The 144,179-nt window shown below is 44.3% G+C and overlaps 1 protein-coding gene across 1 annotated transcript; it reads left to right on the top strand.

Moving 5' to 3' along the window:
• Positions 1-48,887: 48,887 nt before the first annotated feature.
• LANCL3 (LanC like 3) lies at positions 48,888-117,100 on the top strand. Its single transcript, XM_040421968.1, has 5 exons — positions 48,888-49,418; positions 74,608-74,731; positions 79,913-80,110; positions 115,634-115,841; positions 116,941-117,100. The coding sequence occupies exons 1-5, from the start codon at positions 48,888-48,890 to the stop codon at positions 117,098-117,100; spliced, it is 1,221 nt and encodes a 406-aa protein (XP_040277902.1).
• Positions 117,101-144,179: the final 27,079 nt, after the last annotated feature.

The raw sequence follows: 144,179 nt of genomic DNA, 5'->3' as shown, positions 1-144,179 counted from the left end.
TTTTTTGTCTAATCCCCCCCTTGTTGTTTGGTCTTTGTCTGAGACTTCTGTTTTGTCTGGTCAATTCCAATTAATGTCTAAAAATGTGTTTGATGGAACGTTCAAAATAGTATGTCGGATCTGTTTTGATGGAACACGACTAGTGCTTGTTCTTTTTGGTGTCTTGTTTAAGAAAATGCTTCTACGGGACAGTTTTCTCGCTAACTGTCCCATCATATGTTTCATATTGTGTTCTCTCTTTATGAAAATGACATGTGAAGATGTTAACCCATCGGATTGTTTCACCTTTGGTGATTAAATAAAGAATATAAAAAAAAAAAAAAGTAAAGCCTGTAGTGATGGGGATAAAAAACTGGCTTACCAGAAGTGTCCACTGGACCGAGGGAAAGAGTCGGCGCTAGTGGGGCATAAATAGGCCGGGGGCGATCCTAATTGGTGCAACAGTGGTGCAGGCACATGGGGGGGCCCTATGAATACCTCCCACAGGGAGTACGTCAGGCAGGGAAGGAGAAAGCGCGGGCTCAGCGGGCCGGCGGCAGAAGAGAGGAGTGGGCGGGTACGGCCTGCAGTGTAAAGCCCACGGCAGAGGCATAAGGATGGCGGACCTTAAAGAATGGGAAAATTGTGAATTATATCACACTAGTATTAATTCAGCCTGACATATACAATCACCATCCTAAGTCCGTCACCCTGACGTCACTGTCCAGTGATGACATGGCCTATCCCATTCTTTAAGGTCCGCCACCTTTATGCCTTTGCCCTGGTCTGATATGGCTTATTCTAGTTTCCCTAGCCCAAGTGCGCTGCGCGCATCCCATCTCTCACTGTGGGCTTCCTTGCCCTCATCCAATATGGCCCCATGCACATCCAGTGCCTCAGAGTGCCTGCGCGCGTCACAGGCTTTACACTTCCTGCACACTCCTCTCTTCTGCCGGCCAGCCCGCTGAGCCCGCGCTTTCTCCTTCCCTGCCTGACGTACTTGCTGCGGGCGGTATTCATAGGGCCACTACATGTGTACGCCGCCATTGGCGGCCCCATGTGCCTGCTCCACTGTTGCGCCAATTAGGATCGCCCCTTGGCCTATTTAACATGGCGCCCGATATGCCCCACTAGCGCCGGCTCTTTCCCTCGGTTCAGTGGACACTTTTCTGCTAAGCCAGTTTTTTTTATCCCCATCACTACAGGCTTTTCTTATGTAGCATCTTACCTGTCTTTTGTGTCTTCATCTTATTGATGAGAATTTCTGATGAGATGTACTGATGAACACTGATGAGAAGTATTGATGAAATTACTGATAATTATGGATAAACATGTACCAATGAAATACGGAAAAATACCTACCGGTGAAATTCATTGACGAAATCCATGGATCCATGACATGATCCATCACGTTGATCTGTTTTTTACCACAAATCATGTAAACTGTTGTCAATCATGTTCCTTTAATTGTTGTATACTTACATGTACCTATTTTTCTATTTTTTGTGCATCAGCCTGACGAAGGGCATCCTATGTGCCCGAAATGTTGCACCCTTCATACATCTCTTGGCAGCCATACGTTTATACTTGTTGCAAATCTTTTTCAGATTATTTAGACTTTTTCGCCAAATAGATGACAAAGAGGAAAATCGTTCCTCTTCAGGTATACCAGAAGTCTCCGTACCAGAAAATGTGCTAAATTGCGGGTGGAACCCATATGCCCCCAAAAAACGGTGACTTATCAGTGAACTCCTGTCTACGATTATTTATGGCAAACTCGGCTAAAGACAAAAATGAAGACTACTCCTCTTGGTTCTCCGAGACAAAACATCTCAAATAAGTCTCCAGATTCTGATTAGTGCGTTCAGTCTGTCCGTTCGACTGAGGGTGAAAGGCTGAAGAGAAGGACAATTGTACCCCCAGACGAGTACAGAACACCTTCCAGAATTTGGAAACAAACTGAGTTCACCACATCAGAAGGAATACCATGTGATTTCACTATGTTATCGACACTTGTGCAAGAGTTTTAGCATTAGGTAGACCTGGCAATGCTATAAAGTGCGCCATCTTACTAAAGCAATCAACAACCACCAAAATCACAGTTTTTCCTGAAGAATCAGGTAAGTCTGTGATGAAATCTATGGATAAATTAGTCTAAGGTCGGGACGGGCAATGGAAGTAAAGATCCGGAAGGCCGAGTATGTGTCACCTTAGCACATGCACAAGTACTACAAGCAGACACATAGTCCTCAACACAGTTATGCAACCCTGGCCACCAGATTCTACGAGAGATGAGATCAACAGTGGATCCGCTCCCAGGGTGTCCTGTGAGAACCATACAGTGATGTTCCTCGAACACCTTGTGACATAATTCAGAAGGAACAAACTACTTCCCCGGAGGACAAGAATCCTGTGCATATCCCTGGTCTTCCAACACCTCTGCCTCAAGGTCGGGATATAGGGCGGATATAATTACCCCTTCAGACAATATCGGACCAGGATCTTCCAAATCACCTCCCACCCACCCCAGGAAAGCTACGTGACAAACCATCAACGTTGATGTTCTTAACCCCAGGACGATAGTTGGCGATAAGAATAAAATATGGTAAAAAACAACAACCATCTGGCCTCCCTTGGGTTCAGCCGACTCCAGGTAAACCAGATTTTTCTGATCAGTAAGCACACTATTAGGATGAATTGCTGTTTCCAACCAATGACGCCACTCCTCAAAAGCCATCTTAATGACCAGCAACTTTCTATTACCCACATCATAATTCCTTTCTGCAGCCGAGAGTTTCTTAGAGAAGAATGCACATGGGCGCCATTTACTAGGTTAAGGCCCCTGCGACAAGACTGCTCCTACCCCTACCTCGGATGCATCAACTTCCCCAATGAATGGCTGTGACACATCCGGTTGCACCAGTATAGGAGCAGAAGCAAAACATACCTTCACCACAAAAAAAAGCTGGTAATGCCGCATTAGACCAGACTGAGACATCCGAACCTTTCCTAGTCATGTCCGTTAAAGGTTTAACCACAGTGCCCCCTGGTGGTCGCTCTTCGCTCTTTACTCTGTCAACTAGATGTACTGTGTGATAGAAGTATTGATGAGATTAACCAATGAGATTTATTGATGAGATGTACTGATGAACACTGATGAGAAGTATTGATGAAATTACTGATAATTATGGATAAACATGTACCGATGAAATACGGAAAAATACCTACCGGTGAAATTCATTGACGAAATCCATGGATCCATGACATGATCCATCACGTTGATCTGTTTTTTACCACAAATCATGTAAACTGTTGTCAATCATGTTCCTTTAATTGTCGTATACTTACATGTACCTATTTTTCTATTTTTTGTGCATCAGCCTGACGAAGGGCATCCTATGTGCCCGAAATGTTGCCCCATTCATACATCTCTTGGCAGCCATACGTTTATACTTGTTGCTAATTTTTTTCAGATTATTTAGACTTTTTCGCCAAATAGATGACAAAGAGGAAAATCATTCCTCTTCAGGTATACCAGAAGTCTCCGTACCAGAAAATGTGCTAAATTGCGGGTGGAACCCATATGCCCCCAAAAAACGGTGACTTATCAGTGAACTCCTGTCTACGATTATTTATGGCAAACTCGGCTAAAGACAAAAATGAAGACCACTCCTCTTGGTTCTCCGAGACAAAACATCTCAAATAAGTCTCCAGATTCTGATTAGTGCGTTCAGTCTGTCCGTTCGACTAAGGGTGAAAGGCTGAAGAGAAGGACAATTGTACCCCCAGACGAGTACAGAACACCTTCCAGAATTTGGAAACAAACTGAGTTCACCACATCAGAAGGAATACCATGTGATTTCACTATGTTATCGACACTTGTGCAAGAGTTTTAGCATTAGGTAGACCTGGCAATGCTATAAAGTGCGCCATCTTACTAAAGCAATCAACAACCACCAAAATCACAGTTTTTCCTGAAGAATCAGGTAAGTCTGTGATGAAATCTATGGATAAATTAGTCTAAGGTCGGGACGGGCAATGGAAGTAAAGATCCGGAAGGCCGAGTATGTGTCACCTTAGCACATGCACAAGTACTACAAGCAGACACATAGTCCTCAACACAGTTATGCAACCCTGGCCACCAGAATCTACGAGAGATGAGATCAACAGTGGATCTGCTCCCAGGGTGTCCTGTGAGAACCATACAGTGATGTTCCTCGAACACCTTGTGACATAATTCAGAAGGAACAAACTACTTCCCCGGAGGACAAGAATCCTGTGCATATCCCTGGTCTTCCAACACCTCTGCCTCAAGGTCGGGATATAGGGCGGATATAATTACCCCTTCAGACAATATCGGACCAGGATCTTCCAAATCACCTCCCCCCCACCCCAGGAAAGCTACGTGACAAACCATCAACGTTGACGTTCTTAACCCCAGGGCAATAGTTGGCGATGAAATAAAATCTGGTAAAAAACAACAACCATCTGGCCTCCCTTGGGTTCAGCTGACTCCAGGTAAACCAGATTTTTCTGATCAGTAAGCACACTATTAGGATGAATTGCTCTTTCCAACCAATGACGCCACTCCTCAAAAGCCATCTTAATGACCAGCAATTTTCTATTACCCACATCATAATTCCTTTCTGCAGCCGAGAGTTTCTTAGAGAAGAATGCACATGGGCGCCATTTACTAGGTTAAGGCCCCTGCGACAAGACTGCTCCTACCCCTACCTCGGATGCATCAACTTCCCCAATGAATGGCTGTGACACATCCGGTTGCACCAGTATAGGAGCAGAAGCAAAACATACCTTCACCACAAAAAAAAGCTGGTAATGCCGCATTAGACCAGACTGAGACATCCGAACCTTTCCTAGTCATGTCCGTTAAAGGTTTAACCACAGTGCCCCCTGGTGGTCGCTCTTCGCTCTTTACTCTGTCAACTAGATGTACTGTGTGATAGAAGTATTGATGAGATTAACCAATGAGATTTATTGATGAGAATTTCTGATGAGATGTACTGATGAACACTGATGAGAAGTATTGATGAAATTACTGATAATTATGGATAAACATGTACCGATGAAATACGGAAAAATACCTACCGGTGAAATTCATTGACGAAATCCATGGATCCATGACATGATCCATCACGTTGATCTGTTTTTTACCACAAATCATGTAAACTGTTGTCAATCATGTTCCTTTAATTGTCGTATACTTACATGTACCTATTTTTCTATTTTTTGTGCATCAGCCTGACGAAGGGCATCCTATGTGCCCGAAATGTTGCACCCTTTATACATCTCATGGCAGCCATACGTTTATACTTGTTGCAAATTTTTTTCAGATTATTTAGACTTTTTCGCCAAATAGATGACAAAGAGGAAAATCGTTCCTCTTCAGGTATACCAGAAGTCTCCGTACCAGAAAATGTGCTAAATTGCGGGTGGAACCCATATGCCCCCAAAAAACGGTCACTTATCAGTGAACTCCTGTCTACGATTATTTATGGCAAACTCGGCTAAAGACAAAAATGAAGACCACTCCTCTTTGTTCTCCGAGACAAAACATCTCAAATAAGTCTCCAGATTCTGATTAGTGCGTTCAGTCTGTCCATTCGACTGAGGGTGAAAGGCTGAAGAGAAGGACAATTGTACCCCCAGACGAGTACAGAACACCTTACAGAATTTGGAAACAAACTGAGTTCACCACATCAGAAGGAATACCATGTGATTTCACTATGTTATCGACACTTGTGCAAGAGTTTTAGCATTAGGTAGACCTGGCAATGCTATAAAGTGCCCCATCTTACTAAAGCAATCAACAACCACCAAAATCACAGTTTTTCCTGAAGAATCAGGTAAGTCTGTGATGAAATCTATGGATAAATTAGTCTAAGGTCGGGACGGGCAATGGAAGTAAAGATCCGGAAGGCCGAGTATGTGTCACCTTAGCACATGCAAAAGTACTACAAGCAGACACATAGTCCTCAACACAGTTATGCAACCCTGGCCACCAGAATCTACGAGAGATGAGATCAACAGTGGATCCGCTCCCAGGGTGTCCTGTGAGAACCATACAGTGATGTTCCTCGAACACCTTGTGACATAATTCAGAAGGAACAAACTACTTCCCCGGAGGACAAGAATCCTGTGCATATCCCTGGTCTTTCAACACCTCTGCCTCAAGGTCGGGATATAGGGCGGATATAATTACCCCTTCAGACAATATCGGACCAGGATCTTCCAAATCACCTCCCCCCCACCCCAGGAAAGCTACGTGACAAACCATCAACGTTGATGTTCTTAACCCCAGGGCGATAGTTGGCGATGAAATAAAATCTGGTAAAAAACAACAACCATCTGGCCTCCCTTGGGTTCAGCTGACTCCAGGTAAACCAGATTTTTCTGATCAGTAAGCACACTATTAGGATGAATTGCTCTTTCCAACCAATGACGCCACTCCTCAAAAGCCATCTTAATGACCAGCAACTTTCTATTACCCACATCATAATTCCTTTCTGCAGCCGAGAGTTTCTTAGAGAAGAATACACATGGGCGCCATTTACTAGGTTAAGGCCCCTGCGACAAGACTGCTCCTACCCCTACCTCGGATGCATCAACTTCCCCAATGAATGGCTGTGACACATCCGGTTGCACCAGTATAGGAGCAGAAGCAAAACATACCTTCACCACAAAAAAAAAGCTGGTAATGCCGCATTAGACCAGACTGAGACATCCGAACCTTTCCTAGTCATGTCCGTTAAAGGTTTAACCACAGTCGAGTAGTTCAAAGTGAATTTACGGTAGTAGTTGGTGAACCCCAAAAACCACATAAGCGCTTTCAAATTTTCAGGTCGATCCCAGTCCAACACAGCATGGACCTTCTCTGGATCCATAAGAAAACCTGAAGATGAACTTCCTGAACTTCAAATACTCATTTCTCCATCTTAGCATACAATTTATTCTCTCTTAGGATCTGTAAAACCTGTCTCACGTGATCCTGATGAGTCTCCATATCTGGAGAATAAATTAGTATGTTATCCAGATACACAACAACAAACCTCCACACCAGATGATGAAAGATATCATTAACAAAATGCTGGAAAACCGCAGGAGCATTAGTTAACCCAAACGGCATGACCAGACTCTCAAAATGACCCTCTGGGGTATTAAACACTGTCTTCCATTCATCGCCTTCCTTGATCCTGACCAGATTACATGCCCCCCTTAGGTCCAACTTGGAGAACACCTTGGAACCAACAATCTGGTTAAACAAGTCAGGAATCATTGAGCTGACAGAAGTCCAGACATGGCCTAAGTGTTCCGTCTTTCCTCTTTACAAAGAAAAACCCTGCTGCCACTGGGGACTTGGAAGGTCTAATATGTCCCTTAGCCAAACTCTCGGCAATATACTCTCGCATAGCCCGCTCTTTCAGGTTCAGAAAGGTTATATAATCTAAATTTGGGCAACTTCGCTCCGGGAATAAGATTTATAGGACAATCATATTCCCGGTGTGGGGGTAAACCCTGGCAACTAGTGTTTATCGAGCACCAAAGTGCTCGGGTGCTTGAGTAGAACACTTTGGGATGCTCGGGTGCTCTACAGAGCACCAGAGCACAATGGAAGTCTATGGGAGAACCAGAGCATTAAACCAGGCACCCTCTGCTCTGACGAGGGGAGGGTGTCTGGTTCACAGGAAAAGGTCAGAAATTGATGGAAACACCACTGAAATGGTTTGGGAACAGCATGGGGAGGATGTCTGGATGCATCTTGGACTCCAAAGTCGCTGCTGGGAACGTTGTCCGAGTAGTACGACACTTTTACAGTTTACTGTTGGAACTGCTGTGTGTTTCCCTCGTCTCCCCTACTCGGTTGCCCAAGGAACTACGTACTATGCCGCCAGCGTTGTCAAATGGAAATTTTTGGAACAGTTTTTCCACAAGGACCTTCTGGTATTGCACCATTCTGCTAGTCCTCCACAGGAATGAGAGATGAGAAGTTCTCTTTGCAGTGGGGGTCGAGAAGGGTAAACAGCCAGTAATCGGTGTTGACCACAATTTGTATAACGCGAGGGTCACGGGAAAGGCAGCATAACAAAGTCAGCCATGTGTGCCAGAGTCCAAACAGACAAGACTTCGCAATCCTCATCAGGAGGATGACTCTCAATCTCCTCCTCCTCTTCGGCCCGTCCATGCTGAACAGATGGAATAAACCTGCTATGGGTACCGTCTCCTGCTCCTCCTCATCATCATCCAATTCGCGCTGAGAAGACAAACTGAGGGTGGTCTGGCTATCACCCTGTGCACTGTCTTACCCCATTTCCACATGCAAAGCGTCCGCCTTCATTGTGAGCAGCGAGCGTTTCAGTAGACACAGAAGTGGGATGGTTACGCTGATAATAGCGGCATCGCTGCTCACCATATGTGTTGATTCCTCAAAGTTTCTTAAAACCTCACAGAGGTCAGACATCCATGCCCACTCGTCGCTTATGAAGAGCGGAAGCTGACTGGAAAGGGGATGACCATGTTGCAGCTGGTATTCCACTACTGCCCTCTGCTGCTCACAAAGCCTGGCCAACATGTGGAACGTGGAGTTCCAGCGCGTGCTCGCGTCGCACAACAGTCGGTGAGCTGGCAATTGCAAGCGCTGCTGCAGCGTTGCCAGACCGGCGGCAGCTGTATATGACTTTCGGAAATGAGCACACACGCGGCGCAGCTTCACCAGTAGCTCAGGCAAATTGGGGTAGGTTTTGAGAAACCACTTAACCACTAAGTTGAACACGTGGGCTAGGCATGGTATATGTGTGAGCTTGCCAAGCTCCAAAGCCGCCACCAAGTTACGGCCATTATCAGACACAACCAAGCCTGGTTGTAGGTTGAGTGGCGAGAGCCACAGCTCAGTCTGGTGTCTTATCTCCTGCCATAGCTCTGCGGTGGTGTGCTGTTTGCCGCTTCCTCACTGCAGTGCTACACTGCTTCCAGCTACTGACTGATGGCTGACTGGTGCTGCAAGATGAGAATTCAGAGGTGGAGTTGGAGGAGGAGAAGGGGGGTTGGAGCCACTAATGTAGGTGGTGGCGGAAATCCTGATGGAAGTAGGGCCCACAATCCTTGGCGTCGGTAGCAGCTGTGCTATCCCAGGGTACGACCTGCTCCCTACCTCCACAACGTTCACCCAGTGTGCCGTCAGGGAAATGTAGCATCTCTGGTCAAAAGCACTTGTCCATGTGTCAGTCGTTAAGTGGACCTTCCCAATAACTACATTGGTCAGGGCACAGGTGATGTTACGGGACACATGCTGGTGTAAGGCAGGGACAGCACACCGAGAAAAATAGTGGCGGCTGGGAACTGAGTAACGAGGGACGGCCGCCACCATCAGGCTGCGGAAAGCATCAGTGTCCACAAGCCTAAATGGCAACATTTCCAGGGCCAGCAATTTGGAAAAATGCGCATTTAGTGCTATGGCCTGTGGGTGGGTGGCTGGGTATTTGCGCTTTTGTTCAAAGGCCTGGGGTATGGACATCTGTACGCTGTGCTGGTACACAGAAGTAGATGTGCTAACAGATGGTGCTTGCGAAGGTCCAGGTGCAGGGCGAGAGGCATCCGGACCTGCGTCTTGGACAGGGGATTGGCCAGCAAGTAACACAGGGCAAGAGGAGGCAGTGGTGTGACCCACAGACAATAATTGTGGCCCCAGCGTTCGGCCCACCTATTAGGGTGCTTTGATGCCATGCTGGTGGTGGTGAGGTTGCTAGTTTTTACGCCCCTTCTCATTTTGGTACGGCATAGGTTGCAAATGACAATTCTTTTATCGTCCGCACTTTCCTCAAAAAAGCGCCATACTGCCGAACACCTACCCCTTGGCAAGGGAAATTGCCGCAAGGGGGTTCTCCAGGGAACAGTTACGGGCCTGTTTGGTGTGGCCTGCCTTCTCCCTTTTGCCACCCCACTGCCTCTTTTTAGCCTGTTGCGGTGCTGCTGCCCTCGCTCGGCTTGCCACCTTCCCAGGTTGGGTCAGTGATTTCATCGCCCACCACCTCCACTTCCACTTCCTCACTCTGGTCATCCTCCTGACTTGTTGACCTAACAAGAACCTCACTTATTGACAATTGTGTCTCATCATCATCATCATCAACCTCTTGAGACAATAATTGCCGTTGACTTATTGGCAACTGTGTCTCATCATCCACCTCGTGAAACACTAATTGCCGTTCGCCACTGTCATGTTCTTCTGACTGTGGATGCTCAAGAGTTTGGGAATCGGTGCACAAAATCTCCTCATGTCCCTTTTCAAGCTGGCTTGGCCAGAGGCCCAAATCAAGGAATGGCAATGAAAAGAGCTCCTCGGTATATCCGAGTGTGGGATCACTTGTTTGCTAAGACTCTCCATGGTGGGAGGAAGGAGGATCAGGGTGAGGATTCTGTTGACCAGACTCTTGGCCACTGAAACTGGACTTTGTGGAAGACAGAGTGGTGCTTAACCGAATGGAATCATTATCTGCTGCAATCCAACCGACCACCTGGTTGCACTGGTGTGACTTTCAGAGTGGTGTCCTGGGCCACCCTGAAAACTAGGACATAAAGCTAGGTATCATGGATGAGTGTGTTTCTTGTGCTCTGGCAGCAGGCACAGTTTCACCACACCCAGGGCCACGGCCTCTGCGTGCACCATCAGCAGCACGGCCACTTCCCCGTCCCTTACTGCTCGCCCTGCGCATATTAAATGGTATATATACTTGCAACTATGTCACACGTACAGTAGCGCAGGTTTTGTAAGTGTATGCGCAAATAAAGTACACAGAATGTCACAGATATTTTTAGGATGCGCACATGTTAAACAGGAGGTATAGCGCAAGTAATGTCGCTGTCACCACATGCTAATAAAAAATTACACTGAATGAATGTCACTGAAATTTTGAATGGGCAAACGTTATACAGGAGATGTAGCGCAGGTAATGTCGCTGCCATCAGCAGCAAAAAAATTAGACTGAATGTTACTGATATTTCGGATTCGCAAACGTTATACAGGAGATGTAGCGCAGGTAATGTAACTGTCCGCAGCGGACACCGTCTACAGAAAAAGTACACTGGATGTCTCAGATATTTCAGGCTGCGCACACGTTATACAGGAGATGTAGCGCAGATAATTTCGCTGTCACCAGTGGCTATGAAAAAATTACACTGAATTTCACAGATATTTAGGATGCGCAAATGTAACACAACAGATGTAGCAGTGTTTGTGGCACTGTCAGCAGCGGCCAAACAATTGCACGCAATTTAGCGCAGGTTGCGCTAATGATATATATTGCAGCCAGATAAAACAATAGTCCTTAAAAGGACTTTTGGGTCTCTGACACCTTTTAACACTAAACCCTGCCTAAAACAAAAAAAAGCAATTCCTGTCCCTACACTATCTGTCCCTTCTGCTGCAGCTCTCTCTGACTAAGACTGAGCCGAACCAAGTGTCATCGGGTGCTATATAGCACCCGATGACGCGTTACGGCCAGCCAATCACTGTAATGCCAGTAACCAACATGGGTACGACATTACAGTGTGTGGCAGTACTTCCCCGCATGTTTATTGGCTGCGTAGCAGCCAACAAACGTGCGGGGAGGAGACTCGAGCATCGTACTCGAGCACACGCGGTGTTCAACCGAACACCGCGATGTGCCGAGCATCACGATGCTCGAGTCAAAATGGTGTTCGGCCAAGCATGCTCACCCAGCACTACTGGCAACCACTCTCAGAAAATACATCAGAAAAATCAGAAATGAAAGAGGGAACAGCTTTAGTGGTCAAGACAGAGAGAGATGTATTAAGACAGTTGCTCATGCAATAATCACTCCAATCGAGAATCTGTCTCGCTCCGCAGGGGATAGACATCGGGCTCTCCTGAGGAGGGAAGCCAGGTGGATCATTAAAGCAGCCGCACTCGGTCCCCTTGGACTTAATGATAAGAATGACTTGAGTTTTTTTGTTTGAGGTAACTATCTGCTTTGATGCATACTTTGTATATCTGCAAGCTATGATTTTAATGATGAGTATGTTATGTGTAGCGTCACTGTCGTCATGACAACCGACGCAACGCTTTAAAAGGCACTGACGCAGACTTGCGCAGTGAGGTCAGAGACCAGACGAAGCGCAGAGTTGCGCAAAACGACCGTCGGCACTTTCTTGTCCGTGCACTGTGCACACATGCTCCTGCCTACCGCTTCTTCCCAAGAATAAAGGATATCTTTTTCAGCAGTGGTGAGTGCCGCCCTTCTTTTTCGTTTTTTCTCCTCGATTTTTCATTACTTGGGACTTATCACTTATCACTACAGGGCTGAGCACCGGACACACTGGCTAACCGTACTGACAGGACCGCTCCAGTTCCCTTGCACCCCCATGCAACACACAGCAGTGCCACCACCGTTTCTTTTCTCTCATTTTTACTTACAATGGTAGGATTATGTTTGCTTAACCATGGTAAACCCAGAACCAACGGAGCAGGCAGACCCTCCAGCACAAAACATGAAATGGATTCCTGATTAAAATCACCCACTCTTAAACGGATGTCCTGCACCATCTGTGACAAACATTTCTGAGTAACTGGTGCAGTCTATTGCAAACACCGAAATATTTTTCTGTAATGCACCATCAACTATGTTAACCCTTGCCCCACTGTCAATAAACACCTCAATTCCCACAGTTTTGGACTCTAGCGCCAATTCGACAGACAGGAGAAATTGGGTACTATCAGTAAATGACAAAAGTAAATTCTCTGACTCCCCACCTACACCACCAAGAGTAAGATGGGAATTAAAAGTTTTTTTTTTTTTTTACCTTGATGCTGAAAGTAAGGACAAACATTAACAAAATGTCTCCTTTTTCCACAGAAAAAACATACTCCCTTCTTATGACTAAACCTCTTGCAAGCATGCCCAGGGGTTCTCCCCCTAACTGCATATGTTCGTCACCAGGCAAAAACTCAGGAGTCTCTCCACCCAAGGTGTCAGTGGAAGCCGCCACGTTATATGAACATCAGCGCTCTGAAAAATTAATCTACCGACCAGAGGGACTGCGATCCGGTCGGTAGAGAAAAAGCCCGACTGAGCGTCCTCTTTAAGCAACGACATGATAATACCCACTCTTTGACTCTCATCCCCAGATGAGAGCGGACGTAACTTAAAGTACAATTTACACGACTTTCTGAACTGAATAAAATTATCGCTTATCCCCAAAAATCTGTCCGGAAGTGCAACCTTAGGTTCAGGACAGGCATGGTAACTACTACTGGCACCAGCAGCCTGTGATCCCTGGACAGACCCTGCAATTGTCTAGCCAGTGCAGCGATTGGATCCATAGCCTCACTGACGCAAACAAAATTACGGTTTGTGGCGGGTAGTAAACTCCACACCGAACACAAGAGGTAAGGGAAAAGGTACTGGGCCTGGAAACTAGGGAAAGGAGAAAGGTCACCACCTTGTGAATTCCTAAACCGAGCCCTAATTACTGTTAGTATGAACAGACCTCAATGGTAGGAATGTTCATACGCAGGAACCTAGAACCCTATCTGACCCTAAAGGGCCCTGAAAATAGTGTCAGGACAAAAGATGACCTCTTCCTTCCCAGCTGAAGGAACAGGAGACTCCCTCAGGCCTAATACCAAACGATAGGGGAATACAACAAACAAGAACAAGGGAAAAGACACTTAACTCCGAAGTACGCGGATGAGCAGGAACTCAGAGAAGAACCAAACACCAGCACTTCCACAACCAGAAAGGAGCTATCAACCGCATAGCATGATTGGTGAGACCAGACTAAATAGAGGAGTTGTAATGACCACTTAAGCTACACCTGAGACAAGAGGTGTGGTCATAACCAGCAACAACACAGAAACAAGTAAAACCAAAGAGGCTGTCAGATCACATCACATGCAGCCAGTCTCTTAGATCTTCTGACCCCTGTCACGGGAGAGACAGTGACACCCGATGGCCACCCTGCACCCGGCAGAATACTGCATGTGCCACGGTCAGCGCTGACTGTAGCAGTGCAAGGGTTAATGCGCCGGCATCAGTGTTTTCATCGATGCTGGTGCTTACAGCAGGAGTCCGGCTATCTGTGACTGCCGGACCCCTGCAGCTGATCGAGCGGATGAAGCTTCTTCTCCTCCCGATCACAGCGCCGTAGCTGCACGGCGGTGGAATTTGTGACCCTGATACCAGCGCCGTACATGTACGGCGCTGGTATCCTACGGGTTAATTGCACTAATTTCCACAACAATGAGTAATAAGATCATAGGTACCTACGGAACCAGAGATCAGATAAGAAAAAAGTTGCGTATACTGGTACCTTTGCTGTATTTAACAAGTTCCTGCTGTGCGTTCCTTGGATTTTATTAGTACGGCCGTGCATCAAATATCAGTTTGTCATCTGCCGCACGCTGCCTGAGAGCTAATGTTATTTTGACTGATTATCTCTTATTTTTGCATAATAAGTTTACAATAAATTCATCCTGTCTCTGAAATGAGAGTCACCTCTATATACCTTTTCCACCAACATTAAATTGTTTGGCCACTTTCTGGCTACTGTTTACCAATGTGTATGTTAGGCTGGGTTCACATCACGTTTTTCCCATCCTTTTAACCTATACAAAAAACGTATACGTTAAACGAATGCCTCAGACCGATGCTATACAGTGGCATCCATTCACCATAGAGTTCCATTGTAAAAAAAATAAAAAATAAAACATATACTTTTTTTTACCGGACTGTGCAGGATACAAAAATGTGGTGTGCTGCGTTTTTGTTTCCTTTTTCTTTTTTGACGCATATGTCAAATGGAGGCATAAAACGTGATGTGAACCCACCCTAAGATGACGATATGTCCATTACTAATATTCTGTGCGGTTTGCCATATTTCAGCGATGTGTCCTAGTTTGGTAGATCATCTGTGCTGTCTGCATAGAGGTCCTGTCCATAAGATAGCCGGTTGTGCTCTCCGCGTAAACTTCCTGTCCATAAAATGGCCGCTGATGGAGCATCATGTGACCAGACTCATCACTAAACCTCCTCCATTCAAGTACACTGCGCCTGCATTAAACTCCCAAATGTGCAAGTGCAGATGGCAAGTGCAAGGACTTTTTTCCCCCATCAAAAATAACGGATCTCAGACGGAAATGGCTAAAATGGATGTAAAATGAGCACAACGGATGCTCAAAATAAAGGATCCCTTCTTTTGTTTTTTTATGTGATTTTCCAGAAGAACAAGAACCATAACAGTTCCGGACATTATGATTGAGCCCATTAGTCCACATTATCAATATGTAGTATAGGAGCATTATGTTATAGGGCTTGGCAAATTTCAATAAGATATTCCAAGCTTGTCACCCCAGACATACCAACTTGTTGCGTATGGTAAGTCTGTCAACTATTTGATCCAGTGCATAAGTCATATCTGGAACTGAATAATATCCAGAGGGCAAATAGGGAGGGGAGCGGGGAAATCAACAATTAAACTTTTCCAAGCACAGCGCCATACATCGTATAGCGGCTGTGTTTGGTATTGCAGCTTAGCCCCATTGACTTGAATAGATCTGAGCTGCAACTAGACCATGTGACCAATGTACAGTGATGTCAAATGACCTATCAAGTCATGTCACCCCCACTATCCTCTAACAGTATCTCCCTGTGCTTGAGGTCTCACCCGACCATATACTGTAAGTAAGCAGATTAAACCCCTTACCAATGATATCTGTATGCAGGGCTAGAGTTTCAGTATGGCATCCTCAGGGCTCAGCTAAAGGCTGATTGGCTTTCTGTTCGCTCCCGAACTCTGTCTACGCAAGATGCTGTTAGTAGAAAGTCTAATGCTATAATGACATATCCTCTTAAAATATAAGTGTAACTACAATTGCTCTGTACTATTCAAGTGAATGGGATAAAGGATCTGTAATTACATCTGCTTGCTGCTGCAATGCTGATAGCGAGCAGCTAAACAGTGCAGAGAACCCACTCTCACATAAGTGTTGCGGTCTCTTCAAACAGGTGACAGGAGGTGACGGGGACGAGGCTCCCTAGCGTCACCCGCTATGCTAGGCAGGCTCATCCCAGTCACCGCCTGCCATTGGCTGTCCAACGCCGACACCAGATGTTTTCATCCGCGCAAGGGGAGAAGCGGCTGCGGTGCGAGGACCAGGAGCGGTGCGGTGAGCCAGGTAATCAGAATAAGTGTGAGGGGCCCGGGCATATGGGGGGCATTCCCAGGGTTGGATAACCCCTTTAAGACAAAAGCTGTTGAACATTGTTAATAAAGACCAATTGAAAAAAATATATTTTTAGTCCACATTAGTAAAATGCAATCATAAATGGCATCCATGGCTTTTAAATCCAAAAATCCTCTTGTTCCAGAATGGCAATGGCAGAAAGATCTCCATTCTGAATTTCCTTTTGAACTAGTTGAGGTACTAAGATCAATTATTATCCTCCTCTTCCTTAATAGTTTGGGGACAATAAAATCAGGGGAGTAGATTTCTAGACTTCTCTCAGAGCATAGAAAGTCTGAGATGGAGGTCTCTAGGACCTTTTGGTTACAGCGAGCAGAATAGGGGTTCTTACAAACATGTGAGGAGGTAAGAAAATGAAATAAATGGAGAACCTTGATGGATTATGTTGTTCAGAACCAAGGGGTCTGATACATTTTCTTCTGATTTCACTTCTGAATGCAGGACACCCTCCTGGGCTCTGGCATAAAAACCAGGCTTCTTCTTCCTTAGGGTTTTGACTCTGACACATCTCTCCACCTCTCCGATAATTCTGACTACCTCTGGATTGCTTCCTGGAAGCTTCTCTGGGAACATTTGCTTTGCATCTAATGTGAAAGGATTGAGGTAACAACTTTTGATTATTGTCAGAGAGGAATTCTATGAACATGGCCACCTTGAACCTAAAAAGTCTGCATTGTTTGAATTCCAGACCTTACAAGTTGTACTTGGAAGAGTTCTTTGGCAGCCACAGTTTGTACCACACAGCTCTTCTGTCAACTGTTTATAGCGCCATAGCTAGTCAACTACTTGAAACTGGTGCTGTATAAGAAGCCAGCGGTGATGAGGGTGCAAGCAGCAGGTCACTGCTGAAGCCAGTCACTGGCTGCAGCAGTGCATGTGACCATGGCCAGCCGGATGTAAACAATGCTGGGACCTGAAGATAACGACTAGTAATAAGCAGAGTATTGAAAAATTTGATTTGGCTGCTTTGCCAAATTTCACTAATAAAATTGCTTTGAGATGAATTAGGCTACTTTCACACTTGCGTTCAGAGCGGATCCGTCTGCTGTCTGCACAGACAGATCCGCTCCTATAATGCAGACGTTGGGATCCGTTCAGAACGGATCCGTCTGCATTATAGTTCTGAAAAAATTTGAAGGCCCCTTTTACAGGAGCGAGTATTCCGCGCGGATGCGATGCGGGAGGTGAACGCATTGCATCCGCACGGAATCCTGACCCATTCATTTCTATGGGGCTGTTCACATGAGCGGTGATTTTCACGCATCACTTGTGCGTTGCGTGAAAATCGCAGCATGCTCCTCTTTGTGCGTTTTTCACGTAACGCAGGCCCCATAGAAATGAATGGGATTGCGTGAAAATCGCAAGCATCCGCATGCAAGTGCGGATGCGGTGCGATTTTCACGCATGGTTACTAGGAGACGATCGGGATGGGGACCCGATCATTATTATTTTCCCTTATAACATGGTTATAAGGGAAAATAATAGCAAAAGTAAAACAGCGCTGGAGGGGTTAAAAAAAATAAAAAATCATTTAACTCACCTTAATCCACTTGATTGCGATGTCGGCATCTCCTTCTGTCCCCTTTACTGAATAGGACCTGTGGTGAGCATTAATTGAATCACCATGGTAAAAGATCATGTGACGTACCATGTGATGACCGGAATGACGTCACCACAGGTCCTGTTGCTGCACAGAGATCAGATGAAGCCAGAAGGAGATGCCGGGCCGCGAACAAGTGGACTTAAGGTGAGTTACATTTTTTTTTAACCCCTCCAGCGATGTTTTACTATGCAGTCTGTATTCAGAATGCTATTATTTTCCCTTATAACCATGTTATAAGGGAAAATAATACTATTTACAGAACACCAATCCCAAGCCCGAACTTCTGTGAAGAAGTTCGGGTTTGGGTACCAAACACGCGCAATTTTTCTCACGCGAGTGCAAAACGCATTAGAATGTTTTGCACTCGCGCAGAAAAATCGCGGGTGTTCCCACAACGCACCCGCACATTTTCCCGCAACGCCCATGTGAAAGAGGCCTAAGTGTGAAAGTTATTCAGACGGATCCGTCCAGACTTTACATTGAAAGTCAATGGGAAGCGGAACCCTGAACGCAAGTGTGAAAGTAGCCTTACTTTGTCATGAAGCGCATTTGTTTGTAAATAGTGGGTGCAATGACAGTTAAACCCCTCAGATGCCGCATTCATAGCTGATCGCAGCATCTGACAGCAATAATACAGTGTAAAATATAAAAAAATTAAATAAAACCATACTTACCCTCATCCATTTGATCGAGAAGAGCCGGCTGCTGCCACCTTGATTGAAGATCTGGCACGAATCCTCGCGTGGCCCATGATGTCATACATCATCCGGCGTGGTGACGTCATACGTCAACGAGCATGGGATTTTGTGTGAGATCTTCAATCAAGATGGCAGCGGCTGGCTCTTCGCGCTCAAACGGATGAGGTAAGCATGATTTTTTTTATTTTTTACCTCCATTCAAGGAAAATCGATTTGCTACCATGAAGCATGAGGAAATTTGGCTTTGCAGTGAATTACATTTTCTCTGAAATTCGGATCGAATTCCACTTCGTCCGGATCAATTCGCTCAACGCTAATAATGACAGCAGTGGACCAGAGGTGTGGCAGGTAAATATGAATCTTCTTTTTTTTCAAGAGGCAGGTATTACATTATATATAATAATTACCGGGGAGAAAAAAAAAATAATTAAGATGACAAAGCTACTTTTCATTGGAATGAAAGTGTCTCTGTATGGTGATCAGTGTATATCACTCCATCTCCCTAAATTAGGTGACATCTTTATCATCACTTTTCACATGTAATTTATGTAATAAATGTTCTGTCGCTTGCCCAGTGATTGAGTTAGGTGCTATTTTTAGATTATGTTCTTTTGGGGAGCATGTGAAGGATATTCCATATAGTATATAGAATGGATACAAAACAACCATTAAGTTGTCAAGAGGAAGATGTAAATTTTGCTTGCACAGATTTATCAGACAGAACATTATAGATTCTACATTTTATATGCTGCAGAAATGTTGACATTTCTGACAAATCGCATTTTTCATATACACGGGAGATCACATCAAGGCAGCTAATTCATTTTTTTTTTAAACAGTTTTTATTGAACCACTTAACACGGTATACAACCGATTACTGTATGCATAAAAAACAAATAAAGGCAAATCTTGCATAGATTGTAACAAGAACAGATAACAGAAAAAAAGGTGAAACAAAGAATGCAGTAATAAACTACAGTCTATTAGTATTACCAATATGCAGTGGTGATCGGTACGGTGATATACAAATCCTATACGTATGGTGTTATAGTGGTTTATAATTAGAATTCCAGGAAGACTAGTTTTTCTTGAAGGAAGACATTTGACCTGCAGCCGAAACAGACATCTTTTTAAACCAGCATACTTCAGAAACCCCTTTAATTATGTAAGAAATAGAAGGGACGCAGGAATCTTTCAAAGAACATGCTATTCTTTGTCTAGTGCATATACAGAAGTGAACAACTGTGGATCTGTGTGTGGTTGGAAAGTTATGGATGACAAGAGATAGGAGGGCCAGTGCCGGATTGTAGCAGGATAGTATAAATGCAAGGTTTTGAGAGAGTTTGAAATACTTGCTTCCAAAGATTATGTATTATTTAGCACTCCCACCAGAGGAAGATAGGTGCCTGTGGTGTGGTTGGCATATCAGGAAATATTCTGGAGATTCTATACTGAGGTTAATACCCTTTGTGTAGGATTTGAGGGCATTCTCCAGGTGATTGATGCCCCTAGATAATTTTTTGTGTGTCATGGTTACCCTGGCTGGCGCGGTATTCGGTTGCAAGGGGAACGAAAAAATCAGTGCGGCAGCCGTCTCAGCCTCGGGCTAATGAGGGGGCGCATTGGGTTGATAGAGCACCAGCACATGCAGCTGTCAGCTCCATCCAACGTGCAGGGAAGAAGGCAGCTAGTAATTGCCAGCAAACTATATAATGTCAGCACCTGTATGTGCAGGTGCCGGTGAATTTCTTGTCCTCTGTCCCCCTGCTGTTCTCTAGTGGTATTTCTTAAGACTCCTCTGGATTGGTTTTGTGACTACGCTTTGGCTTATGGCGATTTGGTATTGTATTCATCTCCTGGTTCTTGACTTTTTGGCCTGTTGGTCATTTCGCTTGCTTCTGGCGTTATTGATACTTCTTTGTCTGTCTGTTTTTTTGACCCTTTTCCTTATGACTACTCTTTGACTGTTTGTCTGTTGTTCCCTGTTTGTGTGTTGTCCATGCATGTATTTCAACATAGGAACTGCTGTCCAGTTGTGGGGTCACTGCCTAGGGTACCTATGCAAGAAGGTAGTGGGTCTGGGAAGTTTAGGGCTGCACTATCCCAGTTTGTGTATGTCTGACACTTTGTAATTCTTTATGCCAACAATTTCTGCTGTGTATTAGTGGAAATTATATTTTAATAGCAGAATGAAATGCTTTCGGAATGGGGATTCCCAAGCCATTTATCTAAGACATTAGGAGAGGTAACAAATTGATAGTATGAAATACATGTCTGTTTTGGAGAAATGTAAAGAAATCTCTGTTTGGGATGTTTTACTTAGTTGAGAGAGTAGAAAATGATGCCAGCAATGAACCTTCGCTTAAGTAAGTAAAAAAGTACAGCTGGACATTATAATTTCGTGGAAAGCTTTGTGAAATCTGAATCCATGTTTTAGAAGTTTCATTGTCCCAGAGAATTTTCAGTTATGAGACAATAATTGCACTGTAAGTAAGGAGGGACAACTCAGGCCCCTTGCTGAAATAGGTAAGCATCAGGGGCGTACCTAGAGCATTTGGCACCCGGGGCGAACCCTTTGTTTGGCACGCAAACCCCCCCCCCCCCCCCCCCCCCCCCGCAAGAAAGTTAAGAAAACATGCACAAACTTTTTTCAATGTTTTCAATAATATTTATAAATAAAAATAAAACCCCTTAATAAAATAAACCTCTGCACACCCCCTTAATGAAATAAACCCATTAACCCCCCTTAATAAAACCCATTAACCACCCCTTAATAGACCCCTTAACCCTTCCTTAATAAAATAAAAACCTGCACCCCCTTAAACCCCAGTATAATAAACATTGGTGGCGCAGTGTGCCCCCCCAACATAATAAACATTGGTGGGCAGTGCGCCCCCCCTCCCTAGCATAATAAACATATAAACATTGGTGGTGCAGTGCGCCCCCCCAACACCCTAGTATAATAAACATTGGTGGCGCAGTGTGCCCCCCCAACATAATAAACATTGGTGGGCAGTGCGCCCCCCCTCCCTAGCATAATAAACATATAAACATTGGTGGTGCAGTGCGCCCCCCCCCAACACCCCAGTATAATAAACATTGGTGGCACAGTGCGTTCCCCCCCAACATAATAAACATTGGTGGGTAGTGCCAATGAGGGTTAAAAAAATAAATAAAAATTAACTCACCACCTCCAATTGATCGCATAGCAGCCGGTCTCATGTTCTTTCTTCAGGACCTGTGGTGATGTCACTGAGCTCATCACATGATACATCACATGATCCATCACCATGGTAATGGACCATGTGATAGAGGCTGGAGCTCAGTGACGTCACCACAGGTCCTGACTCCTGAAGAAATTACAAGGAGACCGGCAGCAGCTACGCGATCAATTGGAGGAGGTGAGTTAATTTTTTATTTTTTAACCCTCATTGGCACTGCCCACCAATGTTTATTATACTGGGGGGGGGGGGCCGCACTCAATGTTTATTATACTGGGGGGGGCGCACTCAATGTTTATTATACTGGGGGGGGCGCACTCAATGTTTATTATACTGGGGGGGGCGCACTCAATGTTTATTATACTGGGGGGGGCCGCACTCAATGTTTATTATACTGGGGGGGCCGCACTCAATGTTTATTATACTGGGGGGGGGGGGGGGCGCACTCAATGTTAATGAAGATAACTGACCTGTTAATACAAATGCAGGAGGCGGGTGCCGGAATCAAATAGCGGCACCCGACCTCTATGACAGGGAGCGGCACCTAAGGGGTTAACTGCCGCTGATGAGGCTGATCGCAGCTCCCTGTCATAGAGGTCAGGTGCCGGCTATTTGATTCCGGCACCCGCCTCCTGCATTTGTATTAACAGGTCAGTTATCTTCATTGGTGGCGCAGTGGCCACAGCCCCTCCCCCGGCCCTGTCCCTCTTCTTATTGGCCGCGGCGGCAGCAGCACAGGGGGAGGGAGAGACCATCTGGAGCCCTGCCCCTATCACAGCGCCACACCTGGCCCACTCGCCACATTTTTTTTTTTATCCTCAGTCGCGGCTGGCACCCCCCTTGTGAGTGGCACCCGGGGCGGGCCGCCCCCCCCCCCCCCCCCCGCGGTACGCCAATGGTAAGCATAGAATGTTGTCTCCAACCCTAGGTCTCCTCCGAATCCAAATGATTTTTGAAAGATTAATTAAGACTATTTTATAGTATAAAGCTTTACTAGGATTACCAATAATGTCCACGGCAGCTGGAAGTGAAATATCTGGTTTGGTCAGGGCTAGGATGGTATCATCTGCAAATAACTCAATACAGTGTTCTTCATTAGTGTTGATCAGGTGCTCGGGCCAAACACATCGGGATGCTCGGGTGCTCTACCGAGCACCCGAGTATAATGGAGGTAAATGGGAGAACCAGAGCATTAAACCAGGCACCCCCTGCTCTGAAGAGGGGAGGGTGCCTGGTTCATAGGAAAATGTCAGAAATTGATGGAAACACCACTGAAATGCTTCGGGAACAGCATGGGGAGGACGTCTGGATGCATCTTGGACTCCCAGGTCGCTGCTGGGAATGATGTTGTCCGAGTAGTACGCTACTTTTACAGACTGACAATAATACGCACAAAACCGAAGATAAAATCGATTTTAGATGAAAAATTGTCAGGAAACATTCTTTCCTGTATATTTACTTGTATATAAAGTGCAAGTGATGCCAAAAATTACAAGGAAGAGGCACTCCGATACAAACTGTATATCACATAAAGGAGGGCCTCATTTACATTGTGGTACAATTGTTCAGGTAGTGAGACTCCTACACTCATAAAGCCTATGCACTAAGTGAAAGGGCTGCCAAAAATTACAAGGAAACGGCACTACAATACCCTTTGTTACACATAAAGGAGGGCATCATACAAAGCCTTGAAAAATAATGATTAATGTCCTGCTGGTGACTCTCAAAAACATTTGGAGCAAGGGCCTGCTGATCTGACCATCTAAAACATTATGGGTCGAGGGCCTGCTGCCGTTTTGGTGACTCTAGATAACCTGGGCCATTCGGATGTCTGCCCTATAAACTTTCGATGTTATTTTCAGCGCGAACCATGGTGACCATGGGTAACGGGGAATCAGGGTTTGATTCCGGAGAGGGAACCTGAGAAACAGCTACGGCTACCACTTCCAAGCAAGGCAGCATGATCGCAAATTACCGATTAGGTATAATTAGGTGAGGGGCTGCAGGTGAGCTGACCCTGTAAAAGATTGTAGGTGAGGGCCTGCAGGTGAGCTGACCCTGTAAAACATTAGTTGCGTGGACCTGCAGGTGAGCTGACCCTGTAAAAGATTTTAAGTGCGAGCATGCTGCTGACCTGACCATGTAAAAGTTTTTAGGTGCGGGCCTGCTGGTGAGCTGACCCTGTAAAACATTATATGCGAAGGCCTGTAGGTGAGCTGACCATGTAAAAGATTTTAGGTGCGGGCATGCTGTTGAGCTGACCCTGTAAAACATTATATGCGAGGGCCTGCTGGTGATCTGACCCTGTAAAACATTGCAGGTGAGGGCCTGCTGGTAAGCTGACCCTCTAAAAAATTATATGCGAGGGCCGGCAGCTGAGCTGACCCTGTAAAACATTGTAGGTGAGGGCCTGCTGGTAAGCGAACCCTCTAAAAAATTATACGCGAGGGCCTGTTGGTGAGCTGACCCTGTAAAATATTGTAGGTGAGTGCCTGCTGCTGAGCTGACCCTCTAAAAAATTATATGCAAGGGCCTGCTGGTGAGCTGACCCTGTAAAACATTGTAGGTGAGGGCCTGCTGGTGAGCTGACCCTCTAAAACTTTATATGCGAGGGCCTGCAGCTGAGCTGACCCTGTAAAACATTGTAGGTGAGGGCCTGCTGGTGAGCTGACCCTCTAAAAAATTATATGCGAGGGCCTACAGCTGAGCTGACCCTGTAAAACATTATATGTGAAGGGCATATATGTGACGAATAAGCATGTTGATATGATGGAAGAGGAGGCGGATGAGAAAAGCAAGATTCAACCATATACCCTTGTTTGTGGTGGAAGGGGTGCATGGGAATACAGTGTATTCAGTACATTATAAACAAACCATTTAAAGTGCCTTTATGTTCATCAGCTTTCCTCTGGTGGAGTCGAAAAGTCATGGTCAATCCAGGCCTTGTTCATTTTTATAAGAGTCAACCTGTCAACATTTTCATTTGACAGGCGGATACAATTATCTGTTATAATGCCACCAGCAGCACTAAATACCCGTTCAGACAAAACGCTGGCGGCGGCACTTCCAAGGCGCAGAGCACCAATTTGTGCCACGTGTCTAGCTTGGACACCCAGTAGTTGTAAGGCATTGAGGGATTATTGAGGACACTGACACGATCTGCTATGTACTCCTTCACCATCTTCCAAAATATTTTCCTCCTTGTGACACTAGGCAGCACATCAGGGTGAGGGTGCTGGCAGGGTGTCATGAAACTGTCCCAGGCTTTGGAGAGTGTTGCCCTGCCTCTGTTGGAACTGATATGTGTTCTCCTTGTCTCCCCTCCTCAGTTGGCCAAGGAACTACGGACTCTGCCACCAGCGTTGTCAGATGGAAATTTTTGGAGCAATTTTTTTTAACAAGAATCTTCTGGTATTGCACCGTTTTGCTCATCCTCTCCACCAGAGGAATGAGAGATGAGAAGTTCTCTTTGTAGCGGGGGTCGAGAAGGGTGAACAACCAATAATCAGTAGGAAATATAAAATATTGTGACGCACAGGATGAGCCTGAGATCAAATAAGGTGCTCTCAGTAAAGTAGATTCACCCTATCTACTCAATAAAGTAGCAATATAAACAAAAATGCACTGGGCATTCTCTGATATCTCGACCAATACTGAATTTATTAGATATACTAAGTGCTACCCTATAGTGAAGGGTACTAGGCACAATAAAATATTGAATGTAACATAAAAATCGAGGACATCAACAATAAAACATCACAATAAAATCGATAACATAATCTATAAAAAAAATCGCTGAATAAAACAAAATGCCTATGCTGATTTTCGAACCATAAATGCAACAGCATACACAATAGCAGCACTAACAGGTGTGGAATGCAAAACCTTTGAATCTGAAAGATCAATGTTTGTTCGATCAAGATTTATAGCATAAAGATAAAAGTCTTAATCCCATATGAGTCGCTTTAGAAGAACAAGATTAGTCACTGGGAACTCAATTTCATATACAGCTTGTAATAAGCTATTCCCCAACAAAACGTCCTAGCGGCGTCCCGCTGAAACGATTATCTGTGTGTTCCGAAACACATAAACCGACATAAAAAATCGAGTAGTCTTACCATTCGATGAAGCGAATGCCCATAAGTTGCTTTCGACATTGGTCTTTCAGTAAAATCGACCGTAGTCTTACGAATTTCTTCCGTCTGGATCCCCACGCCGGCGGCTTGTTTGCTTGTGAACCTCGATAGTGGTACACGGTCTTTAATTCGACAAGCTTTGAGTCACCTATTGCGCGGCAGGCGGTATTGAATGGGCAATTCCATATAATATTACTTCATCACACTTGGCAAGAGATCCTTTGGGGGGTATAAATCAGACGCGTTTCGAGGTATTGAATAACCCCTTCCTCAGTGGTCACCGCTAGGACGTTTTGTTGGGGAATAGCTTACTACAAGCTGTATATGAAATTGAGTTCCCAGTGACTAATCTTGTTCTTCTACAGCAGTGGTCCCCAACCTTTTTTGCACCAAGGACCGGTTTCATGCAAGACAATTTTCCCAGGGACCGGAGTTCTGGGGCGGGGCTTATGGGGTGGGCGGGGTCGACTGATTCACGCGCATAACAAAACACAAAGGTGCATATTAAAATATATAACACTATATAATGACTATATAAACTGACTATGGTCTCTGCTGCACTGGTCTCTGCTGCACTGGTCTCTGCTGCACTGTACCGTATTTTTCGCCCTATAAGATGCACCTAGGTTTTAGAGGAGAACAATAAGAAAAAAAAATTTTTCATTACACCTCAGGTCAGACCAGCAATCAGACCCCTAATGTTAATCAGACCTCAGATTAGACCCCCAATGGCTCAGATCAACCACCAAACCTTTAGCCATCTATCAGCCCCCAATGTCAGCCATACACCCCCCCAATGTCAGCCATAAGCCCCCCATTAGCCCCTCATGTCAGTCATAAGCCCCCCATTAGCCCCTCATGTCAGCCATAAGCCCCCCATGCCAGCCATAAGCCCCCCATTAGCCCCTCATGTCAGCCATAAGCCCCCCATTAGCCCTTCATGTCAGCCATTAGCCCCTCATGTCAGCCATAAGCCCCCCATTAGCCCCTCATGTCAGCCATAAGCCCCCATTAGCCCTTTATGTCAGCCATAAGCCCCCCATTAGCCCTTCATGTCAGCCATAAGCCCCCCATTAGCCCCTCATGTCAGCCATAAGCCCCCATTAGCCCTTCATGTCAGCCATAAGCCCCCCATTAGCCCCTCATGTCAGCCATAAGCCCCCCATTAGCCCCTCATGTCCACCATAAGCCCCCCATTAGCCCTTCATGTCAGCCATTAGCCCCTCATGTCAGCCATAAGCCCCCATAAGCCCCTCATGTCAGCCATAAGCCCCCATTAGCCCCTCATGTCAGCCATAAGCCCCCATTAGCCCCTCATGTCAGCCATAAGCCCCTATTAGCTCCTCATGTCAGCCATAAGCCCCCATTAGCCCTTCATGTCAGCCATAAGTCCCCCATTAGCCCTTCATGTCAGCCATAAGCCCCCCCATTAGCCCTTCATGTCAGCCATAAGGCCCCTCATGTCAGCCATAAGCCCCCATTAGCCCTTCATGTCAGCCATAAGCCCCCATTAGCCCTTCATGTCAGCCATAAGCCCCCATTAGCCCTTCATATCAGCCATAAGCCCCCCATTAGCCCTTCATGTCAGCCATAAGCCCCCATTAGCCCTTCATGTCAGCCATAAGCCCCCATTAGCCCTTCATGTCAGCCATAAGCCCCCATTAGCCCTTCATGTCAGCCATAAGCCCCTCATTAGCCCCACATGTCAGCCATAAGCCCCCCCATTAGCTCCTCATGTCAGCCAGCCCATAAGCCCCCCATGTCAGCCAGCCCATAAGCCCCCCATGTCAGCCAGCCCATAAGCCCTCCCATGTCAGCCAGCCCATAAGCCCCCCCATGTCAGCCAGCCCATAAGCCCCCCCATGTCAGCCAGCCCATAAGCCCCCCATGTCAGCCAGCCCATAAGCCCCCCATGTCAGCCAGCCCATAAGCCCCCCATGTCAGCCAGCCCATAAGCCCCCCATGTCAGCCAGCCCATAAGCCCCCCATATCAGCCAGCCCATAAGCCCCCCCATGTCAGCCAGCCCATAAGCCCCCCCATGTCAGCCAGCCCATAAGCCCCCCATGTCAGGCAGCCCATAAGCCCCCCATGTCATCCAGCCCATAAGCCCCCCATGTCAGCCAGCCCATAAGCCCCCCATGTCAGTCAGCCCATAAGCCCCCATGTCAGCCAGCCCATAAGCCCTCCATGTCAGCCAGCCCATAAGCCCCCCATGTCAGCCATCAGTGCAAATAAAATAAAATAAAATAAAAAAAACACTTACCTCTCCTGCTCCTGGTCACCATCGAGATCCTCTTCATTCTGCTGTCGGCTGGCTGTGTATAGCGACGCACAGCGTGAGGTCACAGAGAGACCTCACGCTGTGCGCAGACATGCACAGCCGATAGCCGAGCCGAGGACCAGGAAGCGGTGAGTACAGATCCTTCACCGCTCCCTGGTCCTTCTGTACTAATGAAGCGCTTCCATAATGGAAGCGCTTCATTACTACAGCGTTAAAGACTGCCCTGATCGCCGCGGCCCGGCTAACAATCCTCCACGGCCCGGTCCTGGGCCGCGGCCCGGCGGTTGGGGACCGCTGTTCTAAAGCGACTCATATGGGATTAAGACTTTTATCTTTATGCTATAAATCTTGATCGAACAAACATCGATCTTTCAGATTCAAAGGTTTTGCATTCCACACCTGTTAGTGCTGCTATTGTGTATGCTGTTGCATTTATGGTTCGAAAATCAGCATAGGCATTTTGTTTTATTCAGCAATTTTTTTTATAGATTATGTTATCGATTTTATTGTGATGTTTTATTGTTGATGTCCTCGATTTTTATGTTATATTCAATATTTTATTGTGCCTAGTACCCTTCACTATAGGGTAGCACTTAGTATATCTAATAAACTCAGTATTGGTCCAGATATCAGAGAGTGCCCAGTGCATTTTTGTTTATATAACCAGTAATCAGTGTTGTCTAAAATGCGTATAACGTGCAGGTCGCTGGAAAGGCAGCCTAAAATGAAGTCAGCCATGTGTGCCAGAGTACCAACAGGCAAGACTTCCCTGTCGTCATCAGGAGGATCACTCTCAATCTCCTCATCCTCTTCTGCCCACCCACGCTAAACAGATGGAATTAAACTTCCATGGGTACTACTCTCTGTAGCGGAGGCAACCGTCTCCTGCTCCTCCACCTCTTCATAGTCCAATTCGCACTGAGAAGACAAACTGAGGGTGGTCTGGCTATCACCCTGTGTAATGTCTTCCCCCATTTCCACATGCAAAGCGTCGTCCTTAATTGTGAGCAGTGAGCGTTTGAGTAGACACAGAAGTGGGATGGTTACGCTGATAATAGCATTATCACCGCTCACCATCTGTGTTGATTCCTCAAAGATTCTTAAAACCTCACAGAGGTTAGACACCCATGCCCACTCCTCGCTTGTGAATAGCGGAAGCTGACTGGAAAGGCGATGACCATGTTGCAGCTGGTATTCCACTACTGCCCTCTGCTGCTCACAAAGCCTGGCCAATATGTGGAACGTCTACTTCCAGCGCGTGTCACGTCGCACAACAGTCGGTGAGCTGGAAAATTTCAAGCGCTGCTGCAGCGTTGACAGACCGGTGGGAATGTGCACACACACGGCGCACCTTCACCAGTAGCTCAGGCAAATTGGGGTAGGTTTCGAGAAACAGCTGAACCACTAAGTTTAAGACGTGGGCTAGGCATGGGATGTGTCTGAGCTCCAAAGCCGCCATTAAGTTACGGCCATTATCAGACACAACCATGCCTGGTTATAGGTTGAGTGGCGAGAGCCACATCCCAGTCTGGTCTCTTATACCCTGCCACAGCTCTGCGGCGGTGTGCTGTTTGTCCCCTAAGCATATCAGCTTCAGCACGGCCTGTAGCTGCTTCCCCACTGCAGTGCTACACTGCTTCCAGCTACCGACTGATGACTGACTGGTGCTGCATGAGGATAATTCCGAGGTGGAAGTGGAGGAGGAGAAGTGGGGGTTGGAGCCACTAACGTAGGTGCTGGAGGAAACCCTGATTGACGTAGGGCCCGCAATCCTTGGCGTCGGTAGCACCTGTGCCATCCCAGGGTACGACTCGCTCCCGGCCTCCACAACATTCACCCAGTGTGCCGTCAGGGAAATGTAGCGTCCCTGGCCGAATGCACTTGTCCATGTGTCCGTGGTTAAGTGGACCTTCCCAGTAACTGCGTTGGTCAGGGCACGTGTGATGTTATGGGACACATTTTGGTGTAAGGCAGGCACATCAGGCTGCGGAAGGCCTCAGTGTCCACAAGCCTAAATGGCAACATTTTCAGGGCCAGTAATTTGGAAAGCTGCACATTTAGTGCTATGGTCTGTGGGTGGGTGACTGGGTATTTGCGCTTGCATTCAAATGCCTGGGGTAAGGACATTTGGACGCTGCGCTGGGACACGGAAGTGGATGTGGTCGCTGATGGTGCTTGCGAAGGTCCAGGTGCAGGGCGGGAGGCATCAGGCCCTGCGTCTTGGACAGGATATTGGCCAGCACGTAATACCAGGGAAGAGGAGACAGTGGTGTGACCCGCAGACACAGATTGTGGACCTAGGCATTCGGCCAACCTATTACGGTGCTTTGATGCCATGTGGCGGATCATGCTGGTGGTGAGGTTGCTAGTGTTCACGCCCCCTGCTCATTTTTGTATGGCACAGGTTGCAAATTACAATTCTTTTGTCGTCTGCACTTTCCTCAAAAAAGCGCCAGACTGCCGAACACCTACCCCTTGGCAAGCAAGATTTCCGCAAGGGGGTGCTCCGTGGAACAGTTTCGGGGAAAACAGGCCCGCCTTCTCCCTTTTGCCACCCCACTGCCTCTTCCAGACTGTTGCGGTGCTGCAGATTCCTCCCCCTCTGTACTGCTGTCCTCGCTTGGTTTTCCACCTTCCCAAGTTGGGTCAGTGACTTCATCGTCCACCACCTCCTCTTCCACTTTCTCACTCTGCTCATCCTCCTTACTTGTTGACCTAACCACAACCTCAGTGATTGACAACTGTGTCTCATCCTCTTCCTCAACCTCTTGAGACAGTAATTGCTAACAGTAATTGCCGTTCCCCACCGTCATCTTCTTGTGACTGTGGATGCTCAAGAGTTTGGGAATCAGGGCACAAGATCTGTCCCTCTTCAAGCGTGCTTGGCGAGAGGGCCAAATCAAGGAATGGCGAGGAAAAGAGGTCCTCGGAATATCCGAATGTGGGATCACTTGTTTGGCCAGACTCTCCATGGTGGGAGGAAGGAGTATCAAGACTGGACTTGGTGGAAGACAGGGTGGTGCTTAACCGACTGGAAGCATTATCTGCTGCAATCCAACCGACCACCTGGTCGCACTGGTCTGACTTCAAGAGTGGTGTCCTGCGCCGCCCTGCAAACTGGATGTCACTGATATTTTAGGGATGCGCACACTTTACAAAGGAGATGTGGTGCAGATAATTTAACTATCCGCAGCGGCCTATTAGACGCTATTTAGCACAGGATGCGCTAAAAATATATATTGCTGCTGTCACACACAATAGTCCTTAACCCCTTAAGGACTTAGGTCGTACCGTTACGCCATGTTTGCCGAGTCCTTAAGGACCCAGGACGTACCGATACGTCCTAACTTTAAAACTACATTGCGGCGCAGCAGGGGTTAATTGGAATTCAGCGGGCATCCTGTCACAACGCCGGGGGGTCATGTGACCCCCCCCGCATCGGCAATTGCAGCAAACCGCAGGTCAGTTCAGACCTGCGGTTTGCGGCGGCGATCGGGTCCCCATGCGGCTGTAGGGGGGACATGATGGCTTGGAAGGCAGCGCGATGCCTTCCTTAGGCATCAGCGCTGCCTTCCGGTGTTCTAGGGGTGCATTTAAATGGGAAATGGAAAATCTGCCAAAAAAGTGAAATTTTGAAATTGTATCTCTATTTTCCATTAATTCTTGTGGAACACCTAAAGGGTTAACAAAGTTTGTAAAATCAGTTTTGAATACCTTGAGGGGTGTAGTTTATAGAATGGGGTCATTTTTGGGTGGTTTCTATTATGTAAGCCTCGCAAAGTGACTTCAGACCTGAACTGGTCCCTAAAAATTGGGTTTTTGAAAATTTCTGAAAAATTTCAAGATTTGCTTTTAAACTTCTAAGCCTTGTAACATCCCCAAAAAATAAAATATCATTCCCAAAAGGATCTATGTATTATAGAAGTAGAGAAATTGAAACTTGGAAATTAGCATTTTTTTTTACAAATTTCTGGTAAATTTGGTATTTTTTTTTATAAATAAATAAAATAAAAATTTACTTCATTTTACCAGTGTCGTGAAGTACAATATGTGACGAAAAAACAGTCTCAGAATGGCCTGGATAAGTCAAAGCGTTTTAAAGTTGCTCAACTCACACAAAACATAACCCGAAAAATCAACAGACAACCCTGGCACACTAGTCTGACCAAAAAACTGAGACAAGCTTTGAGGGCTGCTGAGAGGCAATGGAAGAAATCCCATTCTAAGGAACACTTCACCACATACAAACAATCCCTCCTCATTTTGCAATCCTTACTTGATGCTGCAAAACAGGCCAACTTCTCATCTATCATATCTTCCCTGTCTCCAAGCCCTAAACAACTTTTTAACACTTTTAACTCTCTTCTCCTTTTCCCAGCGTCTCGACCCTCTACTATCATCTCAGCTGAAGACTTTGCCACACACTTTAAACAAAAGATCGAGAACATCAGAGAAAGCTTCAACGCATAGTTCCCACAGACCCTTTACACAACTACTCAGTCCTCTTCTCCCAACAGAAGGAAAACTTTTAACCCGACTCTCCAGATCATATCTCACCACCTGTGCACTTGACCTGATCCCAACCCACCTCACCTCAGAACTGTGTTTATGCCAGCTCTATCCTATCCAAGCCCTTTTCACCACCTGCTGCCTCCAACTCAAAAATATCTCCCGCATCCGCGCATTCCTCAACCAGGAGTCTGCAAAACTGCTTGTACATGCCCTCATCATCTCCCACCTAGACTACTGTAACATCCTCCTATGTGGCCTTCCATTTACCACTCTCGCACCCCTCTAATCTATCCTCAACATTGCTGCCCAACTAATCCACCTCTCACCCCGTTACTCCTCTGCCAATCCTTTCACTGGCTCCCCATTGCCCAGCAAATTCAGTTTAAAATACTAATAAATACATATAAGGCGTCCACAACTTACATCTCTGAGCTACTTTCCCGATACATCCCCACACGTAATCTACGAACCTCACAAGACCTCCTTCTCTCCTTTCATCACCGCTTCCCACAATCGCCTCCAAGATTTCTCCCGTGCATCCCCTATACTCTGGAACTCGCTACCACAACATATCAGACTCTCACTATCAGAAACCTGAAAACCCACCTTTTTAGACAAGCCTACAACCAGTGACCCTGCTGATACTATACCGCCAGGACCAGCTTTACCCTCACCTTGTGTCCTTCCTCGGTACCTTGTAGACGGTAAGACCTCATGGGCAGGGCCCTCTCTTCCTCTGTATAAGTTGGTAATTCGTCTTGTTCGTGCTTATTGCAATTGTCTGTATTATGTATGTATAGCCCTTTTCACATGTACAGCGCCATAGAATAAATGGCGCTTTAATAATGAGTTCATATCTTCATTTATGTATGTAGGAAGCACGATTTTTTTAAAGCCTGAATCTCCTCATGATAATTTGACATGAAGTATTCAGTGTAATCCTTTAAGCTAAACCTCATAACCTCCCTGCAGTTTACAATTCAGGACTTGGTAAATTGCATTCTTTACATGGCTGTTTGGAATTACAGCGAATGTACTGATAAATCTTGTTTTAGAAGACTATTAGTAGATTTTCTAATCTTCATTGTTAATCCATATATGAAAATGAAAGGGTATTCGGAATCAAGACTGTTAATTTTTTTTACTATACTAAGTGTATTTATGTTAAAAATAAAAAGAAAAATTGTAAAAGTGCTTTATACCATATACAAATCAATTGGTGCTTGTTAACCCCCTTCCCAACCCTCATCATAAATTACGGCAGACTGATGGGGTGGGTACAGGAGTTGTGCTTGCCCAATCAGGTCAGGGGCCTGGCTGTTAATGACAGCCAGGCCCCTGCTGTAACTGCAGGCATTAGTGAAAACTCTGATTCTTGCAGTTTAACCCCTTAGATGCAAAAGTCACTACTGACCTCCGAATCTAAGTTTACATTGGCATTGGCTCCCCACAATGTGATCACGGGGTGCTGATGGCTGCTATGACAGCCCATGACCTTACAAAGGCCTCGGACCTCCTACAGAAGCATTCTGGGTCTCATAGGCAAACTGTCACTGTATGAAACTGACAGTTACAATGCATTACAATACTTCAACAAGCAGCGTTTTTGTGTACGTCATGGCATACTGATCAAGACGGATCCGGCATGAAACACAGTGCATGTCAATAGTGCCGGATCAGTGTTTTCGGACACAAAAGAAAACGGATCCAGGCGCCCATTGATTTACAATGGTTTTAGTCCTGGATCCATCTTGGTCATTGTAGAGATAATACAGCTGGATTCGTTCATAATGGATGCAGCCGGTTGTATTATCAGTAACGGAAGCGTTTCTGCTGATCCAAGATGGATCCAGCAAAAATGCAGATGTGAAAGTAGCCTAAGGGTGCGTTCACATGACGCTTTATGTCTCAGTTTGACGTACGGTATACGTTAGGGGAAAAAAAGGATGCAAAAAACGCAGCACACTATATTCTTGTATCCTGCACAGTCTGGTAAAAAAAAAAGTATACTTTTTTTTTTTTTACAATCGAACTCTATGGTGACACTGCTCCTGCTCTGAAGATAACCAGTCTCTACCTCTTGAACATAAGACTGGACAGTGATTGGCAGAGTGTTCACCTTTCTTACGATGAGAGGGACCAGGAAGTAGCCCGGCGGGGGATCGGGAAATGCCTGAATGGAACGGTAAGTGGGTATGACTTATTTTTTAACCGAGTCCGTGTTGAGCCAGACATGTCCTATTCAGACAGCGAAATTATCCATTTTATTGTTTCGATTCCACACCAACATTGCATCGGCAGCCGTGTGGTGTCTGTTTTCCATTGTTTGCAATCGGAGGCAGCACTGCCTTTTCACAGCAGTTTAAAGCCGCGACCGCGTCAACAACGGACGGGTCCCTTTATAGCGCTGATAAGCGAGTTAGATCAAAGCATAGCATTGTGGATGTGCGATCCAGTTCTGTCTCTCCCCCCCTGGCATATTAATGGTCTATCTTTTTCTTTACTGGTATCAGCACTCCTCCCATTCGGCACAGGTGGTTTTAATCACACAAGTCTGCATATAGTGGTCATTGACCTGTAGCTCCTGATAGCAATGGACATGTTGTGTTAGACAACTGTTCACATGGTGCAGTACTGCGTGGTGGCCTTTGTTTTTGTGGTGCTGTTCTGGTGGGACCCAGTGCCATTGGTGGCATTGTCAGACAGCAGGTTGCTGTTTGACTCCTGGGTCCCGCCGCCTACCCGGGCAGTGCCGCTTTGTCGCCGCACTGCGCTGCGCCTTTTTGTCAGAGTAGGTCCCACTCAAAGAGGTGACCTTGGCGTGGTGAGTGGGCTTATGCCTTTTGATCAAAATGTACACTAATGCCTCTTGTACAGCATGCAGTATGGGGGGCTGTACACTTCAATATAGCGCTGATAAGCGAGTTAGATCAAAGCATAGCATTGTGGATGTGCAATCCAGTTCTGTCTCTCCCCCCCTGGCCTTGTTGTTGTGGTGTCCAGACCAACATTGCTGGAGGCTGCAGCCGGAGTATGCTTGCAGTTTAGCTCCATTCAATGGGTCTGTGGTGTTCAAAGTGAAAAACTTCTGCCATGGAATATACTGTGGATTTTAACAGAATCAAAATCTGCCATATGAACATATCCTTAGTTAGGACTGTAGCTATAAGCCCTAGATCCATGGAGCACAGGCAGCTGAGACGTGTGTACGTATACAGATTGGCAGAGGGAAGGGGTTAATTACTATAACAGAAATCACTGATCACATGGAATATACACCTTAGAGCTCGTTCACACGAACGTGTGAAGCCCGTGCCCCTGCTGTGGACCGCAATTTGCTTCAGGTGAGCCATGTTTGCTTCAGGTGAGCTGCTATGACATTACAACACTTCCTTGAGGTGAGCTGCTGTAATGTCACAACTGTGTTCCCATCAGGTAACTCCTGGAACAAATGTTTCCATAAAGTAAGCTGCCATATATGACAAGTGGGTTTCTGGGGGATAAGCTATGGTGACATCACAAGAAGAATATAGAGCAGGTAAGCTGATGTGACATCATAGGCTTGTTTCTGTCAGGTGAACTGCTGTGACATCACAAAAGGATTTACATCAGATAAGCGTCTGTGACATCACAACTGTATTTCTGTCAGGTGACATCCCAAAAGGATTTACATCAGGGAAGTAATACCACTGGTGGGTTTCTGTGAGCGGGGGAAGACTGGGAACTTTAAGTGGCGCAGGAAATAAACTAGAAGTGGCCCCATATTGTAGGCGGGTCCAAATTGACAGAAGGTGGAGCAACACAAGTAGGCAGGGCCTGCAATACTGTAGTGCAGCACAATATACCGCCCCAGCAGAACCAAATACCACAGTGCAGCACAATATACTGCTCCAGCAGAAACAAATACCACAGTGCAGCACAATATACCGCCCCAGCAGAAACAAATACCACAGTGCAGCACAATATACCGCCCCAGCAGAACCAAATACCACAGTGCAGCACAATATACCGCCCCAGCAGATACAAATACCACAGTGCAACACAATATACTGTCCCAGCAGAAACAAATACCACAGTGCAGCACAATATACCGCCCCAGCAGAAACAAATACCACAGTGCAGCACAATATACCGCCCCAGCAGAACCAGATACCACAGTGCAGCACAATATACTGTCCCAGCAGAAACAAATACCACAGTGCAGCACAATATACCGCCCCAGCAGAACCAAATACCACAGTGCAGCACAATATACTGCCCCAGCAGAAACAAATACCACAGTGCAGCACAATATACCGCCCCAGCAGAAACAAATACCACAGTGCAGCACAATGTACCGCCCCAGCAGATACAAATACCACCCCTTCCCCGGGCAATAGGAGATTATGGGCCCCTGTCTCCCCGCCCAGTCGCCCACCCTCAAGCCACACCCACGCACAGCCCTACCTATATATCGCGCCCATACCTCTTACATCCAGTGACGTCTCCTTTGATGTACAGTAGATGTTCTCTTTCTTCATCTTCTCCATTCAGACCGGACCACCATGATGATTTCTTTCAGCCATCTCTCATCTCTGCAGAGTTTGACAGACAGACAGACATCTTAGTTTCCTACCCCCATCAGACCCCCAGTCAGCCCCCATCAGACCTCAGATCAGCCCAAAGACGCCCAGTCAGCCCCCATCAGCCCAAAGACCCCCATCCGACCCCCAGTCAGCCCCCAACAGACCTCAGATCAGCCCAAAGACCCCCAGTCAGCCCCCATCAGACCTCATATCAGCCCAAAGACCCCCAATTAGCCCCCATCAGACCTCAGATCAGCCCAAAGACGCCCAGTCAGCCCCCATCAGACCTCAGATCAGCCCAAAGACCCCCAGTCAGGCCCCATCAGACCTCAGATCAGCCCAAAGACCCCCATTAGACCTCAGATCAGCCCAGACCCCCAGTCAGCCCCCATCAGACCTCAGATCAGCCCAAAGACCCCCATCAGACCCCCAGTCAACCCCCATCAGACCTCAGAGCCGCAAAAAAGACCCCCACTCAGCCCCCCATGCCCATCAGACCTCAGATCAGCCTAAAGACCCCCCAACTCAGCCACCAGATCATCAGCCCAAAGACCCCCCCATCAGCCACCAGATCAATCATTAGCCGAAAGACCCCTCGGATCAGCATCAGCCCAGGCCCCAAAAGACCCCAATCCCATCAATAAATTCAGCCCCCCCCTCCCCAACTGGGCTGGCCATCGCAGGCCAGGGCCCCCACTACTCGGCCAGCTCAAACCCCCCCCCCCCGTCATCTGCCAGGGCCAGGGGGGCCCCCTCCCTACTCCAGTCAGTGCGGCTTTTTCCTTACTTACCGGCTGCTGCGGCGCGCTGCACTAGGGGAAGTGAACTGTGCTGTCTCCTCGGCTCGGCGGTCCTCGCTATCCGTCTCTCTCCCGTCTGCTGCGTGAGTTCAGGCAGGCGCTCGAGACCTGCCGCAGGAGTTCACAGGTCTCGCGGGACTGACGCCAACGCCGTGCTCTCTCCTGCCCGGGCCCGGTGCTGACGGCTGACCGCAAGACAGATTAGCGCAGGGGCCAGGGGTCCGCAGGCGGTCGGGCCCCCTGGGGTGTCGGGCCCGGTCGCAACTGCGACCCCTATATGTACGCCACTGAGTACAGCACAATATACCGCCCCAGCAGAACCAAAGACCACAGTCCAGCACAATATACTGCCCCAGCAGAAACAAATACCACAGTGCAGCACAATATACTGCCCCAGCAGAAACAAATACCACTGTGCAGCACAATATACCGCCCCAGCAGAAACAAATACCACAGTGCAGCACAATATACCGCCCCAGCAGAAACAAATAACACAGTGCAGCACAATAAACCGCCCCAGCAGAACCAAATGCCACAGTGCAGCACAATATACCGCCCCAGCAGAACCAGATACCACAGTGCAGCACAATATACTGCCCCAGCAGAACTAAATTCCACAGTGCAGCACAATATACCGCCCCAGCAGAACCAGATACTACAGTGCAGCAAAATATACTGCCCCAGCAGAATTAAATACCACAGTGCAGCACAATATACTGACCCAGCAGAACCAGATACCACAGTGCAACACAATATACTGACCCAGCAGAACTAGATACCACAGTGCAGCACAATATACTGCCCCGGCAGAACCAGATACCACAGTGCAGCACAATATACTGCCCCAGCAGAACCAAATACCACAGTGCAGCACAATATACTGCCCCGGCAGAACCAGATACCACAGTGCAGCACAATATACTGCCCCAGCAGAACCAGATACACAGTGCAGCACAATATACTGCCCCAGCAGAACCAGATACACAGAGCAGCACAATATACCGCCCCAACAGAACCAGATACACAGTGCAGCACAATATACCCCCCCAGCAGAACCAAATACCACAGTGCAGCACAATATACTGCCCCAGCAGAACCAGATACCACAGTGCAGCACAATATACCGCCCCAGCAGAACCAGATACCACAGTGCAGCACAATATACCGCCCCAGCAGAACCAGATACCACAGTGCAGCACAATATACTGCCCCAGCAGAACCAGATACCACAGTGCAGCACAATATACCGCCCCAGCAGAAACAAATACCACAGTGCAGCACAATATACCCCCCAGCAGAAACAAATACCACAGTGCAGCACAATATACTGCCCCAGCAGAACCAGATACCACAGTGCAGCACAATATACCGCCCCAGCAGAACCAGATACCACAGTGCAGCACAATATAATGCCCCAGCAGAACCAGATACCACAGTGCAGCACAATATACCGCCCCAGCAGAAACAAATACCACAGTGCAGCACAATATACTGCCCCAGCAGAACCAGATACCACAGTGCAACACAATATACTGACCCAGCAGAACCAGATACCACAGTGCAGAACAATATACTGCCCCGGCAGAACCAGATACCACAGTGCAGCACAATATACTGCCCCAGCAGAACCAAATACCACAGTGCAGCTGTCGTCGCAAAATCTACGACACAACTTCTTCTTTTGTGTGGCTCCAAATCAGTTAGAATTATAAGTATGAGCTCATACAGCTTTCTCTAATGAGACCAATGCAGGCTGGTATCATGGAAAATATCTCATCCTTTATTTCAGTTACATACACTTATATAGGCAACATGAGGTAGACAAATGGGTGGTCCTAGATGCAAGTTTATTGGCTCTGTGACAAAAAGGGAGTAGTTTACTAACTTTATTCCTGAGTTGATTGGCACATTTGAAAAATAGCAACTTAACTCCTCCTTTCTTTTACTAATTGATCTTAGAACAAAGAGAATGTACATGAGGCACCTAATTGACATTTGCCATCTAGTGGAGACAAATGTGTACTACAGGAGAAGGTAAAATCTTGACTCTCACACAGCACAATATACTGACCCAGCAGAACCAGATACCACAGTGCAGCACAATATACTGCCCCGGCAGAACCAGATACCACAGTGCAGCACAATATACTGCCCCAGCAGAACCAGATACCAGATAAATACATAAAGGGAATCAACTCGGTAAAGGAAGAGAGCATATTTAAAAGAAGAAAAACTACCACAAGAGGACACAGTTTTAAATTAGAGGGGCAAAGGATTAAAAGTAATATAAGGAAGTATTACTTTACTGAGAGAGTAGTGGATGCATGGAATAGCCTTCCTGCAGAAGTGGTAGCTGCAAATACAGTGAAGGGGTTTAAGCATGCATGGGATAGGCATAAGGCCATCCTTTATATAAGATAGGGCCAGGGGCTATTCATAGTATTCAGTAGTTTGGGCAGACTAGATGGGCCAAATGGTTCTTATCTGCCGACACATTCTATGTTTCTATGTTTCTACACAGTGCAGCACAATATACTGCCCCAGCAGAACCAGATACACAGAGCAGCACAATATACTGCCCCAACAGAACCAGATACACAGTGCAGCACAATATACCGCCCCAGCAGAAACAAATACCACAGTGCAGCACAATATACTGCTCCAGCAGAACCAAATACCACAGTGCAGCACAATATACCGCCCCAGCAGATCCAGATACCACAGTGCAGCACAATATACCCCCCAGCAGAAACAAATACCACAGTGCAGCACAATATACCTCCCAGCACAACCAGATACCACAGGGCAGCACAATATACCGCCCCAGCAGAACCAGATACCACAGTGCAGCACAATATACCGCCCCAGCAGAACCAGATACCACAGTGCAGCACAATATACCGCCCCAGCAGAACCAAGTGTAGTGTCCCACTAGGTAGGCGTGGGCACTACACAAGGGTCAATTGGGTGACGTGTTACTCCTGCTCACAAGGGACAGTAATATTATATTTAATTATGCATTTAATGTATTTTTCTATGTGTTTTTATATGCAATGTTTCCCCTGTGTTATGCATAGCAGGCCTAATAGGGTGTAGTTAGGCATCCTAGACACAAGAGAGAGATAGGGAGCCCCTAGTATAAATGTTCAGGCCCAGACAGGGAGGGGTTAGGTCATAGTCAGGAGTCTGTGGAGACAGAAGTGAGAAGGCACCAGCCCGAGATATGCTGAGAGCCTCCTCCTGACATGCAGCTAGATAGTCCTGGTTTCTAGTTGCACTAGGAGACTAGGAAGAGTACAGCCTGCCTGGAGACCAGTCATCCAGCCAACACAGATGAGATACCCCAGTAGTAGGAGTGCACCTCCTGGGAGAAATCTGCAGCCACCTTGCAAAGCCAGCAGTGAAGACAGCTAGGAAAAGAAGGTATTGTAACCTTAAGCAAGTGCCAATACTGGAGGAAGGATTTTATACCAAGGATTTAAGCCAGCAATTAGGCATCGGGGCCTTGGGATCCAGCCAACTAGAATAGCTGTGGGGATAGAGCAGCATTGCACTGCAAAGTATTAACTGTTTGCCCTCCAAGTATCTTGCAAGATTGAAACCTGCTGTGAAGTAAACCTGCTGTGCATTTGTATGATAAAGGACTGCATCATCTACTGCAACTGTATGTATAAAGTTGGACTGTTTCACCAAGTAAAGCAACGTTTGGTTTACCAACTGCGTACTCTATTAATCCTCCTACAAATCGGTGTGCCACCGTTACAGGCACTGGCGTCACGATCCTTAACCCCTTCAGGACCGGGCTCATTTTCACCTTAAGGACCAGGCCATTTTTTGGAAATCTGACCAGTGTCACTTTAAGTGCTAATAACTTTAAAACGCTTTGACTTATCCAGGCCATTCTGAGATTGTTTTTTCGTCACATATTGTACTTCATGACACTGGTAAAATGAAGTCAAAAAAATTATTTTTTTTGCACAAAAAAATACCTAATTTACCAAAAATTTGGAAAAATTTGCAAATTTCAAAGTTTCAGTTTCTCTACTTCTGTAATACATAGTAATACCCCAAAAAATTGTGATGACTTTACATTCCCCATATGTCTACTTCATGCTTGAATTGTTTTGGGAATGATATTTTATTTTTTGGGGATGTTATAAGGCTTAGAAGTTTAGAAGCAAATCTTGAAATTTTTCCGAAATTTTCAAAAACTCAATTTTTAGGGACCAGTTCAGGTCTGAAGTCACTTTGCGAGGCTTACATAATAGAAACCACCCAAAAATGACCCCATCTAAGAAACTACTCCCCTCAAGGTATTCAAAACTGATTTTGCATACATTGTTAACCCTTTAGGTGTTGCACAAGAGTTATTGGCAAATGGGGAGGAAATTTGAGAATTTCATTTTTTTGTCTAATTTTTCATTTTAACCCATTTTTTCCACTAACAAAGCAAGGGTTAACAGCCAAACAAGACTGTATCTTTATTGCCCTGACTCTGCCGTTTACAGAAACACCCAATATGTGGCCGTAAACTACTGTACGGCCACACAGCGGGGCGTAGAGTGAAAGGTGCGCCGTTTGGTTTTTGGAAGGCTGATTTTTATGGACTGGTTTATTTACACCATGTCCCATTTGAAGCCCCCTGATGCACCCCTAGAGTAGAAACTCCATAAAAGTGACCCCATCTAAGAAACTACACCCCTCAAGGTATTCAAAACTGATTTTACATACGTCATTAACCCTTTAGGTGTTGCACAAGAGTTATTGGCAAATGGAGATGAAATTTGAGAATTTCATTTTTTTTGCCTAATTTTCAATTTTAACCCATTTTTGCCACTAACAAAGCAAGGGTTAACAGCCAAACAAGACTGTATCTTTATTGCCCTGACTCTGATGTTCACAGAAACACCCCATATGTGGCCGTAAACTACTGTATGGTCACACAGCGGGGCGTAGAGTGAAAGGTGCGCCGTATGGTTTCTGGAGGGCTAATTTTGCTGGACTGTTTTTTTGACACCATGTCCCATTTGAAGCCCCCCTGATGCACCCCTAGAGTAGAAACTCCATAAAAGTGACCCCATCTAAGAAACTACACCCCTCAAGGTATTCAAAACTGATTTTACAAACTTTGTTAACCCTTTAGGTGTTGCACAAGATTTAATGGAAAATAGAGACACAATTTCAAAATTTCACATTTTTGGCAGATTTTCCATTTTAATATTTTTTTTACAGTTACAAAGCAAGGGTTAACAGCCAAACAAAACTCATTATTTATGGCCCTGATTCTGTAGTTTACAGAAGCACCCCATATGTGGTCGTAAACCGCTGTACGGGCACACGGCAGGGCGCAGAAGGAAAGGAATGCCATACGGTTTTTGGAAGGCAGGTTTTGCTGGACTGTTTTTTTTGACACCATGTCCCATTTGAAGCCCCCCTGATGCACCCCTAGAGTAGAAACTCCATAAAAGTGACGCCATCTAAGAAACTACACCCCTCAAGGTATTCAAAACTGATTTTACAAATGCTGTTAACCCTTTAGGTGTTCCACAAGAATAAATGGAAAATAGAGATTAAATTTCAAAATTTCACTTTTTCGGCAGATTTTCCATTTTAATATTTTTTTTCCAGTAACAAAGCAAGGGTTAACAGCCAAACAAAACTCTTGATTTATGGCCCTGATTCTGTAGTTTACAGAAACACCCCATATGTGGTCGTAAACTGCTGTATGGGCACGCGGCAGGGTGCAGAAGGAAAGGAATGCCATATGGTTTCTGGAAGGCAGATTTTGCTGGATTGTTTTTAGACACCATGTCCCATTTAAAGCCCCCTGATGCACCCCTAGAGTAGAAACTCCAAAAAAGTGGCCCCATTTTGGAAACTACGGGATACGGTGGAAGTTTTGTTGGTACTAGTTTAGGGAACATATGATTTTTGGTTGCTCTATATTACACTTTTTTGTGAGGCAAAGTAACAAAAAATAGAAATTCAGAAATTTCATCTCCATTTGCCATTAACTCTTGTGGAACACTTAAAGGGTTAACAAAGTTTGTAAAATCAGTTTTGAATACCTTGAGGGGTGTAGTTTCCAAAATGGGGTCATTTTTGGGAGTTTATACTCTAGGGGTGCATCGGGGGGGCTTCAAATGGGACATGGTGTCAAAAAACCAGTCCAGCAAAAACTGCCTTCCAAAAACCATATGGCGCTCCTTTCCTTCTGCGCCCTGCCGTGTGGCCATACAGCAGTTTACGACCACATATGGGGCATTTCTATAAACTAAAGAATCAGGGCAATAAATATTGAGTTTTGTTTGGCTGTTAACCCTTGCTTTGTTATGGGAAAAAATGAATTAAAATGGAAAATTTGCCAAAAAATAGCTGTTTTGGCACTGTTTTTATTTTTTAATATTTACAACGTTCATCTGACAGGTTAGATCATGTGCTATTTTTATAGAGCAGGTTCTTATGGACGTGACGATACCTAATATGTATACTTTTTTATTTATTTAGGTTTTACACAATAATATCATTTTTGACACAAAAAAAAAACATGTTTTAGTGTCTCCATAGTCTGAGAGCCATTGTTTTTTCAGTTTTTTGGCGATTGTCTCAGGTTGGGTATCATTTTTGCGGGATGAGATGACGGTTAGATTGGTACTATTTTGGGGTGCACATGACTTTTTGATCGCTTGCTATTACACTTTTTGTGATGTAAGGTAACAAAAAAATAGCTTTTTTGACACCGTTTTTTTTTAATTTTTTTTACAGTGTCCACCTGAGGGGTTAGGTCATGTGGTATTTTTATAGATCAGGTTCTTACGGACATGGCAATACCTAATATGTCTACCTTTTTATAATTTATCAGGGTTTTACACAATAATATTTTTGAAACAAAAAAAAAATCATGTTTTAGTATCTCCATAGTCTGAGACCCATAGTTTTTTTATTTTTTGGGCTATTGTCTCATGTAAGGGCTCATTTTTTGCGGGATGAGGTGACGGTTTGATTGGTACTTTTTTGGCGTACATGCGACTTTTTTGATCACTTTTATTACCTTTTTTGGGAAGTAAGGTGGGCAAAATTTCAATTTCCTCATAGTTTTTATTTTTTTATTTTTATGGCGTTCACCGTGCGGGGAAAGTAACATGACCGTTTTATAGATCAGTTCGTTATGGACGCGGCGATACCTAATATGTGTAGTGTATTTTTTTTTATTTTTTTTTATTCAGTGATAAATGTGTTTTTTTGAAACTTTACTTTTTTCACTTTTTTTTTGACCCAGACCCACTTGGTTCTTGAAGATCCAGTGGGTCTGATGTCTGTATAATACAGTACAGAACAATATATATTGTTCTGTACTGTATTTTACACTTGTCTGAACAGATCTATGCTTTCAGCACAGATCTGTTCAGCACCATGGACAGCAGGGACCGCGGCGATCAGAAACCGCTACAAACCGCAGGTCTGAATTGACCTGCGGTTTGCAGCGATCGCCGACATGGGGGGGTCACAGGACCCCCCTCGGCATTGACCTAAGGTGCCCGGCTGTATGTGACAGCCGGGATCTCAGCGCTGTCACCATGTCTGCAGACATGGTGACAGTTTATGCCATGACGTGTATACTCATCATGGCGCGCTAAGTAGCAGTGCGCCATGACGAGTATACTCGTCATAGGTGGGGAATATTTTTACACTTTCTCCTTCTCTGATCGCTTCCCTGACAGGAATTGGGGCGATCAGAGAAGGAGAAGCACATAGTCCCTCCCTAACCCCCTCTTACCTGCCCCGATGCGCTGTGATTGGTCCCTCTGCAGTAATGGACCAATCACAGCGATCGCGGGCGGGTCAGAGCTCCAATACAGCTCCTGACGGCTTCTCTGGTTGCCTAGCAACCCCAGCACGCCGGCTTCACTGGAGCTTCAGCGCTTCGCTCCCTGCGCTGACAGTGAAAGCCGATCACGTACATGCACGTGGGAATGCGGTGAGGCACCACATTCCCCCACGTACATGTACGTGATGTTGCGTGAAGGGGTTAAAGGGACCTTACCTAAGGCACTCAAAACACCTACAACATCCAGGGCACCCCACACACCATCAGGCCTGGTCCCTAGCTACAGAGTGTGTCCCAGAGGAACTAGTGTCTGACTCTCCTTTCACTGTTGCATGCCTGCCCAGGGTTCTCCTCAGAAAAATTAGTAACCCTCGATTGCCCATACCGTGACCTCACTGTCGCTATACCCTGCAGGTCTGGCGTGCTGCACAAATACCACAGTGCAGCACAATATACTGCTCCAGCAGAACCAAATACCACAGTGCAGCACAATATACTGCTCCAGCAGAACCAAATACCACAGTGCAGCACAATATACTGCTCCAGCAGAACCAAATACCACAGTGCAGCACAATATACTGCCCCAGCAGAACCAAATACCACAGTGCAGCACAATATACTGCCCCAGCAGAACCATATACCACAGTGCAGCACAATATACCCCACAGCAGAACCAAATACCACAGTGCAGCACAATATACCACCCCAGCAGAACCAAATACCACACTGCAGCACAAAATACAGCCCCAGCAGAACCAAATACCACACTGCAGCACAAAATACAGCCCCAGCAGAACCAAATACCACAGTGCAGCACAATATACTGCTCCAGCAGAACCAGATACTACAGTGCAGCACAATATACCACCCCAGCAGAACCAAATACCACAGTGCAGAACAAAATACAGCCCCAACAGAACCAAATACCACAGTGCAGCACAATATACTGCTCCAGCAGAAACAAATACCACAGTGCAGCACAATATACTGCTCCAGCAGAACCAAATACCACAGTGCAGCACAATATACTGCTCCAGCAGAACCAAATACCACAGTGCAGCACAATATACTGCTCCAGCAGAACCAAATACCACAGTGCAGCACAATATACTGCCCCAGCAGAACCAAATACCACAGTGCAGCACAATATACTGCCCCAGCAGAACCATATACCACAGTGCAGCACAATATACCCCACAGCAGAACCAAATACCACAGTGCAGCACAATATACCACCCCAGCAGAACCAAATACCACACTGCAGCACAAAATACAGCCCCAGCAGAACCAAATACCACAGTGCAGCACAATATACTGCTCCAGCAGAACCAGATACTACAGTGCAGCACAATATACCACCCCAGCAGAACCAAATACCACAGTGCAGAACAAAATACAGCCCCAACAGAACCAAATACCACAGTGCAGCACAATATACTGCTCCAGCAGAACCAGATACTACAGTGCAGCACAATATACTGCCCCAGCAGAACCAAATACCACAGTGCAGCACAATATACTGCTCCAGCAGAACCAAATACCACAGTGCAGCACAATATACCACCCCAGCAGAACCAAATACCACAGTGCAGCACAATATACTGCTCCAGCAGAACCAAATACCACAGTGCAGCACAATATACTGCTCCAACAGAACCAAATACCACAGTGCAGCACAATATACTGCCCCAGCAGAACCAAATACCACAGTGCAGCACAATATACTGCTCCAGCAGAACCAGATACTACAGTGCAGCACAATATACTGCTCCAGCAGAACCAAATACCACAGTGCAGCACAATATACTGCTCCAGCAGAACCAAATACCACAGTGCAGCACAATATACTGCTCCAGCAGAACCAAATACCACAGTGCAGCACAATATACTGCCCTAGTAGAACCAGATACCACAGTGCAGCACAATATACCCCACAGCAGAACCAAATACCACAGTGCAGCACAATATACCACCCCAGCAGAACCAAATACCACAGTGCAGCACAATATACCCCACAGCAGAAACAAATACCACAGTGCAGCACAATATACCACCCCAGCAGAACCAAATACCACAGTGCAGCACAAAATACAGCCCCAACAGAACCAAATACTACAGTGCAGCACAATATACCACCCCAGCAGAACCAAATACCACAGTGCAGCACAATATACCGCCCAGCACAACCAGATACCACAGTACAGCAAAAATACTGCCATCCTCCTCACAGTATAAAACTGTATCATGGTCCTGAGCATAGCAATACAGTTGAATTCAGGAGGGAACCTCCAGCCACTGGCCAGGTGCGTAAGTGTCTGATGCCAATACATTAACGCTGACAGCATCAGATTATGTACCTGGCTAACGGCCAAGAAGAGGGCTTCTGCGGCCCACCTGGAAATGTATCTATAGTACAGTGGTGGCGAATCTATGGCACGGGTGCCAGAGTTGGCACTCAGAGCCCTCTCTGTGGGCACCCACCCCCTGAAAAAAGCCTATGCTGTACCAATATGCCTTAGACTTTTCCTGCCATTCATCAGCGCAGGGCACACTATGAACGGCACAGGCAGCGCACTGAATGTAGGCAGGCTATTATAGCTAAATGATAAAGAACATGGGAAATATACTATATTGGCCTGTAGTGTTCAGGTTACATTGCCGTGTTGGCACTTTGCCATAAATAAGTGGGTTTTTGGTTGCAGTTTGGGCACTCGGTCTCTAAAAGGTTCGCCAGTCCACCCATTCCTGTAGATGACATTGTACACCAGGTAGCCTTCTGTGGAGGGCACCTGCCCCTGCTGTCTCCATGTACATCACCTGAGGTGCATATGACCCTTCCTTCCATGATGTGCGGCAGTGAGGGTGACAGGGTGCTGAGCGCCCATGGTGGTGTGGAGGGACCCCGCCCCTTATGTGAGCGCCCCGCCCCCTCCTGCATGCACAGTCTCCTCTGCGGGCACACTGCTCCTACCTACCGCCTCAGCACAGGGATGGAGAACAGGCGCTGCTTCACCAACCGCTTCTCCGACTATAAGGGCAACCTGGTCCCCGGCCAGAGGCGTGAGCTGGGGGCTCCGCTCATCCTGCAAACGGTGGAGCGCATCCTGGGAAAGCTGCCGGCACAGGGGGGACAGGAGGGCGGGCTGTACGGAGGGCTGGCCGGGGTGGCATACATGCTCTACCACGTCTCGCAGTGCCCGCTGTTGAGCCCTCACAGGGACAGCTACCTGCGCCGTGCAGCCTCCATCATCGAGTCGTGTGTTGCGTACTATGATCGCGAGCCCGACCGGGAGACCCGCGCGTCCTTCCTGCTGGGTGGCGCTGGGGTCTACGCGGTGGCCGCGATGATTTACAAGGCGCTGGGACTGACGGACTTCCCGCAGGTACTGGAGCGGTTCCGGGCGCTGTGCGACATCTGTGCGCCTGTGGGATTTTTGGAGTGCGGCTCTGACGAGCTGTTCGTGGGCAGGAGCGGGTACCTGTGCGCCGCGCTGGTCCTGAGGCAGAAGCTGGGCATAGAGGTAAGAGGTCAGCCTGTAGGCACCTGGAATAGTCTCTGAAGGGCACAGAGGGATACCCTGGTGCCAGGCTGCTGTGCCCACAGAGGGAGACCTTTCTCCTCAGTGCCCTTATGTAGAAGGTAAGTGGTGTTCAATTACAGGATTCATATTGTGTCATCTCCATTCACAGCTATGGGAATTTCAAAAATGGCCAAGCCCCACAGCAGTGACTGGAGAGCGAGGCCACAAGTGCGTCCACCGCTATGGGACTGGCGGAAATGTCTGAGAAGGTGACCACACGTGAGCGGCTGCTGGCCCTTCACTTCAGGGGCCCCATTCTGGAGATGGGAGCGGTCCCAGAGGTGGGATCCACAGCTATCCGACATTTGTGGCGTACGTGCGATATTACATCAATTTTGAGATGGGGAAACCTTTATACCAGGCACAACGCCTTGTAGGGCTAGCTCAGCCTTGCACTTAGTGATCCATTGTTTCATTCTGGAGAAAAAATACCCTAAAAGGGGTTGTCCGGGATTATTCTGTTAGGCTCCATTCACACGTCCGCAAATGGGTCCGCATCCGTTCCGCAAAATTGGGTGCGGACCCATTCATTCTCTATGGGGATGGAATGGATGCGGACAGCACACAGTGTGCTGTCCGCATCCGCATTTGCGGAGCGCGGCCCCGATCTTCAGCTCCGCAAAAGATAGAACATGTCCTATTCTTGTCCGCAGCCGCGGACAAGAATAGGCATTTCTGTAGGTGGTGCCGGCCGGGTGTGTTGCTGGTCCGCAACACACCACGGACGTGTGAATGGAGCCTTACTGGCCTGTCCTCAGGACAGTACATCATTATCAGATCAGTGCGGCACCCCCAACGATCAGCTATTTGAAGGTGAGTGCCATGGCCTCATGGTCATTGGTCACCTGGCCTGGGCGCAGCTCAGTCCCATTCAAGTGAATGGACCTGGGCCTCAGTACACAGTCCACAGCACTCACACAGCTGAGTGGTGAAGGTGCCAGGAGTCAGAGCCCCACTGATCAGATATTGATGGCTTAGGTTACTTTCACACCAGTGTTTTTGCGGCCCCATTGAAGTGAATGGGTCCACACCCGAGCCGCAAAAACTGCAGCTCAGATGCGGACCCTAAAAACGGTCGTCTGCATGAGGCCTTAAGTGAGTGGCGTCATTGCATTCAGCCATACTGAATCAGCCCGGTGTGTCTGCCGACTGTGGCTGCCCTGACCCGATCTGTGAGCACACTGCAATAGCCCCACTATCAGATATGAACCGACTGTATCATAAATGAATACGGGTCAAGAGGAGCCGCGGTTGACCCAGAACATACGGCTGACGCACAGACTGTGTTTCCTGCGCTGATCACGGTCGTGTGCATGAGCCCTACAGTAAACTTCCTAGTGGCGGACTCCCTTTAAGCCCCCCATACTCATGCAGGCTTGTCTTGGTGGTGTTCTCAATAGGAAGAAGGGAAAAGGTGTAGACACCTCTGGTGGAGTCTTGCCTTCTTTAAGGCTCCATTTAGACGTCCGTAGAATGGGTCAGCATCCGTTCCGCAATTATCCGGAACAGGTGCGGACCCATTCATTCTCTATGGGGCCGGAAGAGATGCGGAGAGCACGCTATGTGCTCTCCGTATCTGCATTTCCGGAGCGCGGCCCCTATCTTCCGGTCCGCAGCTCCGCAAGAAAATAGAGCATGTCCTATTCTTGTCCGCAATTGCGGACAAGAATAGGCATTTCTATGGGGGGTGCCGGCCGGGTGTATTGCGCATCCGCAGTGCACTACGGATGTCTGAATGGAGCCTAAGGATTGGTGAGTTGACATTTAACATGCTTGACCTTTGATTCCTCCGACATCTGTGTCAGGGGAGAGCTAGAACATTACCACACATGTCAAATCGTCAGCCAGGTCCTGCCAAAATCATCAGGGGGCTCGGCTGAGCATGCGTGATTGTTTCTTTGGGAATAATGGAATACACTACTCTTCTGGCAGCAGCTTACGTCACAGCAGCCTGACACCTGTCATTGAGGGACGGTTAAGACCCCCATACACATTAGTTGTAGGCCAATACTCTGATGTGTGTGAGGGGCTTCTGACTCTCCCCTGACAGATGATGTCAACGGAGAAAAGGATTGGGCAAAATGAATAATTTTCGCCTGATCCTTTTGTTCTCCCAGTAGATAATCCGCCACCAGAGATGTTTGGCAGCAGCTTTGTCCTCTCTCCTCATAGAATACACATACACGTTCAGTCGGGCCAAATGTGTATGGAGGAGTCGGGAGAGATAGCGGTCAGCTTTCACAGCTATTGAATTGTCAGTCTGGCGTCTTTAGGCTCCCCCTTAACTATAGTGTACTGATCTCATTCAGATTGTCAGATTCAGTCAACTAGGGATAGCTTGAACGCCCCATACACATTAAGGGTCCATTCACACGTCCGTAGTGTATTGCGGATCCGCAATACACCCGGCCGGCACCCCCTATAGAACTGCCTATTATTGTCCGCAATTGCGGACAAGAATAGGACATGTTCTATTATTATGCGGAGCCGCGGCCCGGAAGTTCAGGGTTGCGCTCCGGAAATGCGGATGCGGAGAGCACATAGTGTGCTCTCTGCATCTCTACCAGCCCAATAGAGAATGAATGGGTCCGCACCCATTCCCGATATTGCGGAACGGATGCGGACCCATTTGCGGACGTGTGAATGGACCCTAATCCTTTCCTAATGCAGCGATTTTCCGTTTTCGTTTTTCCCTCCCTGCATTCCCAGAGCCATACATTTTTTATTTTTCCATTCACATGTCCCGCAAAAAAACAGGTCCTCATACGGCTAAGTTGTGCTTTCTAATGCCACCTGCGTAGGATGTAGTGCGAATTGGAGAAACAATTTCCAATGGGGTGGAATTGGAAAAGAAACACAATTTCGCCACAGGTTTTACCGTTTTTTTTTTTACGGCGTTCCCTATGCAGTAAAACTGACTTGTGCTCTTCATTCACCAGGTCAGTATGAATTTGGTGATAAAACATATGTATAGTTTTTCTTGCATTTGTGTTTTAATACAAAAAAAAACCTGCAAAAATGATTTGTTTCTTTTCATCACCATATTCTGACCCCCATAACTTTTTTTTTATAGTTATGTCTACGCAGATGTGTTGGGGCACATTTTTTGGGGGGGACTATCTGTAGTTTTTGATACTATTTTGAAGTGAATAGATTTTTTAAAATATTCTAATAGTTTGAACTTTTCGGACGTGGCAATGTTTATTTATTTATTGTTTATATATTTTATATGTAAAATTGGGAAAGGGGGTGATTTATAATTAATATTTTGGTGTTTTTTAAAACTTTTTGTTATTTTTACTGTTTATTTAATAACTATCCTGGCATCTTTTCATCCCTTGTCCTATTCACCCTAATAGAGCTCTATTAGGGTGAATAGAACTTCACACTGTCCTTGCTGCCCTGTGACCTGTGCACACAGCAGCAGTGAGATTACCATGGCAGCCAGGGCTTCAGTAGCGTCCTGGCTGCCATGGTAACCGATCGGAGCCCCAGAATTACATTGCAGGGGCTCCAATCAGAAGCTGCCACTGCCACCAATGAGGGGGAGGGGAGAGGACCCTGTGGCCACTGCCACCAATGATTTTAATACTGGGGGGTTGAGAGGGGCGGGCGCACTGTGCCACCAATGATTTTAATGGGGCGGGTGGTTTGAAGGGGGGAGGGAGGGAGCACTGCGCCACCAATGATAATTAACCTTTAATACAGGAGGTGGGTACTGGCAGCAGATCAGCGGCAGTTAACCCCTCAGGTGCCGCACCTGAGGGGTTAACTGCCGCTGATCGCAACTCCCTGTCAGAGGCACGGTGCCGGCTATGCGATTCTGCTGCCAGCACCCGCCTCCTGTATTAAAAGTTAAAGACCACCTTATATGGGTTCGGACTTTGTTAACTAGCAGGCTACACAGAGCGGCGCCCAGGGATGTCCCAGCACTTACTATTATTACTGGGCGCTGCTCCGTTCGCCCACTGTGCCCCATTACTGTCTTCTGCTCCATATGCTAATTACTATCAGAGCAATGGGGAGGAGACATCAGCTTCTCTAGTGGGCGTTCCTTCCCCCTGGCTGTAGCGCTGTCCAATTTCAGCACAGAGAGAAGGAACGCCCAGGAGAGAAGCTGATGTCTCCTCCCCATTCCTCCAATAGTAATTAGCATATGGAGCAGGAGACAGTAATGGGGCACAGGCGCACAGCGGGCAAACGGAGCGGCGCCCAGGAATAATATTAAGTGCTGGGAGTCTGGGACATCCCTGGGCGCCGCTCCGTGTAGCCTGCTACTTAAAGTCTGGACCCATGAAAAGTCCTATCATTGGTTGGGCAGTGCGCCCGCCCCTCCTCCGCTCCTCTCTCCCCATTGGTGGCAGCAGCACAGGGGGGAGGGAGAGACTGCTTCCTTCTCCCCTGTGCTGCTGAGGAAACATGAGCGCGCTGACAGCAGCGCGCTCATGTTCTGTGATACTAGACTGCACAGCCCAGTATCGAAAAAATGGAAATCCCGGTATCGTACCGATACCGGGACAAAAGTATCGATGGGTATCGAAGTTTTGATACCCGCAACAACCCTATTTGAATGGTATGGGCTCTTTTGCATGCGGCGATGCCCATGATGTTATTTTTTAAAATTGTTTATTTAGATTTTTGGGAAAGGAGAGTGATTTGTATATATATATATACACACAGTCGTGGCAAAAAGTTTCGAGAATTACATATATATTGGAAATTGGAAAAGTTGCTGCTTAAGTTTTTATAATAGCAATTTGCATATACTCCAGAATGTTATGAAGAGTGATGAATTACATAGTCCTTCTTTGCCATGAAAATTAACTTAATCCCCAAAAAAACTTTCCACTGCATTTCATTGCTGTCATTAAAGGACCTGCTGAGATCATTTCAGTAATCGTCTTGTTAACTCAGGTGAGAATGTTGACGAGCACAAGGCTGGAGATCATTATGTCAGGCTGATTGGGTTAAAATGGCAGACTTGACATGTTAAAAGGAGGGTGATGCTTGAAATCATTGTTCTTCCATTGTTAACCATGGTGACCTGCAAAGAAACGCGTGCAGCCATCATTGCGTTGCATAAAAATGGCTTCACAGGCAAGGATGTTGTGGCTACTAAGATTGCACCTCAATCAACAATTTATAGGATCATCAAGAACTTCAAGGAAAGAGGTTCAATTCTTGTTAAGAAGGCTTCAGGGCGTCCAAGAAAATCCAGCAAGCGCTAGGATCGTCTCCTAAAGAGGATTCAGCTGCGGGATCGGAGTGCCACCAGTGCAGAGCTTGCTCAGGAATGGCAGCAGGCAGGTGTGAGCGCATCTGCACGCACAGTGAGGCGAAGACTTTTGGAAGATGGCCTGGTGTCAAGAAGGGCAGCAAAGAAGCCACTTCTCTCCAAAAAAAACATCAGGGACAGATTGATCTTCTGCAGAAAGTTTGGTGAATGGACTGCTGAGGACTGGGGCAAAGTCATATTCTCCGATGAAGCCTCTTTCCTATTGTTTGGGACATCTGGAAAAAGGCTTGTCCGGAGAAGAAAAGGTGAGCGCTACCATCAGTCCTGTGTCATGCCAACAGTAAAGCATCCTGAGACCATTCATGTGTGGGGTTGCTTCTCATCCAAGGGAGTGGGCTCACTCACAATTTTGCCCAAAAACACAGCCATGAATAAAGAATGGTACCAAAACACCCTCCAACAGCAACTTCTTCCAACAATCCAACAACAGTTTTGTGAAGAACAATGCATTTTCCAGGGAAAAGTGATAACTAAGTGGCTCGGGGACCAAAACGTTGACATTTTGGGTCCATGGCCTGGAAACTCCCCAGATCTTAATCCCATTGAGAACTTGTGGTCAATCCTCAAGAGGCGGGTGGACAAACAAAAACCCACTAATTCTGACAAACTCCAAGAAGTGATTATGAAAGAATGGGTTGCTATCAGTCAGGAATTGGCCCAGAAGTTGATTGAGAGCATGCCCAGTCGAATTGCAGAGGTCCTGAAAAAGAAGGGCCAAAACTGCAAATACTGACTCTTTGCATAAGGCCTCATTCAGACGACCGTATGTGTTTTGCGGATCTGCAAATATGCGGATCCGTTCTTCCGTGAAAAACCGGAACGGATGGTGATGAAGCACTTCCGTATGATCCGCATTTTTGCGGAACCATAGACTTGAATGGGGCTACGGAACGTTTAATGCGGACAACTATAGGACATGTGAGTTTATTTTTGCGGATCCGCGGAACGGAACTACGGATGCGGACAGCACACGGTGTGCTGTCCGCATCTTTTCAGAGCCCATAGAAATGAATGGATCCACATACCATCCGCACAAATGCGGAACGGATCCGTTCATACGGTCGTGTGAATGGGCCCTAAATGTCATGTAATTGTCGATAAAAGCCTTTGAAACGTATGAAGTGCGTGTAATTATATTTCACTACATCACAGAAACAACGGAAACAAAGATCTAAAAGCAGTTTAGCAGCAAACTTTGTGAAAACTAATATTTTTGTCATTCTCAAAACTTTTGGCCACGACTGTGTATGTATGTGTGTGTGTATATATATATATATATATATATATATATATATATATATATACAGTACAGACCAAAAGTTTGGACACACCTTCTCATTCAAAGAGAATAACATAACATTTTCATGACTATGAAGGCATCAAAACTAGGAATTAACACATGTGGAATTATATACATAACAAACAAGTGTGAAACAACTGAAAATATGTCATATTCTAGGTTCTTCAAAGTAGCCACCTTTTGTGTGATTACTGCTTTGCACACTCTTGGCATTCTCTTGATGAGCTTCATAAGGTAGTCCCCTGAAATGGTCTTCCAACAGTCTTGAAGGAGTTCCCAGAGATGCTTAGCACTTGTTGGCCCTTTTGCCTTCACTCTGCGGTCCAGCTCACCCCAAACCATCTCGATTGGGTTCAGGTCCGGTGACTGTGGAGGCCAGGTCATCTGGCGCAGCACCCCATCACTCTCCTTCACGGTCAAATAGCCCTTACTTTCAAAGTTTTCCCAATTTTTCGGCTGACTGACTGACCTTCATTTCTTAAAGTAATGATGGCCACTCGTTTTTCTTTACTTAGCTAATTTTTTTCTTGCCATAAAACAAATTCTAACAGTCTATTCAGTAGGACTATTAGCTGTGTATCCACCTGACTTCTCCTCAACGCAACTGATGGTCCCAACCCCATTTATAAGGCAAGAAATCACACTTATTAAACCTGACAGGGCACACCTATGAAGTTAAAACCATTTCAGGGGTCTACCTCTTGAAGTTCATCAAGAGAATGCCAAGAGTGTGCAAAGCAGTAATCAAAGCAAAAGGTGGCTACTTTGAAGAACCTAGAATATGACATATTTTCAGTTGTTTCACACTTGTTTGTTATGTATATAATTCCACATGTGTTAATTCCTAGTTTTGATGCCTTCAGTTTGAATCTACAATTTTCATAGTCATGAAAATAAAGAAAACTCTTTGAATGAGAAGGTGTGTCCAAACTTTTGGTCTGTACTGTATATATATATATATATATATATATATATATATATATAAAAAAAAATTTAACTTTTTGTTAGGTCGTCAAGTGGACCACAACTTGCAATCGACCTGCAATTGCGCTTCCAGGTTTTGCCCTTCTCAGACACAGTGGTCACATTTGACCACAGCATCTGAGGACTTAAATGTCCGTGGTTGGTATTACTGCAGATCGCGAACATTAACCGTGGGTGTCTGCTGTATGAAACAGCAGGCACCCTGCCCCATGGCACTCGCTCCACTCCATAGTGGGTACCATCTGTACAGCAGATGTCAGAAAGTGGGTAAACTGTGGTTGGCCAAACCTGCCGTCTTCAGAGGGACTGGGTGACAATCTGTTGTTCATGGTGAGCCCCCTCCCTATTTTGTTCTCCAGAGAGAAGGTGTATGGGCACATTTAAACGGGGGTGATTGGAGCTCTAGGGAAAGCCAGAGAAATTTGAAGGGTAGAGTGTGATATATCCTATAGCAAGACCAGTATACTCCAGGCCGCTGAAGAAATGCCAGGTCAGACCTGCTGCTGTTCACCGTCACTCTGCCAAATGGAAAAGGGGAAAATGAATTGAAAATGGCCTTCATAAATCAGTCGCTTTTGATGGAGACCCATGCCCCTTTACTAACACATATGACGTCTATCCCTTGTGTCAGTAAAAGTTTTCACCGTTTTTTTTTATGTAATTATGGTAATCCAGAAAATTGGAGTAACCACATTTATAACTGTCACAGTGTAATTTCACTATTTATGGACAATATCATAGAAATCATGGAAAAAACTGAAGGAGAACATACAAACATTTTTAGGGCGCCTTCACAATTCTGCGACGGAAAATCAGTTCCATTCATTTGCATGATGCTTGCGGAAATCCATGTGCCTACTGCAAAAACAACCCCATTCAGATAAATGGAACTGATTTTCAGTCACTGATTTTCAAATCAGCAACAAAATCTGCTGCATTTGAAGGCGCCCGTGAAGCTTATTTGGCCCTAGTGTGTATGTGTGAGTTTGTAATACAGTAGAACAATTAGATTTTTATTACTATATACAGTTGTTGTGTTCAAAATAATAGCAGTCAGACATCACTAACCTGATCAATCACTGTTTTTGGCAGAAATTATAATTCTACATGGCAAATAATTTACTAGCAGGTGTATTAGAGTAATAGAAATCCAACAGTCATGAAATGCATGCTGCTGATTCTGTGTAATTCAATCACTTATTGAAAGGGGCATGTTCAAAATAATAGCAGTGTGGAGTTCAATGAGTGACGTCATTCATTCTTTGAAAACAGGTGTAAATTATTGCCCTTATTTAAAGGACATTGTTGTAATGGTACAACAAGCACATAAATATTACATACATTCCTGTCCTACCTTTGCCAGAGTTTTCTGATGCCCTGTATTTCTTTCAGAAATTCTCAGCCAGAAGTTCAGATTTTCAAAGATTCAGTGACGTCCCGACTCCTTACTGGTGTGCTAAGCCTCTTCTTCCGCTTAGCAAGGAGCCCGGTGACGTCACCAGCACACAGGATCGTTCTGCAGCTAGCAAGGAGGTAAATGTCACAGAGGGGCGTGGTTTAGCTGACATCACCGGGCACAGAGGGCGTTAGTCTGGGAAGAAGGAGGCAGTATTTGGAGGAGGGACGTCGTCTCACTAAGGAACGCCCCCCTCTGCCGATGACGTCACCGGCCATAGAGGAGTGTTATAAGGAGGTTCTATTGGAGGCAGCAAACTATGCTGTAATGGACCGTTCAGCACACAGCTCCGTTCAGACGATATTCCCCTTTCCAATGCACAGGCAGCTACTGCAAGCACCAGTCTGCCGAACTGCAAACTACACGAACCCTGGAAACCGCGGAACAGGAAAAGCATACAATCGGCTTACACTCCTGGCAATCAGCATACAATCCAATTCCCCCAATAACGAGACGGCACTTCGTTTTGAGGTCAAGCAGAACTGACTACTTGCACATAAAGCCTCTTTTATTCACAATCCACAAACATAGTACTGCCCACAGGGTTTTGAAATACAACCAATCAATATATTACAACACATACAATGTAAGTACAGCAGCAAATCGGACACAATGGGACAATAGAAACACACCCAGCATATTCCTCCCCTCTGTCTAGGAGATAATTGAGTCAATTTCTGTATCTACACAACTATCTCCTAAGCTGAAAAGTTACACTTCTTATAAATTGTTACAACTTTGTGAGTTTACATTGTACATACATATAACTTATATCAATTTAGGCTACTTTCACACTTGCGTTCAGGGTTCCGCTTGTAAGTTCCGTTTGAAGGCTCTCACAAGCGGCCCTGAACGGATCCGTCCATTGCATTCTGAGTGGATGCGGATCCGCTCAGAATGCATCAGTTTGGCACCGTTTGGCCTCCGTTCCGCTCAGCAGGCGGACACCCGAACGCAGCTTGCAGCGTTTTGGTGTCCGCCTGGCCGTGCGGAGCCAAACTGATCCGTCCAGACTTACAATGCAAGTCAATGGGGACGGATCCGTTTGACGTTGACACCATGTGGTGCAATTGCAAACGGATCCTTCCCCCATTGACTTTCTATGTAAAGTCAGGAGTCCCTATTAATATACCATCAGATCAGAGTTTTCTCCAATCCGATGGTATATTTTAACTTGAAGCGTCCCCATCACCATGGGAACGCCTCTATGTTAGAATATACCATCGGATTTGAGTTAGATCGTGAAACTCAGATCCGACAGTATATTCTAACACAGAGGCGTTCCCATGGTGATGGGGACGCTTCAAGTTAGAATATACTAAAAGAACTGTGTAATAACTGCCCGCTGTATTTAACTCATATAAATACCCCCCCCCTGTATTTAACTCATTGGTGGCCAGTGCGGCTGGCCCCCCCTCCCTCCCCTGTATTTAACTCATTGGTGGCCAGTGCAGCCGGCCCCCCCTCCCTCCCTTGTATTTAACTCATTGGTGGCCAGTGCGGCCGGCCCCCCCTCCCTCCCTCCCCTGTATTTAACTCATTGGTGGCCAGTGGGAAAGGTTGTCTTTTGCCGAGATATTTCTCTCACCCAGCATGGGTATATGTAAAATGACACCCCAAAACACATTGCCCAACTTCTCCTGAGTACGGCGATACCAGATGTGTGACACTTTTTTGCAGCCTAGGTGGGCAAAGGGGCCCACATTCCAAAGAGCACCTTTAGGATTTCACAGGTCATTTTTTACACATTTTGATTTCAAAATACTTCCCACACATTAGGGCCCCTAGAATGCCGGGCAGTATAACTACCCCACAAGTGACCCCATTTTGAAAAGAAGACACCCCAAGGTATTTCGTGATGGGCATAGTGAGTTCATGGAAGTTTTTATTTTTTGTCACAAGTTAGTGGAATATGAGACTTTGTAAGGAAAAAAAAAATAAACATTTTCCGGTAACTTGTGACAAAAAATAAAAAGTTCTATGAACTCACTATGCCCATCAGCGAATACCTTAGGGTGTCTACTTTCCGAAATGGGGTCATTTGTGGGGTGTTTGTACTGTCTGGCCATTGTAGAACCTCAGGAAACATGACAGGTGCTCAGAAAGTCAGAGCTGCTTCAAAAAGCGGAAATTCAAATTTTTGTACGCCGGGATCATATAACTAAGGCCTCTTTCACACGGCCGTTTTTTTTTTCCCGTTTACTGGCCGTTTTTTGCGGTCCGTATACGGAACCATTGATTTCAATGGGTCCGCAAAAAAAACGGAATGTACTCCGTATGCATTCCGTTTCCGTTTTTCCGTTCCGTTTTAACATAGAACATGTCCTATATTTGGCCGCAAATCACGTTCCGTGGCTCCATTAAAGTCTATGGGTCCGCAAAAAAACGGAATGCATACGGAAGTGCATCCGTATGTCTTCCGTATCCGTTCCGTTTTTTGCGGATCCATCTATTGAAAATGTTATGCCCAGCCCAATTTTTTCTATGAAATTACTGTATACTGTATTTGCCATACGGAAAAACGGAACGGAAACGGAAACACAACGGAAACAAAAAACGGAACAACGGATCCGTTTAAAACGGACCGCAAAACACTGAAAAAGACATACGGTCGTGTGCAATAGGCCTAAGGGGTATCCAGGTACATAATTATACAAGGGCAGTATAACTCAGGAGGCCTATCAGGCATTATACGGTGGTAATATAAGTTATATTACCCCCTGTATAATGTCCCATGATACCCCTTGGTTATATTACCCCCTGTATAATGTACCCTGATTACCGTTAGTTAAATAACTGAGGGGTATCAGGGGACATTATGGGTAATATTATAACTAAGGGGTATCAGGGTACATTATACAAGGGTAATATAACTGAGGAGGACTCAGTGCTATCAGGGGACATTATACAGGGGTCCTTAGTTATATTACCCCTGTATAATGTACCCTGATACCCCTAAGTTATAGGGGTATCAGGGTTGAGGAGGGGCTGGGCGCAAGCAGGCAGGCCATGAGGCGAGGTAGTGGGGGTACATACTTTTTTTAAAGCTTTTTAGTCTTACTTTGTTTTCTTCTTAGCTTGCCTAGGGGCCGGCCGGCCAGGGCAGGGCCAGGCAGAGTTCTTGGGAAGTTCCCACAGTGAGCCACACACAGACACAGTCCTCCTCTGGACCTCTCCTGAGTCCTCTCCTGTCCGAAGCTGCTGGGGCCTGGGCTGGGCACAGACAGGCTCACTGACACTAGCAGACGCACGCAGTAGCAGAGCTTGCAGTCGCAGAACAGAAGCAATAGTTTCGTGCGGGTGGGCAGGCACGCAGCTTTACGTGGTGAGTCGGTGACGTCAACAGTGCGGCTGCCGCACTCCCAGCCTGCGCCCCGCCCTGCACGCTCTGCCTCCGCTGGGTCCAAACGCCGCCCCCACCCCCATCTGGAATGTGACTCATGTCTGTGTATCTGTGTTGTCTGTAATGTGTACTTGAATCACTGAGTCACTCAGTAGTACGGGCGGCCAGCCGGGCGCAGCAGCGATTAGCGAATCAGCGGGGTGGGCACCCGGGGGGGGCAAGGAATGACCTTGCCCCCCTGTAGCGACGCCACTGAGCAGAGATATACTGTAAATTTATAAATTACAGGTTTTACTGAATCTTTTCTCACACCGCAGAAGGGAGAGACTGAACTTGTTCTGTGCCCCTCTGATGGAGTCAACCCCCACTACTGAGGAGGCAGGTGGACATCCACTACCTTAAAAAATCTGTTTACTTATTTGATTATTAGCATTTTAGGATGCACTGTTTCCTGTTTACAAGTTTTCCTTTTAACCCATTTAGGCCCAGAGTTTTTTTTGGTTTTTTTGCGTTTTCATTTTGCGCTCCCTGCTCCTCCCTTTTTCTGTTCACCTAGCCATATGAGGGCTTGTTTTTTGCGGGACAAGTTGTACGTTCCAACGCCACCATTTAATATTGCATATGATGTAGTGGGAAGCGGAAAATAAATTCCAAATGGGGTGAAATTGCAAAAAAAAAAAAAAGCAATTCCACCACAGTTTTACGTTTTTTATTTTTATTTACGACGTTCGATGTGCGATAAAACTGACCAGTTACTTTTAGTGTCCTTTCACACGTCCGCAAAATGGCATCCGTTCTGCAATTTTATGGAACAGGTGCAGACCCATTCATTTTCAATTGGGCCGGAATGTGCTGTCCGCATCCGCGGATCCGCACTTCCAGATCCGCACTTCCGTTCCGCAAAAAAATAGAACATGTTCTATTCTTGTCCACAATTGCAGACAAGAAAAGGCATTTTCTATGAGAGTGCCGGCGATGTGCGGTCCACAAAATGCGTAACGCACATTGCCGGTATCCGCAAAACACATATGGACGTGTGAATGGACCCTTATTCTACAGGTCAGTATGAATCCGGCGATACCTTATATGTATAGTTTTTCTTGCGTTTTGATAGTGATAAAAAAAAATTTTAAATGGGAAAAAATCTGTTTTAGTTTTTTGTCGCCATATTTTGACCCCTCTAATTTTTTTGTAATTATGTGTACGGAGCTGTATGGGGGCTCTTTTTTTGCGGGGCGATCTAAACTTTTCATTTTACACCATTCTGGGGTGTGTATGACTTTTTGATCACTTTTTATTTAATGTTTTGTAGAAAATGAAGGGACCAAAAATAGCGGATCGGCCATTTGGACACTTTTTTCCGTTTTGCTGTTTGCCGTATGGGGAATATATTTTTATACTATGGGCATTTTCACACATCGCAACACCCATGATGTGTATTTTTTTTATTTTTTTAGTTCTTTTGTGCTTTCGGTTTTCAGCGCGCTCAGATGCAGTGGTCAGGAGCGGGCGCCATCTGTAAAGACCCTGCCAGCGCCGTACATGTACGGCGCTGGGCGTTAAGGGGTTAAGCTCTTTTATAGAAATGGAAGTCTTAGTGTGTACTTCCAGTCAAACTGCTGCATAAGGCTCTTTGCCCTTTGATTTAGTCGGTGTGTAACATCTAATTTTGCAATCACTTATGAGCTATTCTTTGTGGGACGCTGATTGTTGCTGCATATTTCATAGTAATTGCTTTGAAAATGATATTCAGTCTTGTACTGAATCTATTTTACAGTGTGATAATAATTTGCCTATATAGAAAACCACAGTCTGTCTGATCACAATTTTGTAAGGATCTTCAACGTGGAAATGGTGAGCAAAAGTTACTCCCTATTTTAGAAAAGATAAGGGACTTTTGTACCATTGAGGGGGTTGGCTCTTCAGATGTAGTATCGCATAGCAGCTATTCAGATAAATGGCGACTATATAATACAGGGATTGTTTGTACAGACCATCTCATAGAGGGGGTTCCAGAACAGGTACTCAGCTCTGTGATGTTTTTGTGCCCTAATAGTTCATATTGACAGGGGATGTCTTTATGAGACAATCCCTGTAAAATTATGGTAAAATCCCTCTAAAATTGTAGTAAAAGATCTCAGCCTGTAAACACAGAGCTCATATCAATGTTTCTGGACAATCTATCTGAAAAGAATGCTCCATGTAGCCTAAAAACTTTTTTTTATTTTTTTTTATTTTGTAAAGATCTTATTAGAGCAATAAAATCATTAAAGTGAGTGTGTCACCAGCATTTCATTTTTTTAACCCTTCCCACTGCTCCCTACCATGCTTACAATTAATAAAAACGTTACCTCTGGCATCAATCCTGGACTTAGAAAACCCTCAAAAACGATCTTATAAGATATGCAAATAAGGGCTCGCAAGTGCCCAGGGCGGCGTTACTCTCTTAGGTGCCCTGCTTGCTCAGCCTTCTCATTGCGTCCCCCCGCCCCTTCCTACCCTCTGCCCGCCCATCCTTTCCCTCTGACCGCCTTTGTACTAACTTGTTATGCTGCCGATATCCCCCGCCGGCTCACTCATTCCTTTGGCCGGTGCATGCACACTGCGATGCCCATTCCTTGTACGGCATCACAGTAACTATTGCGCATGCGCCGGCTAACGACTTACGCGTCGTTAGCCGGCGCATGCGCAATAGTTACTGTGATGCCTTACAAGGAATGGGCATCGCAGTGTGCATGCGCCGGCCAAAGGAATGAGTGCGCCGGCGCGGGATATCGTCAGCATAACAAGTTAGTACAAAGGCGGTCAGAGGGAAAGGATGGGTGGGCAGAGGGTAGGAAGGGGCGGGGGGGGGGACGCAATGAGAAGGCTGAGCAAGCAGGGCACCTAAGAAAGTAACGCTGCCCTGGACACTTGCGAGCCCTCATTTGCATATCTTATAAAGATCGTTTTTGAGGGTTCTATAAGTCCAGGATTGATGCCAGAGGTAACGTTTTTATTAACTGTAAGCATGCTAGGGAGCTGTGGGAAGGGTTAAAAAGGTGAAATGCTGGTGACAGACTCCCTTTAAAATGTCTAAATTAATTTTATTTTTTAATGTGTAGAGACTAAGTAATACACTATATTAGTGACATGTAAATTTTTGTTAGAAAACTGTATGTATAGTTGAAGCTGCCAGATAACTATATGATGCAGAGTCTTCTCAGCCTGCCTCTGGTCTCCCTGTGCCAGAATTTACCTTCCTATCCCAGCCGTGTCTCCATAAATGTGTAATCCAGCTTGCTAAGACTAATGTAACCCTGCAGTTTATCTGCTGCCAGTGCCCATCGCTGGCAGAAGTGCTCCCCTCTGTCTTACTAGCATGTTTACTAGTGCTGGGAAGGTTGCAGTGTTCAGCACTGAAAGTAAGTTTACAGTAACATACCACACTTACTGTTAGCGCTGTACCTTACAGCCCCGGTTTCCATTGCTAACCAGAGGCATGCTGGAAGGTGGAGGAAAGTGCCGCTTCCAGCAATCAAGGCTGGCAGCAGATGAAGTGCAGGGTCACTTTAGTCTTAATTACACATTTAGGAAGGCACGACTGGGAAAGGGAGACCAGAGACAAACTGAGAAGCCTTGACATCATACAGTTATCCATTGTCTTCAGAAGAGGATTCTCCTTAGCAAGCTTCAGTAAGAGCCAAGGGGAGACAGTACATACAGTTTTATAATAAAAATTAACACATTTCCCTAATAAAGTGTATTTAACAACATATTCACTGAGCATCCCTACACATTAAAGGGGTATTCCCATCTTGCTAAATCAGCCTGAGCTGCAGTTACAGCAGAATTCACTTCCTGGTTTTCTGCTGGGTGGGCTTAGGCAGCTAGAGTGAAGGCCAGCCACACCTCCTTATGACATCACACTGAGAACTCAGTCCTTGCGTGCTAGTTCATGTGAAGAGTATGACTCATCAGTCTGACAGCCTGCAGTGTCTGTGAGGCCCCTCTCCCTGCTGGGGAGTCATCAGAGAGCCATGTGAAGTGAGCTCAGTGTACAGTAACACGTGGCTGTTCTGCACAGTTTTACACATAAAATCTCAGTCTGATCTTTTTCAAACCCATTCTGTGCATCAAAAACTATAATTACATATTATACATTAGCTCAAAAGCTTGACCAACCCCCACCCACCAGCACTGATGCAGATTTGTTTCCATTACAGCTGTACTCTCTAGTTGTGTATAAACCTTACACTATATATCTTTATAGATGCATATACAGCTCAGCTACATGTGTCTTCTCCAGTCCCCTAACATCACTTTGGCTGAATGGCTTCCTATACAGCCCTGCTACATCTTTATTCTACTCCCCCACTAGCACTGTGTCTGAAAAGCTTCATATACAGCTCTGCTACATCTGTCTGTTTATCTCTTCAACCAGCACTGTGTCAGAACAGACGCATATTTAGCTCTGCTACATCTGTTTTTCTCTTCCACAAGCATTGATGCTGACCCACCACATATACAGCTCTGCTACATCTGTCTATTCCCTTCACCATTAAAACTGTGAACAGCAGCGTATTCAGCTCTGCTACATCAGTTTCTCTCTTCCACCAGCATTGATGCTGACCCGCCACATATACAGCTTTGCTACATCTGTCTATTCCCTTCCCCATTAGAACTGTGTCTGAACAGCAGCGTATTCAGCTCTGCTACATCAGTTTCTCTCTTCCACCAGCATTGATGCTGACCCGACACATATACAGCTCTGCTACATCTGTCTATTCCCTTCCCCATTACAACTGTGTCTGAACAGCAGCGTATTCAGCCTGCTACATCTGTTTCTCTCTTCCACCAGCAGTGCTGCTGACCCGCCAAATATACAGCTCTGCTACATCTGTCTATTTCCTTCCCCACTAGAACTATGGCTGAACAGAAGCATATTCAGCTCTGCTACATCCATCAGCCCCCCATATGCCTCAAACAGCCCCCCATATGCCTCAGACATCCCCATATGCCTAAAAACAGCCCCATTGTGCCTCCATCAGCCGCCCAAGTGCCTCCATCAGCCCCCATTGTGGCTCCATCAGCCGCCCCCCCAATTGCCTCCATCAGCCCCCCAAGTGCCTCCATCAGCCCCCCCAAGTGCCTCCATCAGCCCCCCCAAGTGCCTCCATCAGCCCCCCCAAGTGCCTCCATCAGCCCCCCCCAAGTGCCTCCATCAGCCCCCCCCAAGTGCCTCCATCAGCCCCCCCCAAGTGCCTCCATCAGCCGCCCCCCCAATTGCCTCCATCAGCCGCCCCCCCCAATTGCCTCCATCAGCCGCCCCCCCAAGTGCCTCCATCAGCCCCCCAAGTGCCTCCATCAGCCCCCCCAAGTGCCTCCATCAGCCCCCCCCAAGTGCCTCCATCAGCCCCCCAAGTGCCTCCATCAGCCCCCCAAGTGCCTCCATCAGCCCCCCCCCCCAAGTGCCTCCATCAGCCCCCCCAAGTGCCTCCATCAGCCCCCCCCCAAGTGCCTCCATCAGCCCCCCCCCCAAGTGCCTCCATCAGTCACCCAAGTGCCTCCATCAGCCCCCAATCGTTGGTGGTGCACATAGAAATAATACTCACCCACCACTTATGTCCTCTGACGATGTCCGCACTGTCTCTTCACTGCACGAAGTGTTCTGGTGGTCGCGCATTCGCAGAACTACTGTATATTAGCCGCGGCTCAAAAGAATATGGATCCGCGGCTGGCCGGCGACGTGCGCGCACACAGTGTCAGTGAGGAGGCCGGCCGCAGCATCACAAGAGATAAGAATGCGCAAGCGCAGTCCATGGATGCAGCCGGCGAGCGGTGGCCATATCCATGGGCAGCTTGCATAAACAATGGATCATGAAAATTATATTTCAAAGAGATAACTGCGATTTTTTTTTTTATAAGATATATTTAGAAAATAGTTCATTGGGGGATAAATAATTTAATTAAATAGGATTATGAAGATGGGAATACCCCTTTAAAAAAATTACAATTACACTTTAAACTAGTTCAAAGGGTTATCAAGGTAGAGATAATGATGACCTATCTTCAGGATAGGTTTTTATTATCACATTGGCTGGGGTCCAAGTCCTGAGAGCCTCCACGCTCACTGGAGCTTTGGTTAGCACTGCCAGCTCGAGGCAGTTCACCTAGCACAGCGCTGTACATTGTATAGCTACACTGACCTGCAACTAGGCCATGTGACTGATGTATGGGGACGTCACATGTCCTAAAAAGAGGCAGTGGAGCTCACAGAGCACCAGCGTCTAACAGCTGATCAATGTGAGTATCGGCCCTGTGCCGATCTGATATTGATGACCTATCCTGAGGATAGGTCTTCTATATAATTTTCAGGATAACCCCTATAAAAGGGACCTGTTGCCAACCCTGACATGACTGTTTTAATAGCTTCATGCATTCTCCAGGTAATAACAATTCTGGAACATCTATTCTTATGTCTCTATGTTGTGCCATTCCTTTATTATTACTGCTAGAAGTTATGAATGAATTGCTAGCAGTCTGCAGTAAGGGTACAGAGGGGTGGTAACCAGTTGTGGGGTGTCCCTGCACAGTCTGAAAATGGCAGCACTGATGTGATAAGAGTTAATTTGTGCAGGTACATCCCCCAACTGGTTACCGCCCTTACCCTTACTGCAGACTGCTAGCAATTCATTCATAACTTCTAGCAGTAATAATAAAGGAATGGCACAACATAGAGCCATAAGAATAGAGGCTCCAGAATTGTTATTACATGGGGAATGCATGAAGTTATTAAAACAGGCATGTCAGGAGCGGTGACAGGTCTTCTTTAACTTCTTCCTGTCCATTCCAAGTAAAATACAGCTAATGGAGTGGTCTGGGCCTGTTCATTCATGTTCAATTAGAAGATACTCCATGCTCTGTGTATACATCATTTGATTTAATAAGCTGTCCCTATTATATGACTTTTCCTATATGGGCTTAACAGTGAACCAACAGACCTTGTGTTGCCTTCAGTCATGATGGTGTAAAAATAAATAAATGTCATGCAATGTAAAGAAAGGAAATTATTACATTTAGGTAAAAATAAACAATTAATCATATAATTAATGAATACTTCAAGAAAGTTACCCGAACAACTCAAACATGGAGGCATATATATCTCCAAATAGCAAGGTGCCAGCATTATATCCTCTTGCCGCGCACGTAACGCCGAAAGGCGTCATTGCTGCGGCGCTCCCAGGCTACACTAACGCCGATTGGCGTCATCTCGCGCGAGCCGAGATTTACTGTGAACGCGCGCACACAGGCGGGCGCGTTCACAGGATCGGAAGGTAAGCGAGTGGATCTTCAGCCTGCCAGCGGCGATCGTTCGCTGGCAGGCTGGAGATGCGATTTTTTTAACCCCTAACAGGTATATTAGACGCTGTTTTGATAACAGCGTCTAATATACCTGCTACCTGGTCCTCTGGTGGTCCCTTTTGTTTGGATCGACCACCAGAGGACACAGGTAGCTCAGTAATATGTAGCACCACACTACACTACACCCCCCCCTGTCACTTATTAACCCCTGATCACCCCATATAGACTCCCTGATCACCCCCCTGTCATTGATCACCCCCTTGTAAGGCTCCATTCAGACATCCGTATGATTTTTTACGGATCCACTGATATATGGATCGGATCCGCAAAACACATACGGACGTCTGAATGGAGCCTTACAGGGGGGTGATCAATGACGGGGGGTGATCACCCCATATAGACTCCCTAATCACCCCCCTGTCATTGATCACCCCCCTGTCATTGATCACCCCCTTGTAAGGCTCCATTCAGACGTCCGTATGATTTTTACGGATCCACTGATACATGGATCGGATCCGCAAAACACATACGGACGTCTGAATGGAGCCTTACAGGGGGGGTGATCAATGACGGGGTGATCACCCCATATAGACTCCCTGATCACCCCCCTGTCATTGATCATCCCCCTGTCATTGATCACCCCCCTGTAAGGCTCCATTCAGACGTCCGTATGATTTTTACGGATCCACTGATACATGGATCGGATCCGCAAAACACATACGGACGTCTGAATGGAGCCTTACAGGGGGGGTGATCAATGACGGGGTGATCACCCCATATAGACTCCCTGATCACCCCCCTGTCATTGATCGCCCCCCTGTCATTGATCACCCCCCTGTAAGGCTCCATTCAGATGTCCGTATGTGTTTTGCGGATCCGATCCGTGGATCCGTAAAAAACATACGGACGTCTGAATGGAGCCTTACAGGGGGGGTGATCAATGACAGGGGGGTGATAACCCCATATAGACTCCCTGATCACCCCCCTGTTATTGATCACCCCCCTGTCATTGATCACCCCCTTGTAAGGCTCCATTCAGATGTCCGTATGTGTTTTGCGGATCCGATCCGTGGATCCGTAAAAAACATACGGACGTCTGAATGGAGCCTTACAGGGGGGTGATCAATGACAGGGGGGTGATCACCCCATATAGACTCCCTGATCACCCCCCTGTAAGGCTCCATTCAGACATTTTTTTGGCCCAAGTTAGCGGAAATTATTATTATTTTTTTTTCTTACAAAGTCTCATATTCCACTAACTTGTGTCAAAAAATAAAATCTCACATGAACTCACCATACCCCTCACGGAATCCAAATGCGTAAATTTTTTTAGACATTTATATTCCAGACTTCTTCTCACGCTTTAGGGCCCCTAAAATGCCAGGGCAGTATAAATACCCCACATGTGACCCCATTTCGGAAATTAGACACCCCAAGGTATTCGCTGAGGGGCATATTGAGTCCATGAAAGATTGAAATTTTTGTCCCAAAGGGAGAATTTGTGAGAAAAAAAAATAAATAATCAATTTCCGCTAACTTGTGGCAAAAAAAAAAAAATTCTATGAAATCGCCATGCCCCTCATTGAATACCTTGGGGTGTCTTCTTTCCAAAATGGGGTCACATGTGGGGTATTTATACTGCCCTGGCATTTTAGGGGCCCTAAAGCGTGAGAAGAAGTCTGGGATCCAAATGTCTAAAAATGCCCTCCTAAAAGGAATGTGGGCCCCTTTGCGCATCTAGGCTGCAAAAAAGTGTCACACATCTGGTATCGCCGTACTCAGGAGAAGTTGGGGAATGTGTTTTGGGGTGTCATTTTACATATACCCATGCTGGGTGAGATAAATATCTTGGTCAAATGCCAACTTTGTCTAAAAAAATGGGAAAAGTTGTCTTTTGCCGAGATATTTCTCTCACCCAGCATGGGTATATGTAAAAAGACACCCCAAAACACATTGCCCAACTTCTCCTGAGTACGGCGATACCAGATGTGTGACACTTTTTTGCAGCATAGGTGGGCAAAGGGGCCCACATTCCAAAGAGCACCTTTAGGATTTCACCGGCCATTTTTTACAGATTTTGATTTCAAACTACTTACCACACATAAGGGCCCCTAGAATGCCAGGGCAGTATAACTACCCCACAAGTGACCCCATTTTGGAAAGAAGACACCCCAAGGTATTTCGTGATGGGCATAGTGAGTTCATGGAAGTTTTTATTTTTTGTCACAAGTTAGTGGAATATGAGACTTTGTAAGGAAAAAAAAAATATTAAAAAAATCATCATTTTCCGCTAACTTGTGACAAAAAATAAAAAGTTCTATGAACTCACTATGCCCATCAGCGAATACCTTAGGGTGTCTACTTTCCGAAATGGGGTCATTTGTGGGGGTTTTCTACTGTCTGGGCATTGTAGAACCTCAGGAAACATGACAGGTGCTCAGAAAGTCAGAGCTGCTTCAAAAAGCGGAAATTCACATTTTTGTACCATAGTTTGTAAACGCTATAGCTTTTACCCAAACCATTTTTTTTTTACCCAAACATTTTTTTTTATCAAAGACATTTAGAACAATAAATTTTGAGAAAAATTTATATATGGATGTCGTTTTTTTTGCAAAATTTTACAACTGAAAGTGAAAAATTTCATTTTTTTTCAAAAAAATCGTTAAATTTAGATTAATAACAAAAAAAGTAAAAATGTCAGCAGCAATGAAATACCACCAAATGAAAGCTCTATTAGTGAGAAGAAAAGGAGGTAAAATTCATTTGGGTGGTAAGTTGCATGACCGAGCAATAAACGGTGAAAGTTGTTGAGTGCCGATTTGTAAAAAAGGGCCTGGTCACTAGGGGGGTATAAACCTGTGGTCCTTAAGTGGATATACCCTGCATTATTTTGGAATTCCATGTGGTTACCTCAAACATACAGACTACATGTAAAGCTAGCATCAAGAGATACATGTAAATGCCCATTTTTACCCATTTTTACCTTTTTAAGAACTGAAAAATAAAAAGATGTCTCCGCAATTATTTTTATATTGTACTAGAACAAAGAACAGTACTCTGCCATCTGCTGGACAAACACGCTACTGCTGAAATACTGCAGATACAAAAACAGACAACTGTAAAATCAGATCTACACTAATTTTTACCCTGTGCTCCTGGTGAGTGTCCATTTTTCTATCAGCTCCTTCTGTATTTAGCTACTGCAGGTGCAATTTAACTAACCACTGGAAGGGCTAAACTGCAGTAGCAGGCTTGTCCAGTAGATGGCAGAATACTGTTCTTTGTGCAGATCACTCTAAAGTGCTCCTTTATTCATCATTAATTCTACTTTGTGTAGCGAATCAAATTCGTGTGGCGACGTTTAATGAATACTTTTGCCTTGTGAAATGGTGCACAGCAATGTCTGTGGGAAAATAAAAAAGCCAGTGGGCCATACCTATAATACCCAAAAGCAGTCTTCCAGAGAACAGGAGCAGTAGATTGCTGGATTAATGTGACTCAGCTTTGACACTAGTGGCCCCAGATGACATCCGAGGTAACCTCGTGTATCTGCAGTTGCAGAACCTTAACAGTTGATGTGATTGAATCATTTGTCTTCATTTATTGGAACGTGGTATAATTGTCCTGGGGAAGTCCAGTGGTATTCAGTTGTTTCCCTCACCGTCCACAGCAAATGAATTTACGTAAATTAAAAGAAAATGCCAATGTTCTGAATATAAGTACTTTTTTTAACAATATGCTTTTAAAGGGGGCATTGGGGAAGAGTTAGGATTGTTTCACATTTACATTTGCCGATCAGACAGGCTGTTCCGGCCGGGAGCAGCCTGCTGGATCCGGCATTGTTGTCTGGTCCATTAAAGGGATTCTGTCATGAGATTTTACCCCTATAACCTAAATGTATGCCCATGTCCGTACTAATAACATGAATCCTAAGCTGGCCTTATTAAACCTGCTTGTGGCTCTATTAGCCCAAAAAAAATGATTTTTATAACCTATCAATCACCTACCTAAGGTGCCCAAGGGGACGTCCGTTAATACAGGGTGCCCGGCCGCACCCATCGCCATCTGGTGCTCAGCATCGCCTTCCCTGTCATAATCGCCGCCCTCCCTGTCTACAGTGCTGCCTTCCTCACCTCAGCGCCGCCTCCGCAATCCTCCCGTCCCTCTGCCAGATCTCGTGCGCACTAGGCTCAGCCTGATGCGCCCGTGCAGACTCCTGGCAGCGGCTTCGTTGAGCGAAGTGCACATGCAAAGGGGTTATCCCATTATTAATGTAAAAAATGAAGTACATGCACTCCCTATCACAGCTCAGGAGGTGTGTCCATGCTCTCCCTATCACAGCTCAGGAGGTGTGTCCATGCTCTCCCCATCACAGCTCAGGAGGTGTGTCCATGCTCTCCCTATCACAGCTCAGGAGGTGTGTCCATGCTCTCCCTATCACAGCTCAGGAGGTGTGTCCATGCTCTCCCCATCACAGCTCAGGAGGTGTGTCAATGCTCTCCCTATCACAGCTCAGGAGGTGTGTCCATGCTCTCCCCATCACAGCTCAGGAGGTGTGTCTCAGCTCTCCCTATCACAGCTCAGGAGGTGTGTCCATGCTCTCCCTATCACAGCCCAGGAGGTGTGTCCATGCTCTCCCTATCACAGCTCAGGAGGTGTGTCCATGCTCTCCCCATCACAGCTCAGGGGGCGTGTCTCAGCTCTCCCCATCACAGCTCAGGGGGCGTGTCTCAGCTCTCCCCATCACAGCTGAGGAGGTGTGTCCATGCTCTCCCTATCACAGCTCAGAAGGCAGTTGAAGGATGAAACTGAGCATGTGCGACCTTCTCAGTGAGACGGACAATGAAGTAGGAAAAAAGACAAACAGCAGGTGGCGATATACAGATGCATTTTATTGAATAACTCAGTGGCTATGCAAACTTTTAAATTACATGCAATTACAAAAGTATTCAGATGCGGGTGCTGGTTAGAAAACTGTACAATATTTTTCTGGGACGACCGCTTTATGATTGCTGAGAGAGAGCAGCAGGACCACCTGTGTGAACACCTTTGTCCAAAGCTGACAACCCCTTTAATGTTAATAATAGGAAAAGGCAAGAAAACGTTGGGTGCTCCACCATGTGATACATCTTATATATGCTTGGCAAAGTGCTGACAGAATAGCACTCAGCTGTTTGTCAAATGCAAGGTGGGCAGCAGGCCATAACCACCTTGGTAGCCAATGGCTGCATAAAAAAATGGTGGCTTTGGTCTGCCGCGTGCACCACGACCGAACTGTTTGTCCTTACCCGAATATACGGTAGCCAAGTGTCACTGCTTCTCTGCCTGTTATATGTGAATGTGGCGTTCAAGCTAAAACACTTGCAGTCTTTTGAGGTCCTGCTATGATGTGTATTCTGTCCATAGGTGTTAACGCCAGCACAGATCAGGTTTATCTGCCATGCCATCCTGGAATCTGGAAAACAGTATTCAAGCAAGAAGAGGAAACCATTTCCACTTATGTACTCCTACTATGGGACAGAGTACCTAGGTAACAATACATTACATGTACAAAATGGGGAGGATTCACTTTATCAATTACAATTGGAACATTTCATAGGAATCATTTAGTACTTCTCTATTTCCTTGCATTCTCTACATTAGATGAGGTCAGTTATTTGTGCTACCAAAAATGAGATAGCTGCAGATATATTCAGTAAACCTTTCTATTCATCCTTCAGAAATGGAGACGAGCAGTTTTCATGTCGATTAGGAATACAAGAAAGATCATGCTCAAGTCTGCTAAAATTGCCCAGAATCCACTCTTGGTTCTGATATAGACTTTAAAGGGGTTGTCTCACTTCAGCAAATGGCACTTATCATGTAGACAAAGGTAATACAAGGCACTTACTAATGTATTGTGATTGTCCATATTGCCTCATGTCGGCTTAATTCATTTTTCCATCGCATCATACATTAGTAAGAGCCTTGTAGTAACTTTCTCTACATGATAAATGCCATTCGCTGAAGTGAGACAACCCCTTTAATTTGGCAAACTGCAGCGGTAGCAAAAGGATCGGTTGGTCGGGGCTGTAATTCACGTTTTTCTGTTACACCCTCTAAGTTAGTAACGTAGTTTGAAATGTAGAATTCAAAAGGGAAAATATAGGAAATAGCTCCACCCACTCGCACCCACTATGAGGTGCTCTAGTCTATGAATGAATCACCCTTCACGGTTGCAAAATATATTGAATACTAGAAGACTGGCACTCTCAACACGTGGAGTCGTATGTTTAAGTGCAGATCACAAATTTATTAATAAGTACATAAAAGGTTAAGAATGATAAAAAAAATGCATACATTGACAGTAGATATTCACCATGTGGTGCCAGTAATGACAGGTAATGTCAGAGTCAATATTAACTTCTTCTGTGTTATAAGTCCTTTTTTATATAGTCATTCACATCATATCCACAAACTGAGGAAAAAGATAAAGATCCCCCTTCTTACTCTCCTTAACGGAAGAAGGTCCAATGATATAAGTACTCCAATTGTAGTGGGCTTTGGGTATGGCGTTTCTTTTATACCCCAAACAGACTTTAACGATTTAAGTTAAATCTGGTAACAACCCACCTTGTGGGCTTACCTTTATATCGGTCAGTCACTCTGTTGTTTCACAGTGTGTTTGATAACAACCCACTATGTGGGCTTACCTCTCCTTCGTGTCGGTCGGTCACTCCGATATTCTGGGGCTTGCTGAAAGCCGGCGTCCCGGCTATTGCTCGGTCAGCGTCGGCACTAGGGTTTTGTGCGTTGATTTTTCTTCCGGCTTTCTATAGCTCAGACCTTGTTGCGGCCGGTTGAATTTACAGTGCACTGTTGTTCCATAAGGTGTAGAAAGTATCTTCTTATAGATGGGTCATATTTAGATCTTTGGTCGGATCACTGGAAACCAAACGCGTTTCGAGGACCCCTCTCCTCTTCTTCAGTGGCAATGACCCTACTCCATGTTTAGTTGGTTTTTATACTCTTAGTTGGAAAATTCAAAAATCAGACATGGAGTATATGTCAAAAACATTTCTTTCAATTATAAACGTTTTAAATGTCAGTTTTTCTTTTCTGACATACACCCCCTATGTCTTTACTCATTGGAGCTTCCACCCATTACATTATTTTTAAATTTTTCCATTTGCGTTTTTGTTGCGTTTTCGATGCGGTTTTTATATGATACATGCGTTTTTTGGGGGAAAAGTTGCAACTCACTTCAAATTGTAAAGTCCTTGAAGGATTTTGCTGTGTCAACTTTAGTTAGGTTTTTATAGTGTTTTTTATCATTATTTTCAGGATATATTCAATTTGTATCCAGATGGCACACTTGTCATCTCTCACCGCATATTGTGAAATATTAACTGTCATTCTATCAATATATATTGTTTAAAATAATAAAAAATCAATCTTTTTTTATGATAAAGATCAATCAATCTCTTTCCATAAGAAATCAATTTACTAAAATTACTAAAATTATATATTGTTAAGATGTTCCGAGATTCGTACCTTAAGTTGACGTTTAGTCCTCCCAATATATTGTTTGTTGCATGGGCACTGGATCAGATAGACCACGCTGGAGGAGTTGCACGTCAAAAATCCTTTAATGGTCATTGAAAATGCATTCTGAGTTGAAGAAATTTTTTCAGTTTTTTTAGGGAATTTAGTTTTTTTACACCCTATACAGGATCCACATCTAAAAAACCATCCGGTTTTAACCAATTTTGATTGTTTTTTTTTTTCTTTTTTCTTTTAACCGTTGGTGCTATCTGGATGCCTAAATTAGGCGCCTTAGTGTAAGTTATGAGGGGATTTACTGGTAATAATGGACCAATAGTCTTATCATTGAGGAAGTGATGCCAGTGACGTTTTATAATTCCTGTTATCTTTTTGGAGCAAGCGTTATACGGTAAGATCATCCTAAATTCCGAATTTTGATTCGGTTTTTGTGTTTTATTTTCATCAAAAAAAGTGGTTCTATCCAGTTTTCTCACTTTGTCTAGTGCCTCATCCAATAGTTTTTCTGGATAAAGTTTCTCTTTAAATTGGGTTGTCATTATAGAGGCTTCCTCTTCAAATTGGGTCTCTTCCGTGCAGTTTCTTCTAATACGTCGAAACTGCCCGAAAGGAATATTCATAAGCCAGTTTGGCAAGTGACAACTTGAGAAAAGGATGAATCCGTTCTTGGCTGTGGGTTTGTGATAGGTGTTACAAACATATTTATTCCCTCTTCTAGTGATCTGAATATCCAAAAAATCTACTTTTTCTGTGTTTAATCCAGTTGTGAAGCACAGGTTATGTTTATTGTTATTAAGATCATCCAAGAATTTTTATAAACTGGTCTCATCTTTGCGCCAAATAAAGATAATGTCGTCTATATAGCGACGCCATAGGACCAGGTCCCCCCCCCAGTTTGGGACTGATGTTTTCTTGTTCCCACTGGGCCAAAAACAAGTTAGCATAACTGGGGGCGAACCTGGTACCCATGGCGGTGCCTCTCAGCTGTAAATAAAAATTGAGGAGGATTTTTATTTACAGCTGAGAGGCACCGCCATGGGTAGCATGGGTACGAATCTCGGAACATCTTAACAATATAACTAAAGGTTGTGAAAATAATGCTCTATCTAGACATTTTAAGGAAATTCACAACAAAGATGGCCGGGGACTTTCCTTCCTAGCACTGGAGCAGATAGATCACGACTGGAGGGGCGGCAATCACATTGAAAAAATGTCGAGGGCTGAATCAAAACGAATTTATGATTTTGGAAGCCTCATACCAAGAGGACTAAACGCAGATTTGGAGATTTTTGGCTTTCTTTAAGACTATGGGACATTTGCTTTTCTTCGATGGGGAACCGCATGTTTAACTGTTAATCAGTACTGCGGTTCTCCCTTGGAGACAAGCACATGTACCCCTTTCTTCACTCAATATAATATGTCTTGGGAAAAAGCCTATAATCTCAATAACAATTATTATTACAATTTTGAGAAACAAAGTTAGGCTAATCCTTTTATCCCGTGGATCGGTGGTTGATCCATATAGTATAGATTATTGGATGACTGCTTGTCGATGAAATCCACATGCTCTGAATGGTCCGAATAGGATATTATATAATGTCAATATATAGAACTAAGACAAACATGGAGAATCACAATATATGTGCAGTCTACATTTTAGTAAATTGATTTTTTATGGAAAGATTGATTGATCTTTATCATAAAAAAAGATTGATTTTTTATTATTTTAAACAATATATATTGATAGAATGACAGTTAATATTTCACAATATGCGGTGAGAGATGACAAGTGTGCCATCTGGATACAAATTGAATATATCCTGAAAATAATGATAAAAAACACTATAAAAACCTAACTAAAGTTGAGACAGCAAAATCCTTCAAGGACTTTACAATTTGAAGTGAGTTGCAACTTTTCCCCCAAAAAACGCATGTATCATATAAAAACCGCATCGAAAACGCAAAAAAACGCAAATGGAAAAATTTAAAAATAATGTAATGGGTGGAAGCTCCAATGAGTAAAGACATAGGGGGTGTATGTCAGAAAAGAAAAAAAGAAAAACTGACATTTAAAACGTTTATAATTGAAAGAAATGTTTTTGACATATACTCCATGTCTGATTTTTGAATTTTCCAACTAAGAGTATAAAAACCAACTAAACATGGAGTAGGGTCATTGCCACTGAAGAAGAGGAGAGGTGTCCTCGAAACGCGTTTGGTTTCCAGTGATCCGACCAAAGATCTAAATATGACCCATCTATAAGAAGATACTTTCTACACCTTATGGAACAACAGTGCACTGTAAATTCAACCGGCCGCAACAAGGTCTGAGCTATAGAAAGCCGGAAGAAAAATCAACGCACAAAACCCTAGTGCCGATACGTCACTTCCGGAGCGACGAATTCGTCTCTGAATCCACGTGGGACGCTGACCGAGCAATAGCCGGGACGCCGGCTTTCAGCAAGCCCCAGAATATCGGAGTGACCGACCGACACGAAGGAGAGGTAAGCCCACATAGTGGGTTGTTATCAAACACACTGTGAAACAACAGAGTGACTGACCGATATAAAGGTAAGCCCACAAGGTGGGTTGTTACCAGATTTAACTTAAATCGTTAAAGTCTGTTTGGGGTATAAAAGAAACGCCATACCCAAAGCCCACTACAATTGGAGTACTTATATCATTGGACCTTCTTCCGTTAAGGAGAGTAAGAAGGGGGATCTTTATCTTTTTCCTTTTTTCTCAGTTTGTGGATATGATGTGAATGACTATATAAAAAAGGACTTATAACACAGAAGAAGTTAATATTGACTCTGACATTACCTGTCATTACTGGCACCATATGGTGAATATCTACTGTCAATGTATGCATTTTTTTATCATTCTTAACCTTTTATGTACTTATTAATAAATTTGTGATCTGCACTTAAACATACGACTCCACGTGTTGAGAGTGCCAGTCTTCTAGTATTCAATGTAGTTTGAAATGTGCTTGCAACATGCATCTTCTAGCCATGTTTTCTTATGACCCTGTCTATGGGTAGAAATCAGAATGAATAAGCAGGTTATTTTACTACCACACTACAAAATGATGTCCATTGACTGGCACTTAGTGCAGTATAATACCAGCCATCTTTAGATAAGCTTTTTCCTTTTCTTGTTGCTGTAGGGGCAGCACATGGACTGTCTTCTATTCTGCAAATACTACTGTCCTATCAGGATTACCTTCAACCAGCTGACCGGGACCTTGTTTGGCAAAGTGTCGACTTTCTTGTGAACCAGGAACAAAATTGCAATTGGCCGCCGGAACTCGGGGAAGTAATAGAACGTGAAAACGAACTTGTCCACTGGTGTCATGGAGCCCCAGGTTAGTCATTATCTTGGTTTAACCTCCTAACAGTCACGTTAAAATTGGAAAAACCCTCCCAAAAATGTAACCTTTTTTTATTGTAGATTTTTTATGTGTGTCTGCAGTAAATCTTGTTGGTGCACAACTCAGGGGCCACTATTACATTTTTAACCCTAGTGACATCATTAATTTTAGCCTTAAGGACCAATAATATTTTCCCACTTTTTTGTGTTCTAGCAGTCATAACTTTTTAATTTTTTCTTCAAATTTTTTTTTTATTTAGCAGGATTAGTTGTAGGTTTTTTTAGGAACCATTTTTGGTTATATAGTGTATTAAATAACTTTTATTATTTTATTTTTAGGGGGAAAGATAAAAACCCCGCATATTTTACATTATTTTGTGGAATTTTTTTATGGTGTTCACTGTGTGGTAAAAATAACAATTTTATTATGTGGGTCAGTACACTGATGATAATACCACATTTCTATATACTTTTTACAGGTTTTTTTCTTTTCTCCTGTCAGCTATGCAGCTTCTCCCTCATTCTCCTCCACACTGCTGCTTTAACTGCTCATATCTTAGGTTTGGTACCAGACATATGGGCTTTGTATTGTTTGAAAGCTGACATTCCAGACAATACCAAAATGACAAATCTGTTTAGTACAGGGGAAGATATCACTGATCGAAATCGGGATGCTGTGAATTCAGCTGAAAGTGAAAGTAAAAACAGATTTTACCCGCCATTATTCCCAACTTGATTTCTAACAGTGATTTCTCCTCTGTTGCTTGGGCTAATGCTGTCATTTTGGTCCAGTTGCATGTTTCTAGCTGTTACCATTCAGGAGATAGCAGCATCTAAAGCAGCCCTCCTCCCCTCAGCCCTCTCCCCTCTGAGCTGGACTCGGGGAAAATAGGTGGTTAAAGGGGTTCTCCAAGATTTTGTCAAATAACCCTTTCCTATAACATGCCACCACTCTGGTCTCTGCTGCTCCATTTCCAGCTAGGCCTGCAGCATCACATTTGGTTCATCTTTACCGTGACCACTATAGCCAATCACTGGGCTCAGCAGTGACGTGTTCATGACCATGTGTCCGATGAGGTCAGTGATTAGCTGTAGCATTTATGGGACCACTGAATGTGACGTCACCATTCCATGCCCAGTGGTAATCAGAGTTGCTGGGATCAGAGCAGAACTGGTGAGACAATAAAGATGAGTATTTATTTTTTTATTATTATTTTACACTGCCCCTGTTCACTGAAATAAAAAAAAAAATCTTGCAGAACCCCTTTAATGTCTAATCTTAGTTTGTTCTACTGTACATGAAGGTACTTACACTTATTGTAGAAAGCAGTCACAGGGGGGGATTTAGCAAAACTGTTCTAAAGGAAAATTGACGTAGGTGCCAATAGCAACCAATCAAAATCCTCCTTCCATTTTTCAAAGGTCCTTTGGAAAATTAAAGGTGGAATCTGATTTGTTGCTATGGCCAACATAGCCAGTTTTCTTGTACACCAGATTTGATAAATCTCCTCCAAGGTGTAGATAACTATTTACATGCTTATTGAATTCTTTCTATTAGGGTGCATTCACACGTCAGTATTTTTACCTTTCCAGATAAACGTTCCTGTTTTTTGCGGATCCGAAAATTTGGATGACATGAGGATGCTTTTTAGCATATCATCCGATTTTTTGACGGATCCATTGACTAGAATGGGATGACGGAACGCAAAATCGGACAAATAGTAGGACAGGGTTTTTTTCCAGGATCCGAATAACGGAACCCACGAAACGGAATCACGGAATCGGAGAGCACCATGAGTGTTTTCCGATTATTTGCGGATTCCATTGAAAATGAATGGATCCGCATAACGTTCCGTTTTTAATCGGAACGGATGCGGAATACCAAAACGGACGTGTGAATGGACCCTTAAGAAGATTCAATCCTAGAATGGCTCCTTCCTTGTGTCATCCATATGGCAAATATTTGAACAGGGTGCATGTTAAAAATCTTTGCGCTATAGGTGTTCATTTTATGTAACACTAGTCCACATTTTTTGTAGAACCTCTTTGGTACATTTCATTTTCAAAGAAGACCCGTCAGCTCTACAGACATGTCTTAGTAAATACTTTATTTACAAATAAATTGAAAAGTTGGCGTTACCAGTTGGGGATGTGTTTCTGCACTTTCTGACATTGTCCAATTGATTGTGCCTACAAAGTCTGACACAGGCAGCAAGAATTAAATGTTACCATGTATTTATTGAACACACCATGTAAACATTCACAGTGCAGGTGGAAAAAGTATGTGAACCCCTAGACTAATGACATCTCGAAGAGCTAATTGGAGTGAGGTGTCAGCCAACTGGAGTCCAATCATCGAGATGAGATTGGAAGTGTTGGTTACAGCTGCCCTGTCCTATAAAAAACACACACCAGTTCTGGGTTTGCTTTTCACAAGAAGCATTGCCTGATGTGAATGATGCCTCGCACAAAAGAGCTCTCAGAAGACCTACGATTAAGAATTGTTGACTTGCATAAAGCTGGCAAGGGTTATAAAAGTATCTCCAAAAGCCTTGCTGTTCATCAGTCCACGGTTGTCATGGATGAGATTTGCAGATAGCTGGAACTTATAAATAAACGAGCGACTGGCTTGATCCCAAACTAAGGAGCTATTAGGTGAGCCCTATAAAACCCTAAGAGCTCTCCCTGACTGCTATGCACATACAAGGGTCTCGATGGTAGACGATTGCATGCCCACGTACCTAAGCCTGTGTGACACCTGAAAACCCTATGATAGTGAGGGGACACGACCACCGGCTCCCTGCACTTAATACGGAGGGAGTCACGGTCACCTAAATCAAGCCAGCAAGCAAACACAATAAAGTAAAGGACTTATCTGAGCAAACAGCAGACGCAACCTCCATCAGTGAACACTTCATCCAGGAAGTAGTATAAACCGCAAAGTGAGGCAGTATGGGAGGGAATATAAAGGAAGACGATTATGTCTAAATAAGTGACACCTGGCAGAAGGAAAGGAGATGAGAAAGTGAAACAAAGAACATCATACAAGAGGTAGAGAAGAACGTCTGCCAGACCTTCTCACAGAAGTGGCGGTGACAGTACCCCTCCCTCTACGGGTGGACTCCGGACACTCAGAGCCCAACTTCTCAGGATGAGACCTATGGAAAGCCCTGATGAGACGAGTGGCCTTAATGTCCGCCATTGGGACCCACATCCTCTCCTCAGGACCATAACCCTCCCAATGAACGAGGTACTGGAGAGAACCGCGGATAATGCGAGAATCCACAATCCTAGAGACCTGAAATTCAAGATTACCATCAACAATAATCAGAGGAGGAGGCAAAGAGGAGGGTACAGTGGGTTGGACACAAGGTTTTAATAGGGACTTGTGAAAAACATTATGGATCTTCCAAGTCTGAGGAAGATCAAGACGGAAGGCAATTGGATTGATGACGGATAAGATCTTGAGATCAAGATCTTATTCGTTTAATCAGACTGTGATTGTCTATTGTTGTGACTTAGATGAAGATCAGATCACATTTTATGACCAATTTGTGCAGAAATACATATCATTGCAAAGGGTCCACATACTTTTTCTTGCAACTGTATATTTTAGAGCAGGACAATAAGAAAAAAATATTTTTCATTAGACATCAGATCAGCAATCAGACCCCCAGTTTTAAATCAGACCTCAGCTCACAGCCCCTATCAGATCCCCAATGTTAATAAGACCTCAGATCAGAGCTCAATATAAAGACCCCCATATCAGCCCCCAGCCATTTATAATCAGCCCCCAGCCATTTATAAGCAGCCCCCAGTCATATATCAGCCCTCAGCAGTGATATTTCAGCCCCCATCAGCCTCAGATCACAAAATAAAAAAACACTTACCTCTCCTGCTCCTGGACGCCGCCACTTCACACCCACAGCGCTATCCTCTTCATCTTGCCGCCGGCTGTGCTGTGAAGGCTGCGCTCAGCATGAGATCACAGAGCGCACTCACGCTGTGCGCAGACTTCACAGACGAGGACCTGGAAGCGGTGAGTACAGAGCCTTCACAGCTTCCTGGTCCTCCGGAACTAATGAGCGCTTCCATAATGGAAGCGGCTCATTAGTATACGCCACCATAAGACACATGGGCATTTTCCCCCAATTTTGGGGGAGGAAAAAAGCATCTTATGGTGCAAAAAATATGGTAACTAATTGAGATTGTTTCCTTTATTCTTTTCTTTCTCTCTTTTCTGGATGGGAGTAGCTTGGGGTGGGATAGGGTTATGGGAACGATGTGTGGTTTAATTGAATCTATAACTTTATTATGTGATTGAAATAAAAATTATTTGAAAAAATGTGTCAGTTTATTATAATGGCACAGACGAAGAACCAGAAGAACTGTTATATACAGGGGTACAAATGTAGAAGAAAGGAAAGTTTGACCAGAGGAAGCTATAGATGCGGACATCATAGATGCATATGTTGCACCCACATGTTGATTTCCAACACTTTTGTTTCAGCTTCAAATGGCAGGATTTTTCAAATGAAAACATATCTTAATTGCAATACAACTTTTGCAGTTTACTTAATTACATGCAGAAAATGCAAACTGCAATATGTAGGCTGCACCACCAATGCCATTAAAACCAGAATACACAAACACATTTCCGATGTGCCCCACCATGGCAGTCGCAATGTATCTGCAGCAAGTCTGCATTTTGCTGTCTGCCATGGTGGTGACACATCGGATCTAGTGGCACAGGGTATAGAAAGGGTCCTATTGCCCAAAAGAGGAGGAGATTACAAAAGAAAATGACTAAACAGAGAATCCTTTTGGATTTTCGCACTGAACACGCGGCAACATGATGGTCTGAACAGACGTCTAGACCTAATTTTGCAACAATAAACTCACATGGTCAGTGTCCCTGCATTTCTTAATCTTCTCCCTAAAAAAAATTCTCTCCTTTATTTTTGTTTCCTATAGCCATTACATGTTTCATGCATTTCTGTATAGGCTTTTTTATTTTTTTGTCTAGTGTGTGGTTTTCTTTTTTTCTCATGAGAAATTTTGTCTATAGGCGTGGCATGTTTCAGAGGGTGTCTGCAGTCATGTGACCACAATTAGTGAAAACGGGTACAGTCCCTCTATAAATATTGCCACTTTTTAATGTCGTATTGGGTCATGAGTAAGGGCGTGAATTGTCTTCAGTAGCCCGAAACGCGTAGACAACGACTTTGTAACTGTAACTGGATGTGATTTTACCGCAAGCAAAATAAATTTTTCCTTTACCGAAGTAGAGCTGGATTTCTTGAACCACATTGTACAGGGGTACAAATGTGTCTCTGGTCGCTATAGTTCATTGCATAGAAAGTTTTAGATAGCAGTGTTATGATACAGTGGTGATTGAGGGGCATCCGTGCACCCTCCACTTGGTGGCACAGTAATGGATCTAATCAGCACTGAAAATGAAAACATGGATTAGCAATTTTGTGATTCTGTGTAACATTGTTAGCCATGAAAGTAAAATAACCACTCACTGGTTAAGAGGTCATAAAATAATCTGTCTAATGTAAATTAGACTACTGATTTTGCTACCAGCATTGAATGAGTCAATCTCATCATCTTTCCTTCCAGCATATTGTGCCAATTAAGCCCTCTCAAGGCTGAACATTAAGACAATTAGTTCTGTTTCTGTGCTCTGTTTCCCAATGAACTTATGTTCCCTGTTAATGAGACAATATCTGCAAGATAAGAAACTGTAACGGAGCATTATTGTATTCCCTCATACAGATGACCATATGGCTACTCAGTTTTATAGCAATAATTGGGCTTCCCATCAAGCAGATGTACTATACTTCTGTGTGCATCTAATTGTGTATGGAATCACATGCCGATTGATTTTCTTCCTTAAAACCATATGTAGCCCACTGGATACCTTACTAGGAAGCTATATGGCCTTATGTACTGCCATACAGTATACTAGTCTGAAGTTGATGGGGCCTACTGAGACTGGTGGTCCAGACAGAGAACATGGCTTGTTATATATCCTGCTAAGACCTTCCAGTGGGAACCAGACTTTTCACAAAAGGATCTCTTCATCTCAACACTCTTTCTTCAAGGGTTCCCAAAGTTTTAATTATCACCTGTCCAAACACAACCACACCTTGGTTTCAGTGTTTATTTACAGGAGAAAAGTCACAAGCGACCTTATGGCCATTGTGAAAAATTCAACTATACAACATTGTGGTATTGACACCCTATGCAAGAATGGGATCTGATCCCATCATAGGAATACAGTAAAGCCTTTACCAAAAAGCTATGTGATTTCAGCCCTCAATAATTATGCAGTTCTCATTCATAAACCTCTATTTCCGATCCACATTGTATCTATCATAAGCAACCCATAAAAATATATGGACACATACATTTTTTCCTCACAGGTTAATATGGATGCCAGGATAAAAAAAAAAAAGCTAGCCTGTTCCACTGTTTGCCATATATCATAGATATTCTTTCCTAGAAGCATTGCTTCTTCTAAGGTCTCATGCACACACCAATATTTTTAATGAGGTTTTCAAAGATTTAGATATTTAGGCCTAATTTCAGAATAGGTCATCAATATATGATTGGCGGGGGTCCGACAACCGGAACTCCTGCTGGTCAGCTGTTTGAAGAGGCTGCGGTGCTCCAGTTAGCGCCGCGGCCTCTTTCTAGGCTAGTGGCATCACATTCGTAGGTCACTTGGCCTAGATGCAACTCAGTCCAATTCAAGTGAATGAGGCTGAGCTACAATACCAATCTCAGCCTCCAGCCAATGGACGGTGCTATGCTTGGATAGCTGTGAGGAGGGCTTGGTGCGCAGTGGAGGACCATGGCCTTCTCAAACAGCTGATCAGCAGAACTCTGCTGATCTGATATTGATGACCTATCTTGAGGATAGGTCATCAATATCTAAATTTTGGAAAACCCCTTTAATCTCTGTGATATCCACATTTTTTGCACATATGACACTGACCCTTTCATTTCTGTGGGCATCCTTATTTTTTTGGGATCCTTGTGGCTGTTTCACAAATTATAGAACATGTCCTATTCTGGTCCTTATTGTGGACGATAATAGACATTTCTAGGTATCTATATTTTGGGGATCTATGTTTGTGGACACGGGTGTTGCTTGAAGCTTAAAGGGATTCTGTTATCAGAATTTAGGCCTATAACCTAAACATATGGCGAGGTCCCTACTAATACACAGAATCCTAAAGTGACCTTATTAAATGCGCCTGTGGCTCTATAATCATATAAAACAGGTTTATATAACCTGTCACTCACGTCAAAATGTGTCCAAGGGGACAACTCACGATGCAGGGTGCCCGGCTGCAGCCATCTCCTTTCGGTGCCCAGCGCCACCTTCTGACTTGAAATCTTCGCCCTCCGTTCCATTAGAGCTGCCTACCTTAGTTCATCGCCGCCTCTCTAACGTCCGCTCTCCTCAGCCAGATCCCGCGCGTGCGCACTAGGTATAACCTGATGCGCCCATGCGGACTCCTGGCAGCGGCCTCGTTATGCGAAGTGCGCATGCGCCGGCCGGCGCACTTCGCTAGAACCTGCCTTGGCCGCCCGATTACAGCCTACAGCCATCCAACCTCCTACAGCCGGGTGCAAAGCCTATATATATATATATATATATATATATATAGATAGATCCGGAAAAAAGAGCGGCACTCCAAAAAGTAAAAGAAAGTGAACCTTTATTCACCCCAGTGGTGCAACGTTTCGGCTCTGGTCACGAGCCTTCCTCAAGCAAAGATACAACTCCAATGACAGTGATTATATAGGAAATACAAATCATGTGATCACAACCCAATGGGTGTGTTTAACAAAACATAACAATAGTATACAGTGAATACATTTGGTATCGTATAGTGCACAAATGCTAATCTCCAAAAAGAACATGATATACATGATAGTGCGTACAAAGTACATAATATATATGAATATGGATCAAGTACATAAACCTGATCAAATGATGTGTCCACATTTGTTATACATAAGTGTAAAGGGGGGAGGAGCAACGAAGCGATATCGCAAAACATACCCATCAGAAAGGAAGCTCATTCAGCGCCATGAAGTCGGCGTTGTGGATGTCTTTCTGCGCAGGCGTGGCAACGCACCAATCGCGAATGTTCAGCGGACAGGAAGCGCGATGCGTCATACTGTGGGCCGACACACCCGCGTCACTTCGGGCGTCATTCCAACAGGACACAATGCGTTATCCCATGCGCATGCTTAGTGAAGAAATTGGGCTAAAGACGCCATCTTTGTGACTGGAGAGCTGCCCTTAAACAATTACTATGCATATCGCATCTAACCATGAGTGAAACCGGGCATGGGAGGCTTGAGAAGGGCACAGGGCATCTCATTGGACAGGGTACCCTTATGTCCCACCCAGGCAGAAAATCCACCGCAGCCACGATAACCGCAGTACCTGCAGGGATAACGCCGGGGATTCCAGGCTCCCATATTGCCCGAGAGGGATCTCCTCAAATTGGTACACAGGTGCTGCAAAGTATATAAAATTCAGCTCCCAGTCTCAAAAATATATGATAAAGAAGGTTTTATATAATATCAGCAGAAGTATAATAACATCGCATGGTGCCTGCCATGTCTGACAGCTACAGAATTAAACAGAATAAACAGTATAAACAATATAATTGAATGAACTCCTTCCGTGGTGTGTTGCGTACACTCCGAAAAAATGTTCCATACCCCAAAGTGTTCGGTGTAAGTGATCTAAAAAAGAAAAAAAGATTAGAATAGGAATATATTGAGTTGTATAACTCTCAAAGTGTGTACACAATTCAGCAAGAAAATATCCAGCAAGACACAGGGGGCAAACCAATCCTCACAGAACATCCCCAAAATTATAGTCAACGTTTAGACCCTTTGGTTTCAAGCTGTCCAACTTGTGGATCCAGCTGAGCTCTCTGCGTTTAAGTATCCTGGATCTATCCCCACCTCACCGAGGCTGGGGTATATGATCCAGGATCCAGCACCTCAAATCACCTTCTTTGTGTGTGGCCTCAGCAAAATGTTTCGACACTGGCAAATCCAGCCGTTTTTTGCGTATGCTGAGGCGGTGATTATTGAGGCGAGTCTTCAATTCAGTTGTTGTCTCGCCCACATAAAGCAAATTACATGGGCAAGACAACACATAGATGACATGGTTAGAATCACAGGTTAAGTGAAATGAAATGTTGTAAGACACTCCAGTATTAGGGTGTACAAAAGACCTACCCTTACGAATATATCTGCAATTAACGCAGTTCAGGCAAGGAAAACAACCTAAGCCTGACTGAGTCAATTTAGTCTGCTTCAAGGATCCCTTAGGGCCAATGTCAGCCCTGACCAGCTGATCACGCAGATTACGGGATCGACGATACGATGATAAAGGTGGACTTGAAAACTCAGGGATATCCTTAAAGCATGTACCCAATAGACCCCTTGTTAAGTATCTTATTTATTGTAGGACTGAGTTCAGTATATACTGAAACGAACGGAATCCTGGCCTTGTTCTGGACAGCACCCCGTTTCGTCAGTAGCTCAGTCCTATCCAACGTGCGCACTCTATCCATGTGTTCGTTCAATAATTGTTTGGGATAACCTCTATCCCGAAACTTTACAGCCATGGAATTCAGGGTTGCATCAAGTTTGGTCTCGTCCGAGACAACACGTTTTACACGGAGAAATTGGGAGAAGGGCAACGACCGGATCATTCTACGAGGGTGCGAGCTGTTATAACACAAAACCGTGTTGGTGTCCGTAGGTTTTGTGTACAGCTCGGTGTACAACACACCCTCATTGAACATCACTCGTGTGTCTAAGAAATGGATCTCAGTTCGAGAATAGACGAGGGTAAACTGTAAATCAGGATCATAGCTATTTAAAAAGCCATGAAAGTCAGCCAAGTCGGTTTCCGAGCCCGTCCATATGAGGAAGATGTCGTCGATGTATCTCCACCACCCCAGCACATGGCTGAAGTGGTGGGACAGATAGACGACATCCTCCTCATAGCACCGCATAAAAATATTTGCATACGTGGGGGCCACGTGAGACCCCATGGCCACACCACGTTCTTGCAAATAAAATACGTCCCTGAAGAGAAAGTAATTGTACTGTAACACAATCCTCAGCAAATCAATAATGAATTCAGAGGCTTGAGGAGTGTAGGCTGATGTCCTCAGCATTTTCTCAACCGCCCTGAGGCCCCTTTCATGTACAATTGACGTGTATAGGGAAGTCACATCAAATGATGCAAGTAACACTGATGACACCTGTGTTAAATCAACACTTTGCAATTTGATCAAGAAATCAGATGTATCTTGTATATAGGAGGATCCCCCTATGGAAAAATCCCGCAGAACCTTGTCTAGGAATACAGCTATGCCGCTGAAGATAGAATCAGAACCCGAGACGATAGGTCGTCCCGGGGGATCGATGAGGGTCTTGTGAATCTTGGGCAGCACATAAATCACAGGAGTGACTGGATGTGATACCTCAAGAAAATCACTAAGACCCCCATCGATAATACCTGCGGTCATAGCTTCCCTAAGACATCGGCGGATGACATCCGCTATCATAAATTTGGGGTCAGAATCCAAAATCCTATATACCTGTGGATCACTCAGTTGTCGCATGATCTCATGTACATACTTGGTGGTGTCCATTACCACGACCGCACCCCCCTTGTCAGCCGGTTTGAGAGTGAGGGTGGGGTCGGATCTAAGGGACTCCAAGGCTTCAATCTCAGTGGTAGTCAGATTGGGGTATCTGAAGTCCCGGTTCCCCTGAGAGGAAGACCTGAGCTCAGAAATCCCCTGTCTGACAGCACTGATGTAGGCATCCACTGATGGCTCATTGATTACTGGTACAAAATTACTTTTTGAAAATAGGTTGAGAGAGCCCAGGGTGAAATCACTCATCTGGGGTCTCGCAACCGCACTCTTCTTATGGAACCAAATTTTCAACTTGATGCGTCGAAAAAAAGAAAACAGATTAGATTCTATTTCAAACCAATTGACTGGTGCACTGGGACAAAATGAAAATCCCTTGGACAGGACACTCACTTGAGTTGCAGTCAGTTCCTTGGAAGATAAATTGACCACAGTCACTTTTTCCTCCCTGAGACCGACTTGGTTGCCATTGACCGGGTCTTGCTGCTGCGTGCTCCGCCCGGCCCTCCTGTGTCCACGACCACCTCTCCTAATACGTCGCCGTGTCTCTCCGGAATCTGTGGACCCTTCTCTAAAAAAGACTGCTCCATATTGGAGGATGTCTGGACTGTCTTTCTCCGTCTCCTGTTGTCTCTCTGTTGCATATTGACTTGTCTATCGGTCTGCCAGTTATAGATATTCCCTTTCCTGTAGTCGTCTGTGTCCCTACACCATTTCACCCTTTTATTTTCCTTCGAATCTGTTTGGAAATGTTTCATATGGGCGGACGTATCTTCCATATATTTAATGAGATCTTCAGGGGATAAAAGAGACTGCAGACTAGCTTCAATGTCACCTTTCTCACACTGCAAAGTGGACAGTTCATGTTGCAGATATTCAATGTTGAGCAAAATAAAATCTAAGGAGTAACGGTTTGATAAAGATTCAAACTTCTTGCAAAACACGAGATTATCAAAAAAAAGGTTAGGTCGGATGTTAGACCGCATCCCTCTAGGAATCTTCTGTGTTCTATGATATTCACCAAGAGTCATCATATGAAGACGCAGAGAAATAATACGTTTGGAGAGATTTTCATACTTGCGATTTAGCTCTTTGGCAGAAGGGGTGTTGAGGAAGGTGGTATCTCCCCCTATGCCTCGCAGGATACGTTCAGCATCTTCTGTTGTGTACACACAACCACTGGAGGAGGTGGGTTCAGATGTAGACATCATGGAAAACAATGTAAAATAATGAATGCAGAAAAAATTATCAAAAACGCCGTGCTCAGCCAATAAGCCAAAATATAGAAGAGAAAAATGGCGGCACTGGCAACAGAGAGAAATTGCGGGTGCACGTCCCTAGGGGAATAGACTGGTATCCCCAATAAATGGATCCGGAAAAAAGAGCGGCACTCCAAAAAGTAAAAGAAAGTGAACCTTTATTCACCCCAGTGGTGCAACGTTTCGGCTCTGGTCACGAGCCTTCCTCAAGCAAAGATACAACATGTATATCATGTTCTTTTTGGAGATTAGCATTTGTGCACTATACGATACCAAATGTATTCACTGTATACTATTGTTATGTTTTGTTAAACACACCCATTGGGTTGTGATCACATGATTTTTATTTCCTATATAATCACTGTCATTGGAGTTGTATCTTTGCTTGAGGAAGGCTCGTGACCAGAGCCGAAACGTTGCACCACTGGGGTGAATAATGGTTCACTTTCTTTTACTTTTTGGAGTGCCGCTCTTTTTTCCGGATCCATTTATTGGGGATACCAGTCTATTCCCCTAGGGACGTGCACCCGCATTTTCTCTCTGTTGCCAGTGCCGCCATTTTTCTCTTATATATATATATATATATATATATATATATATATATATACACACACTGCTCAAAAAAATAAAGGGAACACTTAAACAACACAATGTAACTCCAAGTCAGTCACACTTCTGTGAAATCAAACTGTCCACTTAGGAAGCAACACTGAGTGACAATCCATTTCACATGCTGTTGTGCAAATGGGATAGACAACAGGTGGAAATTATAGGCAATTAGCAAGACACCCCCAATAAAGGAGTGGTTCTGCAGGTGGTGACCTGAGGGATCTCCTCCCAGACCTGGACTAAAGCATCTGCCAACTCCTGGACAGTCTGTGGTGCAACGTGACGTTGGTGGATAGAGCGAGACGTGATGTCCCAGATGTGCTCAATTGGATTCAGGTCTGGGGAACGGGCGGGCCAGTCCATAGCATCAATGCCTTCGTCTTGCAGGAACTGCTGACACACTCCAGCCACATGAGGTCTAGCATTGTCTTGCATTAGGAAGAACCCAGGGCCAACCGCACCAGCATATGGTCTCACAAGGGGTCTGAGGATCTCATCTCGGTACCTAATGGCAGTCAGGCTACCTCTGGCGAGCACATGGAGGGCTGTGCGGCCCTCCAAAGAAATGCCACCCCACACCATTATTGACCTAATGCCAAAATGGTCATGCTGGAGGATGTTGCAGGCAGCAGAACGTTCTCCACGGCGTCTCCAGACTCTTGTCACATGTGCTCAGTGTGAACCTGCTTTCATCTGTGAATAGCACAGGGCGCCAGTGGCGAATTTGCCAATCTTGGTGTTTTCTGCCAAATGCCAAACGTCCTGCACGGTGTTGGGCTGTAAGCACAACCCCCACCTGTGGACGTCGGGCCCTCATATCACCCTCATGGAGTCTGTTTCTGACCGTTTGAGCAGACACATGCACATTTGTGGCCTGCTGGAGGTCATTTTGCAGGGCTCTGGCAGTGCTCCTCCTGTTCCTCCTTGCACAAAGGCGGAGGTAGCGGTCCTGCTGCTGGGTTGTTGCCCTCCTACGGCCTCCTCCACGTCTCCTGATGTACTGGCCTGTCTCCTGGTAGCACCTCCATGCTCTGGACACTACGCTGACAGACACAGCAAACCTTCTTTCCACAGCTCGCATTGATGTGCCATCCTGGATAAGCTGCACTACCTGAGCCACTTGAGTGGGTTGTAGACTCAGTCTCATGCTACCACTAGAGTGAAAGCACCGGCAGCATTCAAAAGTGACCAGAACATCAGCCAGGAAGCATAGGAACTGAGAAGTGGTCTGTGGTCACCACCTGCAGAACCACTCCTTTATTGGGGGTGTCTTGCTAATTGCCTATAATTTCCACCTGTTGTCTATCCCATTTGCACAACAGCATGTGAAATTGATTGTCACTCAGTGTTGCTTCCTAAGTGGACAGTTTGATTTCACAGAAGTGTGATTGACTTGGAGTTACATTGTGTTGTTTAAGTGTTCCCTTTATTTTTTTGAGCAGTGTGTATATATATATATAATTATTTATATGAATAGTCTCCCCATTGTGTCCATTAGATTTATATATATCTATTTGTAGTTTTGCCAATATTGCCCTTTTAATTCGATATATATATATATTATATATAAAGTCTAATTATTCAGCAGTGTTGTTTATTGCTTATAATATACCTAATATACCTTATTGAATAGAATAAGATCTGAAGGGAGCGTCTGAAGAAATGCAGCCTGTGCGATCCGAACCTCCGAACAGCTTTGCACCCGGCTGTAGGAGGTTGGATGGCTGTAGGCTGTAATCGGGCGGCCAAGGCAGGTTCTAGCGAAGTGCGCCGGCCGGCGCATGCGCACTTCGCATAACGAGGCCGCTGCCAGGAGTCCGCAAGGGCGCATCAGGTTATACCTAGTGCGCACGCGCGGCATCTGGCTGAGGAGAGCGGACGTTAGAGAGGCGGCGATGAACTGAGGTAGGCAGCTCTAATGGAAGGGAGGGTGGAGATTTCAATTCAAAAGGCGGCGCTGGGCACCAAAAGGAAATGGCTGCAGCCGGGCATCCTGCATCGTGAGACGTCCCCTTGGACACATTTTGACGTGAGTGACAGGTGATATAAACATGTTTTATATGATTATAGAGCCACAGGCGCATTTGATAAGGTCACTTTAGGATTCTGTGTATTAGTAGGGACCTCGCCATATGTTTAGGTTATAGGCCTAAATTCTGATGACAGAATCCCTTTAAAGGACAATAAGCTACTCTATGGCGATATCATATGGCAGCCGACACAGTACCTACAGTTCCGTATTGCCTTACTCCAAGCTGTATGCCCCTTTTACAGCTGCCACAAGTTGATACAATGTATTCGGAAAGTTTACAAGAACTTTCACTTTAACCCCTTGCATTTTTGTTTTTCACTCCCTGCCTTTCCAGAGTCATAACTTTTTTCCGTTCACATAGACCTATATGGGCTTGTTTTTTGCAGGACAAGTTGCACTTTATATTGCCACTATTTAATATTAAATACAATAGCTACCACTACGGGTAGCTAGAAAAAAATTCCAAATGGGTGAAATTGGAAAAAAATAACAATTCTGCAACAGTTTTGTGCGGTAAAACTGACCTTTTAATTTCATTCTCCAGGTCAGGACGATTAAGGTAATATCACGTATGCATGGTTTTTCTTGCATTTTAATACTGAAAAAAATAAAATAAAAACCTTGAAAATACTAGTACTTCACATGTTGGGAAAGGGTTAACATTTTGTTATGTGGCAGCCTTGTGTTAAAATAAAAAAAAAAATCATGTTTTCCCCATCAATCTCTACTTAATACCCCATAAACGAGAAACTGAAAACAGAAATTTAGCAATTTTTCAAAATTTATTAAAAAGGAAAAATTTGTATTTCTCCTGGACATAAGTATTCAGACCCTTTGTTTTCACGCTTAAAATTTAGCTGTGGGGGCCTTGCTGGTCTCCACACTGCCCCGAATATTGTAGGCTTAAGTAAATTAAGTGTTAGGGACCCATCTGCGGAAGCCACCTTGACGCCTGGTAGATGGGCCCGACACACGTTTGATCAAACATGTGCGCTAAGAGCTTCCATTAACTCACTTATAGTCAGTATTGTACCACTTGTATTTAGAATGACCCCCATTTCTTAGCTCTATTGTTTGTATGTATAATGGTGTGCAGCCATTTTGTTTTTATAATTATGTTTGCTTCAGGATATGCACCTGTGATTCTGAAGGTTCTAGTCTAAATTCTCTTGTAGTAATATCATACATGCAATTCACTTACAAGAATTTATGGTGCAGGACGGGGAGGCCTTCCCTAGTGGTGGAACGTCTACATCCGGTCACGTGACCCCGGAGCCGGCAGTGCGCTCCACCCGTGGAACGCATATTAAAACTAATTCAAGGCCCAGATGGCCTCCCAGCCTCTTATTACAAGAGATTCCTCCCCCTTTTGCAGGCACCTTTGACAAACGCTCTGAACAAAATAAGCTCCGGGGACCCTCTCCTTAAGGATATATGTCACATGCACACATTACAGTTATCCATAAGGAAGGTAAGGACCCGACCGCATGCGCTAGTTACCGCCCCATATCGTTACTTAATGTTGACATTAAGCTATTCGCAAAAGTATTGGCCACACGTTTAACCCCTTTCCTGTCAGACCTTATTCATACTGATCAGGTGGGCTTCATTCCCTCAAGGGAGGCGAGAGACAATACCACGAAAGTTTTGAACTTGGTCCATCATGCCAAGATTCAACGCTCCTGCCTATGTCTCCTATCCACGGACGCCGAAAAGGTGTTTGACAGGGTGGGATGGCCCTGGTTATTCACAGTACTAAATCAAGTGGGTGTGGAGGGCTCCCTTTTAGCATGGATCCGTTCTCTATACTCCTCCCCCTCGGCAGCCACAAAGGTTAATGGTGTTCTCTCGCCTCCCTTTGAGATCAGAAATGGCACACGTCAGGGTTGCCCCCTATCCCCCTTAATTTTCATTCTCACGTTAGAGCCTCTTCTTAGGACTATCAGGAAAAATCCTGACATCTCGGGTTTAGTGGTGGGAGGACAGGAATTTAAGATTGCAGCTTACGCAGATGATCTGATGTTTATGATTACCAAACCCCAGATCACCTTCCCTAACCTAATTGAGGAATTCAAAGAGTTTCACAACTTGTCCAACTTGAAAATTAATTTGCAGAAATCTGAAGTGCTTAATGTCTCCATTCCGACTTCCCTTGAAGCTGAATTGGCGGGCTCCTTACCTTTCCGATGGACGACAGGTGCCATTAAATACTTGGGCACGATGATTCCCAAGGATCTAAGGGAACTGTTCTCCAGGAACTATACCCCCCTCCTGAGTCGGATTAGAGAAGACCTTAAGAGATGGTCCAAAGGCCTGTATACCTGGTTTGGCAGGTGTGCCATATTTAAGATGAATGTTCTTTTCGCGCCTATTGTACCTGTTCCAGACTCTCCCCATCCACATACCAGCTAGCTTCTTTACCACCACACACCGTGACCTCTTTAAATTTATATGGGCCGGGAAGAGTTCTAGATTGTCTAGAACCTTACTGCATGTACCAAAAGAAAGGGGGGGTTTGGGGATTCCTGACCTAAGGAAATATTATGCTGCCTCTATGTTCCAACGGGTTGTAGACTGGTGCCGACACACCCCATTCAAACAATGGATCTCCATTGAACAATTCTCATCCCGGACCCCGCTGGCTCTTCTGCCATGGACAGACAGGAAAATTCCTTGTGCGCTTTCCTCTCATCCTATCATAGGTCCTACTCTAACTCAATTCTGTAAGTACCAACAAATCTCTACAATCTCCCCAACGCCTTCCCCATTGTTTCCTATCCTGGGACACCCTGACTTCCCGGCGGGTAGCTCGGGGGGCCCGTTTGTACAATGGAGATTGGTGCACGACACTTGCCACTCATTCTTTAGAACCTCAGGCAGGTGGTTCACACATTCAGAACTGTTAGGACAGTCTGAACCCTGTACTCTAGGTCCATGGAGAACTAGGCAATTACACCACTTCCTCTCCTCTATCCCTTCTTCCCTGGGCTTTGATAGAGCTCTTACTCCTTTTGAAAAGATGTGCATAGGTTTAGGACTTTACCGCCACTCCCTCTCAGAACTCTACAAAGCGTTGGATCAGACTTCCGCCCTCCCTACTTCCCCCCATGCCCTCCTCTTCGGCAAGTGCCAGACCGGCGCACCAAGGTGAACATTACCCATTCCTGGACCTGGCTACAGACCACAACCGATGACCTGCAGCTTACAGATCCATTGCCGAAAAACCAGAATCCTAGGAACAAACATCACTCACTCGAATACCCATCAAAATATGACTATACAAAACATGATAAGATAGAACCATGGGACTAAAAATACAATTCCTAACTAAAAATAACCACCGCACTCCTATTGTACCTGACCAAAATCCTAAAAACAATCACAAAGGACACACCTTCCATCCATAAGAAAATAAACACCGGGACACTGCTGTGTCCACAAAAAAATACGGCTACCTGTGATGCGCCTTCCCCGCTGCCATCTAGTGCCAGATCTGCTCACCTATAAGAACACCGATCATCTCGAAACCTAGCAGCAGACCATAGCCTGCTACTTACACTAAAGTATAGCGCCAACATAGTCCGCCACCTGCAGTACTCTAATGCGCAACCCAAGACGGACTCTCCTACCTTACCATGCTGTCATTCACAGTAAATTATAGCGCTACCATAGTCCGCCACCTGCAGGTATTTAGAGCGCTACCAAGTACTGATCCCCCCTACTTTACAGTGCTGTCAGCAGCTCAATATACACACGACACCAGATTGTGGAATTGAAATATGCCGCATACCACCCGAACATTAAAAGACGGCCAGCATATACAAACACCAATCTAAAGTCACGCATACCATATAGATAACAATCAGCCATTATACAGTAGCGATCACAAAATCCCCAGTGACAGTCAGACAACTATGGGCGTTTCTCCACGTGACGTCACGAATAACGTCATGCACACCAGCTCCCCGCCCAGCAAACCACTGGCCTGCGCGCCAAAATCCTTTTTAAAAGACGATGTTTTAATACGACTTAACACATGCTTTTATTGTCCTGATGAAGAGGGCTGTGCGCCCTTGAAACGCGTTGACAAAATAATAAACAGCTACTTTCCTTTTTACAATATTTTATGAGAATTTGCCTCCTGTTTTCAGCGCCTTAAAAAAGGTCCAGAAAAACTACCACTTTTTACTCTGTAAGGTGGGCTCAGGATTTGCAAAGAGATAGCTCCTCCGAAATCAGGTGAACGGTGTAGGAATTACAACAGTTTGCATATGTGCCTCCCACTTGTTTAGGGACCAAAAGTAATGGGACAATTGGCTTCTCAGCTGTTCCATGGCCAGGTGTGTGTTATTCCCTCATTATCCCAATTACAATGAGCAGATAAAAGGTCCAGAGTTCATTTCAAGTGTGCTATTTGCATTTGGAATCTGTTTCTGTCAACTCTCAAGATGAGATCCAAAGAGCTGTCACCATCAGTGAAGCAAGCCATCAATAGGCTGAAAAAATAAAACAAACCCATCAGAGAGAGCAAAAACATTAGGCGTGGCCAAAACAACTGTTTGGAACATTCTTAAAAAGAAGGAACGCACCGGTGAGCTCAGCAACACCAAAAGACCTGGAAGACCATGGAAAACAACTGTTGTGGATGACCGAAGAATTCTTTCCCTGGTGAAAAAAAAACAACCTTCACAACAGTTGGCCAGATCAAGAACACTCTCCAGGAGGTAGGTGTATGTGTGTTAAAGTCAACAGTCAAGTGAAGACTTCACCAGAGTGAATATAAAGGGTTCACCACAAGATCTAAACCATTGGTGAGCCTCAAAAACAAGAAGGCCAGATTAGAGTTTGCCAAACGACATAAAAAAGCCTTCACAGTTCTGGAACAACATCCTATGGACAGATGAGACCAAGATCAACTTGTACCAGTGTGATGGGAAGAGAAGAGTATGGAGAAGGAAAGGAACTGCTCATGATCCTAAGGATACCACCTCATCAGTGGAGCATGGTGGTAGTAGTGTCATGGCGTGGGCATGTATGGCTGCCAATGGAACTGGTTGTCTTGTATTTATTGATGATGTGACTGCTACAAAAGCAGCAAGATAAATTCTGAAGTGTTTCGGGCAATATTATCTGCTCATACTCAGCCAAATGCTTCAGAACTCATTGGACGGCGCTTCACAGTGCAGATGGACAATGACCCAAAGCATACTGCAAAAGCAACTAAAGAGTTTTTTAAGGAAAAGAAGTGGAATTTTCACCTGACCTGAATCCGATTGAGCATGCATTTCACTTGCTGAAGACAAAACTGAAGGGAAAATGCCCCAAGAACAAGCAGGAACTGAAGACAGTTGCAGTAGAGGCCTAGCAGAGCATCACCAGGGATGAAACCCAGCGTCTGGCGATGTCAATGCGTTCCAGACTTCAGGCTGTAATTGACTGCAAAGGATTTGCAACCAAGTATTAAAAAGTGAAAGTTTCATTTATGATTATTATTCTGTCCCATTACTTTTGGCCCCTTAACAAGTGGGAGGCACATATGCAACTGTTGTAATTCCTACACTGTTCACCTGATTTGGATGTAAATACCCTCAAATTAAAGCTGACAGTCTGCAGTTAAAGCACATCTTGTTCGTTTCATTTCAAATCCATTATGGTGGTGTATAGAGCCAAAAATTTTAGAATTGTGTCGGTCCCAATATTTATGGACCTGACTGTATATGCAATGAAGATACCATTATTTTGGAATAATTATTACTCATAAACTATAGAGGGGCGAGATGGTTTGCCAAGACTTCCGCGTTCCACTGTGGAACGCAGATTCGGTTTGGCTTAATCAATCAAATACAGATGAACAAAAAAAATTAAAATATATATATATATATTTATATTTTAGAGGTACTATTAATTTGTGAAAATATTATAGAAATATATATTATTATATAAAAATTAAAAAAAAGAGGGGGGGTTTAGTACTGATAGTCGTTATAAAGAAAAAAAAGTCCAATGTTTATACCGACTAAAGATAACATTGTATTATATAATACTGGCCAGGACCTGATGAATATCATCATCTCAAATATAATGATACTGAATAAATGAAAAATGATAATTGATGGTGAATATAAGATGCACAAATATATACATAGATAAAAATAAATATAAAAATAACCACAAGAGAGTGGTAAGACATATATAAAATATGTATAAAAACTTACATTTATAAAAATACTTAGATACAAATTAATATAAAAGAAGGGGAGGGGGAGAGAATGGAAGGTTTATAGCAATTCTATTCGTGGACTACCGGTGTCAGGGTCTTTATACACACACATAAGAATTCATAAAAATTACCATTAATAATGGCTATATTCCAGGGTTTCATTTAAGCCAAATGGGGATAAAGTATTAAACCTGAAAATCCAATACATCTCTTTTTTACAAAGCTGGGAATAGGATTGGGGGACCGAATCTATGGGGGTCAGTTTCAAGACTGAAGGATTACCCGCATGTACTTCAGAAAAAAGTTTCTTTCTAGTCTCGCCATCCCGTGGTGCCCTGTATTCTCAAAAAAAAAAAAGAAAAAAAAATTCTCTTCTTTCATTTTTCCATTTAGCACTTATTCACAACTTCTATCCCCCACCCCCTGATTTTCTCCACCCTATACTTTCTTTTGCTCCTCTTTCTGTCATTTAGCACTAATTCCCAAACTTCTTTCCCCCACTTGCCCACTCTTCTCACCCTGTACCTTTTTCTGCTACTCTTTCTGCCATCCCATTTATGCTCCTTTTTGTTTTGTTTAAATTTCTATGCATTATGTACCGGTCCTCCTTGATCAAAACATCGGCTGGAGCCCATGGGGCTGACTCGGGATGTCTCTACCTACAAAAAGATCTACAGGAGCTATCACAGAGAATTTTCAGAGAAATTAAAAGCCTAGACATGTCCCAAAACCTGGACTTGTGGAAGTCGTCCATTAATCTGAACGGCAGGAGAATTTCTTCATCAGGTGTGACCAGAACTTTGTTTAAGGATATTAAGGACTTTGTTCACCGTGAAATTGACTGGATTTTTCTTAGCCTTTATTTACATCTAGATATTATCCCTAGAGGTCTACGTATCGCCTTTAACCACCTCAGCCCCCAGTGCTTAAACACCCTGAAAGACCAGGCCACTTTTTACACTTCTGACCTACACTACTTTCACCGTTTATTGCTCGGTCATGCAACTTACCACCCAAATGAATTTTACCTCCTTTTCTTCTCACTAATAGAGCTTTCATTTGGTGGTATTTCATTGCTGCTGACATTTTTTATTTTTTTGTTATTAATCGAAATTTAACGATTTTTTTGCAAAAAAATGACATTTTTCACTTTCAGTTGTAAAATTTTGCAAAAAAAACGACATCCATATATAAATTTTTCTCTAAATTCATTGTTATACATGTCTTTGATAAAAAAAAATGTTTAGGTAAAAAAAAATGGTTTGGGTAAAAGTTATAGCGTTTACAAACTATGGTACAAAAATGTGAATTTCCGCTTTTTGAAGCAGCTCTGACTTTCTGAGCACCTGTCATGTTTCCTGAGGTTCTACAATGCCCAGACAGTACAAACACCCCACAAATGACCCCATTTTGGAAAGTAGACACCCTAAGGTATTCGCTGATGGGCATAGTGAGTTCATAGAACTTTTTTTTTTTTGTCACAAGTTAGCGGAAAATGATGATTTTTTTTTATTTATTTTTTTCTTACAAAGTCTCATATTCCACTAACTTGTGACAAAAAATAAAAACTTCCATGAACTCACTATGCCCATCAGCGAATACCTTGGGGTGTCTTCTTTCCAAAATGGGGTCAGTTATGGGGTAGTTATACTGCCCTGGCATTCTAGGGGCCCAAATGTGTGGTAAGGAGTTTGAAATCAAATTCTGTAATAAATGGCCGGTGAAATCCGAAAGGTGCTCTTTGGAATGTGAGCCCCTTTGCCCACCTAGGCTGCAAAAAAGTGTCACACATGTGGTATCTCCGTATTCAGGAGAAGTTGGGGAATGTGTTTTGGGGTGTCATTTTACATATACCCATGCTGGGTGAGATAAATATCTTGGTCAAATGCCAACTTTGTATAAAAAAATGGGAAAAGTTGTCTTTTGCCAAGATATTTCTCTCACCCAGCATGGGTATATGTAAAATGACACCCCAAAACACATTCCCCAACTTCTCCTGAGTACGGAGATACCACATGTGTGACACTTTTTTGCAGCCTAGGTGGGCAAAGGGGCCCATATTCCAAAGAGCACCTTTCGGATTTCACAGGTCATTTTTTACAGAATTTGATTTCAAACTCCTTACCACACATTTGAGCCCCTAGAATGCCAGGGCAGTATAACTACCCCACAAGTGACCCCATTTTGGAAAGAAGACACCCCAAGGTATTCGCTGATGGGCATAGTGAGTTCATGGAAGTTTTTATTTTTTGTCACAAGTTAGTGGAATATGAGACTTTGTAAAATAATAAAATTTAAAAAAAATAAATCATCATTTTCCGCTAACTTGTGACAAAAAATATAAAATTCTAGGAACTCGCCATGCCCCTCACGGAATACCTTGGGGTGTCTTCTTTCCAAAATGGGGTCACTTGTGGGGTAGTTATACTGCCCTGGCATTTTCCAGGGGCCCTAATGTGTGGTAAGTAGGTAAATGACCTGTGAAATCCTAAAGGTGCTCTTTGGAATGTGGGCCCCTTTGCCCACCTAGGCTGCAAAAAAGTGTCACACATGTGGTATTGCCGTATTCAGGAGAAGTTGGGCAATGTGTTTTGCGGTGTCTTTTTACATATACTCATGCTGGGTGAGAGAAATATCTCTGCAAAAGGCAACTTTTCCAATTTTTTTATACAAAGTTGGCATTTGACCAAGATATTTATCTCACCCAGCATGGGTATATGTAAAATGACACCCCAAAACACTTCTCCTGAGTACGGCGATACCAGATGTGTGACACTTTTTTGCAGCCTAGATGCGCAAAGGGGCCCACATTCCTTTTATGAGGGCATTTTTAGACATTTGGATCCCAGACTTCTTCTCACGCTTTAGGGCCCCTAAAATGCCAGGGCAGTATAAATACCCCACATGTGACCCCATTTTGGAAAGAAGACACCCCAAGGTATTCAATGAGGGGCATGGCGAGTTCATAGAAATATTTTTTTTTTGGCACAAGTTAGCGGAAATTGATTTTATTATTTTTTTCTCACAAAGTCTCCCTTTCCGCTAACTTGGGACAAAAATTTCAATCTTTCATGGACTCAATATGCCCCTCACGGAATACCTGGGGGGGTCTTCTTTCCGAAATGGGGTCACATGTGGGGTATTTATACTGCCCTGGCATTCTAGGGGCCCTAAAGCGTGAGAAAAAGTCTGGAATATAAATGTCTAAAAAATTTTACGCATTTGGATTCCGTGAGGGGTATGGTGAGTTCATGTGAGATTTAATTTTTTGACACAAGTTAGTGGAATATGAGACTTTGTAAGAAAAAAAAAAAATAATTTCCGCTAACTTGGGCCAAAAAAAAATGTCTGAATGGAGCCTTACAGAGGGGTGATCAATGACAGGGGGGTGATCAATGACAGGGGGGTGATCAGGGAGTCTATATGGGGTGATCACCACAGTCATTGATCACGCCCCTGTAAGGCTCCATTCAGACGTCCGTATGCGTTTTGCGGATCCGATCCATCTATCAGTGGATCCGTAAAAATCATGCGGACATCTGAATGGAGCTTTACAGGGGGGTGATCAATGACAGGGGGGTGATCAGGGAGTCTATATGGGGTGATCACCACAGTCATTGATCACGCCCCTGTAAGGCTCCATTCAGACGGCCGTATGCGTTTTGCGGATCCGATCCATCTATCAGTGGATCCGTAAAAATCATGCGGACATCTGAATGGAGCTTTACAGGGGGGTGATCAATGACAGGGGGGTAATCAATGACAGGGGGGTAATCAGGGAGTCTATATGGGGTGATCACTACAGTCATTGATCACGCCCCTGTAAGGCTCCATTCAGATGGCCGTATGCGTTTTTCGGATCCGATCCATCTATCAGTGGATCCGTAAAAATCATGCGGACATCTGAATGGAGCTTTACAGGGGGGTGATCAATGACAGGGGGGTAATCAATGACAGGGGGGTGATCAGGGAGTCTATATGGGGTGATCAGGGGTGATCAACGGTGAATAAGGGGTTAATAAGTGACAGGGGGGGGTGTAGTGTAGTGGTGCTTGGTGCAACATATTACTGAGCTGCCTGTGTCCTCTGGTGGTCGATCCAAACAAAGGGGACCACCAGAGGACCAGGTAGCAGGTATATTAGACGCTGTTATCAAAACAGCGTCTAATATACCTGTTAGGGGTTAAAAAAATCACATCTCCAGCCTGCCAGCGAACGATCGCCGCTGGCAGGCTGGAGATCCACTCTCTTACCTTCCGTTCCTGGGTAGCGCGCGCGCCTGTGTGCGCGCGTTCACAGGAAATCTCGGCCATCGCGAGATGACGCATATATGCGTGACTCTGCGCAGGGCTGCCACCTCCGGAACGCGAATCTGCGTTAGGCGGTCCGGAGGTGGTTAAACCAGTATTTTTGAATGACCCAGACTTCACTACTCGGTGGCATTGATGGGTGTTCCAGGTCCCTCATGTCGTCCTTAAAGAGGACCTTTCACTAGAATAAAAAATCTAAACTAAGCATACAGACATGGAAAGCGGCGCCCAGGGATCTCCCTGCACTTACTATTATCCCTGGGCGCCGCTCCGTTCTCCCGGTATAGCCTCCGGTATCTTCATATGTTAGGCTCCACCCAGTTGAGCCTGCCGGCGTCTCCTTCTCCCATGCTGTAGCGCTAGCCAATCGCAGCGCTCAGCTCATAGCCTGAGAGAAAAAAAAACCTCTCAGGCTATGAGCTCAGCGCTGCAATTGGCGAGCGCTACAGCATGGGAGAAGGAGACACCGGCAGGCTCAACTGGGTGGAGCTGAACATATGAAGATACCGGAGCCTATACCGGGAGAACAGAGCTGCGCCCAGGGATAATAGTAAGTGCAGGGAGATCCCTGGGCGCTGCTCTCCATGTCTGTATGCTCAGTTTACATTTTTTATTCTAGTGAAAGGTCCTCTTTAATTGACAAACTTTGCGGCCTGTGTAGGGGTCTGGCAACACGTATTGAGAATACCAATAATTTAGGGACACAATCACTCCCACCCAGATACTTCTTTATAAAGTTGGAATATAACGAAGTTAGGAAAAAGTGTAAAAACTACCACGCGATAGCTATGATTATAAATTGGGCCATATCAGGCGATGGCAGTATGAACCTCAAGAGTACACGACACAATCCCTAACTTCCAATAAAGACTCCTATTCTTCACAAAATACAATCCCAAATCATAGTTTGAATGTTCAATCCAATAGGTACTCCAATCATAGGAACATCCAAGGGATAATTTTTTATAGGAGTCGAAAACCACCACGAATCCCTTTTGCAACAGGAAATAAGGAGATGAAGAAATGTATCCCTTCACCGTGGGGAGTATAATGTACCCATCTCCACATATCCCTAATGCAAAGCCGACCCTAGGACACCCACCCATTTACAAAACACAAGAATGGCCAGTACCTACCCCCTTTTAAAGGGTAACAACAACCAAAGCAGAATTAATACCCACCTCCATTCAAATGGCAAGCCTATGATGCCCCCCCCCCCCCTCGAATGCAAGGCCCCTTGGGTCCCTCCAAGCCTTGAACACACCAATAGTCCTGGAAAGTGTATACAACCAGATCATTCTCTAGAGGTAAATCCCACACATGAAGATAGTGGAATCTTTAATGGTATAAACAAGAACAATGAAGGCTCCATGTCCACATCCAACATACCACCTTGTCCCAACTCATCTTCTCCTATGAGAAACCGCCTGATAGAGATGTCCGAGACACAACCAATTCCCCCAAACACCAACATCACAACTAGTCCCTTAGAGGTCTCCAATCTTAATGTCATCTCACCCACCAGTACAGTGGATAATATATCAGTGTACAGCGACCATCCATCAAGTCCAGAACCATTCCTAGCCTTACCCACTAATCTGGCCGATCAATCCTCTCTAAGCCACCTATCACCATCTGCTGGTATCCCCATCGGGCCCTCTTCATCTAGACCAGTTCTTTCCAGTATTCAGCTATTATCACCTTATCTCATAAATTCCCCCCTAGCCAAGCCAAACCCTTTTCAGAGTCCACGCTTACAGCAAAACCAGAAAATTACCCAATTCTTCAGTCCAATCCAATCACCTCATCACAAAAACAAAAGAGTAATGTCCGATGAAGAGGGTGTAGAGGAGGGAAGAGACACAGGTCCAAACAAAGTTACGGCCAACATTAACAAATCAATAGAGCACCCCACCGGGAACTTGAAGGAAAAGGGTATTTTAAATCTATCAAGTTATAACCTTAATAGAAACGAGATTGAAGTACTCTCTAAAGGGTCTATCTCTTTTTGTCCCTCTAGAGGGCCTGATATCTTTGAACTATTTGTTGACCTGAATCAGTACATACGAAAACTGACACTTAAACGTAATTTCCTACTGAAAGATCTTGTCCCTAACCCGGTTGCCTCGAGTACTACTAACTCCCAATTTGCTGAAGTGGATGAGGATACAGTAGAGATTCTGATGGAAGAACTATTTGAGGATCCCATTCCATCCCAATTCAAATCTCAGTTTACATTTTACCCAATAGAAAACCGAGGGCCTCACCTAGAAACATTCTACAACATGGTTCTTACTGATTTCAAGACTATGGTTGACTCTGGACAAACAATTACAAAACCATCCCGCATTCTTACTAGAGCCATCTCTTTCTTTAAATGGGTTCTGCAGGTTTTTTTTTAACTGATGATCTATCCTCTGGATAGATTATCTATCCAGAGGATAGATCATCAGTTTAAAAAAACTGCAGAACGCCTTTAAATCTAACAGGGATATAGTCATTAAGAGTGCTGATAAGGGTGGGGGAATCGTTATTATGGACTCTAGTGCATATGACAATGAGGCCCTAAGAATTCTATCCGATGCCAAATATTATGTAAAATTGCCAGAGGACCCAAGCGATGGTTTAAAGAAAGCCCTAGCAGCACTCTTAGACAGAGGGTATGTGGATAAGATCCTTACCAAAAAAGAAACCCAGTTTCTCAAAATACCGTTTCCCTCCATACCCCATTTTTATTTTTTACCAAAAATACATAAAACTCTCACAAATCCACCAGGCTGGCCGATTATCTCAGGAGTTGATTCCTTGACTTCCAACCTTTCGGCATATATAGACCATACACTACAGAAGTACGTTAAACATCTATCCTCCTATGTAAGGGATTCCAGTCATCTTATCACACTCCTTCAGGATATCACCTGGGAACTAGATGTGTCAGTGTTATATAGTAACATCCAACGCCACCAAGGTATCCTAGCAGTGGAAAGCTTCCTAAATAAGGATATGTACCTACCATTAAAACAAAAGGCATTTATCTTAGATTCCATCCAGTTCATTTTAACCCATAATTATTTTCATTATAAGGGAGAGTTCTACCTCCAACAATGTGGAACAGCAATGGGCACTAAATTTGTCCCTTCATATGCGAACCTGTTTATGGGGGCCTTCGAAAAGATGGAGGGCCTACTTAATCATTGTGATATAAGTTTTTATAATAGATTTATAGATCGTATAATTTTTATTTGGAAGGGGGGTCCCACCTCCTTATCTTCATTCATCCATAAACTTAATCAAAATGATTGGAACCTCACCTTTACCGCTCACTATGATCCCAAGTCTATAGTTTTTCTAGATCCTAACCTCCAAATTTGGGAGGGCTGTATTCTAACAAGTACACACTTTAAAGAGGTAGCTGCAAACAGCTACCTGGACTTTAACAGCTGCCACTTTCATAAGTGGAAAAAGAACATCCCCTATGGACCGATGAAACAAGTCCGCAGGAACTGCTCGGATGATAACATTCTTGTAAACCAACTAAAAACAATACAAAAAAGATTTAGAGACAAGGGATACCCAAAAAGCCTTATATCAGACTCTAAATCTAAAATCTTAAAGGGAACCTGTCACCTGGATTTTGGGTATAGAGCTGAGGACATGGGTTGCTAGATGGCCACTAGCACATCCACAATACCCAGTCCCCATAGCTCTGTGCTTTTATTGTGTAACAATCCCGATTTGATACATATGCAAATTAACAAAAAAGAGTCATATCTTACTTGTGTGACCAGAGAAGAGTCATATTTTCAAGCTCTGACTCATCTCAGGTTAATTTGCATATGTATCAAATCGGTTTTTATACACAATAAAAGCACACAGAGCTATGGGGACTGGATATTGCGGATTTGCTAGCGGCCATCTAGAAACCCATGTCCTCAGCTCTATACCCAAAATCCTGGTGACAGGTTCCCTTTAAAGGAGAGTCAGGCTGTTTGTTTGAAACCACGCACAACTACTCCAAAATCCAAATCAGCAGATGTTCAATTAAATTTCTTCACAAGAAATCATTCTCAACCCAACTCCATCAAACAGATCCTTCGAAAACACTGGTCCATCCTCCATCAGGACCCGGTTATAGGTAAAGCTCTTCCCAATAAACCCAATATCACTTTTAGACGAGCCCAAAAATCCCTACACAAAACACTTGACCCCGTAGGTAACCCAATAATAATACCAAAGGGTTCATTCTGTTGTGGCTCTAAACGTTGTATGTGTTGCCACACTATTTCTGATAATATGGACTCCGTGATCATCTCAAATACAGGGGAATCTGTCCCACTCAAACAAAATATGAATTGTATTTCTGGGTATGTCCTCTATATAATATATAGGACGTACTACCCAAACAGTAAGAGATAGGTTCAACCAACATCGGTCCAATGTCCAGAGAAAGTACTTGAAGCATGGGGTGTCTAAACATTTTTCTGAAGTACATGCGGGTAATCCTTCAGGCTTGAAACTGACTCCCATAGATTCGGTCCCCCAATCCTATTCCCAGCTTTGTAAAAAAGATGTATTGGATTTTCAGGTTTAATACTTTATCCCCATTTGGCTTAAATGAAACCCTGGAATATAGCCATTATTAATGGTAATTTTTATAAATTTTTATGTGTGTATGAAGACCCTGACACCGGTAGTCCACGAATAGAATTGCGATAAACCTTCCATCCTCTCCCCCTCCTCTTCTTTTATATTAATTTGTATCTAAGTATTTTTATACATGTAAGGGCTCTTTCACACTTGCGTTATTGTCTTCCGGCATAGAGTTCCGTCGTCGGGACTCTATGCCGGAAGAATACTGATCAGGATTATCCTAATGCATTCTGAATGGAGAGTAATCCGTTCAGGATGCATCAGGATGTCTTCAGTTCCGGTACGGAACGTTTTTTGGCCGGAGAAAATACCGCAGCATGCTGCGCTTTTTGCTCCGGCCAAAAATCCTGAAGACTTGCCGCAAGGCCGGATCCGGGATCAATGCCCATTGAAAGGCATTGATCCGGATCCGGCCTTAAGCTAAACGTTGTTTCGGCGCATTGCCGGACCCGACGTTTAGCTTTTTCTGAATAGGTACCATGGCTGCCGGGACGCTAAAGTCCTGACAGCCATGGTAAGTGTAGCGGGGAGCAGGGGAGCAGCATACTTACCGTCCGTGCGGCTCCCCGGGCGCTCCAGAGTGACGTCAGGGCGCCCCAAGCGCATGGATCACGTGATCACATGGATCACGTCATCCATGCGCATGGGGCGCTCTGACGTCATTCTGGAGCGCCCGGGGAGCCGCACGGACTGTAAGTATACCGCTCCCCCGCTCCCCGCTCCTACTATGGCAACCAGGACTTTAATAGCGTCCTGGGTGCCATAGTAACACTGAAAGCATTTGGAAGACGGTTCCGTCTTCAAATGCTTTCAGTACACTTGCGTTGTTACGGATCCGGCAGGCACCTCCGGCAACGGAAGTGCATGCCGGATCCCAACAACGCAAGTGTGAAAGAGGCCTTAGTTTTTATACATGTTTTATATATGTCTTACCACTCTCTTGTGGTTATTTTTATATTTATTTTTATCTATGTATATATTTGTGCATCTTATTTTCACCATCAATTATCATTTTTCATTTATTCAGTATCATTATATTTGAGATGATGATATTCATCAGGTCCTGGCCAGTATTATATAATATAATGTTATCTTTAGTCGGTATAAACATTGGACTTTTTTTCTTTATAACGACTATCAGTACTGCCACATACATATAAAACCCCCTCCTTTAAAAAAAAAAAATAATAATAATAATAATAATAATAATATCATATATTTCTATAATATTTTCCCAAATTAATAGTGCCTCTAAAATATATATATATACATATATATGTTTTGTTCATCTGTATTTGATTGATTAAGCCAAACCGAATCTGCGTTCCACAGTGGAACGCGGAAGTCTTGGCAAACCATCTTGCCTCTATATAGTTTAGGAGTAATGATTTTTCCAAAATAATGGTATCTTCATTGCATATATACAGGTTTTATTTATCGGTCTTAGTTTTCACACTTTTTTGTTCGCCCCCTGATGAAGCATTGAGCGAAACGCGTGTCGGAGCGCAGGACACATGGCTGGTATGATATTGTTATACTGTGATTTACTTGGCTGCTATAGGATTGACATACTAATAGAGTATATGTTTATTTGCACAAGCACTTTACTATATAATACTGTGGGTATGGCTCCTATATGTATGCTGCTTATAGAAAGTAATATATTTCTTTAATTGTCACCCCACATTGCCTGCCTGGGAGTTTTGTCCCATGTTCTCTGTGACCACCTGAGAATTTTTTTTAAAGTAATTTTTTAAATCATGTGATAATAAAGAATTGTTAATTTATATACTGTATCTCCGGCTGTTGCTATTTCTTTGGTGTTATATTTTCTATAAATTAGCAAAAATGTTGAACATTCTGTTTTCAGTTTGTCATTATAAGGTATTGTCACGAGGGTGTCAAGAGCCACGCCTGACTCCATTATACCCGGGGTCAGGAAGTCGCAGCGGGGGGCTGCGTGCTCTATCTATAAAGATAGTGCTGTTTCTTAATGGTAGCTTTCTGGGTTTGCCTTGCAACCCTTTTTGGCTCACTCAGGGATCCGTAGCTCCTTCTCCTCAGTTGTTTCTTGTCCAGCACTCCCAACCGCCTTATATTCCCCTCTCCCACTTCTCTGGTTGCCAGATATAGAGCTTCCTGCCTGGACTTCTATACTGACCCACTGGAGCTGTGTAGCTGAGATTCCTGGTTGTTGTTTCAGAGCGTTACCCTCCGGATCCCTGTTGGGCTCCTGTTGTCGCCCACCTGGGATTATATGTTTTGTCTGTATTGTCTGTCCTCTCCTTGGTGTTTTCCTTTAGTGTTAGTGGTGCGGACTAGTGTTCCCACCGCCCTATTCACTACGTAGGGCTCATCTTAGGGAAAGCCAGGGTTTAGGCACGTGATCGGCGTACGGGTGAGGAACCCGTCTAGGGACGTCAGGGCAGTCAGGTGCCAGCCTCAAGGTGAGTTAGGGGTCACCACCTTTCCCTCTCCCTTGGACAGGGCCTTCCCTTTTCCCTCCCCTTGCGTCACGTATGTGATCGGCACGCCGGTCATGACAGGTATTGAGTGCAAAAGGATGAGGGAAAATCTTTTTATTTTTTTATTTTAGCACAAGGCCGTAACATAGCAAAATATGAAAAAAGTGAAAGAGTCTGAAGACTTTAATGCATTGTAAATGTATCCTATTGTGTATGAGGAAAGTCCAGAAGGTGAAATGCTCACAGCTTTAGGCCTCATGCACACAACCATAGTTTTGGTCTGCATCCGATCCGCATTTTTGTGGATAGAATGCGGACCCATTCATTTCAATGGGCTGCAAAAGATGTGGACAGCAAACCGTGCGCTGTCCACATCCATCTGTCCGTTTCCTGGCCCTGCAAAAAAAATTGAACATGTCCTATTCTTGTCCGTCTTGCAAATTTTCTACAAGAGGCTGAGATGTCACTGTGGGTACTAGTAGTGGACTAGAAAAAAATGTGTTTTAAGTCACATCTCAGCCTCTCACGGTATTCCTTCTGTAGGTACCTAGCTGAGCGCTATATTTGGCGCTATGCACTCTGTGGTTACTTTCTTTTTCTGATGGTCTTATCGTAGCCGCTGTGGTTTTACACATTAATTGATCACATGGGTTTTCGATATCCCCTTTCTTACATGTTTGTCTGTAGGGGCCTTTTTATCCTTAATATGATTAAAAGTGATATTTTATTCAGTTACTGCCCCCTCACAATAGTTTAATTCTTGTTTGAAAGCTGGCATCCTCAGCTCTCAAATAAGACCAGCATCACAGAATTATCTCCACTACATCAGGAGATATAGCTGTTAGAATTTGAGTGGGGAGTGAAAAGCAGTAAAACCTGCTTTTATTTTGACTTTCAACTGCATTCTCTGCCAATCCGATTTCTAACAGCTATATATTCCCATGTAGTGGAGATAATGCTGTGATTCTGGTCTCGTCTAAAAGCTTGACCCATATATCTAGATGCTACCATTTTCCAGATATGAGCAGCTAAAGCATCCCTTTACTCTTGAGTCTGGAAGAGGAGCGAGGTAAAGTTATTATGTTACTTATACCACACAATGAACGCCGTAAATAAATTCCACAAAATTATGTTAAAATTGCTTCTTTTTTTTTATAATTCCTCCTAAAAATAAAATAATAAGTTATTTAACCTAAGTACCAGGCCCATTTTTTTTTTGTTTTACTGTTAAAAAATAAAGATTTTTTTTTTTTTTTTAAATCTAAATTTTCTCTGCATTGCCATTTTCTGACAGCCATAACTTTTTTATTTATGTCTACAGAGCTGTGTGAGGGCTTGTATTCTGCGGGACAAACTGTAGTTTTTATTGGTCCAATTTTTGGGGTACCTACAATTTTTTGATACCTGTTTTACTACACAGGAAAAAAATGTTTATATTTTAATACTTCGAACACATCATGTTATGTTTGTTTATTTTATTTATTTTTTATATGTAAAATTGGGAAAGGAGGGCGATTTAAACTTTTAGTATTTTAATGAGTTTTTTTTTTACATAACAACTTTTAGCCCTCTTAGGAGGCTAAAACCTGGGATCCATTCACCAGAATAGAGAACTATTATGGTGAATGAGATTCTGCCGCTGTGCATGCTGAGTTGTCCCTTGTACACAGCTTTGCAGGCAGATTACCATGACAGGCCCGGGAACCTACAGCAGACCCAAGGTTGTAATGGTAACTGATTGGAGCCCCGTGATGTCACATCAGATAGCTCTCTATGGACTGGGGCATCTGAGGGGTTAAATGACTGGGTTCGACATCATTGCCGATCCAGGTAGATGCAGTCAGGTGGCTGCTGTATTATACAGCTGGCACCCGCCACATATGGAGAAGGTTCAAAGCAGCAGCCCGCTCCATACATTCCTTCAGCCACTATGACATACAGGTATGTCACAGTGGCTTAAGGGGTTAATACACTATATCTACCCCCAAAATGGTTCCTAAAAGAACTACAATTTATCACGCAAAATCAAGAAAAAGTTCCTAGAAGTAGAAATTACAAATTACTGCTTGGACACAGATGGAGAAAATGCTACTAGTCCTTAAAGGGGTTGTGCAGGGTTTTATATTGATGACCTGCGAGTGCCGTTTCCTCTTCATTACACTGTCTGTTGTCTCGGAAGTGATTGTAATTACAAGTACTTGCTACATTCACTTGAATGGAGCAAGTACTTGTAATAACACTACACCTCCGCTGAAAGGGAGATGACACATAGTGTAATAAAGAGGAAGTTGCCGTCTACTCTTCAAACTGCTGATCGGCTGCGGTGCTGGGTGTCGAATCAGATATTGATTTATCCTGAGGATAGGTCATCAATATACAGTAAAACCCCTGCATAACCCCTTTAGGTGTTAAAAATGCAATGTGTCCCCGGAGTTGTGCGCCAACAATACTTACTTCAGACACATATTAACAATCTACAGTAAAAAAGTGACATTTTCAGGATGGTTTTTCCAATTTTGATGTGACTTGTTGTTGTTAAAGGGCATCTATCAGGTTTGTGTCTATGAAACTGACTGACCTGTTACATGTGCGGTTGGCAGCTGAAGGCAGCCTGCATTGCTGAGAAAAAAGTTTTTTTTCTCACATGCAAATAAGTATCTAGGAGCAACAGGGGCATTGCCGTAACACCTAGAGGCTCTGCTCTCTCTGGAACTGCCGCACCCTCTCCACTTTCATTGACAGGACCAGGCAGTGAAAACATCATCACGTGTGGCTCTGTCAAGAGTGCAGACGGAGAGGCAGTTGCAGAGAGAGCTGAGCCTCTAGCTGTAACAGAAATGCCCCCATTGTTCCTAGAGGCTCATTTGCATATATTAAACCTAATTTTTCTCAGCAATGCGGACACATATGAATAGGACACTAACACAGATGCCTTCAGCTGCCAAGCGCACATGTAACAGGTCAGCCAGTTTCATAGGTACAAATCTGCTGACAGATGCCCAATAATCAGATAATAATCTTTTCAGTTTAGTTTTCTCCTTAATGTTATGTGGTTCCTTTTGAGATTCCAAGGAGACTAAAAACGCTGTGTAATGATGAGTAGGTTTTGTACATTTGCCAAGAGTCGGAAGAGTTACTCCCCATATGCAGCAATTTATGATATATCACCGTGGGCTGTCTCCATCTGTTCAGAAATGCAAATTACACATTAAGTTCCCTTTGCTTCTACTATGTGACATTGTCTTACATTTGCAGGCATCACCTATCTTTTCGCAAAGGCATATTTACTGTCAAAAAAGCCATGCTACCTGGACACTTGTATTCGCTGTGGAGAGCTGACCTGGCAGAAAGGCCTGCTGAAGAAAGGACCTGGTATCTGTCATGGAGTTGCTGGCAGTGCCTATGTGTTTCTATTACTTTACAGACTTACAGGCAACTCCAAGTACATCTATAGAGCTCAGAGGTTAGTGACACTGCAGCATCTTTTTTTGACTTACTTGACTTTGTGGGGGACAAACAATTTTGGAAATTGGAAATTTGATTAAATTGACTAAGGTGCAAAAGGCATCCTGAGGAATATACATATAGGGGGATTTATCAGAGGACGGGGCTTTGCACGACAGATTTACTACAATATACCCAGGGGGCCAGACGTCACCCAACAGATTTACTACAGTTTATGCTGTAGCAATACTCCCCCAATCCAATACAAGAGATACATAACAATATATATATATATATATATATATATATATATATATATATATATTTATTTATTTATAATATAATCTCCTGATATTTTATTTAGAAAAAATAACTACGTACCATAAAGTATAAAAAATAACAGCTTTATTGAAAAAATATAAACAATATCCTACAGTATATAAAAAGTATTAAAACCGTGTAGAAAAAGACCCTGTTAGGCCGGGTTCACATTGGCGTTATTGAATTCTGTTATAAGTTCCGTTATAATGGAGTCTAGGACGGAATCCAAAACGGGAGCCTTTAAGAGGCATTCCATTTTGCTCCGTTCTAATACATGTCTATGGGGGCAGATAACATAGTTCAGTATGACTCTGTTATAATGGAACCTATAACGCCAAGGTGAACCTGGCCTTACTGATACACTGCACCATTTAATAGAGCTGGATTACAAAAAGTGCATAGTTATCTTACTATACTACAAATCATTGCTAGATGTGCTTTAAGTCTCTGATGTGGAGGCTGGTACTAAACATTGCTCAATATGTGACAGGGTCTTCCTCAGACCCCTATGCGTTACACACTGAGGAGGCTGAAGGTGCAAAACGCGTAGGGTTCTAAGCAGGACTTTGTATTTTATAATAGTCTGACAATTGTGAACTTTCGTTTTAACTCTTGCTAGACATCACCATAACATATTAGAATCTAAATGCCAGATCACTGATGGAATTATGGCAGTATCCACCTGCACACTAGGTTGTTTAGTACTGCCCCTGCTACACAAACATTCTTCACTCAGAGCTGTATTAGAAACTGTGGCAAGTTCGGTGTAATGAGTACATATATATTGTTCTCTCTAGATTTGCAGAATTTCTGTCTTCAGAGGAGTTCAGAATTGGATCATGCACTGTCGAAAGCATATACAGTCTCTATGAAGGTTTGTCAGGGACAGTCTGTTTTCTGGTTGATTTACTGCAGCCAAACCAGGCTGAGTTTCCACTTTTCAGTATCTTTGTGTAAGTTCTTGCAGAGTTATTTACATCTCGGAGGGTATTTTTGTGCTGAAAATGAATAGAAGGTCCGCACCTTTCTAAATATACTGTGCAAAAGCTACTGCCCCAAAACACTCATTATGGCACTTTTTCCAAAAAACAATGGACCAGTATGGCTAAGTCTGAAAGAAACTAGTTGTAAAAGTTCTTTATGATCCCATAGAGCAAATAACTTATATGACTTTTGTCTATAACAGTCCAAGACCTACACATAACATTATAAAGCAATAAGCACAACAGTAACCATATGAAACAAGCCAAAGTCAAGTACCCCATAAAAGTCACTTGGAGCAAGTCATCAGTGTGAGAAAAATGCAGTCCGCTCATAGACTCTCCTCCACAAATAAGATTACAGCTATACTGTATATAAACTGCTGTGAGTAGTGATATAGTAAAAGCTAATTTTAGAAAGTATTAAATCAGATTTTCTAAGCCACGTGTCCCCTAGTAATCCACCTATTTCTGGGAATTTCCCATTGCAGTTGATATTATTTGTTATTGCATTAACAAATTTACATCTGTAAGAAGTGAATTTATATGGCATGCATCTCCAAAATGAGATCAATGTGCTTTAACAAACATGTGAGATATATATCTCTACATATATTTATATCACCAGCGGCCAATTTACTATGAGCAGTAGGACATTTGTGTGGCATACTTCTCTGCTCCCTGCTACTTCGTTCTGGCTACCTGTATTATACCTGTTGACAAGGCCTAAGTTCTATTTTTGTTAGCATTTTAGCCCCTTCAAGATCATGTGATTTTTCATTTTTGCGTTTTTGTTTTTTACTCTGCCTTCCCAAAACCATAACTTTTTTAACATAACTGTTCACAAAGATGCATGCGAGCTTGTTTTTGCAGGACAAGTTGCCCTTTTTAGTGTCACAGTTAATATTGCATACAATGTAGTGGGAAGCTGGAAAACAACATTTCAATTCTGCCATAGTTTTATGGGTTTCATTTTTAAGGCATTCCCTATATGGCAAAATTGACTTGTTACCTTCATTCTCCAGTTCTGTACAATGACAGCGATACCACATTTATATAGTTTTTTTTGTGTTTTAATACTTAAAAAAATTACTTTGGAGCAAATACATTTTTTCTGTCCATCACCATATTCTGACCCCGATAACTTTTTAATATTTCTGTCTATGGAACTGTGTGAGGGCTCATTTGATGGGCGAGTTGTAGTTTTTATTGATACTATTCTGCAGTGTGCATGCCTTTTTCACCACTTTTTTTTGAGAGGTGATGCGATAAAAAAATGGGGAATTGATTATTTTGATTTTTCTTTCATGTTCACAACATGGGATAAATACGTTTATATTTTAATTAATTTGGTTCGGGAATTTTGGGATACGGCAATACCGTACATTTTTATTTTTTTATATTAAAAAAAAAACAACTTCTTTTTTTACTTATTTTTCATTTTTTTTAAGTCCTAGGGGACTTTAACATGCAGTCGTCATAAACTGCAATTATTTACTACTGCAGTAACTTTTTTTTTTTAAGTCCCCCAGGACACTCATCAGATCGCTTGTTCCATACACTGCAATATTTTACTATTGCAGCCTAGAAGAGTTTCATTATGTTCCTATGGAGCCCTGCTACAGGCACAGCTCCATAGGAACATAGTTGTGACAAGCCTCGGAGCAGTCTGAAAGCCTGGGGCTGGCACAGCAAGTGAACGGCTCCCCAGATCTCAATGCGGGGGGAGACGTTCTGGCCCCGGGAGTGCAGCGCTCCCAGGGAAATCCCTCTCAGATACCATGGTTATAACTGAATACAGCATCTGAAGGATTAAATGACTGATCAGGGTTATCCAGGTGTCAGCTTCTGAGGGGGAGCCATTTTTAAAGACTCGACTTCCTCAACCCACAAAACTCTTATTTTGTTTCTCTTAATGAGAGCAATAAACGTGTATATATCTTTCACATTTGGTTTCAGAAAAAATGACAAATTCTATTTGCAGACAGCAGAACATAAAAGTGTAGCAAATGCTAAAAGCTATTCAGCGTGGAAGAACAGGGAGCAGAGACTTACCATCCAAAACAGGGACACTACGAGGAGTGTATTGTTCATTTATTTCATAAGGGACATCCTGACAGCCACTGATATGTTACAAAGAAGTAAATGAAAAAATTCCGAGCTCAATTTTTCTGTTTATTTTCTATGTTGCATTAGCAATCTGTCCAGGTTTAAAGGGCACTGAACCTACAAGTTTCTGCTTATTGCTGAAAGATGGAGATTTGCACGATCACTGGCCCTATACATTAGAAGTAGATGTTAGGATACCAGCCCATATAAAGGAATTCTCTACAGTACAGTACAAACATGATTATCTAACATGTACCTCATATCTGTCTATTGCTGTCAGAGACATAGCACTGGAGAACCCCTTTATATGACAGATAACCAGCTTCTAAACCAGCTTTATCCCTATGATAATTGTGAAAACCGTTGGGTTAATATTTACTACCTGTTGATCCGTATGATCTGTTTGGTTGACCACAGTGTAAAATAGTGTTACGAGAATATGTAGTACTTTAACATGTATTTCACCTACAGTGTGTTCAGCTTCCTTATGCTTTACAGTTATGTGTATGTTACTTATACTGTATAGGTGAACGTGTACTTGAACTTCAGTGGTAAAAAGTACAAAAGTTGCCTTGTCTATCTGATTCGTGCTTATTGTAATGCAGCGTTACCTCCCTGTATTACTGTGGGAGTGCGCATATGCGTCATAATAGAAGTCTATGGGCTGCAAAACGGATGCGTCCAGTTTCCGTTATGCAGGAAAGGATTCCCCTGCATAACGGAAACGGGACGGATCCGTTTTGCAGCCCATAGACTTCTATTATGACGGAATGCCTCTAAAGGCATTCCGTCATAGAATTGCATTATGGTCCGTGGTAACGGAATCCATAACCCAATTCTACTTTTACCCCCAAACGAAGCATGAACGAATTTCAAAATATGGCAAGTCTTTATAAAACAATCAAATATTGATGTTCTACCTCTACGAGCTCTGCAGGTTTTTCCACGTTGCTGAAGACATTGTTTTTTAACACAAATACATAGGATTTGCCCTGTCTTAAGCTTCACATCACTGTTTTGTTTTCCATTCTTCTGATCCTTCAAAAGAACAGAAAAAAAAAATAATAGATCCTTTATTTTGAGCATCAGTTATGCTCATTTGCATCTGTTTTAGCCATTTCCGTCAGAGATCCGTTATTTTAGACTGAAGAAAAAGTTATTTGCGGAGGACTTTCTCCCGTCTAAAATAATGGATCTCAGATGGAACTGACAAAAATGGATGTAAAATGATCATAATGGATGCTCAAAATAAAGGATCTGATGGATTAGAAGAACGGTGGTGTGAACCTAGCCTAAGTTGTCTAACTATGCTTGCATGGCTGGATTATAGGCAGTGCTAGAAAGGAGGTTGCCTGCACCCTGCACCACCCAGTTCTTTTCAGTCCTTCTAAGCAGCAAGACATTAGACTAAACATATTTAAAGTGTGCCTGCTACAGTATAAATGTAAAAGAGAACCTTAAAAAAATGTGGTGTAATCTGCAGGCAGCATGTTATAGAGTAGGAGGAGCTGAGCAGACTGATTATATACTTTTGTAGGGAAAGATCCAGTGTACTTTGTATTTTATACATTTAAATCTCTGCTCTTTCTGACTTCAGTTGTACACAGGGAGGTGTTATCAGTGATTGATAGCTTTCTCTGTATACACACTTACACAGAGAATGCTGTCAGTCACTAATAGGTGTACACCGGGGTGGTCTTAAAGGGGTTGTTTTATTTCAGCAAATGGCATTTATCATATAGACAAAGTTAATACAATACACTTACTAATGTATTGTGATTGTCCATATTGTCTCCTTTGCTGTCTTGATAAATTTTTTATTCGCATTATACACTGCTCATATCCAGGGGTTATGACCACCCTGCAATACAGCACCGGTGACCATGTTTACACACTACAGGAAAAAGCACCAGCATATGCGCACTCCCACAGTCCCAGCACCAGAGAGGCCAGAACTTTTTTTTTTTAGTATGCAAACACGGCCACGGCTCCGTGGTTGCAGTGGTGGCCATAACCCCTGGAAAAATGTGATGGAAAAATGAACCAAGCAGTAAAGGAGGCAATATGAACAATAGGGATCGACCGATATTGATTTTTTAGGGCCGATACCGATAATCTATGAACTTTCAGACCGATAGCCGATAATTCATACCGATATTCTGTGAATTTTCATTTTTGAAAAAAATTTATATTTCCTACACAAATCTGCTGAAAATGAATATGTTTATTGTTAACGTGTAGGTTTTTTTCTTGTAAATCTTTCTTTTTCATTTATAATTAATATTTTGGTGTGTTTTTATTTTATTTATTTTTTACTATTAGCCCCCTTAGGGACTAGAACCCTTGTCTTATTCACCCTGATAGATCTCTAATCCCTTGTCCTATTCACCCTAATAGAGCTTTATAAGGGTAAATAGGACTTCACACTCTCCCTGCTGCCCTGTGCATAGTACACACCGCAACAGAGAGATTACCATGGCAGCCAGGGCTTCAGTAGCGTCCTGGCTGCCATGGTAACTGATCGGAGCCCCAGGATTACACTGCTAGGGCTCCGATCAGAAGCTGCCACTGCCACTAATGAGGAGGAGGGGAGGAGACCCTGTGGCCGCTGCCACCAATGATTATAATACTGGTGGGGTTGAGGGGGGGAGGGGGCACTGCGCCACCAATGATAATTAACCCTTAATACAGGAGGCGGGTACTGGCAGCAGATCAGCGGCAGTTAACCCCTCAGGTGCTGTCAGAGGCAGGATGTCGGCTATGCGATTCTGCTGCCAGCACCTGCCTCCTGTATTAAAAGTTAAAGACGACCTTATATAGGTTCGGACTTTGTTAAACAGCAGGCTACACATAGCGGCGCCCAGGGATGTTCCAGCACTTATTATTCCTGGGCGCCGCTCCGTTCGCCCGCTGTGCGCCTGTGCCCCATTACAGTCTCCTGCAGTCCTGCTCCATATGCTAATTACTATCTGAGCAATGGGGAGGAGACAGCAGCTTCTCTAGTGGGCGTTCCTTCTCCCTGCGCTGCGATTGGATAGCCGCTCTGTGTAGCCTGCTGCTTAAAGTCCGGACCCATGAAAAGTACTATCATTGGTGGCGCAGTGCGCCCTCCCCTCCTCTGCCCCTCTCCCCTCCTTCGCCCCTCTCTCCCCACTGGTGGCAGCAGCAGCACAGGGGGAGAGAGACTGCTTCCTTCTCCCCTGTGCTGCTGAGGGAACATGAGCGCGTGGCCGGCCCTGTGATAGAAATACAATTTTTTGTCTGTGGCTGCAGAAAAGAATAGGACATGCGTTATCTATTTTGCAGGGCCGCGGAACGGAACTACGGATGCGGACAGCACACAGTGTGCTGTCCGCAACTTTTGCGACCCCATTGAAATGAATGGGTCCGCACCTGTTCCACAAAATTGCGAAACGTATGCGGACCCATTCATACGGATTTTACCTATTGCAATGCACAGTGTGATATCCGCGGCAAAACCTGCATGTTAGGCCTCATGCACATGACCGTTGTGTGTTTTTTTGCGGTCCGCAAATTGCAGATCCGCAAAACACGGAAGGCGTCTGTGTGTTCTGCAATTTGCGGAACGGCATGGACAGCCATTGATATAACTGCCTATTCTTGTCCGCAAAACGGACAAGAATAGGACAGGTTATATTTTTTTGGCGGACCACGGAGCGGAGCAACGGATGCGGACAGCACACTGAGTGCTGTCCGCATCTTTTGCGGCCCCATTGAAGTAAATCCAAGCTGCAAAAACAACGGTCGTGTGCATGAGGCCTAACTCACTGTGCAGCAATATATGCCACCTGTGCCCATACCCTGTTGCAACTTAAGCTTATGTTCATGTCAAAACTATAGATTTCACCACATTTCACTTAAAAATATCTGTGGTGATAGAACTGTGAATTTATGTATTAGCGCCAAAACATTTTTTATAGTTATTATGTGATCTGCATCATATTAAATAAATGGTGTGTAATGTTTTCTTTCTCTCTCTGCAGTAACTCCCAACTTAAGACCTGGGTTACATGGAGACTTTTCGTAGCGTAGCTGACTTTGTTGAGCATGAGCTGGAATACATGGAGTTGTATGCAATCTTGTGGACTCCAGCTGTCACTCGAAGGTTAAAATCAACCGGTATTCACATGTTATAGATCAGGGATCAGCAAACTTTGTCACTCACCAGCATGCACACTTGCTTAATTATTCAGACAACTCCTAAAAAAGTGAATAGAGCATGGGAGTTGTAGTTTCACAACAGCTGAAGTGTCAAAGGTTGCTGACCGCTTGTATAGATGAAGAGAATGTATTCACGGCACTCAATGTAAAGCCATCACTTTATTTTGCTTTATACATATTCACAGTCAAGTGCATAATGTAGGGGCACACCCCAGAAGGCTCCCTCCTTCTCCTGTGTTAGGCACAACAGTCATTTCGCATCACACATGACCTTGTGGCACCTAGATGAAGATTCATGTGTGGCGTGACATCATAAGAGAGGGAGCCTTGTGGGTTAGGTCCCCTACGTTAAGTACTTGAGTGTGAATATGTATCAAGCAGAAGTGATGGATTTACATTGATGAGTGCTGCGAATATATTTTCTTCATCTATACCGTGTGAATATTACTTGCCTTGGACTATTAGACACAAACCATTAGTTACCTCCCTGACAAGCTCTGCATAGACACATAGCTGTAGTTCATCTGATTACAATGCTGTTTTTCTTCTGTTCATCGAAGGCACTGTTCCTCACTTTTGATGCTTTCTGTTAATATGAAAATTAGGCCTTTAGTGCAATGAGTGTGTCACCATTGCTCTTGTTGCACCCACGCCCCACTCATTTCTACAGTCAGCACCTCCATCGCTGCTTTGGTTGACAGGGCCAGGCAATGGCAAAGCGGCCAGGGAGGGGATGGCCACAGAAATGAGTGGAGCTTGAGTGCAACAAGAGCAATGGTGATGCCCTTATTGCACCAAAGGCCTAATTTGTCTATTCAAATAAAAAGTATCATAACTTAGGAGCGGAGCCTCGGATCAACAAAAGAAAATCAGCATTTTAATCAGGTGAACCACAGCTTTGTGTCTATGCAGTAGGATAGGTAGGTTGCTGGTGATTGATTCCCTTTAGAATCAATCAGTAATGCTGCGAATAGTCTTTGTGTAGCTCAGGCCTTAATCTTCTACAGAAGAAGCTCTGTCACCAGGATCAACCTTATTAAACCAGACATACTGCCTGGTAGGGCTGATTAAAACAGTACCTTTCTTTTGTCGGTATGCTAAATAGCTGCAGAGAAATCTGCGTTTTGATTCCTATGAAAATGAGAATTGTGAGCACTCGGAGGTGGGGCTGAATCATCTGAGCACTGCTATGTAACACCCCCTGTGCTCTGTACACTCCCCCCTCCCATTGATTGACAGGACTAGACATTAGGTTGAGGGCAGAGCTGTGCACTAGCAATATCATATCACTATGTACTATAGCTTCACAACACTGAGATCTGCTCAGAAAGCTAATCTACAGGGTGGGCCATTTATATGGATACACCTTAATAAAATGGGAATGGTTGGTGATATTAACTTCTTGTTTGTGGCAAATTAGTATATGTGAGGGGGGAAACTTTTCAAGATGGGTGGTGACCATGGCGGCCATTTTGAAGTCGGCTATTTTGAATCCAACTTTAGTTTTTTCAATAGGAAGGAGGGTCATGTGACACATCAAACTTATTGGGAATTTCACAAGAAAAACAATGGTGTGCTTGGTTTTAAACGTAACTTTATTCTTTCATGAGTTATTTACAAGTTTCTGACCACTTATAAAATGTGTTCAATGTGCTGCCCATTGTGTTGGATTGTCAATGCAACCCTCTTCTCCCACTCTTCACACACTGATAGCAACACCGCAGGAGAAATGCTAGCACAGGCTTCCAGTATCCGTAGTTTCAGGTGCTGCACATCTCGTATCTTCACAGCATAGACAATTGCCTTCAGATGACCCCAAAGATAAAAGTCTAAGGGGGTCACTGGATATGCAAAATTGCTACATGATGTGTTTCCCTCTTTATGCACTGAAGCTGGCATGTTCCCTGAGTTTTTCCAGCAAGATGGTGCACCACCACATTATGGGTGTCAGGTCAGAGCATTCCTAGATGAACAGTTTCCTGGAAAGTGGATTGGTTGTCGTGGGCCAGTTGAATGGCCCCCAAGGTCTTCCGATCTGACCCCCTTAGACTTATCTTTGGGGTCATCTGAAGGCAATTATCTATGCTGTGAAGATACGAGATGTGCAGCACCTGAAACTACGGATACTGGAAGCCTGTGCTAGCATTTCTCCTGCTGTGTTGCTATCAGTGTGTGAAGAGTGGGAGAAGAGGGTTGCATTGACAATCCAACACAATGGGCAGCACATTGAACACATTTTATAAGTGGTCAGAAACTTGTAAATAACTCATGAAAGAATAAAGTTACGTTTAAAACCAAGCACACCATTGTTTTTCTTGTGAAATTCCCAATAAGTTTGATGTGTCACATGACCCTCCTTCCTATTGAAAAAACAAAAGTTGGATTCAAAATAGCCGACTTCAAAATGGCCGCCATGGTCACCACCCATCTTGAAAAGTTTCCCCCCTCACATATACTAATGTGCCACAAACAGGAAGTTAATATCACCAACCATTCCCATTTTATTAAGGTGTATCCATATAAATGGCCCACCCTGTACATTTTACTGCTTTATTCCCAGGCAGAATATATAATTATAAAGATTCCAGTAATATGTGTTAGCTTATAAGCATAGAAAAAACAAGCATCTCTATGTGGTAACGGTATAGCTTGGTGGTTAGATCCAAGGTTTGAATCTTGGGAGAAACATAAAATAAATTCTTCCACATTTATCCCATAAGAAAAGTCAATCCCTTTCTCTGACAATGTTTGTTTTTTAGAAAGCTAATAAATATTAGCTCTTCTACACTGAACAAAAATATAAATGCAACACTTTCGGTTTTGCTCCCATTTTGCATGAGCTGAACTCAAAGATCTGAAACATTTTCTACATACACGAAAGACCCATTACTCTCAAATATTGTTCACAAATCTGTCTAAATCTGTGTTAGTGAGCCATTCTCCTTTGCCGAGATAATCCATCCCACCTCACAGGTGTGGCATATCAAGGTGCTGATTAGACAGCATGAATATTGCACAGGTGTGCCTTAGACTTCCCACAATAAAAGACCACTCTGAAATGTGCACAGTTTTGCCTTACTGGTGGGGGGGGTGCAGAAAACCAGTCAGTATCTGGTGTGGCCACCATTTGCCTCACGCAGTGTAACACATCTCCGTCGCATAGAGTTGATCAGGTTGTGGGTTGTGGCCTGTGGTATGTTGGTCCACTCCTCTTCAATAGCTGTGCGAAGTTGCAGAATATTGGCAGGAACTGGAATACTCTGTCATATACGCCGATCCAGAGCATCCCAAACATGCCTAATGGGTGACATGTCCAGTGAGTATGCTGGCCATGCAAGAACTGGGATGTTTTCAGCTTCCAGGAATTGTGTACAGATCCTTGCAATATGGGGCCGTGCATTATCATGCTGCAACATGAGGTGATGGTCCTGGATGAATGGCACAACAATGGGCCTCAGGATCTCGTCGCGGTATCTCTGAGCATTCAAAATGCATTCAATAAAATGCACCTGTGTTCGTTGTCCATAACATATGCCTGCCCATACCATAACCCCACCACCACCATGGGCCACTCGATCCACAACGTTGACTTCAGTAAACCGCTCACCCACATGACGCCACACACTCTGTCTGCCATCTGCCCTGAACAGTGAAAACCAGGACTCATCCGTGAACAGAAATCCTCTCCAACATGCCAGACACTATCAAATGTGAGCATTTGCCCAGTCAAGTCGGTTACGATGACGAACTGCAGTCAGGTCCAGACCCCGATGAGAATGACGAGCATGCAGATGAGCTTCCCTGAGATGGTTTCTGACAGTTTGTGCAGAAATTCTTTGGTTATGCAAACCGATTGTTGCTGCAGCTGTCTGGGTGGCTGGTCTCAGACGATCATGGAGGTGAACATGCTGGATGTGAAGGTCCTGGGCTGGTGGGGTTACACGTGGTCTGCGGTTGTGAGGCCGGTTGGATGTACTGCCAAATTCTCTGAAACACCTTTGGAGACGGCTTATGGTAAAGAAATTAACATTCATTGCATGGGCAACAGCTCTGGTAGACATTCCTGCAGTCAGCATGCCAATCGCATGCTCCCTCAAACGTTGCGACATCTGTGGCATTGTGCTGTGTGATCAAACTGCACATTTCAGAGTGGCCTTTTATTGTGGGCAGTCTAAGGCACACCTGTGCAATATTCATGCTGTCTAATCAGCACCTTGATATGCCACACCTGTGAGGTGGGATGGATTATCTCGGCAAAGGAGAAGTGCTCACTAACACAGATTTAGACAGATTTGTGAACAATATTTGTGTATGTAGAAAATGTGTCAGATCTTTCAGTTCAGCTCATGCAAAATGGGAGCAAAACCGAAAGTCTTGCGTTTATATTTTTGTTTAGTGTAAGATTTGAACCTAGGATCTCTACATGCAGGATAAACCACTATATGTAACGCACCTAGTTGATCAGTTAGGATCTCAACTGCGGAAGCAATGGACATGCACTATTATCCCACTGCCCTTGTTCTTGGCTGTGGGATTCACGGTTACTCAGTATGTACCCCAGGCGTCTCTCTCAGTCTTGGGCGGAGAGTTTGGGGTAACAAAATCATTTACCGCTATCCATCTAATTAGTTACTGCTGGAAAGGGAGGTCCCCCAGTATACAGGAGTCACAAGTTAGTATAAGCTTGTGCACAGTTCAGAGTTAGTATCTAGTATGCAATAAGTTCAGGGTTAGTATATAGCATGTCCTCAGTTTAGTATATAGTATGCAGTAGGTTCAGAACATGTCCACAGTTTAGTATATAGTATGCAGTAGGTTCAGAGCATGTCCACAGTTTAGTATATAGTATGCAGTAGGTTCAGAGCATGTCCACAGTTTAGTATATAGTATGCAGTAGGTTCAGAGTTAGTATGGGAGTATCGTCTCACACCAGTCAGGAACCACCCCACTCAGAGTTCCAGGACATTAAATCAGAGCAGGTAACAGGCATATACTTGCGGTTAGTTGGTCCTGGCTAGGAAGCCAGCAGTGGGGAAGCCAGTGGCAAGAAGGTAGACAGTCCTTCACGCTGTTGTTAGGGATCCAGGTCTGGATATGTGGACAGAGTCCTCAGATGCAGTGGAGCTAGCAGGGTGCGCACTCCATTAGTGGAACACCCTGCTTAGCACCTGTCTTCTATTTAAGGGCCGGACGGTAAGTGGGCGGAGTCACAGGACGGCCCAGCAGCCACTGCGTTCCACGCTGGAGTGCAAGCCAGCGTAACACAGGCGGTCACTGCGTTCCACGCTGGAACGCTACCCAGCGTATCATCGCAGACTGCCGGTGCGTTCCACGCTGGAGCGCAAGTCAGCGTATCGTCACAGGGAGCCGCTGTGATCCAGGCTGTACTGTTACACTATACCACTAAGCTGTAACATGATGTCACGGCCATGGCTATGACCGTGACTCCTGAACCGCATGCGGTTGTCAGCGGTTTAGTTTGGTTGTCAATCACAGGTGAGGGCTGTGGTATTTGCCTCACCTGTGGTTGCCGCTGGCAACAGTATGTACGTGGCAGCTTGCTAAGTTATGCATGCGGTTTCGTGTGATATGTATGTCTGTGTGCACTCTGTCTTGTGTGGTGTGCACTTTCATCTTCCCTTCACTGTGGTTGCCCGTGGCAACGTTTGGTTGTAGTGTGTACATGTGGTGGCAGTGTCCCAGCCTTCGGGCTGACTCCCAGGACATGCTTGCCACGCATGTCGTTGCCTGCGGCAACAGCCACAGTGTGTTCTTCAGTTGGACACTGTCTGTTTGAGTTTGTGTTTCTCTTCCCTGGTGCTGGAAGGGTTAACTCCCTTCCCAGTGTGTGTGTGACTCACTGGGTGTGTCTGACTGCTGGGTGTGGCTTCTTGGCCTATAAAGCCTCACTGTTAGTATATGTCTGTGGGTTGCTTCAGCCATGCTTAGCTGGAGCAGCCTCCTGTGTTTACCAACTGCCAGTGAGAGCCACCCTTGTGGTTCATAAATATTATGTCACAATAAGTTTATGTTCATCTTTATGTGTGATGTCTATGTGATGGTCTGTTGGGATTTTCCTATGTTGTTTAGTGCATCTTATGGATCTGGATTCCTGTTTGCACAGGGATCCAGTCAGCAAGGCTGTGGCAGGTAGGTGGAACTCGGATAGTTCACCTGCCATATCCGTAGTCTGTTTGTGTTCCCATTTTCCCTGCAGCTTGGCCAGTGAGACCCCTGTTCCTCCGTGTCCAGTAGGAACAGGCCGTCTTACCTTGACTCCTAGCCCAGGGACCGGTCGGAGGGTGAGTTAGGGATCCGAGGTTCTGGAGCATGGGTCCTCCTACCTTAAAGGTCGGCCCATGCAGCTAGGAGTTAGGGTCAGGTTAGGGACGCTTTAGAAGGTGACCTGCTCCCTAATCCTGTTGTCCTGGCCGAGCAGCCATAACATCACGTGGCACCGCACGGCTGAGGATTTTCCCCATCCTCAGCTGTGACACATGATCACATAAAGATGCCTGTTTTTTCTATGCTTATAAGCTAACATAGATTACTCCGTCTTTATAGCCATATATTGTGTCTGAATAAAGCAGTAATATGTAGATTAGCTTTCTAAGCAGATCTCAGTGTGGCGAAGCTATTGTACATAGGGTATATGATATTTATAAGCCAGGACACAGCTCTGCCCTCACCCTGATGTCTAGCCCTGTCAGTCAAAGGGAGGGGGCGTGTGCAGAGCTCAGAGGGTGTTACATAGCAGTGCTCAGATGATTAAGTCCCGCCTCCTAGAGCTCTAATTGCTCATTTGCATATGAATAAAACACAGACAATTTTTTTTATAGTTTTTATCAGCATGATGAGCCCTACCAGCCAGTATGTCTAGTGTTGATCCTGGCGACAAAGCCTCTTTAAGTTGGGTAAAGTTAAAATTTTTATTGTACAATTATTTGAATACAAATTCTGTAAAATTACTAATGTGATCACTTGTTTCTAGATTTCATTTTGTGATATGTAAGGGTATATTAGAAATTATAGTGCTTGTTGTGATTGTGTATCCTTAGACTGATGTAGCCTTAAAATAATGTTAACTATTACATTGTTTAATGACACCTGGAGTAATCAATTGCTAATAAGAGTTTTGTACATTAATTTCCTATACATTATTTTATTTTTGTATATTTGATGGATTTTGGTTCTTTAAAGGATTTTCTATGGCTTATTTGTGCTACACATCATCTGTTCAAGTCTGTGGATAATACTATGAGACATCAAAAATGTTAATTTGTACAAATAAATATTTTGTACAATGGTTTTGTGCTTTGTGATTCATTCCTGTGTGGTTGTTGGAATCTTGGATCATTTTTCACATTCCACTTTAGAACAAGAAAAAAAAGGTAATGGAGTAATGAATTTGCTGTGTTTTGGGGTGATTTGTCTCCCAATTCATTCACACGTGGACTGAATATTACATTACAATGAAACAAATCACCACTGTTCACCACTGAGCTCCCTCGCATGAATTATGTCACTGCCGTACTCAGTTTTAAACTGGTCCCAATGCTTTGTTGGGTTGCATCCATATTTTATAAGTCCACCTTTTCGTGCCAGAATGCTGAGAAAAACAGCTTTTAATCTGTATACTAATGAACACTAAAGTGCACTGAGGGAGGCCCAAGCTCCTCGGAGCACCATAGTTCCGTAGCTTTTCTGTCCTAGCCCCTTCCCTCACCTGTATGATTGACAGGGTCTGATTTGTGAATCGTCATAGTTCCTGGCCCTTGAGTAATTATACAAAAAAAGCATTAGCATAAAAATATCAGTACATTCACAACCTTTCTTAACATTTTTTTGTATAGTCTTCCACATTGTCCTGCTCAAGCGTTCATTTAAATATCTATAGACAGACTAAGTTACCTCACACTCTTTCAAAGACATTCACATTTGACGCTCAGATACAGTTACCGCCAAAAATTTGGAGGGTTGTTTTGTAGTTTTTTTTCTAGATAGAATACAAGTCTAAACCACAGTGGCCACTGGTAACACTTTTTATCCTGCATGCTATGTTCCTGTAAGGTGGGCCATAAAGCTATTGACTTTAAAGGCTATGGACACCTTAAGGGCAATTGTTTTATTATTGCATGGCACTCATATTGAGCTAAAATCATTTCTTCAATTGCTCATTCTTAAAAATAGTCAATCCCTTTCTCTGTACAGCAATCTTCTTGTAGCAAGCTGTTTACACTGTGTTCCGTCAGGAAACTCAGCTGACGGCTCATGTGAAGCCTCATCTCTGATTCCTGACAGCACATAAACATTCATTATAGCTCAATTCTCATCTTAGTGATAAGAGTATGGATTATATAAGTGTTTATGAGGTGTCAGGAGTTCAGAGATAATAACTGACATAGCTGTCATCTGATGACTCAAAGTGAAAGTAAGACGCTCACAGCTAGGCTAAAACTTAAAGCGGTTGTCCTACCATTTATCTTGATGACCTATCGTCAGGACAGGTCATCAATATCTGATTGGCGGTTCTCCGGCACACTCGCCGATCAGCTGTTTAAATAGAAGGTAGCGCTCCATGCGATAGCTGCTTCATGTTCCTTACACTGCCCGTTGCTTGGAAGATTCAGCAGTGCAGTGTAATGACAAGTACTTGCTCCATTCAATTACTCTACGCCCCCCGCTACTTGGGAGATGATGGGCAGTGTAATGAAGGGGAAGCTGCATTCGCATGGAGCACTGCCTCCTCTTCAAAAAGCTGATTGGCGGAGTGTCGGACCCCCAACAATCAGATATTTTTCTGACCTACCCTGACGAAAGGTCATCAATATAAATGGCAGGACAACCCCTTTATCACAAAAACTGTAGAAAATGTCTAATAAAAACCAATTGAAAAAATATTAGTTTTTTTTACCCAAATGAGTAACATGCGATCATAAAATTCCCCGAAGGTGTTCATAGCCTTTAATATTTCAACGTATAATGTATAACATACATTTAATGTATACATCACATACTATATGGATCCTCTGTACCCATCCCCAGCTTTTTATTGATCTAATGTTTAGTTGTCCACTTGTCACATCACATCACTGACTATAGGTTGCAGCCATAAATGAAGTGGCATTTTGACTTGCATATATTATACAACCCACTGAATTCAATGGCACCAACTAACAAGTTCTGCTTTCTGTATAACTCTTTATCATTCATAAATTGAATACATGCACTTTGCATCTAAATGTACAGTACAGTATATTGTACTGTAAATACATGACAACAGACAGAAGTATGGTGATTGTGAATTGCAATAAGATTTGGAGAAATTATCTCAGAAATAACACCCATCATTTTAATTGCAAAGTATTATCTTACATGTTACATAATCTGGTATATATTCATAAAAGTTTCACCAACCCCACATGAAATTAATATTTGCCATTAAAATGCATCTGTCATCCTCACACAATAAAACCAGCGCCAAATGATTGTCTGATGTAGCAATATATACCGTATGACAAGCAAACCATTTCATCCGTCTGTGCTCTTCTCCCTCTCAGCATATGAAATACAGAGTGCTGGAACACTAGATGCATCTTACGAGAAATAGCCCAACTGTGTTGCACTGAAAAAATAAATTAATATTGAACCCAAGCTTTGTCTCAGAAGGCAATGTGATCACTGAGATGACAGACATACATCTCAGCATCACGGTTCATAATACAGTATTTGTCATGAAATGAGACTCCAGTTTTAGTATATCTTTTGCTATTCACATTAGCAGTATATATATAATATTTTGGGCACACTGGCACTACACACTTTGGACAGAGAATGGAAATATAAGATGTTTGTACATCCATTACCGCCAAGACCAACTATAAACTAAACAAACTGTAGGGTATGACCCTATGGTAAGACAGACCGCATAAGGCCAAGTCATGAATAGACATGGCCATGCGGTTTGCCCGGCAGTCGTTTCTCGTGTTCGCGATTCGACGAACATGCGAACATATGGAGAAATTCGCGCCCATCATATTCTTTTACATTATGAAGAACTTTGACCCATGACACATCCATCAGGTGGTACAGGACAGCCAATTGAGACATTTCAGCACATGGACATACCCCCTACCTTATAAAAAAAAACTGATCTGGCCGCCATTTTACATTCAGTGTTTTGCCAGTGTAGGGAGAGGTTGCTGTGTGGAGCAGGGACAGGCTGTTATGGACAGCAAACACTAGCTAATAGGGCCACAAAAGTCATTTTAAGGACTAGTATAGGTGTGCTATCTATATGTGTGATACACAGAGGGGTGCGATATACTTATACTTTTATAATGAGTCAAAAAACACATAGATCTATACAGTATAGTGATTACCTGGAAGTCAGGGGGCTAGGGGCTTACTAGGGCCATTTTTATATAGGGTAAGGTTCCAGACGGGGTCGCTCTTATCAGGGCGGGTGGTCTGTGGTTAGGCTATCAGGGCCAGAATAGCACCCCCCTGTAGGGCAATATCAGGGACAGTTCTTTGCCTACCCTGTCCTTCAATACCACATCATCATCTAGCCCAGGGATAGATGGTTTTTGCTTTCCCTCCGTGATTCATGGATGTGCACTGGAACCCCCCGGATTGTGGTAAGACATATGGTTTCTGATTTGGTGCCGCCGAGCACTTGTTATTGCCTACCACATCTATGCTTTTTGCTTAAAGGGTTTCTGCACTTTGTTTTAACTGATGATCTATCCTCTGGATAGATCATCAGCATATGATCGGCGGCGGTCCGACACCCGGGACCCCCGCCGATCAGCGGTTTGAGAAGGCAGCGGCGCTTCAGCAGCGCCGCAGCCTTCTCGCTGTTTACCGCTGGCCCAGTGACGTCACGACTAGTATCAACTAGTGTGGGCGGGGCTAAGCTCTGTTCACTTAAATGGAGCTTAGCCCCGCCCACACTAGTTGATACTAGTCGTGACGTCACTGGGCCAGCGGTAAACAGTAAGAAGGCCGCGCCGCTGCCATCTCAAACAGCTGATCGGCGAGTGTCGGACCCCCGCCGATCAGATGCTGATGATCTATCCAGAGGATAGATCATCAGTTAAAATAAAGTGCAGAACCCCTTTAACTTTAATAATTAAATTTATTTTCATTTTGAGGGATATCTTCTCCATTCACACGTCCGCAAAATCCGTTCCGCAATTTTGCGGAACGGGTGCAGACCCATTCATGTTCAATAGGCCCGGAATGTGCTGTCCGCATCCGCATTTGCGGATATGCATTCGCATTTGCGGATCCGCACTTCCGCATCTGTGCTTCCATTTCTGCAAAAATAATATAACATGTCCTATTCTTGTCCGCAATTGCAGACAAAATTAGGCATTTTCTATTATAGTGCCGGCGATTTGCGGTCCACAAATTGCAGAGCGCACATTGCCGGTGTCCGTGTTTTGCAGATCCGCAAAACACTTACGGACGTGTGAATGGACCCTCATAGTAAAATTATTAAAGGTTACGTTTTATCTTTATGTATATTCTAATGGATTGCCTTCCTTGTACAATGTTATCATATACTTTCTATGTTAGAAAGTATATTATAGTGCATTTGTATTGTGCGGCAGTTGTGTGCGGTTCTGCTGCGATACTGCAGGTATATAGAGGGACAAGCGTTATTGCAACAAATAATTTAGTTTGCGAACAGTCCCGGCAGATGTTCGTCCATCACTAGTCATGAACATCCTTGGAAAACAATGGCCCACATGTAGCGGCCAGCCACAGCGTCTGGTTGTGCCCATACTTTCATGGTTTTATGAGTAAAAAGAGGAGGACAAGTAGGTAGACTGTGTGCCTTACATGGTATTATGGCATGAGATTACAGGAATGTTTATACACTGAACACCCCATATATATCTAGCTATACCCAGTAGATCTGAGAAACAGCGAGGCTTAGTGGTTAGCAAAAGTGACATACTGATAGGAGACAGTGAGTGATGACAATATGTTCTGGTGCTATATACACAAGAGAAATAAATATGAAGAAAAGGTAAAGGGATTGTCTACTCTCCCTCTTTTACTTCATCAGATAGATCACCCTGCTTCCTATATGCAGATTGTTACGGACATGCATATGGGCAATGGTTGTGGAATAGTGATGGATAAACATCAGCCGGGACGTTTCGCGAACGCATATTCGCGATCAAATGTTCGCGAACCGCACCTTCGCGTCGGGCCACATTCACTTGGCAGGCGAAACTGAAAAACCTTTAGGTCATATTTGCAGCCACCAAATACATACTAAAAGTGCACATAGTCCCACAACATGGACAGTGACATACCAGAGGGGGATCAATGGCAAAAATTCCCACAAAAAATATGTATTTTAATCAGAGGCCATTTTTATGCGTCTTAAAAGAAAACTCTCAAAAATGTGCCCTGCTGGACCCTAGAAAATTTTTATTTTAGGCCACGGGAGTACGGGCCCCAAAAATTAGGCATTCACCTGACAGAAAAGAACAAGTGATTATGTGGCTGGAAGTATATTAGGCAGTCAGTGGATAACAATTTTACTGTAGGCCAGTGGAGTACAGGCCCGAAAAATTATGCATTCACCAGACAGAAAAGAACAAGTGATTATGTGGCTGGAGTTATATTAGGAGTTCAGTGGATAACAATTTTACTGTAGGCCAGTACAGGCCCCCAAAATTAGGCATTCACCTGACAGAAAAGAACTAGTGATTATGTGTCTGGAGGTACATTAGGCGTTCACTGGATAAAAATTTTACTGTAGGCCACTGGAGTAGAGGCCCCAAAAATTAGGCATTCACCTGACAGAAAAGGCCTTTTATGCCACTGTATATATATATAAGACAAGGACCATTCTTTGTTCTGGGTGGTGGCAGATGTCTGGGCTGGCATGAGGAAATTCAATTACACGTGGTCTTCACAGGTGTTGAATTCCTCCGAGATTCATGCCTCATTCATTTTTAGAAATGTGGGGTAGTCCACTGTCTTGAGCTAGGCGAGTGTGCTTATCGGTCACAATCCCCCGTGCTGTGCTGAACGTCCTTTCGGACAAGACACTCGACGAGGGGCAAGCCAAGAGTTCCATGGCAAATTGTGCCAGCTCTGGCCACAGGTCAAGCCTGCACACACAGTAGTCCAGGGGTTCCTCGCTTCTCAGAGCGTCCACATCGGCCGTTAACCCGATGTAGTCAGGCACCTGTCGGTCTAGGTGTTCCCTGAGGCTAGATCCGGAGGGCGGCTCTCGATGGATTGGCTGCAAGTGACCAGGGAGTGAAAAGAAGTGATCAACACATCTTCAAACCGCCCTCTTCTTGCAGGCGCGGTAGGATTGGTACCCGCACCTGTTTCGCTGTGGGTAGAAATTCCTCTGCCAGCACCCGCCATAGCAGTATGCAGCATCTCTCGCAGCAAGGCTGGAAATGCTGCATTCTGACAAACCTCTGTGATGCTGGCAACATGTCCACCATTTTGTGTTTGTTCCGGGGGTCTAAGTACGTTGCCAACCAGTACTGGTCCTTGACCTTTATGCTTTTTATACGGGGGTCCCTCTTCAAACACTGGAGCATGAAGGCCCCCATTTGCACTAAATTGGAAGCGGTGGAGCGCCCTGGCTGGTGCTCATCGCCCAGGAGAATGTTGTCCTCTGTCTCCTCCCCCCAGCCACGGACAACACCAGGGATCCTCGAAACGTTTAAAGTCCCCCTCAAAGCCTGCTCTTCTTGCTCCTCCTCCCCCCAGCCACCATCCTCCTCTGACTCCTCTTCAGACTCCTGCTGACTTGTCTCAGATGGAGTAGCCCCCCCTGGGATTTCATTCAGCATTGCGACTTCCTCATCTTCCAGCTCCTGCTCCTCAGCGGCTTGATCAATGACACGACGCAATGCATGCTCCAGAAAGAATTTGTAAGGTACGATGTCACTGATGGTGCCCTGGCAGCGACTGACCAGTTTGGTGATCTCATCAAATGGCCGAAGAAGTCTGCATGCGTCGTGCATGGGCAGCCACTGGCGCGGTGAAAATAAACTAAGCTCCCCAGAACCTGTCCTGCTGCAGAATTCATACAGGTAGTCGTTAACAGCACGTTGCTGCTGGAGCAGCCCATCAAGTATATACAAGGTGGAGTTCCAGCGCTGAACGTCAGCAAGGCGAGTCATGGCTGTGAAAGATCTTCTAAAATGGCCAGAGATTTGCCTGGCCTGCTGCAAAACGTTCTGGACCGCGGGGTATTTGGCAATGAATCGCTGCACGACTAAGTTCAGGACGTGTGCCATGCACGGCACGTGTGTCATTTTGCCCTGTTTCAGCTAGGGTTGTTGCAGGTATCGAAATTTCGATACCCAATCGATACTTTTGTCCCGGTATTGATACGATACTGGGATTTCAATTTTTTCGATACTGGGCTGCACTTCTGCGCAGTCTAGTATCACAGAACATGAGCGCGCTGCTGTCAGCGAGCTCATGTTCCCCCAGCAGCACAGGGGAGAAGGAAACAGTCTCTCCCTCCCACCAATGAGGAGAGAGGGGCGGGCGCACTGCGCCACCAATGATAGGACGACCTTTTATGTGTCCGGACTTAGTTAAGTTAGCAGGCTACATAGAGCAGCGCCCAGGGATCTCCCTGCACCTATTATTCCTGGGCGCCGCTCTGTTCGCCAGCTGTGCCCCAGTTACATAGAAACATAGAAACATAGAATGTGTCGGCAGATAAGAACCATTTGGCCCATCTAGTCTGCCCAATATACTGAATACTATGGATAGCCCCCAGCCCTATCTTATATGAAGGATGGCCTTGTGCCTATCCCATGCATGCTTAAACCCCTTCACTGTATTTGCAGCTACCACTTCTGCAGGAAGGCTATTCCATGCATCCACTACTCTCTCAGTAAAGTAATACTTCCTTATATTACTTTTAAACCTTTGCCCCTCTAATTTAAAACTGTGTCCTCTTGTGGTAGTTTTTCTTCTTTTAAATATGCTCTCCTCCTTTACCGAGTTGATTCCCTTTATGTATTTAAAAGTTTCTATCATATCCCCTCTGTCTCTTCTTTCTTCCAAGCTATACATGTTAAGGTCCTTTAACCTTTCCTGGTAAGTTTTATCCTGCAATCCATGTACTAGTTTAGTAGCTCTTCTCTGAACTCTCTCTAGAGTATCTATATCCTTCTGGAGATATGGCCTCCAGTACTGCGCACAATACTCCAAGTGAGGTCTCACCAGTGTTCTGTACAGCGGCATAAGCACTTCACTCTTTCTACTGCTTATACCTCTCCCTATACATCCAAGCATTCTGCTGGCATTTTGTGCTGCTCTATTACATTGTCTTCCCACCTTTAAGTCTTCTGAAATAATTACTCCTAAATCCCTTTCCTCAGATACTGAGGTCAGGACTGTGTCAAATATTCTATATTCTGCCCTTGGGTTTTTACGCCCCAGGTGCATTATCTTGCACTTATCCACATTAAATTTCAGTTTCCAGAGTTCTGACCATTCTTCTAGTTTTCCTAAATCCTTTTCCATTTGGCGTTTCCCTCCAGGAACATCAACCCTGTTACCTATCTTTGTGTCATCAGCAAAAAGACAAACCTTACCAGCGAGGCCTTTTGCAATATCACTTATGAAGATATTAAACAAAATCGGTCCCAGTACAGATCCCTGTGGAACCCCACTGGTAACATGACCTTGTTTTGAATGTTCTCCATTGACTACCACCCTCTGTTGTCTGTCACTCAGCCACTGCCTAATCCACTCAACAATATGGGAGTCCATGCTCAATGACTGCAGTTTATTGATAAGTCTTCTATGTGGGACAGTGTCAAAAGCCTTACTAAAATCTAGATATGCGATGTCTACTGCACCTCCACCGTCTATTATTTTATTCACCCAGTCAAAAAAATCTATAAGATTTGTTTGACATGATCTCCCTGAAGTAAACCCATGTTGTTTTTCATGTTGCAATCCATGGGATTTTAGATGTTCCACAATCCTATCCTTTAATAGGGTTTCCATTAATTTGCCTACTATTGATGTCAGACTCACTGGTCTATAGTTGCTCGATTCCTCCCTACTACCTTTCTTGTGAATGGGCACGACATTAGCCAATTTCCAATCTTCCGGGACGACTCCTGTTACTAATGATTGGTTAAATAAATCTGTTAACGGTTTTGCCAGCTCACCACTAAGCTCTTTTAATAATTTTGGGTGTATCTCATCAGGCCCCTGTGACTTATTTGTCTTCACCTTAGACAGCAAACTTAGAACATCTTCCTTTGTAAAGATACATGCATCAAACGATTTATTAGTCATTCTTTCTAGTGGAGGTCCTTCTCCTTTTTCTTTTGTAAAAACTGAACAGAAGTATTCATTAAGGCAGTCGGCTAGCCCTTTATTCTCTTCTACATACCTTCCGTCCTTTGTTTTTAATTTAGTTATTCCTTGTTTTAATTTCCTTTTTTCATTTATATATCTGAAGAATGTCTTATCCCCTTTTTTCATAGACTGAGCTAGTTTTTCTTCTGCCTGCGCTTTAGAAGTTCTTACAGTCTCCTGCTCCGTATGCTAATTACTACTATCAGAGAGATGGGGAGGAGACATTATCTTCTCTCCTAGGCGTTCCTTCTCGGAGGCACAGCGGGCGAACGGAGCGGCGCCGAGGAATAATAGTAGGTGCAGGGAGATCCCTGGGCACCGCTCTATGTAGCCTGATAACTTAACTAAGTACGAACCCACGAAAGGTTTTTAACTTTTAATACAGGAGGCAGGTGCAGAATTCATACAGAATTCGTTCGCTGGCAGGCTGGAGATGTGATTTTTTTAACCCCTAACAGGTATATTAGACGCTGTTTTGATAACAGCGTCTAATATACCTGCTACCTGGTCCTCTGGTGGTCCCCTTTGTTTGGATCGACCACCAGAGGACACAGGTAGCTCAGTAATATGTTGCACCAAGCACCACACTACACTACACTACACCCCCCCCCGTCACTTATTAACCCCTTATTCACCCTTGATCACCCCATATAGACTCCCTGATCACCCCCCTGTCATTGATCACACCCCTGTAAAGCTCCATTCAGACGTCCGCATGATTTTTACGGATCCACTGATAGATGGATCGGATCCGCAAAACGCACACGGACGTCTGAATGGAGCCTTACAGGGGCATGATCAATGACTGTGGTGATCACCCCATATAGACTCCCTGATCACCCCCCTGTCATTGATTACCCCCCTGTCATTGATCACCCCCCCTGTCATTGATCACCCCTCTGTAAGGCTCCAGACATGGCCCAAGTTAGCGGAATTTTTTTTTTTTTTCTTACAAAGTCTCATATTCCACTAACTTGTGTCAAAAAATTAAATCTCACATGAACTCACCATACCCCTCACGGAATCCAAATGCGTAAAAATTTTTAGACATTTATATTCCAGACTTCTTCTCACGCTTTAGGGCCCCTAGAATGCCAGGGCAGTATAAATACCCCACATGTGACCCCATTTCGGAAAGAAGACACCCCCAGGTATTCCGTGAGGGGCATATTGAGTCCATGAAAGATTGAAATTTTTGTCCCAAGTTAGCGGAAAGGGAGACTTTGAGAAAAAAAAAAATAAAATCAATTTCCGCTAACTTGTGCCAAAAAAAAAAAAATTTGATGAACTCGCCATGCCCCTCATTGAATACCTTGGGGTGTCTTCTTTCCAAAATGGGGTCACATGTGGGGTATTTATACTGCCCTGGCATTCTAGGGGCCCTAAAGCGTGAGAAGAAGTCTGGGATCCAAATGTCTAAAAATGCCCTCATAAAAGGAATGTGGGCCCCTTTGCGCATTTAGGCTGCAAAAAAGTGTCACACATGTGGTATCGCCGTACTCAGGAGAAGTTGGGGAATGTGTTTTGGGGTGTCATTTTACATATACCCATGCTGGGTGAGAGAAATATCTTGGCAAAAGACAACTTTTCCCTTTTTTTATACAAAGTTGGCATTTGACCAAGATATTTATCTCACCCAGCATGGGTATATGTAAAATGAAACCCCAAAACACATTCCCCAACTTCTCCCGAGTACGGCGATACCACATGTGTGGCACTTTTTTGCAGCCTAGGTGGGCAAAGGGGCCCACATTCCAAAGAGCACCTTTTGGATTTCACAGGTCATTTACCGACTTACCACACATTAGGGCCCCTGGAAAATGCCAGGGCAGTATAACTACCCCACAAGTGACCCCATTTTGGAAAGAAGACACCCCAAGGTATTCCGTGAGGGGCATGGCGAGTTCCTAGAATTTTTTATTTTTTGTCACAAATAGTGGAAAATGATGATTTTTTATTTTTTTTCTTACAAAGTCTCATATTCCACTAACTTGTGACAAAAAATAAAAACTTCCATGAACTCACTATGCCCATCAGCGAATACCTTGGGGTGTCTTCTTTCCAAAATGGGGTCACTTGTGGGGTAGTTATACTGCCCTGGCATTCTAGGGGCACAAATGTGTGGTAAGGAGTTTGAAATCAAATTCTGTAAAAAATGACCAGTGAAATCCGAAAGGTGCTCTTTGGAATGTGGGCCCCTTTGCCAACCTAGGCTGCAAAAAAGTGTCACACATTTGGTATCTCCGTATTCAGGAGAAGTTGGGGAATGTGTTTTGGGGTGTCATTTTACATATACCCATGCTGGGTGAGAGAAATATCTTGGCAAAAGACAACTTTACCCATTTTTTTATACAAAGTTGGCATTTGGCCAAGATATTTCTCTCACCCAGCATGGGTATATGTAAAATGACACCCCAAAACACATTCCCCAACTTCTCCTGAGTACGGAGATACCAGATGTGTGACACTTTTTTGCAGCCTAGGTGGGCAAAGGGGCCCACATTCCAAAGAGCACCTTTCAGATTTCACTGGTCATTTTTTACAGAATTTGATTTCAAACTCCTTACCACACATTTGGGCCCCTAGAATGCCAGGGCAGTATAACTACCCGACAAGTGACCCCATTTTGGAAAGAAGACACCCCAAGGTATTCCGTGAGGGGCATGGCGAGTTCCTAGAATTTTTTATTTTTTGTCACAAGTTAGTGAAAAATGAGGATTTTTTTTTTTTTTTTTCATACAAAGTCTCATATTCCACTAACTTGTGACAAAAAATAAAAACTTCCATGAACTCACAATGCCCATCAGCGAATACCTTGGGATGTTTTTCTTTCCAAAATGGGGTCACTTGTGGGGTAGTTATACTGCCCTGGCATTCTAGGGGCCCAAATGTGTGTGTCGGGATTCGAACCTGTGACCAGCCACATCCCAGGCGGTAGCCCTGCTTACTAGGCTACCGTCCTCTCTGGACATTACTCCCTGAAACCTATTATGTAACCTCAGTCTTGCCAAGCCTTGCTCATCACCCTTGATTCCCCACACCTGGTACTTCCCTATATAAGTCCAGCCCCTTGCACTCTAGCTTGCTGATTATTGAGCTCCTGAGCCTTGATCAAGCTTCTCCTCATCTGCTGCTTCTGCTACTACTGAAAGTCCACTGCTGACCAGGAATTGCCTACCGACTACTCTTCTGCTTGTCCCTACCTACTGAACTGCTACCACCGTTGCCATCCGGATTGTCTGACCACGCTTACTGCCGCCTGCCCTGACCCACCGCCTGCCTACCGACTACTCTTCTGCTTGTCCCTACCTACTACCTGCCTGCGGTCCTTGCCACTGGGCTCCACTCCTACCTCCAGCCAGCGGTCCTCTGACTCAGGTGAGCCTGTAGGATTGTTACAGTGTGGTAAGGAGTTTGAAATCAAATTCTGTAAAAAATGACCAGTGAAATCCGAAAGGTGCTCTTTGGAATATGGGCCCCTTTGCCCACCTAGGCTGCAAAAAAGTGTCACACATCTGGTATCTCCGTACTCAGGAGAAGTTGGGGAATGTGTTTTGGGGTGTCATTTTACATATACCCATGCTGGGTGAGAGAAATATCTTGGCAAAAGACAACTTTTCCCATTTTTTTATACAAAGTTGGCATTTGGCCAAGATATTTATCTCACCCAGCATGGGTATATGTAAAAAGACACCCCAAAACACATTCCTCAACTTCTCCTGAATACAGAGATACCAGATGTGACACTTTTTTGCAGCCTAGGTGGGCAAAGGGGCCCATATTCCAAAGAGCACCTTTCGGATTTCACTGGTCATTTTTTACAGAATTTGATTTCAAACTCCTTACCACACATTTGGGCCCCTAGAATGCCAGGGCAGTATAACTACCCCACAAGTGACACCATTTTGGAAAGAAGAGACCCCAAGATATTTCGTGATGGGCATAGTGAGTTCATAGAACTTTTTATTTTTTGTCACAAGTTAGTGGAATATGAGACTTTGTAAGAAAAAAAAAAAATCATCATTTTCCGCTAACTTGTGACAAAAAATAAAAAGTTCTATGAACTCACTATGCCCATCAGCGAATACCTTAGGGTGTGTACTTTCCGAAATGGGGTAATTTGTGGGGTGTTTGTACTGTCTGGGCATTGTAGAACCTCAGGAAACATGACAGGTGCTCAGAAAGTCAGAGCTGCTTCAAAAAGCGGAAATTCACATTTTTGTACCATAGTTTGTAAACGCTATAACTTTTACCCAAACCATTTTTTTTTTACCCAAACATTTTTTTTTTATCAAAGACATGTAGAACAATAAATTTAGAGCAAAATTTATATATGGATGTAGTTTTTTTTGCAAAATTTGACAACTGAAAGTGAAAAA

The sequence above is a fragment of the Bufo bufo genome, chromosome 3 (assembly GCF_905171765.1).
Source record: "Bufo bufo chromosome 3, aBufBuf1.1, whole genome shotgun sequence".
Lineage (NCBI taxonomy): Eukaryota > Metazoa > Chordata > Amphibia > Anura > Bufonidae > Bufo > Bufo bufo.
Note: the sequence above shows the minus strand (reverse complement) of the source record. Positions and strands in the feature narration are given on the sequence as shown.

Coding starts and splice junctions, on each gene's coding strand:
- LANCL3 (XM_040421968.1), top strand. CDS start 48,888: ATGGAGAACAGGCGCTGCTTCACCAACCGCTTCTCCGACTATAAGGGC. Junction 49,419..74,607: donor GGCAGAAGCTGGGCATAGAG/GTAAGAGGTCAG, acceptor TTCTGTCCATAG/GTGTTAACGCCAGCACAGAT. Junction 115,842..116,940: donor TACATCTATAGAGCTCAGAG/GTTAGTGACACT, acceptor TGTTCTCTCTAG/ATTTGCAGAATTTCTGTCTT.